This window comes from Chenopodium album, chromosome 10, assembly GCF_948465745.1.
Source record: "Chenopodium album chromosome 10, dcCheAlbu1.1, whole genome shotgun sequence".
NCBI lineage: Eukaryota > Viridiplantae > Streptophyta > Magnoliopsida > Caryophyllales > Amaranthaceae > Chenopodium > Chenopodium album.
In genome coordinates this window covers 52,574,691-52,696,586 of record NC_137843.1, presented here as the reverse complement: position 1 = coordinate 52,696,586, position 121,896 = coordinate 52,574,691, and the positions used below count along the sequence as shown (strand labels likewise).

The 121,896-nt window shown below is 35.8% G+C and overlaps 2 protein-coding genes, 2 long non-coding RNA genes and 1 other non-coding gene across 7 annotated transcripts; 2 read left to right on the top strand and 3 right to left on the bottom strand.

The window, feature by feature from the left end:
• Nucleotides 1-1,056: 1,056 nt before the first annotated feature.
• On the bottom strand, nt 1,057-4,900 carry LOC145564092 (uncharacterized). 2 transcript variants are annotated; one of them, XR_014094742.1, is made up of 3 exons: nt 4,440-4,900; nt 1,481-4,142; nt 1,057-1,267 (listed from the first exon to the last, which is right to left on the bottom strand). It is a non-coding gene; the product is annotated as an uncharacterized LOC145564092 (long non-coding RNA). The 2 variants fall into 2 exon arrangements; XR_014094744.1 differs by having other exon boundaries at nt 1,057-1,264.
• A 21,059-nt stretch (nt 4,901-25,959) lies between these two features.
• LOC145565389 (uncharacterized) lies at nt 25,960-26,592 on the top strand. Its single transcript, XM_081625412.1, has one exon. It carries the CDS (start codon nt 25,960-25,962, stop codon nt 26,590-26,592), a length of 633 nt encoding a protein of 210 aa, XP_081481538.1.
• Nucleotides 26,593-27,402: 810 nt separating this feature from the next.
• On the bottom strand, nt 27,403-36,215 carry LOC145562527 (uncharacterized). 2 transcript variants are annotated; one of them, XM_081622831.1, is made up of 7 exons: nt 35,872-36,215; nt 29,840-30,502; nt 29,509-29,728; nt 29,310-29,402; nt 28,854-28,939; nt 28,235-28,690; nt 27,403-27,583 (listed from the first exon to the last, which is right to left on the bottom strand). In XM_081622831.1, the coding sequence occupies exons 3-7, from the start codon at nt 29,656-29,658 to the stop codon at nt 27,568-27,570; spliced, it is 801 nt and encodes a 266-aa protein (XP_081478957.1). In that variant the 5' UTR covers nt 29,659-29,728; nt 29,840-30,502; nt 35,872-36,215; the 3' UTR covers nt 27,403-27,567. The 2 variants fall into 2 exon arrangements, with proteins under 2 accessions (XP_081478957.1, XP_081478956.1); XM_081622830.1 differs by having other exon boundaries at nt 29,509-30,502; nt 35,872-36,214.
• A 9,554-nt stretch (nt 36,216-45,769) lies between these two features.
• On the bottom strand, nt 45,770-45,875 carry LOC145565849 (small nucleolar RNA R71). The gene has a single exon (XR_014095216.1). It is a non-coding gene; the product is annotated as a small nucleolar RNA R71 (small nucleolar RNA).
• A 55,377-nt stretch (nt 45,876-101,252) lies between these two features.
• LOC145564091 (uncharacterized) lies at nt 101,253-105,487 on the top strand. The gene is made up of 3 exons (XR_014094741.1): nt 101,253-102,053; nt 103,514-103,606; nt 105,115-105,487. It is a non-coding gene; the product is annotated as an uncharacterized LOC145564091 (long non-coding RNA).
• The last annotated feature ends 16,409 nt before the right edge of the window (nt 105,488-121,896 follow it).

Sequence of the window (121,896 nt, the reverse complement as noted above, 5' to 3'; positions counted from 1 at the left end):
TTAGCTTAAGAAAATGTAATTAGCTATAATGGTCCATCATTTCATTAGTAAGCTTCTTCCTAAGTTAATTGCTCTAATTCTCTAATTCTTAAGTGCTCTCTCTCTCTCTCTCTCGCTCATTTGAAAAATTAGGCATTTTTCTAATCTAATTGTGTTTTCCTAAGTTAATACTATATTAGTAAGTCATCTTGAATGGTTTCATTTCTAATGCATAATATGTTATATAGCGTTTGGCAGCCCATATATATAAATAAGAAAGTATGTGTAGTATTGAGTGTACTTTTTTAGGCTATATTTTTGGCCCTTTTGTTGATCCAAGTAATTTAATAATGAACTTAGAAACTTAATAAAATGGACATTTAAAAATAGTACTCCCTCCGTCCCCTTTTGATAATCCCTTACGTGCATTTTTCACGGGAATTAATAAACACAGATAAGAATAGTTTTAGTACATTGAAAAAGTAAATTGACATTGGGTATGCAAAAAAGTAGAGAGAGAAAGTAATAAAAGTACATGGGAAAATAAACTTTATAGGGGAAAGTTAAATTTGCACAAATATTGTTGCAAATTGGAGGGAATTTTGGTAAAAAAATAATATTAATGGTTGTTGGAAAAAGCAAATGGGGTGAACATTTTGGAACTAAAATTTACCCATAAGGGACTATCATTTGGGAATGGAGGGAGTAATTATTAAGGAATTAAATTGTGCAAAAATAATCGTGGAAACCTATATTGAGCTTTTTCCTCAATACTTAGTTATTTGATAAAAACAAAGCCTTAAATTTATTCCTTGAATTGATTTACGGAATATTACCTCAAACCTAACACATTCTAAAGTCTAATATTTGAAAAATAGAAAACATAGGTCAGAGTGGTAAAATAAAGGCTTAGTTATCAACGAAAATTGCCTTAATTGCAAATTTGCAAGTAGAAGTCAACAAACAACCTAAGCTAATTGCTTACTATACTTTAGCCATTTTTAAAATTTTCATATTGAAGATATAATCTGTAGCTATATTGTAACTCTTTGCTAATCATGCCACCAAAAATTAAAATTAAACAAAACAACCAAATTAAACACTCACATAAGAATGTAGTAGATTTACTAATCCCAACTTAATAACTCCACAATAAATTTCTCTAAATAAGACAACCCATCTTTAGTCAAGCTTCGCAACTGGAGCCAGTTGGCAAACCCAATCAAACCCGACCTGCAGTAGAAGTAATGCTGCGACATCACCATGGGGCATAAGCATCTCTCGTCTTCTAGATGCAAACCCAAAACAAAACCTATCAGAAACCATTGATCATACTAAAATCTAAATTCACATTTTTTTTAAAATAGGGAAGGATGGAGAAAGGGGAAGAAGGGAGATTGGAGACATTAATACATGAAAGAAAAGAGATTAAGAGAGAAATGTACAGAACCATGCAAAGAAGAATTTCAGCAACATAAAAGAATTTGAGTGTAAGAGCTACCTTTTTGCAAAGTTTCAAGCTCTAACTTTAGCATCCAACACTGCGTTATCACTCCCTGGCTGTTTTCTGAAACAGAACTAATCAAAAAAGCTTTTCTTTATAAGCTCCATGTAACATAAGTATATAAAACCAAGCATATTAGAGCAACATTATTGTATGGCACATCTAATTTCACCCACATCAATTAGCAAAACCCAAACATATTTATAATTTTACCCCCAATGTTAAGTCGAAACAAGACTGTCGAACATCATACACAAAGAAAATCATACGGAGTATAATTTAACAAAATCCCAAGTTTATTAGCAAACCCCATCATGATTAACATGTTTAAACCACAAAAAAATAAATCACAATCCCTAATATGAACAAAGGACTCAGTTGATTAAACTTAAAACCCTAGAAATTTCGATTGGAATTTGACATTCTATAGCTCAATTGCATCAAATTGAAAAAAACTCTACAACCCAGAAAATTTCTACTCAACATACTAATAGTCTAACATTTGACAGTTTAATTAAATACAAACAATTAATATAATTTCAATTCATTCACAAGAAAGTTACTCAATTTAAAGTTCAAGCACCCAAATTAGTAAGCTCGACAAAAAGAAATCAAACAAAATCCAAGAAAAATTCAAATAATTATGAACTTAAACTAATGAAACCCAGAAAAAATTAGAGGGAAATACGGCTTACATATTGAAGAATTAGAACAATTTAATAAGTAAATAATTTCTAAAATCAAAACAAATTTTTCCAACAAATCACACAATTTCATAAATGCATGCTCTTGGAAAATCATAGCTAAATTTTGAGAAGAATTTCAGGATTTAATTGCGAAAATTACATCCAATTCAGATTAAGAAAGATCTAAATATAAACGTATGTAGAAATGACTAATGAAGAGAGCTACATTTATACCCGTATAAGTTACAACAAGAGTAGAAACAAGACCTGATATTAATACTAACTTGCGGATGAGAATCTTAAATTATTTGACAGTCTTCTTGAAATATTGCAGACCTAAGGGCAAAAAACTAAGATATCAATAACCCTATATTTGGTACAATAATATCATCAAGTATTTGAATAAGTCCAAATCAATGTCTCAGGTATAATAACAAGGTTGCCTATTAATTTAATTTGATGGTTCCAGGGGCAACACAATGAATCCAGTAAAAACAAAGTCAAAAATAGTTCCCATATTGCTTATTATGGTATAGACAGTAGTCAGAATCCGTTCAGAATGAGACCATGGACTTTTGAACACATAATATGGAAAGCTTAAAGTGTAAGATGTTAAATATTTATAGGTTAAGAGTGCGACTTTTTTAGGACATTGTTGAGTTAACATTGATTCACAAGACATGATAATCAGACACTCTGAGAACAATAGTTGCTACATTGGCCCTCATTTGCACATATGAGCTCAAAATCACAAATTCAGAAGTACAAAAGGTTATAACAGCCAAGAAATGTTATCGCACAAATTAGCTTAACTCAGATACATTACATAGAGTAGCCAAGAAATATAATTGAACAAGTAAAAATTAGTAGATACTTCTACACAAAAACAGTTGTCCAGAAGCACACAAAACAAGCTACTAATTACCTGAGAGGTACACAAAGGGTGAGAAACAAATAGTATAAAGCTTAACACAATTGAAGCTAGAATATTAGTTAGCTCAAACAAATATCATACAAGCTCCCCACACGAAACCAAATATCATACAAGTTCTTCCATTCAAGACCAATGATGAGAGCTTTATAGCCACTGGCACACATTGTAACCTATATGGCTATATAGCTTTCCCAGGCATCACATCTCAATAATCTCTATAGCTAACATTTAAAAAGTTATTATCTTAAAGTGCATCTCAGTTAAGGCTTGTTTATGCTAGCGCATAAGCATCATTAATTTTTTTTCACCAGCAACTACATAATTAAAGGGTCGATAATAATCCAAATTATAAGCATTTTAATCAAATTTTACTTCTAATAATGCTTATCAACGAAAATTGACTGAATTGCAAGTTGACAAACAACCTAAGCTAATTGCTTACTAAAGTTTAGCCATTGTTAAAATTTTCATATTGGTGACATAATCTGCAACTTATTTTTCAATATGATACAACATTATTTGGATATAATTACCCAACTAACTTCAAATTTTTAAGCTACTCTAAACGGAAATCCAACAATACCCATCCATAAACACGATTTCAATCTAATTGCATAAATAAACAAAACCCAAAATTCAAATTCACCAAATTAAACATAAGAAATGGATTAAACATAGATAAACAAGAAAGATATCGGAAACTAAAGGCCTTGGAGGAGCGTGAAACTCACTTGATGCTGCTCTTTCAAAGGTTATAAAGAGTGGAAAATGTCACTTTACTTATCACTCTAGTTCCAATTCAAGTTCTCCATCTTCCCTGTTAATATGTTCATATACAAATTTTGAATGATTAAAAAGAAAACTTAACCTTAAAACAGGTCCATTTGGGATCGTCATGTGTAAGAATGATTCACACTACTATGCAATTTAGCTGATTGTTCAGCATTAGCTTCCTTTGATTCAATATTTGAAACCCCCAAGAGCTTCTTTTTCTTCCATCCGTGGAGAAATTTCTTCATTTATATCTTCTCTTGTAAGCCTAGACCAAAAAGAAGAATTATTGCACAATTCAAAACCACAGTATTCATAAACATATTACTTAATGAACATTGTGCCAAACCCAAAATGATGCATCAAATGAATTAAAAATAGAGTATTGCAAAATCAAACCCCGCTAACCAGTCCACTCCACCAACAATCACCAACATGTATAATTTTCACTATCATCAAAAGCTAATTAATGACCTTAAAGCAACCTAACACATCCAAAAACAATTCTAATTTCACAAAATATAAGACAAATCAAATCAACCAAATGTAGGGGCGATAATCTTACCGACGATTCCTCCTCACGTGCCGCCGCCGCACTTGATTTCTCTGGTAACGGAATTAACTCGCTCAATCGAATGCGATGTTAGGGTGTAATTATCTCTTGAAAAATCAACCTTCTTTACCCTCGCCGTACCACCCTTCTACCAGTGGTGAATTCATCGTCGTCGTCTAATAAAACAACAACAGCATTATGCCTTTTCCCCATTGAAATTACAAACCCTAACGAATAATTTGCTAAATTAGTTAATGAAGATTGTTGAAACAATCAGAAACCCTATTTTTCTGACAAGCAACATCATCAAGGTTGTGGAGGTATAGAATTATCCCATTTTAGCTTTGAATCGAGCCCTTGGGTTTTTTGAAATCAAGCGCGAATTTGTAGATTGAATGAAGCACAAATTGTGAACGACAATGGAGGAGATAGAAAATGGAAGAAGACAAAAAATGGAGAAGAGGGGGGTATACTCTGAGACTGAGTAACGAAAGTGGCGAAAGTGTATACCCATGTGGCCATGTGCACATGCAAATAAAATGAAGGGCAAAATAGGAAGTTCACTGTAGATAAGGAAATCAAAGGCAAATTCAGGGGTAAAATGGGCAAGACACTGTTCATAAGCAATCAAGAGATTTGGGCACATTCTTATTTGTGATCCCCGGCTTTTATAAGTTAGAAATTTTTGCAAGAAAAAATTATTATCTTATGTGTTCATGGGTGCTTAATATACTTTTGGAAAATTTGTAAATTGCAGCCATTTAAAGTTTGTATTTTGTAAATTGCAGCCATTTAAAAATAAAAAAAATTGCAAATTACAACCCAAAAGTTTGTATAAATTGTAAATTGCATCCCAATTCAACTTTTTCATCGGTTTACAAGTCGAAAAATCTTCAATTAAGGTTTTAGGGGCCATTTTAGTTCTTAGAGAATCGAATTGAGCTCGGAATTAGCAAAAAAATAACGCAAGTGCCTCGTTTTGCGTAACAAAAATATATCGTTTTGTGGAAAAATACACACGTTACCTCTTTCTAACGTTATTTTTTTGCTAATTCCAAGCTCAATTCGGACCCCTAAGGATTAAAATGACCCCTAAAACCTTAACCGAAGATTTTTCGACATGTAAACCGATGAAAAAGTTAAATCGGGCTGCAATTTACAATTTATACGAACTTTTAGGCTGCAATTTGTAATTTTTTTTAAATGGCTGCAATTTGCAAAATACAAACTTTAAATGGCTGCAATTTGCAAATTTTCCTATACTTTTTTTTTCTTGATGTATTAGTTGTTAGTGACTTGATGGGTTTGATTATTTAAGTCTTCTTGGTAGATTTTATATGTGTTCTTGGTAAAATTGACTTGGTTGATGTGATTTATTTTCAAAATATTTTTTTTTTAACATTTATTATTGGTAGATTTTAGTACATTGTTTGTATAAAATTAAAATTTAAAATAATGAGGAAAATTATCAAAAAGGGGGATATGACATAGATGGAGTGAGGATATTGTTATTATTTTTCTTATACTATGTTTTCTTATTAAAAAAAAAATGATTATACCCTGGTAGTTTTTATACGTGTTCTTATTTTTTTCTTATACTATGTTTTCTTATACCTTACTGAATAAATTTCTGCCTTTGACTCAACCTCTAAGCCTCGTCGGCCATTTTGTGTCTTGTCCACAGAGAGGATTTTTTGTTCTTCCATTAAATACAATATTTCAATGATATATATTTTTTTTGGTGAAGAAGATGATATATATTGTATATTTTAGGTATATACTTAAGTTTGTGATATCTTTTAATTTGTTTTGAAGTTCATACTTTCCAATCACAAATGTCTAGCTCCTCCGGAGAGAGTGACTTGGAACAATGAAGATACCCACAAATTTTTAGAGATTTTCATACAATTGAAAGTTGGAAAAAAGGGGAGTAAGAAAAATTGGAATAACATTGCGACTAGTTTGAATTTAGCAACCGGTAAAGAATTTACAGATAAACAAGCTAGGAACAAGTACGATGACTTGAGGGGACTATTTAAAATCTGGAATGAAATTGAATTGAATTAGAGTGGCCTTGCATTTGACCCTGAAACCGGTTGCCCTCAAGTTGATCAAGATGATAGATGGAAGGGGTTTGTGGAGGTAATATACTAGCAACTCTTCCATATTAAATTACTTTCACTAGTTTTCTTTGTATATAATAAAGTAACTTTTTTAATTTGTATAACACAGAAACATAAGGGAGTACCTACCAGGTTCTTGAAGAAGCCTTTGCCCCATTTACCATTACTTCATAGTCTTTTTAGTGGATCATTTGCAACTAGTAAATATAATTATTCCCCGGCATGTGAAAGTGAAAGGGCATTACTTCGCAAAGGAAATGGAGATGGAAATGAACACTCTGGTGATAGTGATGAAATGTATGATATTGAACCATCTAAGGAACCATGTCAATCTGGTGAAGAGAGCAAAAGTCTCCCTAAAACCATCTTAAGGGAAAAACGTAAGAGTGAGGGAAGTGTTAGTATTACAAAAAAACTAGAAGTGACATTCAAGCATGTTTGGATATTTTGAAGATGTCTATTCAAGCCGAGGGACCATCACAACCACCAACTAAAAAATATTCCCAAATTGCAGAAGCTCTAAATGATATAAAGGAAGTTAAAGAGATGGGTGATTATTTTGTGTTTCAATATATGCAATTTTTACGATAAGGTGATAATGGTGATTTTTTCTTGGCATTCTCTTCAAAAGAGCAAAAACTCTTATACTTAAAGACGACTTTTGACTCACCATTGCCATATCCACCGCACCCATGACTTGATTTGCTTATCGGAGTTTGTTTACACTAAGCTAGTTTATTCCTTTTATATTAGGTGTTGATGCTAACGTGCTAATTTAGAATTACTCATTGCACCTTTGACTTTAATTAATTTATGTTGTGTAATATATGTTTTTCTTTTAATATACTAAGTTCAGTAGAAACTTAAGTAGAAAGTTCTATGTATGGTATATTTTAATTTTAGTATCATTATTATTATTGGTAATTAACATTGTTGTTTCTACTTATAAAGCATATATATGATGATTACTAATGTCATTGTTTCTTTATTTTAATATATGTTGTATAGCTTTCCAACTTTATTTAAAGGTCCATATATTTTTATTATAATGCTACTGTGTAATTTATGTGTTGTAGAATGGATATGAATTTGGTTCGATCTTGTGCGATGATCATTGCATTAGAAGAATTAAAGAAACTACTCACGCCACTTGAAAGGAGGCCTTTACGGGTAGGGGGTGAGCCTGGTTGTGATTACATACATAGATTATTATCTAGTCATCCTGACTTATGTAAGGAACAATTAAGATGAGATCGAGATATATTCATTGATTTAGTCAAATATGTAGAGGCTAGAGGGCTACTATCAGATGGTAGGTTTATAGATATCGCTGAGCAAATTAGGATATCTTTATTTATTATGGGACAAGGAGTTACATATAGGCAGGCAGCTGACAAGTTTCAACATGGTTTGGCAACAATTAGCAAATACTTTAGAAATGCACTACATGCATTTATAGCTCTCTCAACTGAAGTCATTAAACCATTTCAAGAATTGGATGAGGTTCCCGAAAAAATTGCAAGCAGTTCAAAATATTGGCCATTTTTTAAGGTAATATGTCATTTGTGTTTTAGCTTTTGATTTTTTATACAATATATATATATATGTATATATATATATATATATATATATATATATATATATATATATATATATATATATATGTATATATATATATATATATATATATATATATATATATATATATATATGTATATATATATATATATATATATATATATATATAATTATATAATTATATTTAATTATTATGAGTTTTAGGATTGTGTTGGAGCCATAGATGGAACTCATATAAAAGCTGTTACATTAGACAACGATGGCAAGCCATTTCGGGGACGTAAAGGAAACAAAACATGGAATGTTATGGCTAGTTGTTCCTTTGACCTTTTCGATCACTTTTGTTAATATGGGATTTGAAGGGAGTGCTCACGATATCACAATATGGAGCCATTGTTTGTCGGAGTCAAAATTTCGATTTCCACATCCACCTACAGGTACCATGAAACGTATTTTATTTGCTTAAATATACAAGTAAAATAATAATATCATATACTAAATTTAATTATATTATAGGAAAGTACTACTTGGTGGATTTAGGATATATAAATACCCTTGGATATCTTAGCCCAATAAGAGAATACAATGTCAGATATCATATACCAGAGTTTCGTGATGGCCCTCCACCAGACGGAATACTTGAAAATTATAACTACTGACACTCGTCTTTGAGAAACGTAATCGAGAGATGTTTCTCAACAATTAAAAATCGATAGAGGATACTAAACAACATGCCTAAGATGGAAATTGAATATCAACTAGCAATCATAGTGTCAACATTTTCACTTCACAATTTCATTCGCCTTCATGAGTTGGGTATTCTAATATCTAATGGTGTCAACATTGAGCCAAGATCTGATACAAGCATATTTGATGACAAACGGAAAGAAAAGATGGAACGAGTACGATATAAGATAGCGAAAAAAATTTAGCGTTCAATCGGAGGGACCGTGGAATCTTCTGATTCTGATTCTGAAGGTGAAAACATGGAAATATAAATTAATGCACTTGTATGTCATGTTGTACGCTGAAATCAGTGACTTTTGATTTCCTATTGCATTTTAAACAAAAAAATTTAAATTAGATTACATGTTTTTTTTTGTCGTCGTCATCATCATCATCATCATTATTATTATTATTATTATTATTATTATTATTAAAGAGTTAGTAATAATTATAATAAAAATTATATAATAGTATAAAATAAATATATATATTTCAATTAAGTAATAATTATAAAAAAAAATTAAAGTTGTTAAAAAATGATAATTAAATTTAGATCAGATTAGACAGATTCAGATTAGATCAGACCAGATTAGAAAAACTCGGATCAAACAAGAAATATTCAGATCAGACCAGAAAGATTTAGATTAGATTAGACCAGATCTTACAAAATTCAGACAAGATCAAACCAGATCAGACGAAGAGAGCAAATCCTTATTTCGGGTTAGCCTAATAATGTTATAACTTTAGTTGTTAGTACCGTTAATTAGGAAAAATATGTAAAGAAATATATCTTTAGGGATATAAATATCTACACAGTTTTCTTAAAGTTATAAAAATAATTAACATTAATAAAGGGATTAAGGGCAAATATGTAAATAAATATTATTGGGACATAATAATCTCAACACTATTCATAAAGTGTACTGTGGTCATACTTTTAAAAGGGGTAAATACGTAAATAAATATTTTTAAGGACATAATCATCTCAACACTATTCGCAGGAGTTCACTCATACTTTTTAAAAGGTAGGGAAATCATCAATAAAATTAATTCATTACATGTAATCTACATTATTTCTTTCACTTTTTTTTTTTTTTTTTTTGATAATAGCAAATGTATTTATAAAATCAAAGTTTACAAAATACAGAACAAGAACTAAAACTTAAAGCATGGCTTTTAACCCTTAAGCCTTTACAACAACTTTTGACATTAAAAACAAAATTAAACTTGAATTGGCCGGACCTGTCGCAGATTAGGGAATTCTTACAAACCAAGGAGCAAAAACATACTACACACCATAAAGAGAGCAACAGAGAGAATCAAAACTGTTTGACCATGGCTAGCTTTTCCTTACTTGGCGGGATCAACTCATCACCAAGTAAGGTCTTTAAACGAGTTACTTGAACTAGTGACCTTCCAATCAATAGCTTTCCTTGTTGGCAAGAAAGTTCTGACAACATCGAGGCTCGAGAAACCCCAAAACAAAGTTTGGGCGCCTGCTTCAGATAACAAATTTCAAGAGTAATGGTCACAATAATCATTACAACCGAAAGAAAAGAAACCAAACTAATACCACTCCAACAAAATACACACTTCACCTTAGCCAAGGCCAACTTCTTGTTCAAACCCCCAACAGCCACACCTGTAAACTCTCTTACCACTATAACCACATCACAATCCTTAACAAAGGATCCTAACTCCCTTTGCACACAACCATCCAAAATACTATAACCAAAATAACTCAATAGCCCGAAAAACAACCAAAGGAGACTAAAAAATACCATAAAACAAACTAAGACAAGTAAACTCTGAAATTTACCTAGAAAAAACATAATTAGAAAAGAGAACAAACCAGAGGAGTGCACTGCCCAAACCGAAAACCCCAGACCACGAACATAAGGAACTTCAAAACCCTACTCCTAACTTCACCGTTTCCGTCACGAACTTCTCTTGACGGCGACGTTAGGCCTAGCCCTCCAGCGCAAGGACCCACGAAACCCTAAAAACTTTACCATTTCCATCACAGCCAAAATTACCCATGACCAATGACGGCAGCGTTAGGCCTAGTCCTTAGGCCTTGTTTCACCGGCGGAGAGACCCTTTGAACGAACACTAACCTTCCACGCAAAAGTGGGAAACGGCGCCGGAGACGATCTGAAACTTCCTTTGAAACCTTCGATAACTAGGATAACTCACACAAACACCTCAAAAAGGAATTAAAAATCCTTAATAAAGAAGGTGAAAGCTTCGGAATTTTCTGAGTGTGAAAAAGATGAAAAGACAAGAAGGGGAAATATAGAAAGGAAAGGAGAAGAGAAGCAGAAAAATAAGAAAGAAGATAAGGAGGCTCGCCGGAGTATGGCTGCGGCGCCAGAGCTCCGGCAAACTCCTAGGGTTTAAAAGGGGGGAACTTGAAACACAGGAGAGAGAAGAGAGGATTTAAGGGAGGAGAGAGAAACTGTTTTCGTTGCCAAGGTGGGTAGTTCCTTCTAATGAATGTGTTACATTTAATTCTTTCACTAACGTTAAACAGTTTAAGACTCTAAACATTCATATCTTGCATAATTTCTATTTTACTCCTGACACAAGGTACTTCAGGTTTATAAAATTTCGTTATTTTGATGTTAACTTCTTATTATTTAAATTTATATGTATGTTATTTTGAAATCAGTACATGTTATTTTATACTTGGATGTTGTTTATTTTATATTCAACATCGATCATTTCATTGTACTCCAAGTTTATAAATTCATATTATTTTGATATGAACTTCTAATTATTTCAATTTATATATAAGTTATTTAAAATAAGTACATGTTATTTCATTCTTGCATGCTATTTTTTATACATATTGTTTAAGTAAATAAGTAAATAATTAACATACTATTTTATCAAAATAACACAAGATTTAAGCAAAATAATTTAAAAATTAGGCAAAATAACTTAATTATAATTGGTATGGAGTACATGATCCAGGAGTATATAATACTGACAAAATGAGGTGTTTCATTTTTTTAAAAACACACCTCGGGAAAATTAATCTATAAGAAATAATCCCTGAATCGAACGGGCTAAGCTAAAAGGATAGTTGATAATGAAATAATGAATAACAAATAACAATTGTCATTTACAAAAAAATAATTTAAGATAAATATATAGAAAAAAATATGTCATTGTTTTAATAAAGGATAGTATATGTTACGGAGTTCTCATAATAATTTTTTAAAAAGATTTATTCCTCCAAAAAATAATTTAAGATTTCATTTTCAAATATCAAAATTTAAAATTTCATTTACAAAATTTCAATTTTCAGAACATTTTATTTCGGTCATATTTTTTTCTTTATTAAATCTCTTGATAAACTATTTTAATTCCTATATTCTTTAATTGTAACAATAATGTACTTTTATAATCAAAATAATGTTCATTACTTATTGTGAAATATTTTTCGAATTTTGGCTTTGAATCATGTTAGGTAGATATAAATAATGTTCATTATATTATATCATCATATTCTTTATCAGCATTACGAGTGTTCTTTAAATATGAAAATCAATCATGGAGATCCTAACGGAATATCCTCATTTATCAGCATTACGAGTGTTCTTTAAATATGAAAATCAATCATGGAGATCCTAACGGAATATCCTCATCATCAACCTTCATAGTTAGATGATAATTAATATATAACAAATACATAGAATTTATATATGATAACAAAAATTAAGAGTCAAATTCAAAAAATATATGAGATACATTCAAATACCTTGACATTAAAACACATACTCCCTCCGTATTTAATTACTTGCTCCGTTTTCAAATATGTAGAAATTGGTGAAGTAATAAAATATGGAAGTAGTGGGGTTGATAGAAGAATAAAAAATTGTAAAAAGCAAAAATAGTTGAGAAAATTGGAGAAAGAATATGAAATTAATAAAATATTATTTATGTTGGGTCTTGTAGACACCTGATTGTGTCTCCCCAAAAATAAAACCCAGTAATGAGTACTTTTCACGTCATTTGATTATTGAACGAGGTGAAATGTGAAATAGTCTCGTGATTCCCTTGTTTTAATAAAAATACTTCTTTCTGTTTTCAAAAATCTTTCTTTCCGTACCTTATTTATGAAAAATGTCCAATCCAATTTAATTTGGTCCATGATATGGGTTCAATAATAGTGTAGTTGTATGGGTCTTGAAAAGAGCTTTCCAACGATCTATTATAAGCCCAATTCCGATGAATAATGAGGAAGTCATGGCCCAAATATTAAATTGGATATTAAATGAGTTTTATGGGCGACCCAATGATCAAGTGGAGGGTCCATTAATTATCATTCCTAAAGTCATTAGGAATTACTTCAATTTTCTAGATTAATCTAGAAGGTTATTTTAAGTTCTAAAGAGATTAGGATTAATAATTGTATTTTTATATATTTTAGAAAAGATAAAGAATTTTAGTTGAAATAAAACAAGTTATTTAAAGATATTTAATGTGATTTTAATGATAAAATATGGACTCTAATTATCCAAATATATTGGAAAAAGGACTCCGTACGACGAAATATTATCTCGCTGCACCATTGCGTTGCGACTGGTCCATTGCGCTGCGACAGAGCCATCGCGTCGTGATAGTCCTGTTGCGCCGCGATGGGAGCAGTTTTACTTCGATTGGAATTCGGTCTTCTGATCGTTTCCAAATGTTTTTCTCTATAAATAGGGTTGTATTTCCAAGTTTTCAATCATCAATATTCATTAATCTATTCTTCTCTCTCAAAGCTAGAAAGAGGTACTAACGTGTGTATTGTTTAAATTAATTATTTGATTTAATATTTTCATTGAAGTTACTAACGTGTGTATTGTTTTGATAGAAAGAGGTACAAGACATCAAAGTAAGTAATTTAATTACTTAATTACTCTTTTGATATAGAAATCATGCTTAGATTATTTTAATTCCTAGTATCATGTTAGGATTATTTTATTGATTTCTAGTATCATGTTAGGGCTAAAGCTTTGATCTTTTATTGTTTAGTGACATGCTAGGATTTGTTTTTAATCTTGTTAGTATCATGCCTAGGATCTTGCTAATATTATTATACTTTGATGAGATTGAGATTGTTGTTATAACGATGATTGTTATGTCAATATTATTATGTTGCTTGATATATTATTGTTATTGCTTGATCACGTCCTCTCTTGTAGGTTTAAAGGGAATTTGTATTTGAAATCACGCTTAATAAGATAATTAATAATTTAATTTAGGCTGATATGATTTTAATTCAAGTGATCGTCAATAATAGTTTTGTTTGTGCATTAATATTCAACCAACATAGATTAAACAAGTTTAGGATTAATATATTGATTGTATGTTAGTCAGAAAGCGCACATGAATATGAGAAGAATAAAGTAGAGGCCTATTTTTAGGGCAGGTTCAATCTCTTTTAGGTTGGATTTGTACCTTCATCCCCGAATATCCAGTCATGGTTCAGGACCGCCATGGAGTTAGCGATCTCATGGATCGTGAAGGGGTGTAACCTTCACCCTGTGAATGGTTTACAAGTTTCTAAAACTTGTTGGCGACTCTTTTGTTCTACCTTCCTTCCCTTTGGACGCCACCATGCTTAAGTGTATGATCATAGTGGGGCTGCCAAGTGTGGGATGCTTGAAATATTCCCTAAAGTTTTTTGGCTACTCCACTAGGGAGGATTTCTATTTTAATTCCTAAAATTTATTTTGACAATAATTTTGAATAAGTGGATGAGACTCGAAAAATTCTAAGTATTCATGCGCGTAATTTTGATTGACATTATTGGCATAAGCATAAAAAGGTCCGTATTGGAAAGACCATTTGTAATGCGTAAAAAACATAGGCTTTTTACAAGTATCAAATTTGGGAAATATCTTTCACAACTAGAATAAAAAAAACGTTACGAAAATCGAAAAATTCTAAGAACACAGAAATTTCTGAGGCATGTAGGAACCGTCGCCAAGAGAACAGAGCCCATTGCAATGCGATGGCTCTGTCGCGACGCGATGGCAACATCGCGGTGCGATAGGGACATCTTCTCGCGATGGTCCCTATTTTCTCGCGCCATGTTCTTCCAATACCGAGCCAGACGTCTGCTTTCTTGATTTGACCGGTTCTAGCACTATTTGGCCGATTTTACTTCCTAATTAAGTTTTTCCCTTTTTTTCTAAAACCCATATGTGTTCTACATATGGCCATAACCCTTTGGGAATTCATGCTCCATCTGCCTAATCGAACGCTCATTGCAACAAAGGGTACATCCAAGTTTGTGAAATCACCAAACCATGGAAACAAGTTTAACTTGTGGGGTCCCATCCATACACGCCAACCCTTCCTAAGGTAAGGCTTCCGCGCGATGCATTCGGACTCATAACCATAGACCCTATTTTGACTGCCCTTATCCTTGAACTTTAGAGAACCAGAGCCATGGTTAGGTTGCAAACTCATTGCATCATATTGTGCTTACTTGACTACTTGTGCATCTCTTGCTTGTTCATAGCTTGTATGTGTTTACGCTAACCGTTTGTTTGACTTGTGTTTGAGTCTAAATAAACTGATTAATGACTAAAAAGACTTTGCTTAATTAATTAATTAATGAGTAATTAAATTTTAATTGACTAAACACGACTTAGCACGATTATAGGCTTATCCCTTTTGAATAGAACACTGGAAACAAGTTCAAACTGATGTTTCAGTAATGACGCAGAAGTTTGGCCTATGGCGCGACACGATAGTGTCCATCGCGACGCGACAATACCATAGTTTGCATGATGGTTCAGTTTTCTGTTCACTAATTGATTAGGTAATTAATAACCAAGGTCATAATTTGGTCTTCAATCGAGTCTAATCACATGTCTAGTCACATGGTCATGACACGAGTTAAACATATCACTTTCACTCACAAGTCTTAGCACACACTTTGTACATACTCTTTTCACACCATGACCATGTCTTAGGTCCATGCATGAATCGTCCTTTCCGTCATTCGAGTTAGGGGTCCACTCTATTCCTAAATTCTTCCACATCTTTCCACTTTCCACATGCTTTCTCCATACATTTCATTCCCCTCATTCTTCCATGATCTCTTACCATATATGCATGTTCAATTGAGTTTAGTTCAAACAGTTAACAATAAGTATCAATGACTTCCCTTTCCACAACACTTGGTCAAGGAGAGAAGGGCACTTAATCAAGGACTACACCTTCATTCAAGTTCTACTCTTCAATAAGTCCATCAGACACGGGAAAAAGTTCGTACTAATGGCTACCCAACAGGAAGTTGATGAGTTGAAACATAACATGACTAACTTGACCAAGATGTTCAAAATTCTCTCTTTTTAAGTCAACGACCCTAGTAAGCAACAACAGCTTGAGCGTATGGAAGAAAACTTGAGCAAAATTTTCAATGACTATAAATTTCAGGGAATTATCTCACAAGGGATCTCAGTGGACAAAGAACTTCTTCTACAGAAGTTCAATGCTAATGACATCCCTAAGTTCAGACCAAATGATAACCCTTACTTCTATTTAAGAGCTTTCGAGACCATAATGAACATTAAGGCAATTATAAGAAAGTATTTCCTTTGCTATTCTCACTATCTCTTAAGACCATTTGTCAACAATTGTTTTTCTCCCTAGATAAGGAGAAGATTGCTTCTTGGGAAACCATTACAAACGTTTTGATTGATAGGTACAAATGCAACATTCAAGTTGAAACTGACCATAGATAACTTGAGATGCTGAAACAAAAGGAAAATGAAGGATTTACTTCCTTCTTCAACAAGTGGAGGGAAACTTCCGCTAAGATGGTAGAGGTTCCTACTGAAAAGGAGTTCGTAAGAATGTTCATCAAGAACCTACAAGAGAAGTACTCAAAGCATTTGAAATACCAACAAAACTTTAATACCTTCAAAGCAGTTTACAACATAGGTATTGATATCGAAGACGACCTATTGAAAGTTGATAATGCGAAAGGAAAGAAGAACAACCATTCTTTTTCTTTCTGTCCCATTAATGAAGTACATGTTACAAACACCTCTAAACAACGAATCCAAAGGTCGAAAAGAGTGTTCACTCCACTTAATATAAGTTACGAGACAACCTTCGAAAAACTACACCACAAAGGACTAGTCATGCCCATAGGACCTATTAAAGACCCAATTTTAGAAGCCAGGCCACCTAAGTGGGATCCCAATAAACATTGCAAGTATCCCCAAGGAAGAGGTCACGATACTGAGGAATGTATGAAACTCAAAGAAGCTATGCACGACTTGATCGATGATAATAAAACTTTCGAGATTCTAGTCATCGTAGAAGATCAAATATCCTTCAATCCTTCTCCCCTTATCACACCTGTAGGTGAGCCCATGATCAAGACAGTTTATATAACCTCTATCGATAAAGTGACCATGATTGAGGAGGATGAAGGAGTTTTCTTAGAGGATACCAAGGAAAACTCGACAAATATAAAAGAAGATGTTGATAAACTGCCGAATGTCATAGCCATGCTCTTGAATATGGTGGAAGGCCTAGCAAATCGGATGTCAATCATCGAACAACGGTATCATCACCAGGACCGGAAGAATGAAAAGAACAACCACCTTATTTCTTCTTCTTCTTCTCGTTAAGAACTTAAGAAAAAATTCAATGCTCCTAAGCCACGGGCATAACGAACCATTGAAAAATACACACCAATAGGAATGACTTATAATGAAGCTTTCGACTATTTTCATGGTCGAAATCTCATTCATCCCATCGGTCCAATTCAAGACCCACCACTTGAGAAACGACTTCCCAACTAGGATCCAAACTCCTATTGCAGATATCATAGAGGTCATGGTCACACCACAGAAAAGTGCTTCACCCTTAAGGATCGAAATCAATACCTTATTGATTCAAATTGCCTAAGTGTTCCTCCGAGCGACAAGAAGGTCAAAATCAATAATAATGATGGCAAGAGTAGGAAGAACGACAATCTTTCTTCTACTTCTTCCTATTAGAATGGAAGTTGCATCGATAAAAATGTCTTAAAGAACAAAGAACTAGAAAGAAAACTCACTCCAATTGGGATGAGCTACAATATTGCCTTTGATTGACTCCTTGCTAAGGGACTCGTCACTCCAATTGGGCCTATGCAAGATCCTCTTCCTAAAAGGAGGACACCTGAATGGAACCCAGACTCCTATTTCAAGTACCATCAAAGCAACGGTCATACTACAAATCAATGTTGCAAGTTTCAAAATCTCATTCAAGACCTCATCGATGCAAACAAGCTACCATTCCCTCCAGCTGGCAAGAAGATCGAGTGATAATAAGCGCAAGACACGAGGCGAGCTTTAACGACAAGACTTCATGCTTTCCTTTTTTTTTATACCCCTTCCCTAATAAGTCTAGCATAGGCATTCCCCATATTTCTCACTAGCTTAGGTTTAGAGTTTGATTTTTACTCTTTTTCTTTTTAATAAAATGAGCATTCATTTCCTTGCATATGATCATCGCATTGCATTTAAAAAAAAAATCCACGCCGCACTAAGAACAAGGTATACTAATAATTCGAGGCACCCTTGTAGCCATATCGTATCACCTTTAGCCTTTGAATTACAATCCCTTTCTTGATAAAACACTTTAAGCCTCGTCTAACGAGACTTTTCTTCTTTCAACCCATATCTACCTAACCTTGGGATGTGATGGTGTGCAACTTATGCAAGTTCTAAATACAAAAGTTTGAGTGATTTTACCCAGATCTCAAAAATTCAAAAAGCAAAAAGCAATTAAAATGTGCAAAAGGGAAAGTGTTCTAATGTCTTTGATATGAATATATCTTTGATAAGAACACGTCTCAGATTGCATCTCTTATCGAGTGCTCGGTTTCGTCCCTGAGAAACATGAATGCCAAGTGAGTGATAGACCGCATGATCGAGATTGCCCATACTTATAAAAAAGGATTTGAATTTGAAAAAATGAAAGAAAAAGAAAAACTAGAGCAAAAAATAATAAACAATAGAGTTTAAAACTGAGAAACCTCAAGCATACAAATACAAAGATTCAAAACAAGGTTGCACACCTTGGGGGCTTATCTAGGGTCTTGAGCCTTTATCCCCGTCTTCTTCGAACTTTAGCCTAACCACGTTACAACCCTTCAAAGACCTCTTTGAGGTATACACACACTTGTGTGAGGTTCGGCTAGAGCTACGTTTGGCCTGATTCCTTACGGATACGTAGGTAACCTCACATTGAGGTGCGACACTAATAAAAATGCATTCATACATTCACATTCATATTTACATTCATACATGATCATATCAAGGGATCTATAATGCTCATCCCTATCCATTTAGAGTTGACTTGGGGACTTGATCCCTACATTGTTAGCCTACCCAGCCTAAGAGTCACCATCATTTGACTCTTCTAAAAATATTTTCCACAACTTTAGCCATTTTGGCCTAACTTTAGTGTCACTTTCATACACATCACAGATACATGACCAAATAAACCTTCCCTTAGGAACCTTTTGTCATGAAATTTTAACACAACGTTGAAGCATGCTTTATCATATCAAAATCACTCTTCACTTGTAATCATCATTGCATCGCAAAGTGTGAAGTACTTAGCCTCCGCGCCTAAGTTACCTAAATACTTTCATCATCGAGTCATCAATTGAGATAGCCTAGGATGTTATAATCCTTGCACCATGAGATACAACATCAATGTATACACTTGACTAAGCTCATTCAACATGCACCGCAAACGCTCAAACACTTCACTTCTTCCTTTTCACGTCTTTCTTTTTCGGGAAAAAGTCGGTACACTCCACAAAAATGACGGGAAATTTTTGCTTTTTTGCATTTTCGAGTCCCACGAGCACAATCACAATACAACGCACACACGAGTCATGCACATTGAGTCAAGTTAATCGAGTCACAAGTACACTAAGCCTTGAGTCAACCTTAAGTCAAAGAAATCATAATGAGTCAAACACAACAAGCCTTAAGTCAACCCTAAGAAAAACACCAGCAAAGTCTTTTGGCAATTTTTGATTTTACAGGATACAACCATTCAACAAAGCTCCTGTTCGCAGCCAACCTAACAATCTCAACAAACATTGAAGCTCTTTTGTTCAGAGACCTGTGGACATTCCTTTCAAGCTCTTTTGCTCAAAGACGCACGGGCATCCTATTGTAGCTCTATTGTTCAGAGACACGTGGACATTCCTTTCAAGCTCTTTTGTTCAGAGACGCGTGGACATGTCATCCAAAGCTCCTTTGTTTAGAGACGAGTGAAAATTCCTCAAGAAAGATCTTTTGTTCAGAGACGAGTGAGCATCAACAGCGGCGAGGCACTGCCGTGGTGAGGTACTGCTGTAACAAAAGAAGATAGCTACAAGCAGTGATCTTCGACGATATTCCCTAGCTTGTGGATAGTTGTCACAACAAAACTGAAGATGAATACAAGCAGCGGTCTTCGACGATGTTCCCGAGGCACTATGGAGGATTGTCATAGTAAATGGAGATAGCGAGGCATTGTTACCTTCAGATGGCATTCACGAGGCACTGTGGAGGTCGTCACTACAAAATGCAGCAAACAAAATCGGTTACTCCAGAGACGTTTGCTCGACGGTGCAAGATACGCGTTTCTAACTTATCTTTTTAACTAACGCTAGTTTGCAAGTATCGGCGTTACAAGACTGATTTAGGATCGCAGTATGTTCTGAATCATTCTCCGTCCCTATCGCTACTTTGACTTTTGTTTTCAAAACTTACGTTTCTCCAAACTCAGTCAAAGTGGGGGCTTCTGTAGACACCTGATTGTGTCTTCCCAAAAACCCAAACCCAGTGATGAGTACCTTTCACGTCATTAATTATCGAAAGAGGTGAAATGTGAAAGAGTCTCGTGATTTCTCTTTTTTTTAATAAAATAGTTCTTTCTGTTTTCGAAAATCTTTCTTTTCGTATCCTTTTTATGATAACCGTCCAGTCTAGTTTAGTTTATTCCATGATATGGGTCCAATAATTGTGTAGTTGGATGGGCTTTGACAAGAGCTTTCGAAAAATATATTATAAGCCCAATTCCGATGAATAATGAGGATGTTATGGCCAAAATGCTAAAGTGGATTCTTAAATGAGTTTTACGGGCGACCCAATGATTAAGTAGAGGGTCCATCAATTATCATTCCTAAAGTTATTAGAAATTATTTTAATTTTCTAGATTAATCTAGAAGGTTATTTTAAGTTCTAAAGAAATTAGGATTAATAATTATATTTTTATATATTTTAGAAAAGATAAAGAATTTTAGTTGAAATAAAACAAGTGTTTTAAAGAGATTTAATCTGATTTAATGATAAAGTACGAACTCTAATTATCCAAAAATAATGGAAAAAGGACTCCGTACGACGAAATATTGTCCCGCAGCACCATCGCGCTGCGACAGGTCCATCGCACCGCAATAGGCCTGTCACGCCGCGACAGAGCCATCGCGTCGTGATAGCCCTGTCGCGCCGCGATGGGAGCAGTTTTACTTCGACTGGAATTCGGTCTTCTCTGATCATTTCCAGATGTTTTTCTCTATAAACGTATTTCCCTGTTTTCAATCATCAATAATCATCAATCTATTCTTCTCTCTCAAAGCTAGAAGCTTATTCTTTTTCCCTTTTTCTAAGCCTAGTCTTTTCAAAACACCATCCCTCCTTCACGAGACTTAGACACACCTAGCCAAGCTTGAAGTTGTATTCGCCCTAGACGTGAAAGGTTGATAGTTCTGAGGGTTTGGTCCTAAATCCCTATTTCAATTATTTAAATTAATTGTTTGATTTAATATTTTCATTGAAGTTACTAACGTGTGTATTGTATTAATAGAAAGAGGTACGAGGCATCAAAGTAAGTAATTTAATTACTTAATTACTCTTTTGATATAGAAAGCATGCTTAGATTATTTTAATTCATAGTATCATGTTAGGATTATTTTATTGATTTTTAGAATCATGTTAGGGCTAAAGCTTTGATCTTTTATTGTTTAGTGACATGCTAGAATTTGTTATTAATCTTGTTAGTATCATGCCTAGGTTCTTGCTAATATTATTATGCTTTGATGAGATTGAGATTGTTGTTATAACGATGATTGTTGTGTCAATATTATTATGTTGCTTGATATGTTATTGTTATTGCTTGATCACGCCCTCTCTTGTAGGTTTAAAGGGAATTTGTATTTGAAATCACGCTTAATAAGATAATTAATAATTTAATTTAGGCTAATATGATTTTAACTCAAGTGATCTTCAATAATAGTTTTCTTTGTGCATTAATATTCAACCAACATATATTAAACAGGTTTAGGATTAATATATTGATTGTATATTAGTCAGAAAACGCACATGAATATGAGAAGAATAAAGTAGAGGTCTATTTTTAGGGCAGGTTCAATCTCTTTTAGGTTGGATTTGTACCTTCATCCCCGAATATCCAGTCATGGTTCAGGACCACTATGGAGTTAACGATCTCATGGATCGTGAAGGGTGTAACCTTCACCCCGTGAACAGTTTACAAGTTCCTAAAATTTTTTGGCGACTCTTTTGCTCTACCTTCCTTCCATTTGGGTGCCAACATGCTTAAGTGTATGATCACAGTGGGGTTCAAGTGTGGGATGCTTGAAATATTCCCTACAAGTCCACCAGCTAGTCGAGAGAAATGAATTAAATATTGTAAAATTTTTCTAAATAAGTAAATGGAGCAAGTAATTAAAAACGGACAGAAATGAAAAGTGGAAGAAATAATTAAAAATGAAGGGAGCAAAAGCTTAATCAACAATAAGAACAAAAACTTTAAAAATATAAGGAATAAAAGAAAATAACACAATGATAAAACAAATTTAATACTCCCTGGCCTCTATGATTTAATAAATGTTACACCTACTAAATGTAGCTAAAAAAAAAAAAATTCACGTACTTATTCAATTGGTCACCAGTTTTTGGGATTGAAAAAAATCAACAGGCCCCAAAGTTTGGATTATCCTAGAATAATCCAAAGTTGGGATTATTGAAACAAATACAATAAAGTTGGGATTATTATTTACAATTTTTCCTTATTTTTATTATTGTTATTTGTTTTCTCTCACATTCATTACTTTTCAATAAATTATTAACCCATTCTTTTACAATTTTTTAAGAGGGACCCTAGGTTTCTAACAAAGATAAACCTGGGCGGTTTGTCTCGCGCAATTATTGTACTGCAAATGTACTGGTTTCCGCGTTGGCCCACCAAAAAATACATTTTGTACCTGATTTGCCATATGGAGAAGACGGATGTTAGCGGATGTTAGCGGATGTTTGCTACTGTTTGCAAAATTCATCGTCTTCCTCCTGTGACTCCACCAATCCACCCTCCTATCTTTTTCTTCCTATTCATCTTCTTTTTCCCTTGTACATCTACTTTTTCCCACCTTTGACCCCACCAGCAAAACCATTTCCGGTGGCAAGCCGTCGAAATTAAACGAAACCCTAATAATAATGGGAGAAATAAGGCATAGTTAACCCTAAAGGGTAGATAAACTTTCCTTTCTCCATTCAAGGGCGGATCTACATGTGTGCACACTAGCGTGCATCAACAACCCAAAAAAATAAATTTGAAGTTTATTTTTTTTAAAAAAAAAAAAAAAAAACCTCTTATTATAAATAACGGGTCTCTAAGATGTTTTTCCTTTTAATTAAAAGAGACCGGTTATCTATAATAATCGGTCTATTTGATGCTAACAGTATATATATCCTTCTTTTTTTCTACTGCCTTCTTTTTTAGTTAAAAGTGACCGGTTATATCTAACAACCGGTCTCTAAGGTCATTTTTCTCTCTCTTTTTTTTTTTTTTTTCCTACTATTAAGAGTTTTGGGTATGTACTATTTGTTTGTTACATGTTATTTGTAGTACTTACGGCATGAAAAATGGATTTTTTAAGTATTATTTGTTGTAGTATGGATTTTTGTTTCCTATTTTTGGATTGAAATCAAATTGATTGTAATATAAATTTTGGATTGAATTTCAATTGGTTGTAATGTAATTTTGGATTGAAATCAATCAATTATGAACTAGACTCGGAAAAAAAAATTATTTTTACATGTGATCAATAATTTATGGTGACTCACCATCTCGGAAATCATAGATCTGTCACTGCCTCCATTGATTTCACTTGTTTAATTGTGAAGACTGAAAATTCAATATTTCTTTCGTTGAAATCAAGGTTGAAGCAACAAAGAGAAAACCAAGGAGAGAGATAATTGAAAACGGCAGTTAAGTCATAGTTAAATGATAATTACATAAGTACCCATTTTTTATCTGTTATAAACTTGTATTCACCCATTTTTTAATACTCCAACTATCACACTATTTCTTAGGCCTTGTTCACTCACCTTAAAAAATAATACTATCTCCGATTTTTATTAGTTGACACGTTTTGACTTTAGCACTATTCTCACACTTCGCTTTGACCATGTTTTGTGATTTATACGTAATGAAAAATATAATCATGTGGAGTCTTGTTAGATTCGTCACAGTATATATTTTCAAATTATCAATTTTTTTTATAATTTTTACTTATCGATAATTAAAGATATTAACGGTTGAAATCATGCATTGGCAAATGTGACTAAAGAAACGTGTCAACTAAAAAGAAACGGAGGAAGTATTAAGTAAAAATAATTTCAGTTTAGTAAAAATAAGTTCAATTCAGCAAAAGTAATTTTAGTTCAGTAAAAATAATTTCAGTTCAGTAAAATCCAGTAACTTTAAAGAAGAAATATAACAGAAAATCAGTAAAAATTAAGGGATACTGGACAACATTTAAAGTAGGCAGATTTCAAGAAGAAAACCTTTGGGTTTTTGGCTTTATTGAATAGTCAATCAAAATTAAGGAGTACATTACTAATCCACGTGAATTGTTTTAAACCAACCACATTGGCAGAAATAATTAGGCCATCCAATAGAATTAAAGTACACAGATTGATGACTAAGCAAATCTAAATGACTCCAACATGCATTTTCATGTACCAGAGCTATAAGATCCATTCCTTCTCAAAAATTCAAATCATTTGAGAGGGAATTACAAACAAAAATTACTAGATGCAACTTAAAAAATAAAATAAAATAAAATAAAAACCCTTAAAAACGTCATTGCCTCCAAACACAAATGGCTTCAGACTTCGGAATCGATTTGAATCAAGAAATGGATGAAGATGCAGCTGCTTATGATGCTGATATGTGCAACATTTTTAAGTATGATCTCAACTCCGCTTATGATCCATATGAAGATGTATATGAATTAGAAAATATCCATAACAACCTTGGATTTGACCTAAATCAAAATCCTTTCCTTGATGCAACACAAGAAGCTCAACCAATAGGCCATTAACAAGACAGAAGCAATCAACAACAATCAGCTAGCAACATGAGATCAACAACAAGGTCAGCACAACAACAACAATCAGCAGGCAGCATTCAACCAACAACATTGTGAAGGTCATCATCAGCATCAGAGGCTCAATAGTGGGGACAAGTTCAACATATTGATAAGGCTTCTGACCAGATCAATAGATGGAAAGCTTAAACATGGATCCATTCAACAAGGTGCCATTCATTTTAGTTTGTTAACAAAAACTCAGAACTTGGAAAAACGGGAACCAACAAAGGCAAGCACAGCAATAGTACAATATGTCAACAAGATTCCACAACTGTGGAAGAAAAAGAGTGTCTATTTCTAATGAGGATATCAGGGCGGTGGCAATGGGGAACAGATCATGCCAAAGAGACTTAACTGCAATGCTCAATGTGGGGAAAGAACAATCCAAAGAATGGTGAGGAGAGGGGATATAAGACCTCACACAAATGCATTGAAGCCAAAGCTCACACCAGCAAACAGAATAGAGAGGCTCAGGTTTATTCTCAACAACATTATAACTGATTCACCTGGTACAAAGAGAGTGTACCAATCAATGTACAACATATTCTACATTGATTAAAAGTGGTTTACTTTGACAAAAAATAAAAAATAAAAAAACACGTAGATCATACTTAGCAAAGGGGAAAGAGGACCATATAGAGTTATGCAATCATCCAAGTTCATGTTTCAAGGAGCAGTTGCAAAACCATGGTATAATGCACAAAAGGAAGTCATATTTGATGGGAAAATATGCATTTTCCCTTTTGCAAAAACAGAGCCAGTACTTAGGAACTCAAAGAATAGGAAAAAAGGGGAATTAGTTACAAAGATTATTGATCCAATCAACAGGGATGTGTCAAGATGGATGTTAGTGGAAAATGTCATTCCAGCAATTATGGAAAAATGGCTTCAAACAATTCATTACAACACAATCTACATTCAACAAGATAATGCAAAGGCTCATATCACTCAGGATGATCCCGTTTGGCAAGAACATTGTGAACAACCAGGATTCACTTTTATCTTAACCCAACAACCTCCAAATAGTCCAAACATGAAAATCCGAGACTTAGGATTTTTCAGAAGCATCCAATCACTCCAACATAAGAAAATGGCTAAAACACCAGAGGAGTTGATTAAAGCTGTGGAAGATGTTTTTGATGAGCTAAGTCCAACAAGACTGTTCAAGGTGTGGGTTACTTTGCGCCACACCATGAACCAAATATTGAAAAGTAAAGGGTCAAACAGGTTTGAACCTCCACAAACTACAAGAAAATCGAGTTTAGGCAACGGTTGAACTCGAAGCACAAAAGCCATATTTTGTCGCCCAAAGTTTTGGGCAATGACTTATGACTAGCCCAACGTTCGATGCCCAAGGCTCGTAGCCCAAGGGGTTTTGTGCGACGACTTAGTTATTCGTAGCACAAAACGTAGTTTGTGCAACAAAATTGTTAGTTGCCCATGCTATGTTTGTTTCATCGCCCATTTGCTTTTGTGCAATGACGTTACTCGTCGCCCTATTTTTGTTATTTTGGGCGATGAAAATATTTTCGTCGCCCATAATACTTTGTGCATCGAATTTGGCTGTGGCCCATATTCATTTTTTGGACTATTTGCTAAACTAGAAGAATGAATTTGGTCGTAGCCCATAACAATATAGGCACAATCTAATACTTCCTCCGTTCTATTAATATTGCAATAAGGAGGAAATTACGCATCCCAAAGCAGATTTTATATGCTAAATATCTATAATTGTGTAAGAGTAAAAATTATAAAAAGTTGATATCGTGAAAGTATTTTATGAGACGAATCCAACAAGATCCCACATGACTATATTTTGCTTAACGTATAAATCATATCATATGGTCAAACAAGAGTGATGAATAGTGCAAAAAGTCCATTGTTGCAATATTAATAGAACGGAGGAAGTATACCTCGTTTTGTTATACTAGTATTGATACTTATTTTGTTATTCTATATTCAATCAAATATGTTTTACATTAATATATTCAAATACACAAAAAATTAAATAATTATGATCACTGGCATAATATATATATATATATATATATATATATATATATATATATATATATATATATATATATATATATATATATTAACAGTAGTTGCAGTATGTAAGATTCTTGTAAATACAATTAAAGAAACATAACATTATTTTCTAATGTGTTCTAAACTAATTACATTAGCTTTTGTCAACGCTGCACAATAAATCCCCTTCAACAGTTGCAATTATCTCCATTTTTCGTCATTAGCCCATGTTATTCCTGTTTGACAGTAGTGAAACATAAATCAGTGGAAAAAAAAAAGTAAAAATGCAGTTGGCTTTTTAACATTTTTTTTTTTTTTTTGAGTTTCTACTCACTCAATACTAAGCAATATAGTAGTGCCACAAACAAATATCACCACAATTGAATTATTTGAATTCAAAAGCAGATCTTAGTTCCACTAATAGTATGAACATCAAAGACTATGAAAAAGATCAGATATGAACAACTGAATTTGAAAAAAAAATTTATAATAAAATGCAATTTATAAAACTAAAGTACCTAAAACATTATTTAAGTTCCACATAATCTATGGTTGCAGGACATTCGTACAATAGCAGTTATTGGATGTTCATGTATACATATATTATATATATATATATATATATATATATATATATATATATATATATATATATATATATATATATATATATATATATATATATATTACATCTCAAAAATAGTTTGAAAAAAAAAAATACTCATAGGAATTAATGACGACAACAGCAACATTCAATGAAAACAACGCTACTAGCTTTGGTTATTATGATCTATTGTCCATTGAAAGGAAAATCAAATACTAAAACCATATTTTCTTGATTATAAATAAAATAGTTATAAAAGAAGGAAGTTAAGAGAGTATCATACCTTAGTTGTTCGAACATTTTCATCATATCATCTCTGAGCTTCTTTTCACGTTTAATGGCTTCTACGTTGATTCTAGAAATAGACACTTTAAGCTCATCATTTGATGCTATAAGCTCTTCATTTGAGGTTCTAAGATCTTCATTAGATGCCTTAAGGTCTTCAATTTCAGATAAAAGTACACCCTCACGTGTTGCGGCATCCTCCTTTAATTGTTGAATCTCAGCCGATAATTCCACCCTAACTTCATTGGTTTCTCCTTCAACTCTAGTTTTCTTTGGTGGGCGAGGTCCAGGACCAAGTCCCCTGACATATCCAGATTTTGGTTTGAAAACCTCCATGTATGCTGCTTTTACACTGAGTGTATCTTCACCATGCTTCTCCATTTCTTTTTCATGAAGGTTTCTGAGTGCTTTATAATCTTTTTCAGCATTAGGTTCCAACCCACTTCCTTTATGTCTAGCATATAAAATTAGGCACAAGAATGAATAACTTAATTGAATAATATTTAAAAAAAAAAAAAAAAAAAAAAAAAAAAAAAAAAAAAAAAAAAAAAAAAAAAAAAAAAAAAAAAACATACATACATAAAAAAATACTCAGAGTAAGGGGAAATAGTGACTACTTTTTAGTCTTCTCAAATAAGATGATGTAGAGAGGGTCCTGTTGAGTTTCAAGATGATATGATGATCCTTCATGTTCTTGAGTTGGCTGAGTTTGTTGCACATTCATCCGCATGTGTAATAAGTAATGCTCAAATTATATGAGGCATGATATCAAAATGAGAGGGGTAAGAGAATCCAGACAAGTATATTATAAAATGAACTAAAGATATAAAAAAAAAATTGAGTGGAGGGAAAAAACAGTGGCTGAACGAAAACATAACAATCATTAAAAAACAAAAGCTGTCTGAAAGGTCTTGGCATAACCTGAACAATGCTTTGCCTAGAAATCAAAACTACGTACTAGCTGTCATATTATTTAAAGAAAACAAGTTACCATATTCAACTAGTATTAGCAGACATGCACCACTTTGAACAAATTATTATATATGTTATTGCAAAGATATAAAAAGGCATACCAGTTCATGAAAAATTCTAGCAATAGACCTTGCACCATCTGTAGGAGTTTCAGTTTTCTTAAGCTTATTTTCCGTGTTAACTTTACTAATACGCTACAAGCCACAAGAAAATAAGCAAAGCACTCATAGTTAATTAAAGAAATATAGCCTCAGTTAATGATTAAATAAAAATAAATAAAAAAATTAAAGAGAATTTTACCTTTTGCTTCTCATTATTCCAATACTCACAAACTAGCCATGTCCATTGGTTAGCGTCAATAGTATCAGGTCTACTGTTTATAGCATCTATAACTGACTTGTTTCTAAAGTATTGCTCTTTAAGCCTGAATCTCCAATGTTTGTACAACATAGAGCACTAAAAGCTCAACGCTTTAGTAACATTACGCACCAGCAACCATATCAGGTAAATCATATTTACTCTGCCAATAAGCATAATCCATAAACTAGTTATCAAACTTGAATCAAAATGAATATCCATGCATGCTCAATTCTATAATACATTTTACTGGTGTTACATACTTAAAACTTACCCTGATTTTTTTATATAACCTTTCTTTTGCACCTGAATCCATCTTAGACCAATTTTTGTCATGAATGCATAGTTAGAGTCATGAAATATAACTTCAGCATCATGTATTAAAAAATCTTGTTAGTTATAAAACATACAAAGATTTTACGGGACAAAATTCTTTCACCCAATTGCTATAGTCACATATGAATTCCTCTGCCTTTTCGTCAACCACGCGTCAAAGCTCATCCATGAAATTAATCTTAATCTTTTCTTCAGAATTAGAATTTCACACTCTACTTACATATTTCTTACCCCTAGTAGGCCCATGCCGCTTATGATCAGGAAATTTAAGTCGAAGTTCAGCTTGTTCAAACCTTCATTTCTCCCGATATGTCAAATTAGTCATAGTGGCTTGTTCATTGGTTGATGCTTCTTCGTCATGTTGCGCTCCTCATTTTGTTGCTGTTGTTGAACAATTAGTTGTTATTGCTCCACTATTTGTTGTTGCTGCTGCACATTTTGCTGTTGCCCTGGCATATTCTGTTGGTTTTGTTGCTCCACATTCTGATGTTCATGCTGCCCATTGTGCTGTTGTTGATTTAGTTGTTGCATTGCATTCAACACTTGTCTTGTCTTACGTTGATGCCCTGCATTTTGCTGTTCTTGCTGGAATACCATTTTCCTAAAAGAATTTCTTATGCAAGACATTAGTAATGAGTAATTAAAATATCATCAATTTAGGTACTAAAATAGGCATTAACAATTTGCTTATTATAATAATCATAAATAATCAACAATTTGCTAAACAAATAAAGTCAAACCACTAATGCATTAAAATAGTTATCTAAAACCACTAAAAAAAAAAATAGTTTTGCAAATCACTAGCTAAGAACTACAAAGATTTGCTTCACTTGTGCTTGGTAACTGCAATGATATTAATACAATACATTATAAATATAGAAAAACATGAGATTAAGTGACTCATTTTCATCCTTTAATTTAGAGAACATCAGTTACCAAAAACTAAGAGATTGAATCTTCAGAACTATCGCTTTCAAATTCTTCATCTTCAAGATCCTCATCCAACTCATGCACGCTATCTATGTCTAGAGTGTCCAGACCATCATCACTATCCTCTTCACTTTCTTCTTCTTCCTCATATTCATTCTCCAGACCAACATTGTTAGCAGCTTCTAAGATGACTTCAGCATCAACCAACTCTGGTTCAACATCATCCCTAACCATTGTGATTTCCTCATCACTTAGTGCAACAAATTCTTCAAGGCTGGTTGCCCCTTCTTCCACAGAATTCCATAGTGATTCATTTTGTTCAGTGTCTTCGTCGTTAGGGAAATCAAAAAAATTACGTGGATTGGCTTTAATAACATATTTCCAGTGTTTATTGGCATGAGATAAAACATAGAAAACTTGTTCAATTTGAGAAGCTAATGCAAAAGGTTCATTAGTTTGCAATCTACGAGAAACATTGACAAGTGTAGATCCAAATTTGTCCTTTTTTATCCCTCTTGCGTCACTAAATACATCAAACCACTTACGCTTGAATAATACCAAATTAGGACTTGTTCGGTTTTGCAAGGCATCATACTCTAGCACAATAACCTCTTCTAATGTCCCGTAAAAGTCCTTCCCTCTACTCTCTCCATCCCCTTTCACAATAACACCACTATTTTGGGTTTTCCTATTTCTTTGTCGCTTTTTAGTGTGAAATCTAAACCCGTTAATAACATATCCATCAAAAGTCAAAACTCTCTTCATTAGACCTCGTGCTAAGCACAATAATTCTTCTGTAACTCGGTCATCCTTATCATCCAAAAGTTGTGTAACCTAGTTTTTAAAGGTAAATTTAAAAAAAAAATAATGAATATACATGCTAGATTTTATGTAATAATATATTAAAAAGTAACACATTATCTTACTCTATTCTCAAACCACTTGCAGAATTCAACGTCTTGATGCCCTATATTGTTCTCATATTCACTAAAAGAAAAAATAGTTAGCAACATTTTATTTCATAATTATATATTATTATTTCACGTACTTACTCAAAAAAAGGTTGCACTTCTTCACAATTCTGCAAAACATACAATTGAGCTTTTCTCCAATCTTCAATACTCAATTGCATTAAATTTGCCTTCCCTAGGGGCTTGCTAGTGGTACAAAAAACTGAAAGACTATAAAGTTGTGGATCGGGCATGTCCTCATTTCGATCTAAACGATTGAACTGAGTTTCAATCTTAGAAAGATATCTAGCACAGAATGTCAAAAATTCGTTTTGAATATACCCCTCAACAATTGATCCTTCAGGGTGAGCTTTATTCCTTACAAAAGATTTAAATGTCCGCATAGCTCTAATAATAAAAACTTAAATTAGTGTAATAACATTTACTTTTATATTTAGCCATTTAGACATTAAAAAAAAAAAGCATATTATACCTTTCAATTCGATACATCCAATGATAATGTACACGCCAGGCAATTTTGCTTTAGTAGCTAAGTGTATGGGAAGATGAATCATCACATCAAAAAAAGCTGGAACAAATATATGTTCTAGCTTGCATAATGTGATAGTTATATTTGCTTCCATTCGTTCTAAGTCTACTACCTTTAAGGTCTTAGCACATAGCTGCTTAAAAAATAAACTAAGCTCTCTTAAAGGTTCCAAAACTTTTTCATCTAAGACACCTTGAAAAGTCGGGGTTAGCAAATCTTGCATTAAAACGTGAAAATCATGAGTTTTCATTTCTAAGAGTTTTCCATCATGAAAAGAAGCACATCGAGAAATGTTAGATGAATAGCCATCTAGAAAAGCCAAATTCGATAAAAAACTATTTTCCTCCTTTCATTTAGGCTCAAGTTGAAAGGGGCTCGTAGAATTTCATATTTGTCCCCTACTTTCTTCAGTCAAAGATCATCATGCATTTTCGTGGACTCTAAATCCAACCGAGAGTTTAAGGTGTCTTTTTTTTTTATTCCCGGTAAGTCAAGCAATGTGCCTAATATATTTTCACAAGCATTTTTTTCCATATGCATTGCATCTAAGTTGTGTCAAACTAACAGATGTCTTCAATAAGGCAATTGAAAAAAAAACACTTATCTTTTTCCACAGGTGAACAATATATCTTTCGCCTCTCTTCCGTTTTCCTTTATCATCTTTTCCAAACTCCACATTTGGGTATCCATGTAGCTGCTCTAAAGCATCATGCCTTGACATTGAATTAGGTGGTGGGCGCCTTCCAACTTTCTTACCAAAGAATCTCTTATTAAGCCTCTAACTGTGATCGGGTTCTAAAAATACACGATGACACATATAACACCATTTGTGTCCATGCTTCAACCATTCAGAATTTGTATCTTTGTGGCAATTAGGACAAGCTATGGCTCCTTTAGTGCTCAAGCCAGACAGATTGGCATATGCGGGAAAATCACTTATTGTCCACATTAGCACTGCTCGCATATTAAATGTCTCCTTAGTATGGGAATCAAAAGTTTGTACCCCGGTCTCCCATAGTTCCTTCAATTCATCTATCACAGGTTGCAAAAATACATCTATATCATTACCAGGAGATTTAGGGCCAGGAATTAATGATGATAACATCATGTTGTCACTTTTCATGCACATCCAAGGAGGTAAATTATAAGGTACTAACATCACTGGCCATATGCTATATCTACTACTCATGTTCCCCCCAGGATTAAACCCATCACTAGCTAAAGGCAAGTGTACATTACGTGCATCCGCAGCGAAGTCTAGATATAGCTCATCTAAAGACTTCCACGATTTCGAATCTCTTGGGTGTCTCATAATCCCATCATCATCATCACCAACATGATTTTTCTTGTGCCATCTCATATACATTGCTAGCTTGGAGCACATAAACATTCTTTAGAGCCTTAGAATAAGTGGAAAATGACGCAAGACTAATTGAGGTACTCGTGTTTTCCTCTTGGCACCCTCATCTTTATCTGAACTCTCATCATCTTGAGAAACATCTTGCTTCCATCTAGGGGCTAAACACTTAGGACATTTAACCTCATTAGCATACTCCTTTCGAAACAAAACACAATGGTGGACACATGCACCAATCTTAACATAGTCTAACCCTAACGCTTTTGTATATTTTTTTTGCTTCATAGGAAATTGAAGGTAAATTGTTATCATAATTAAATTCCCTATGCAAAGCATTCAATAACATTGAAAAGGACTTATCACTCCACTTGTTACTAACTTTAATGTGCAACAATGATATAATAAACTTTAATCTCTTAAACGTCTTACAACTTGGATATAAATCAGCCTCCATATCCTCTATTAATTTTTGGAGCAACAAAGGAGTTTCATGAGTGCCACTACTTAATCCTATATCTGTGGTTCCCTCATTTTCATCGACGGATGTAGAGTTTATGGAATTCCATGTGTTTGTTGCATCGAAAACAAATGGAGCCATGTCATCAAAAGGCATTTCATCAATCTCATTATTATTATCTGAAACCTCCTCTCTATACCCATCTTCATTGTTATTAGTTTGCTCTACACTTTCTCCATGACTCACCCATGGTTTGTAACTTCGATCAATGCCATATACTAGTAAGTGACATTGCATTTTTTTACGATTTTGAGACCAAACCAATCTACAATTAAGATAAAGACATTTCAACATTGTTTCGCCACTTTTTCCCCTAAAAGCAAATTGTAGAAATTCATTTACACCAGCTATGTACTTCGGTTGTTTCCTATCCTTTACATCATTATGATTCATCCAACTTCGATCCATATTCGTTCTTAAAAACAATAAAGATAATTAGTTACAAAAAAAGATTTTTTTTTTTATTTTTTTTTATTTTTCAATAAGATTTACCATTAAACCTGAATTATATGTGATATATTTAAAAAGAATGGGAAACACAAGATTATCAAATGCATGAGTTAGAATAATTGAAAAGAAACGACAATTCTAAGATACATTTATACTTTAACATGCATTTATATAATATGAAGAACATATTTATATTCTGAGTCATATTCATCTAAGGCAAAGCAAATTCCACTAATAAAATATGCTAGCAAACATACACTTAGTAATATGGTGCATTGCTACTCTGATTAGAAAGGAGCAAAAGTCCTTTAGTTTAATTTAATATTACACGAGTCATAGATATAATTTAAATAGGTTATAAATAAAAAAATTCCTTGCCTACCTCATAGAGCACGTGTATGATCATAACTCAAATATTTATAGAAAATTCCATAATAATATAATTATTTTTATCAATAGATCCTAATACCAATTACAAACAACCCAAGGCATAAATTAAACAACCCATGGTTAAATTAAATCAAACAAGCTAACTTTTTTTCCTTTTAATTAAATTAAACAACCCAACGATCAGATATAGACTTGAACACTAGATTAGACTAGTAAACCCACTTTAATTTTCTTGAAAGCACAGTTAAACAAACTACACCAGTTAACTTGCACACTCACCAATAATTTGCTCCAACTATAATTCAATATTTTAAAGCTAGTTCTAATTGTATTCACCCCTGCCAATCTACGCCTACTACTCTGTGTATTAATTCTTGTGTTGCACAGCATGAAAAGTATAGCCTCCAATCATATTATTTTGCAAAATCTGATACATGCACACAAAAGAAATATTGAATCGAGACTTTTCCTTCTGAAATAAACACACATAAAAATTGACACCATATAATTAAAATTCTATGACACCCTAATTCCTTACTTTCCCAATCAAAACAAGTCAAACTCTCCAAATTACCAACAAATAAAATCATATACAGAAAATTTACTACCAACAATTGCTCCAAAATAACAACCAACAACAGAATTAGGTAAATTCACACGCTCCTAATTATGAATCGATTAAACAACCAACAATTGATTGGGGATAATCAATTCACACAAAATTATAGGGTCACAATTACCCATAATTGAATCCAGGAACCAGAAAAACACCAAATTTAACCCTAAATATAAGGGAAAAAAAAACTGAATTAAAGGCATAAATTACCTGGGAAAAAGTGAATGACGCTATTACTGTAAGTGTGTTGAGGCCGCCGGAAAAATCCACGCCAGTCCTGACTTATCAGAGTAGCCTTAGGAAATTGAGGTGACTCAGGTACTAGGGTTTAACTGATATTAACTAGGAATTTAGGAAATATGAGGTGAAGTAGGAGTAGAAAAGTAGAAAACTGATTAGAGTTTATTTGGGTGAATTGAAGAAACCGTGAGACTTTTATGTGAACGTGGGAATTTTGCAAGATAGAAAATTAATTTTCCGCCATTTTTTTGGATTTGGGGCGTCGAATGTATTAAAATATCTCGTCGCCTTATTTGATTTGGGCAATGAAGAAAAAACCGGTAGACTATACAATTATATTCGTTGCCCAAAGTACATTTTGGGCTTCGAATTTATATTTCGTCGCACAATACACATATTTGCGCAACTAAATTAATTTAGATGCCCATTAAAAGTTTTTGGGCTACGGACAAACATTTGGTCGCCCATGCTAAAATGATTCGTCGCCCAAACCCATTTTTTTTGTAGTATGTACATGTGAATAAGGAAAATATGGAAATAGAGGGCAAACTACAAGATGACATAAAAGCTCCTATGCAAGCTGTGATTGATGCATGGGAGAGAGTGTATATGGATAAGCCAGATTTAGATAATGAAGAAGACACTCAAGAGCAATACAATGCTAATACACAGGCAAATGAAGAACACAACAATGCAAACACAACAGGTATGCAAGATAAAAGCAATGGAAGTCAGTATATAACAACAAAGTGTTATAGGCTTGTTATAGCTAATGATCATGAGGAATCTACTTCAAATGTCAATGCACACTAGTGTAGGGGTTAAAGCTTTAATCTTTTGACATGTATTTATGCTTATGTTTTGCCTTGACATTAGGTCACTTAAAAAAATATAATCATATCTTTTGTTAAATTGAAAAAGGCATTTTATTTTTGAAAACATAGTGCCGCTCATCATATGTCATTGCACTATTTTTTTTTACTCGAATTGTCCCCAAGTGTTTAGGGTAAAAATTACCCCAATGCATGGACCAATCCAATAGTGACAAGTGGCCCAATCAAAGGGCGACATGTGTCCCTTTAGGAAGATGACACGTGTACAATCCCTATAAAGAGCACCTGAAAAAAGATACTAACATGATATTAACATGATAGAAGAAATAGAAAGCAACCTAAACATGATACAAGCCCTATATAGAGGTTTGGGACCAAACCCTCAGAAATTATCAACCTTTCACGTCTAGGGCAAAGGCAACTTCGAGCTTGGCTATGTGTAACTAAGACTCGTGAATGCGGTATTGTATTTTGAAAAGGGAAGACTTAGAAAGAGGGAGAAAGAACAAGCTTCTAGCTTTGAGAGAAAATAGAATAGAAAGATGATTGTTGATGATTGTTGGTGATTAAAACAGGGAAATACGACCCTATTTATAGAGAAAAACATCCAAAAACGATTAGAAAAGAGTTAGAATTCAAATCGGATAAAATTCCTCTTGACGCGGCAAGATAAGGACTATCACGTCGAAATAAAAATAGTTTTTTACGGATTTTGTTTTTCTCATAACTTTTGATCCAGAAGTTAAAATAAGTCATATAATATGTCGTTGGAAAGCTCTTGACGTCTAGTTTGCAACCCAATTGGAATAAGATTAAAATATTTTGTAGATAAAAGGATGTGGCCAAAATAGTGGAAGGGTGTCAGTTTTGGATAGAGTTTCGTATTTCTTTCATATCTTTTTCGTTATACCTCGGAATTAATATTATAATATATCATTGGAAAGATAATTTCAAGATCTATCTAAAAATATAAAATTTGAATAAAATTATGAGGCACAAAAATAATATATGAACATATTCCATTTCGCACAGAACATGGACTCTCGAAAAGAGGAGTTTTATTCAATTTCAAATTCTTTAATCTCATCTTTTCAGAAAAGGATAACTAAAATCTCTTAGAAACTTATAGAAGCTTCTAATTAATCCTAATTAGTTTAGGAATAAAATTAAACCTTTGGACACTCCACATGATCATTGGGCCGTAGGTAAAATCCAGTTAAGGCTCAGTTTAGTATTTTGTCCATAACTTCCTCATTATTCATCGGAATTGGGCTTATAATATATCGTTGGAAAGATCTTTTCCAAACCTATCTAAATACATAATTATTGGACCCATATTATGGACCAAACTAAACTGGAATGGACGTTTTTCATAAATAGGGTACGAAAAGAATGATTTTCAAAAACAGAAAGAAGTATTTTTATTAAAAACAGAGAGATTCACGAGACTCTTTCACATTTCACCTCGTTCGATAATCAATGACGTGAAAGTTATTCATCACTGGGTTTGGTTTTGGGGAGACACAATCAGGTGTCTACAGAAGCCCCCACTTTGACTGAGTTTGGAGAAACATAAGTTTCGAAAACAAAAGTCAAAGTAGCGATAGGGACGGAGAATGATTCAGAGCGTTTTGTGATCCTAAATCATTCTTGTAACGCCGATACTTGCAAAATAGCGTTAGTTAAATAGATAAAAGAGTTAAGAAACGTGTATCTTGCACCGTCGAATACACGTCTCTAGGGTAATCGATTTTTAGTGTTGTATTTTGTGACGATCTTCCTCAAGCCAGGGGAATATCGCCGAAGACCGCTCCGTTGGTAGCCATCTTAACCTTTTTTTTTTGCTCTGACAGTCCTCCGCAAGCTAGGAAACACCATCGAAGATTGCTACGCTTGTAGCGATCTTCTGCTGTTTTGTGACCATCTTCCGCAAGCCAGGGAACATAGTCGGAGATAACTCCGCGTGTAGACTTCTCCCTTTTCATCACAATTCTCCACAAGCCAAGGAACATCGTCGAAGGCGACCCTACTTGTAGTCATCTTCAGTTGTTTTTTACAACCCTCCACATTTTACGGAACGTCGTCGAAGATCATTCTGCTTGTAACGATCCTTATTTTTGTTGTTGTGACAATCTTCCATATCCTAGGGAACATTTTCGAAGATCTGCTGCTACATCACAAGCTATTTTCTTGAATCATGGTGACAACCTTCACAATCATAGCGAACACCGTCGAAGACCGCCTCATCCAAACCGTTCTTGTCAAACCTGGGTGACGACTTCCACAATCTTAGTGAAAGCCGTTGAAGATCGCCCATCTCGTGCTATCTTCTCAAATCAAATGATAACCTCCTTAATCATGGGGAAAGCTATCGAAGACCGCTTCATTTCAAACCGCCCTTCTCAAATCGAAGCGAGAGACTCTTTAACCTTAGAGCTTCCTGTCGATGGCTTCTTTACCTTGAGCCTTCAAATCTTCTTGTCTTTACCCCTAGGAGTAATTGACCATTCCATCTTTGGAAAAATCATTTGAAGAACCATATCTAAGATTCTTAAAGTCTTCAAATTTATTTGTAGAAATCTTCCATCCTAGGAATTCATTGTGATTATAATAAATCACTACCCAAATGTTCTTAATCTTTTTTTCAAATCTGCTTCATTTGATCGTCATCAGGCAGATCATCAATCAAGTTGTAATCGAGCTGACTACTAATCAAAAGTGTAATTTTTCAAAGGTGTTCATTTAATCAAAATATGATCGTCATCAGGCCGATCATCAATCAAGACTGTAATCGGGCCGATTACCAATGAAACAGCTATCGATTGCTCAAATGCTCATCAAAAGGCTCAAATGGATTAGTCACGGACCGACCAATCCAAATTGGAGACCATTGAAGGTTGACGCAGGCGAATCAAAGTTATCGCGCAGCGACAGGTATATAGCGTCGCGTTAGGAAGTTTCGTGCTACGCCAAGGTGCATCGTGCTGCGTTGTTTATTTTACAATGCTCTTGAATCCTATTCAGAGCTTTTTTAGCTCTATCAGCTTTGGACTTAGTGTACCTGCATCTATATTTTGGACTATAGGACTTTGCCCATGTTTTTCTTAGGGTTGACCCGAGGCTTGGTGCTATTCAACTCATTGTGTGAACTCGACTTAATGCGTTTTGACACATACGACTTAACATGACTCAAGGTGCAAGACTCCACTCGATGTGATATGACACGACATGACTTAATTTACATGACTCGTGTGTGCATTGTATTGTGATGTGCTTGACTCAAAATGCAGAAAAGCAAAAATTTTTTTGTCATTTTTGTTGAGGGTACCAACTCTCTTTTGAAAAAGAAAGATGTGAAAGGAAGAAGTGAAGTGTTTGAGAGGGCATGTTGAATGAGCTTAGCCAAATGTATGCGTTGATGTTGTATCTCATGGTGCAAGGATTGTAGCATCCTAGACTATCTTGATTGATTACTCGATAATGAAAGTATTTAGGTGACTTAGGCACAGAGGCTAAGTACTTCATACTTTGTGATGCAATGATGAGTGATTTTGATATGACAAGGCATGCTTCAACGTTGTGTTAAGATTTCATGACAAATGGTTCCTAAGGGGAAGGATTATTTGGTTATGTATTTGTGATGTGTGTGAAAGTGATACTAAAGTTATGCTGCAAAGGCTAAGGGTAGGGAAATATATTTTGTGAAGAGCCAAATAATGGTGACTCTTAGGCTAGGTAGGCTAATGATGTAGGGATCAAGCCCCCAAGTCTAGCTCTAAATGGATAGGAATGAGCATTGGAGATCCTTTGTTATGATCATGTATGAATGTAAATATGAATGTATTTTTATTACGGCCGCACTTCAATGTGAAGTTGCCTACGTATCCGTTAGGAATCAGGTCAAACGTAGCTCTAGCCGACGCACAACTGTGTATATACCTCAAATAGGTCTTTTGAAGGGTTGTAACGAGGTTAGGCTAAAGATTGAAGAAGAAAAGATAAAGGCTCAAGTCCCTAGATAAGCCCCCAAGGTGTGCAACCTTGCTTTTGAATCTTTGTATTTGTATGCTTGAGGTTTCCTCACTTTTGAACTCTCTTTTGTTTATATTTTTGCTCTCTCTTTTTTGTTTTTGCATTTTTTTTATTTCGATAAGTGTGGGTAATCCCGATCATGCGGTCTATCACTCACTTGGCATTCATGTTTCTCAGGCACGGTACCGAGCACTCGTTAAGTGACGCAATCTGAGACGTGTTCTTATCAAAGATATATTCATATCAAAGGTATTGGAACACTTGCACTTTTGCACACTATTTTTTGCTATTTTAATCTTTTGAAATTTTTATAACATCACTCAAGCTTTTGTATTTGAAAATTGCATAGATTGCACACTATCCTATCTCAAGGTTAGGTAGATGTGGGTTGAAAAAGGAAAGGCCAATCGTTAGACAAAGCTCAAAGTGTTTTATCAAGAAAGGATTGCATATTCGAAAGGGGTAAAGGTGATATGATATGCTACAAGGGGTGCCTCAAATCATTAGTATACCTTCTGCTTAGTCCGACGTGGATTTTTTTATTTTTTTTTTTTTTGGTAATGCAATGCGATGATCATATGCAATAAAAGAAATGCTCATTTTATTAAAAGGAAAAAAGAAAAAATACAACAAAATAAATCTAAGGAAAATAAAAAAGGTGCCTATGCTAGACTTATTGGGAAAAAGGAAAAAAAAGAAGGGGAGGTCACAAAATCTTGGCGTTGAAGCTCGCCTAGTGTCTTGTGCTTTATCATCACTCGGTCTTCTTGCCAGCTGGAGGTATGGGAAGCTTGTTATTATCAATCAAATATTGGATGGCCTCTTTCAGCTTCCAACAAATTTCGGTAGCATGACCCCTACCTTGATGGTACTTGCAGTGTTGATTTGGGTTCCAACTTGGCAACCTCTTTTCAGGTGCGGGATCTTAAATAGGTCCAATGGGAGTAATGAGTCCCTTGGCATGGAGTCGATTGTAGGCAATATCATAGCTCATCCCAATAGGGGTGAACTCTTTCCTTAGTTGCTTTTTAGGTCCTTGATTATCCATGGCTAAAACTTCATTGAGGTCAAAGGTACTAACATTGTTACTAGAGTAGGTGTGTTCGGAAGAAGAAGGATTGTCGTTCTTCTTTCTTTTCCAGCCACTGTTGTTACTATTGTTAGTAGCTTTTTGTTTTGCAAGGTCATCTTCAATGTCAATGCCTATGTTATAGACGGCCTTGAAAGTATTCAAGTTGTGTTGGTATTTTAAATGTTTTAAATACTTCTCTTGGAGGTTCTTGATGAACATTCTTACGAACTCCTTTTCGGTAGAAACCTCTACCATCCTAGAGGAAGTTTCCCTCCACTTATTGAAGAAAGAGGTGAACCCTTCATTTTTCCTTTTGCTTTAGCATCTCAAGTTCCCTATGGTCAATTTCAACTTGAATGTTGCACTTATATCTATCAATGAAAGCGTTTGTTATAGAATCCCAAGAAGAGATTTTCTCTTTGTCAAAGGAGAAGAACCATTGTTGACAAACGGTTTCTAGAGATAGTGAAAACAATGAGTTGAAAGCTTTCCTATCAATTCCCTTAATATTCATTATAGTTTCAAAAGCTCTTAAATGAAAATAAGGGTTGTCTGTTGGCTTGAATCTAGGGATGTCGTTGGCATTGAACATCTGCGGAAGAAGTTCCTTGTCCACAGAGACCCCTTGTGGGCTAATCCCCTGAAATTTACAGTCATTGGAAATTATGCTCAAGCTTTCTTCCATTCGCTCAAGCTGTTGTTGCTTAGCAGGGTCATTGACTTGGAGAGCGAGAGTTTTGAACATCTCGATCAAGTTAGTCATGTTTTTCCTTAGTTCATTAACTTCTTCTTGGGATGTCATTTTCTTAGCTTTCATTTTTTGTCAAATCGGTTTATTAAATACTAGTAATTGAATGAAAGTGTTGTCCTTATTTACCCGTCCTTCTCTCCTTGACCAAGTGCTGTGGAAAGGGAAGTTATGGATACTTATTGTTAATTATTTGACTCAAACTCAATTTAACATGCTATAGATGGGAAGAGATCATGGAAGAATGTGGGGAGTGATATGCATGGAGAAAGCATGTAGAGAGTGGAAAGATGATGTAGATGGAGAGATGTGGAAGAATTAAGAATAGAGTGGACCCCCAACTCAAATGACAGAAAGAGCAACTCATGCATGAACCTAAGACTTGGTCATGGTGTGAAAAGTGTATATACAAAGTGTGTGAATACTTGTGAGTGTAAGTGATATGTTCAAGACTTATGTCATGACCATGTGACTAGACTATGTGACTAGACTCAAACAAAGACTAAGTTAAGACCTCACGTATGTGCACTAAACTGGACAGGCTGTAGTATTTTACTCATAAGTTTTGATATGTGACTCCAAATTGGACGAAACTAATTCCAAATGAAAGATAAAACTCGGGGCTACAGATCCATAGGTTGTACGACTCGTAATTCTTTCTAGAACTCAGGTTATGACCTAAACAAGTTGACGCTTATGCAGTATACGGAAATAAAAATCTGGGTCGATTGAAAGGAACTATGACTCAATTTTAGACATATTTATTAGCTCAAATTAATTAATCAATTAATAAAGCAAAGTCCTTTAGTCATTGGTTAGTTTATTTAGACTACACAAGTCAAACAAACGGTTAGTGTAAACACATATAGATTATGCACTAGCAAGAATGCACAAATAGTCAAGTAAGCACAATATGATGCAATGAGTTTGCAACCTAACCATGGCTCTGATGAGTGTCATTTATGGCTCTTTTAGGATGATTTTAGATTGCTTTTATAGCTCTTTTCTTTCCTTTATCCTTAAGTTTTGCTCTTTATTTCTTTAGTTTGCACTTTCCTTAGTTGATTTTCCATTTTCATGCATTTCTTGGTTTATTTTGTATTTTTCCCTTTTATTTGTTTGTTTTCTTTCATTTTCAGGTTAAGATCGTTGTCCAAGGTTTCCCGAGGTTTCTTCCCGAGTTTTGCATTGATTAGGATGCCTAGTGTCTTCCATTTTAAGCCCAAGTATGGAGATGTGCAAGTTCCAAGTGACCTTAGGCCGTGCATTCAAGCCGTGGGGGCACTAATTCTGGTGTTGAACCCACCGTTGAGGTGTTTTAGGTTTTGTCATGCTCCGTGTTCATTAAGCACACCAAGTAGAGCGCACGAGGAGCGTCAAGATGAAGGGGAAGAAGCTGCCCTGTTCCCAAGCACGGCCGCGCCACCTGGTGGTGCGGGCGCGCGTGGCCTTGGCGCGGCCGCGCCTGTTGCTCCCCCTGTTCCGTACCCATTTTTGCGCAGCCACGCATCCTCTTGAAGAAGGTTGCGCCTATACGGGTCTATTTTGGACGATCTAACTAACTTCTCTTTGTTAGTTTTACTATATATAGACTTTTAGATTTTTAGAGAGAAAAGTTTTGAGAGAGAAACACTTGTTCTTAGATTTTTAGAGAGAGAAATTCATGGTTGATGATTAATGATTGATGATTCTAAGCACATTTTCCTTTGATTTCACCAAAGTTTGTAAGGATTTCTTTTACTTTAATGTAATCTTTAGCTTTTGATTTTAATTGTTTGTTGATTGTTCAAGTTTGTTGATTAGTTGATTGTATTTGTTTGATTGAAATGATGATGATGAATTTGTTGATTATCTTAGTTTTGATTTTGATTTCTTCCATGGATTGTGAGTAGTTTACTTGCTAGGGATGTGGTGAAGCATGTTTGAGTGATGGATCATAGCTAATTGGGAGTTTTTGATTGATTTAGCATTGTGATTAAATTGATTGATTGATTTTGTGCATGTGTGTGATTAGTTAAAGAGTAGCTAACTTTAATTGTCATACTAGATTGCATTATGTGCCTACATTGATATGGACTATTGGTTTGTAGCTCACATTAATCGAGCTTTGTTTGTGACGTTCCTAGTAGATTCTTTCGTAGTTGACGCTAGTTAGACCTCTAGGAGATAGCTTGTTGAGCTCTTTTGATTGCATTGTCTATCTTCCCTCGCAATACTTGAATTAATCAATCTCCAACCCGATTAGTGTGTGTCCATTGCAAGAATATGTGGATCCTAAATCCCTAGTGTCTTGATATATTGATTTACTTTGTGATTTACTTTGTTGTTAGTTGAACTTAGATAACCTACACTACCTTTTACGCTTCGAAATAGCTTGACTTTGGCAATAGCTAACTTCCCCCCATTCCTAGTGGTTTGACCCGAACTTGCCCTATTACTAAGTGTAGGTTTGGTTATAAATTTAGTTTGATTGGAGGAATTTTAGTTTCAACGACCTAGAATCCACCTCTCGGTCAAAATTGCGCCATTGCCGGGGAATGGCGTAGTTGTTTGCTATTGTTGTTGAGTTTATTTCATTTCATTTCAAAAATACAAAAAGATTTTTCTCTTTTAGGCTACCCTTGTAGCGGTGCTACTAATTGTTTCTTTGAGATTGTATGCATAGGACAAGAGGAATGACTTTAGTACCTTTTGATCTGGAGATTGAGAGAACAATCGCAAGGATAAGAGTTGCTAGACGATCCTTGAGTTCTAGCTCTTCAAGTGAAGAAAAATTTCAAGAAGAAGAACAAAGAAGCATGGGTGAAGTACCAAGGGTTGCTTTGAAGGAGTTGGGAACTCCCGGTGCCTATAGATTTGAAAGTGGTATTGCTCCGCCAACAACACCGGCTAATGACTTTGAGATAAGGCCGGCGATGATAACAATGATTGAACGAAGACAATTTAGTGGTGCCAAGCACGAAAGCCCACTAAATCATCTCAAAGAGTTTGAGAAGTATTACAACACAATCAAGGTCAATGGGGTTTCTCAAGAATTCATAAGGCTCAAGCTATTCCCATTCTCTCTAATCGGAAGAGATTTGGAGTGGCTAGATAAGGAAGTGAAGCCTAATTCCTTGAGAACTTGGGATTAGGTCACTAAAGAGTTTCTTTCTCGTTTTTACCCTCAAAAGAAGACCGCCGAGGCTAGAACTCTAATCCAAATTTTCAAGCAAAAGCCTAGCGAGAGTTTGTATGAGGCTTGGGAAAGATACAAGGAGTATCTACGAGAATGTCCTCACCATGGAATCCCGACATACCAAATCATACAAATCTTCTATGGAGGATTGAGTCCCCAAGGGAAGTCATGTCTTGATGCCGGAGCCGGAGGCCCGATTATGAACAAGACCGAGGAAGAATTTGTTGATATCATAGAGGATGTAGTTCGTCACTACATGGATTGGCAAGAGGGAGAGAGAGAGTCTACAAGCAAAAGTGGCTCAACAGTCTACTCGGTTGATCATCTCAATGCAATCAATAACTTGTCTTCCTAAATCTCAAACTTGGGGAAGGAGATGACATTAATCAAGGCTAAACTAGAGAGTGCCTCTTCAATTGCACCGAGTCTTCCCTCCCACATTAAGGGGAGAGGTACATCTTCTAACTCTACTCCTCCTTCTACTTCAAGTAATATGCCAAGTGGATGTGTCTTTTGTGATGTTTGTGGGTCATATGACCATGACTCTTCTAGTTATCCACATGCTTTTGAGAATTGTGATGATGTTGAAAACAATGATTGTGAGCAAGTGAATTTTGTTTCCAACAATAACAATGGACAAAGATTTGATGGTCCAAGGAATTTTGGGACTAGGAATGCTCACCAACAAGGGGGTTTTGATAACTACAACAATGGTGGTTATAGGAACCAAGGAAATCAAGGTTTCCGAGGTAACTATAACAATCAAGGTTATAGTAATCAAAACCAAGGCCAATGGTATGGAAATCAAGGCCAATCTCATGGCTTTGGTGGCCAACACCAAAATTATGGCAACAATCAAGGCCGAGGTAATTGGAACAATTAAAATAGGGGCAATTTTCAAAACAACAATCAAAGGGGATCCCCACCCGGATTTGCTCCAAGACCTCAAGGCAATGGTGATAATTCCTATGCTCAAACCCCATCTTCTAGAACTAACTTAGAGGAGATCATTGAAAACCAAACAAAGATTTTGAGCACTTACATGGCAGTGAGTGACAAGAAGTTTAATGAGATGATGACACACAACAAGATGCTTGAGACCCAAATCACTCAACTAGCCAATACCTTGAAAGATTATGCTAGCCCTTCTTCATTACCTTCTCAAGGAGTTGATCCTAAGAAACCTGTTTATTCTATTACCACAAGGAGTAGGAGAGTGCTTGAAGAGAGAGTTTCCAGGATGAGTGAGGAGGATGAGAAGAGGAGTGACTCAAGTGAGGAAAATGAGAACAAGGTGTCAAAGAGTGTGAGAAAAGAGGAAGCTCAAGAGAAAAAGAAGAGTGTTGAGTCTAGCAAGATGAGTGAGAGTTCTAATGAGGAGACAAAAGAGAAAGAGAGGAACCAAGATGAGGATTTCAAACCGAGACTTCCATACCCCCAAAAGTTCAATAGGTACAAATTGGATGAACAATTCGGGAAATTTATCGAGATTCTTAGGAAAATTCATCTTTCTATTCCTTTCACCGATGTTTTGGAGCAAATGCCTAACTATTTTTAAATTGCTTAAGGAAATTTTGAGCGGTAAAAGAGATTGCAATGTGGCTGAACCGGTGAGTTTGGGGGAGTGTTGTAGTGCCTTTATCCATAATGACTTACCCCAAAAGATGAAAGACCTCGGAAATTTCTCCATTCCTTGCAATATTAATGGGAATTTTTTTTAAAATGCCCTTTGTGATCTTGGTGCTAGTGTTAGCATCATGCCTTACTCCGTTTTCTAGAAACTTAAATTAGGTGAGCTCCTTCCAACCAACATGACCCTTCAATTGGCCGACCGTTCTATTAAGTTCCCAAAGGGTAGAATTGAGGATGTGCCCCTCAAGATAGGAGAGTTCACTATCCCCGTTGATTTCAATGTGCTAGAGATTGCGAAAGATGACAACATTCCTATCATTCTAGGGAGGCCATTCTTAGCAACTTCGGGTGCTTTGATAGATGTGAAAGGTGGCATGATTACTTTGTGTGTTGGTAATAATAAGGAAAGTTTTAAGCTCAAGTCGATGCATGAATCTCTATCCTATGTGCAAGGAATTATGTGCATAAACTCATTGCCTTCGAATGCTAATGATTCCATGTTTATGTCTTCTACTAACGATATGCTTGTAGCTTTTGATGATGTTCCTAAAAGTATTGAAAGCAAGGTTGTTAGTGAAGAAGACAAGGATCCCTCGAAGCTTGAGAATGAGTTTGAAATGCCTTCTTCGTTTGAGCTTTGTTTGAAGGATGATGAGAATAGTTTTTCAAGTGGTGGACATGTGGATCTCAAAGATCCAAGGAAGAAGAAATCAAGGATGAAGAAGAGAGTTTCCAAGAAATATAAGAGGAAGTTGAAGTCTAAAAAGTTTGATCCGATTTATATGATTCAAGATGACATGGCTCATAATGAGATTTTTCACAAGCTTTGCAATGATTTTGCCCTCTCCACCACTTTGGACAAGGTGGAGTTCTTTGACCCTCCATGATTTAGAGGAAGGGTCGAGCTTAGGAACTTAAGCAAGCGCTTCCCGAGAGGCAACCCAGTTTTCTAACCCTTTTCTTTTGATTTCTATTTTTCTTAATTTTCTTTCTTTTGCTTTTCCTTTTCTTTCACTTGTTTTCTATTTGGATTGATAGGTTAAATTCATTGGATATGGATTATTTCGAGCAAGCATGAGCAATGGAAAGGTTTCGTATTTTTGATGAGAATATATTCGATTTTATCGAATTTTGAGGTAAAAGGGTAAGGTAATGTAGTGAGGTGAGTTAGGGAAAGTTGTGCTAAAATTTGAAGTAAATTTGAACTTGGTGGGTTCATTGTGGTGCTCTCATTATTTTTGGATGTTGAACCCACTGTCATCATGTTTTAAAACTGTCATACTTGGTGGGTTCAATAATCCCGGGATGATATTGGACAATGAGCCCACAGTAGAACGCACCGAGCAAAAATTTCAAGTGGAGCCAAGCCAGGCGCGGGCGCGCAGCCAGGTCGCGCGGCCGCGCACCTAGTCAGGCCGAGCCCCTTATCTTCTTTCTTTCTCCTTTCTTTCCCTCATTTCCCCTTCACCCTTAACCTTGCACGCACGGTTTGCCTTTTTTACTCTAAGCAACGAAACCCTAGCCTTGTTCATCAAAATTTTCATCATCAAATCACCAAAAATCCATCAAAAATCATCAAATTCCTTCTATAAATTCATCCTTAACAACAAAAATCATACTACTTTCTTCAATTATCAACCTCCAATCTCTCTCCTCCATTGAAGACCAAATTTGGGGTTTTTCTACTTGGTGGCAATTGGTGGCTTGTTCTTGATCAATCTTGATTCAAGTGTGGTATAATCTTCTTCTTTGACTCTATTGTACATAATTATATCATATTGTTGCAAGATTTTGATTGTTTATGATTGTGAATAGTAGTAGTATGTATTTGGATGAACTTAGTGATTAAATGTGAAATTTGGGTTGGTTATTTGTGTTGTTGATGATTTATTTTGCTTAACATTGTGTTGTTGTATGTTTGTGTTGCAAATTTGGTTCATTTGGTGGTGATTGTGAGAAGTTAGAAATTTGGATTTTTGGTAGTAAGGTGTTAATTGTGTGATTGGTGTTATTGATTAAGGAGTTGTGATTTTGGTGTTTAGAAGTGTTTTGTGGTGTTTGTGGAGTTGATTAATTGGATTTTGAATTGGTTAATTTGGAGGAAACACAATGTCAAAGTTTGTTCAAGCCTTTTCCTCTAAAAAACGAAAAACCACCATCACCATTGAAGAACCTTCTTCAAACCCATCTACTTCCCAACCACAAAAACCTACTCCTATTCCTAAAACAAAAATCAAGGACCCAATACAAAAATATCGATATGCCAAGCTCAAAAAGAACCGTTCCCTCAAGCCCTCTCGTCACTACTTTCAACCGGATATGATCAAATTGGGGATTGATGAGGATTTAAGGGAGTTGTTAAGCAATCTTCGCATGAGCACCTTCGTGAACACATGTTACCGTACTTACTTTGAGCCAACTTTAGAGTTTTTGGCTACGGTTTCATGTGAGGAGGTAGAAGGTGGCAACTACCGGGTCCATTTTCAGCTTTTTAACATTCACCATGATCTTTCTCTCGCCGAGTTCAATGCGGTGCTTGATTTTAATTCGGGGGAAGATGTCTTGGACCCCGAGTTCTTCTTCGATGAATATGACCAAAATTCTTGGTGGGATGATATTTCAGGGGAAGGTGACTTTGTTACTCGATATGCCGCGATAAGCAAAGTTTTCCAACCATGTCTTCGAGTTCTTCATAGGCTTTTGAGATATTCGATAATCCCAAAGCAAGAATTGGGTAAAATGAGTCAATTAGAGCTCCGGATTCTATGGTTGGCTACTAGAGAGGAGTACCGAGGTCGTTTGAACTTAGGGTTCATGTTTTTGAGATATTACAAGGGGTTGCAATCTAGGGAGTCCGGAGAGATCCCTCGTGGTAGCATGGTTACGAGGCTCGTGAACAACCTTCATCTTGGCCACTACTTTCCCTCTTGTACTCCGGTGGGTAGTCCGAGCACCCTCTACCTCGACATTGCACAATTGAAGCAAGTGCAATTTTTGGTTAAGAATGATGATGATGAGGTGTTCGATTGGCTTAGGGAGAACAAACATTGGTGTTATCTCCCTAACCCCTCCTTGACTTCTATCCACCGTGAGGATGTGCCTAATGTATGGCATGTGCCCCTAAGTAACCGTCTCCCCCATGATGATGATGAGGACATAGGAGAAGAAGAAAATGAAGAGGAATAAGAAGTAACTCCACAACAACAACAACAATTTCAACAACAACATCGTCAACAACAACAACGACAACGATAACCGCAACAACAACATCAAGAGCAACAACAACACAAATTTGCTAACCCCGATATGGATGCTCTAAGTGTGCAAATGAAGGGGATGCAAATTCGTTTAGAAGGCATGTACGACCAAGATTTTGAAGCAATATATAATCAAATGAGAGGCATTTTGGAGATGCAACAAGGTATGTTTCTCCAACTACAACATTTGTATGATGCAAGTGTTAACCGTGGGGAGATTTCCCCCGCGGTGAACTACCCATATTTTCCACCCCAACTTGGTCCTATTCCATCAAGTGGGTATCCTTATTGGCAAGGACCTCCGAGGTCCAACACCGAGACTCGCTCATTCCCCGATGAGCACAGTAACTATGATTACCGTGTTCCCGGTGGGAACGATTATAGGGGTGATCCTAACTACCCCTATGTCCACCCCGATCATCCACTACCGCTCGCTTTGCCCGAGCAATATACTCCCCTTGCCCCTTGGCAACAAGACAACTTCAAGGGGCACTATGGTTGGCCACCCGGTTACACTGGGGGATGGGATCCTTATGGTCCCTTTTCCGGGTTTTCTTATGACGGGGATGACCATGATAGTGCTGGGCCAAGTGGTAGTTAGTCCCCCTATTTTGTGCATTTTTCCTCCATCCCTTATTTTTCCTCCTATTTTGTGTATTTTTCCTCCATCCCTTGAATCCAAATCTTGTAGTTTAGGTGATTAGTTTCTAGTTTAGTGTATAGTTCCTTTAGATTTCTTTGCTTTTTCTTACTTTTTGGTAGTTTAACTTGATTTTTGCTTTGTAGTTTATTTTTGTTTAGTTTTGCTTTCTTTTATTTTGTTTTTAAGTTACTAACCGTTTTCTTTGTTTATAGCTCTATTTTCTATTTTTCTTCTCACTTGGCTTCGATGATGATGCTATTGATTTTTGGAGCTTAATGAAGGTGGATGTTCTTTTGCCTTATTTTTATTAGCATTGCTTGGAAGCCCGGTGAGATCCTTCTTATTTTCTTTCTTTTATTTCTTTACTTTTCTTGGATGCATAGATTATGATTAGATTTAGGAGAAGTGGAATGGTTCGAGGATGCATGCTTGTAACACCTTAGAGTGTTTGGGGTCATTAACGTTGTTGTCGAATGAGCACTTGTTTGACAATTGGGGATTACGTGTTATACTTGCATCTTTGTTCCTTTCTTTATTTTCCTACTATTCCTTTATCTTTGTTTTCCTATTTTCTTTACTTTTCCTTTCTTTTCTTTTCTTTTCTTTTCTTTTATTTTTGTTTTTGGTTTGTATAAAGTTTTTGAGGCCTAATTTTTCTTTTTGTTGTCTTTCTTGTGAATTGGACTATATAACAACGGAATTTTGCTTTTGAATGAACATCAACCTAATTGGTAGTGGTATGCACGGTATGAGAATATGCTTGGTTGATTCTAGGATAGCGTATGCTAAGGTAGCATGTCTAAGAACTAGGGGGATCATGAAACCCGATTCTACTTGTTTGTGGCATGCTTGGTAGTTGCTTCCTGTAGTCAATTTGACATCAATAGTGAGTTTTTGCTACATCCATGTGAGGTTTATAATTTTTCAATCCTTCTACACTTACTTGCATGAGCGGCATGGATCCTTGACTATTGCGGACCTAATCTAGAATCTTGACTCATAATTCTCAAACACGAGACCGAACCATCTAGGGAGGACAAAGGCATCTTTTCGGGGTGGTAATTTTTCTTTTCTAGGATAGTCTACTTGACTTTTAGTCCTTGGGTCTACATTTGCCTACTTGCTAACCATTTAAGTTTTTTCCCTTCTTTTCAAGCCACATCCTTAGAACTTTGAGCCTTTTGTTTCATTTTTGTTCCATTTTTCATTTTTGTGAAGCAAATGATCATGTTTTTGGAGATTGTGGTATATGAGTTTGGATATTGGTTCTTATTTGTACGCAAGCTTGTGTTTTGTATATCTTGTGAATAATGGCAAGTGAATAAATGAAAAAGCCGTCCAAAGTTAAAAAAGGCAAGGACATTCAAATGCAAAGTTGTAAAATCCGTCCACAGTTAAAAGAGGCGAGGACAATGAATAAAGTGAAAACATGAAAAAAAAATATGAGAAAAATCAAAGCACATTCAACCGCTTTGGCAAAATTGAAAAAATTGAAAAATTGAGAAAATGCAACAATATTTTGATGTTAATCTTTTCTCCCTTTTCAAGAATTGAGGACAATGCTTCCTTTAAGCTTGGGGGAGAAGCGTTTACGCTTTTTGTTTATATGATTGTGAATATAGCTTTGAATAAGCTTGGAGGTGTTAGTTTGTTTTTGTTTGGTGATTACTTGGTTATGAGGAGAAGGTTTGATCACCCTTTTGCTTCACTAATTAGGAATACCACCAAATTCTAAATTTTAAGCCTACCCTCACCCTTTTGCCCTTACGTTACAACCTTTGGGAAAGTCCTTTTGACCTAGAGGTTGAGTCACATATCGGGGGAGGGACTTATGAGTTGAAGCCTAAGGAGAGGGGATACAAAGTCAAGACGTCGAGTAGCCTAAAATATGTTCTTTTCCGACTCCTTTGAGAAGCTATTGAGATGCTCACTAGAGGGAGATTTGAGACTATAGGGAGAACGCGGTAAGATCGAATGGGATGAAGGTGGATTGTGATTACTAGTTCTAGCTCTTCGCTTAGCATATTTTATGGCACTCATTTGTTCTCTTTTAGGGTGATTTTAGATTGCTTTTATAGCTCCTTCCTTTCCTTTTTCCTTAAGTTTTGCTCTTTATTTCTTTAGTTTACACTTTCCTTAGTTGATTTTCCATTTTCATGCATTTCTTAGTTTATTTTGTCTTTTTCCCTTTTATTTGTTTGTTTTCTTTCATTTTCAGGTTAAGATCATTGTCCAAGGTTTCCCGAGGTTTATTCCCAAGTTTTGCATTGATTAGGATGCCTAGTGTCTTCCATTTGAAGCCTAAGTATGGAGATGTGCAAGTTTCAAGTGACCTTAGGCCATGCATTCAAGCCGTGGGGGCACCAATTCTGGTGTTGAACCCACCGTCGAGGTGTTTTAGGCTCTTCCATGCTCCGTGTTCATCAAGCACACCAAGTAGAGCGCACTAGGAACATCAAGATGAAGAGGAAGAAGCTGCCCTGTTCCTAGGCGCGGGAGCGCGCAATGATGGCATGGGCGCGCGACCTGGTGACGCGAGCACGCATGGCCTTGGCGCGGCCGCTTTTGTTGCTCCCCCTGTTCCGTACCTATTTTTGCGCAGCCGCGCATCCTCTTGAAGAAGGTTGCGCCTTTACGGGTCTATTTTGGACGATCTAACTAACTTCTCTTTGTTAGTTTTACTATATATAGACTTTTCTTCAATTTTTAGAAAGAGAATTAATTTTTTAGAAGTAGTTTTAGAGAATCAATTGGTAGAAGTTTAGAGAGAAGTTTTGAGAGAAAACACTTGTTCTTAGATTTTTAGAGAGAGAAATTCATGGTTGATGATTGATAATTCTAAGCACATTTTCCTTTGCTTTCACCAAAGTTTGTAAGGATTTCTTTTACTTTAATGCAATCTTTAGCTTTTGATTTCAATTGTTTGTTGATTGTTCAAGTTTGTTGATTAGTTGATTGAATTTGTTTGATTGAAATGATGATGATGAATTTGTTGATTAGTTTAGTTTTGATTTTGATTTCTTCCATGGATTGTAAGTATTTACTTGCTAGGGATGTGGTGAAGCATGTTTGAGTGATGGATCATAGTTAATTGGGAGTTTTTGATTGATTTAGCATTGTGATTAAATTGGTTGATTGATTTTGTGCATGTGTGTGATTAGTTAAAGAGTAGCTAACTTTAATTGTCATACTAGATTGCATTATGTGCCTACAATGATACGGACCATTGATTTGTAGCTCACATTTATAGATCGAGCTTGGTTTGTGACGTTCCTAGTAGAGTCTTTCGTAGTTGGCGCTCTCTGTAGGAGATAGCTTGTTGAGCTCTTTTGATTGCATTGTCTATCTTCCCTCGCAATACTTGAATTAATCAATCTCCAACCCGATTAGTGTGTGTCCATTGCAAGAATATGTGGATCCTAAATCCCTAGTGTCTTGATATATTGATTTACTTTGTGATTTACTTTGTTGTTAGTTGAACTTAGATAACCTACACTACCTTTTACGCTTCGAAATAGCTTGACTTTAGCAATAGCTAACTTTCCCCCATTCCTAGTGGTTCGACCCGAACTTGACCTATTACTAGGTGTAGGTTTGGTTATAAATTTAGTTTGATTGGAGGAATTTTAGTTTCAACGACCTAGAATCCACCTCTCGGTCAGGTTCAAGTTCTCTAAAGTTCAAGGATAAGGGTTAGTCAAAGAGGGTCCATGGTTATGAGTCCGGATGCATCGCGCGGAAGCCTTACCTTTGGAAGGGTTGGCGTGTATGGATGAGACCCCACAAGTTAAACTTGTTTCCATGGCTTGGTGAATTCACAAACTCGGATGTACCCTTCATTGCAATGAGCGTTCGATTGGGTAGATGGAGCATGAATTCCCAGAGGGTTATGGCCATATGTAGAACACATATGGGTTCAGAAAATAGGGAAAAACTCAATCAGGAAGTAAAATCGAGCAAATAGTACTAGAACCGTTCAAAGCAAGAAGGCAGAGTTCTGGCTCGGTATTGGAAGAACTTGGCGCGAGGCAACAGGGACCATCGCGAGACGATAGCCCTGTCACACCGCGATATTGCTATTGCACCGCGACAGAGCCATCGCACTGCAATGGGAACTGTTTTCTCAGTGCCAGTTCCCACATGCCTCAGTAGCTCTCTTTATTCTTATAATTTCCCAATTTTCGCAGCGTTTTTTCGATTCTTGTTGTGAAAGATATTTCCCAAATTTCCTACGTGTAAAAAGCATATGTTTTTGACGCATTACGGATAGTCTATCCAATGCGGACATTTTTATGCTTATGCCAATAATGTCAATCAAAATTACGCACATGAATACTTAGAACGTTTCGAGTCTCATCCACTCATTTTAAATTATTGCCAAAATAAATTTTAGTAATTAAAATAGAAATCCTCCCCAGTGGAGTCGCCAAAAAACTGTAGGGAATATTTCAAGTATCCCACACTTGAGCCCCACTTTTATCATACACTTAAGCATGGTGGCGTCCAAAGGGAAGGAAGCTAGAGCAAAAGAGTTTCCAACAAGTTTTAGGAACTTGTAAACCGTTCACAGGGTGAAGGTTACACCCCTTCACGATCCATGAGATCGCTAACTCCATAGTGGTCTGGAACTATGACTGGATATTCGGGGATGAAGGTATAAATCGAACCTAAAAGAGATTGAATCTGCCCTAAATATAAGCCTCTACTTTATTCTTCTAATATTCATGTGGGCTTTCTGACTAACATACAATCAATATATAAACCCTAAACATGTTTAATCTATTTTGGTTGAATATTAATGCACAAACAAAACTATTATTGGTGATCACTTGAATTAAAATCATTTTAGCCTAAATAAAATTATTAATTATCTTATTAAGCGTGATTTCAAGTACAAATTCCCCTTAAACCTGCAAGAGAGGGCGTGATCAAGAAATAACAATAATAATCAAGCAGCATATAATAACAACAATCATCATCATAATAATAATCTCAATCTCATCCTAACATGATACTAGGAATCAAAATATTATAAGCATGCTTTCTAAAGATATAGCAATAAAATTACTTAATTTGTTGCCTCGTATCTCTTTCTATCAAAACAATGCACACGTTAGCAACTTCAAGGAAAATATTAAATCAAACAATTAATTTAAATAATTGAAATAGGGATTTGGGACCAAACCCTCCGAAATTATCAACCTTTCACGTCTAGGGAAAAGGCAACTTCGAGCTTGGTTAGGTGTGTCTAAGTCTCGTGAATACGGTATTGTGTTTGTAAAAAGGTTAGGCTAGAAAGCATAAGGGAGAAAGAATAAGCTATTGCTTAAGGAGAGAAAAGATGAGAGTTCTTGGTTGTTGTTGGTGATTGTTGGTGCTTTGAAAATGGGGAATATAGACCCTATTTATAGAGAAAGTAGTCCCAAAACGATCAGAATAGATCAAATTCGATTCGGAGTATAACTACTTCCATCGCGGCGCGGTAGTGTCCATCGCGGCGCAATGAAGTTGTCGTTTGGCGATGGTGCTGAAAAGATAAAAACGTTGTACGGAGTCCTTTTCCTAATATAATTAAGTAATTAGACTCCGTATTCATCATAATTAAAACCAGATATAATCTTTTAAAACACTTGTTTTATTCCAAATAAAATTCTTTATTTTCTAAAAAATATAATTACTAACCCTAATTCCACTAGAACTTAAAATAACCTTTTAGATTAATCTAGAAAATTAAAGCAATTCCTAATAAATATAGGAATGATAATTAATGGGCCCTCCACTTAATCATTGGGCCATATAAAACCATTTTGAGCCCAATTTAATATTTTTGCCATAACTTCCTCATTATTCATCAGAATTGGGCTTATAATATATCGTTGGAAAGCTCTTTCCGAGCCTCATCCACCTACACCATTATTGAACCCTTATAACGGACCAAGCTAAACTAGACTGGACATTTTCCACAAATAGAGTACGAAAAGAAATATTTTCGAAAACAGAAAGAAGTATTTTTATTAAAACGACCGCATCACAGGACTTTTCACATTTCACCTTGTTCGATAATCAATGACATGAAAGGTATTCATCACCGGGTTTAGTTTTTGGGGAGACACAATCAGGTGTCTACATAAGCCGCCACTTTGACTGAGTTTGGAGAAACGTAAGTTTCGAAAACAAAAGTCAAAGTAGCAATAGGGACGGAGAATGATTCAGAATGTTCTGCGATTCTAAATCATTCTTGTAACGCCAATACCTACAAACTAGCGTTAGTTTAACAGATAAAAGAGTTAAGAAACGTGTATCTTGCACCGTCGAGCACACGTCTCTGGGGTAACAGAATTTTGTTGTATTTTTGTTGTGACGACCTCCCACAAGCTAGGGAACGCCATCTCGTTGTTGTTGATGTTGTGGTCACGCTTCGCTACTGCTGATGTTCATTCATCTCTGAATAATGGAGCTTTTTGGAAGAATGTTCACACGTCTCTGAACAATGGAGCTTGATTGAAATGTCCACGCGTCTCTGAACAAAAGAGCTTGATTGAAATGTCCACGCATCTCTGAACAAAAGAGCTTTGATTGAAATGTCCACGCATCTCTGAACAAAAGAGCTTTGGTTAATTGTTGAGATCGTTCGGTTGGCTGCGAACAGGAGTTTCAATGATTGGTTGTATCCTGTGAAATCAAATATTGCCAAAAGACTTTGCTGGTGTTTTTCTCAGGGTTGACCTAAGGCTTGGTGTGCTGGACGTTATGATTGCTTTGACTTGAGGTTGACTCAATGTGATTGACTGACTTGAGGTGTGCAACATAGCAGCTCGACCTTTAAGAGGCATATCAGAGCGACCGAGTAAGTGTTTAGCAAGGGCATCCCTTAGCTAAATAACTCGGCCACAGAGACTGTAAAGTCAATAAAACCGTCCGACCTCACCACGGTCGGACGAATGAGCATCAGGTGGCCCTAAAAATTACCTAAGGTACTTTTACCCAAACGGGGGCAAGGGATGCCTAGGCGTACGAGCCCAGCCAATACTTAGAAATTTCCAAGTAGAGATATTACTTGAAATTTCTTGAGTTGCGTCCGAGCGATAGTGTCAAAGTACAACTCAAACAAAGCCAATAGAACGACCGTATATATAAGTGTTAATTCGGCATTCACCTAATCCATTGGTAATCATTATTATGATTTGATTAATTTATTAGTCTTCATACCCTTCAAGGCATAAAATCTACTAAGTTAATCAAACCCTTGAGAATTGGACCAGGTAAACGCCGAACAAAGGGTAGGGGTGTCATTATTCGGATAAAAACCGAAATCCAATCCAATCCAAACCGAATTATCAATTCGGATTGGATCCAACTTTAAATCGGATCGGATCGGATTGAATTTTTTTTGAAAATTCGGATTTTCGAACCGGGTCGGATTAACCTTGTTCGGATCCAAAAAACCAAAATAATCGAATTATGAAAGAGTTATTTTACAAAAAATATTGTTAATATTAATCATGTTAAACTATGTTTATGATTATAATAATTTTAATCATGTAAACTATGTTTTCAATACTTGTATAAATCATGTACTACTATACTTTTAAGAATTGAAATTTTATTATTGTAATTTTATTTTTATAATCGTATTAGGCCCAAAAAAATTAGCAACATATTTTAATTTGGATTTTCGGATTAGATCAAAATAATCAAATTATAATTCGAATTGGATCGGATTAGATTTGGTAAGTAATTCGGATCGGATTGGATTTGAAAATTAAAAATCGAAATTTATTTCGGATCGGATTGGATTTGGGCTAAATCCAAACCGAAAACCGAATGAACACCGTTAACAAAGGGGCATATCCCCAATAACACTCGTACGAAAAAGCATAAAGCATGAAAAATTGCTCAAAAAATGCTTAGTATGGAAAAGTATGAAAGATTGCTCACAAATGCTATGTAAGAAACTCAAAAAGAACTTACATGAAACCAAGCCGCTCAAAACAAGGCGGCGGAATCAAATTTATACAAGACCGCTCAAATTAGGCGGCCTGTGAAATTGTTCAACAATGAAACAGAAACAAAAGAAAACTAAGTACTGAGAGCTTAAAAAACTACTACTAGAGGACCTGAGCTCTTCACTCAACCAGCTTATCATCCTTGATAGGGTCCTCCAAGGCCGAATCTCCCTCGACGGCCGCAGCATCGGAAGGCATCCCCTTGGCTGGCTCCTCTTCACTATTCGGCTCAGCCTCATCCTCCTTAGTATCATCGTCTTCCTCGTCCTCAAACTCGGAAGAAGTAACTTCAATTTTGGGAGAGGGCTGTCCGACCTTCTTGGCTTCCTCCTTGAGGCAGACGTACTCAAGGAGCTTTGTGAAACGCTCCTGGTGATATGCAATCGTGCCCTCGTCGCACAACATCTCGAAGGCTTTGAAGAAATGACTTTTAAGTCTCTCCTCGGCCTTATGCTCGATCTGAACAATCTCCATTGGGTTAGGCGGCTGAGTTGTCTTCAGCTTTTCTGGTAAGTCCGCAATGGTTCTTTTCAGTTCTTCCACCTTGAGCTTGAGGGAGGCCACTTCATCTTGGGCGGACTTGAGGGCCTGATGGGACGAGGATTCTTCCTCCTTCAGTTTTTCGGAGGCCTCAAGGCCCTTATTCCTTTGAGCGTCGTTTGCAACTGCCTCGTCCCGCTCTGTTTAGAGCGCCTGCCTGGCCAGCCCATCCCTTTCAAGGGCCTAGCCCATCTTCACAAGGTCCTCCGTCTGTTGAGCAGCCTTGTCGGCCAAAGCCTTGAGGGTTGTCTCGTATTGGATCCTCTGAAGGGCGACGTTGCTCGTGTTCTCGTCCTCCGCCTTCCTGATTTGGGCCCAAGCCTTCTTAATTTTCTCATTCTCCTTGTCATTCCACTCTTAGAAGGCGTTGAGTCGACGGAAGAGCTGCATTCGGACGAAGAAAGATTAGCAAACACAAAATGTGAAAAATATTCTAAGTATAGAAGTAGAAGCCTCGGCGCTACAATTGATCATGGGGCCGAGGAAGCCGTCATTTATCCCGCAGAACTTATCCCGTTGCTCTTGAGGGACAGCTCGCTGTATGGCCTCCCTCATAGCCTTCCGGTCGGCGCATATAAGCTACTGGCCGGGTAATTTCATGTACATCTCGTCGACAATATATGCACACGGCAGGGTGTTAGAGTGAACAAAGTAAGTTGCAAAAACACAAGTAAAAGTAAACTGAAAATCTAACTTACCGTCCGAGAAAGATGGTGGAGTGGGAAGGTTGAAGGAAGAAGGAAGAAGGAGGTTGACAGGCTAAAGTCGTATCACCTAATCAAAAGAATAACCTAAAACCACTAACTAATAATACATAGGGAAGTAGGGTCGAATCCACAGGGAAACAACGTTCTTCTTTTCCTAATTAATTATTATAATCTAAACTATCAAGTAACCAATTTATTTTGTTTATGTGAATTAAACTAAGGAGAATAAATAGGGAGAAATCAATAATAAGAAGCCTAGGGTAACAGGTTCATCAATAATTTATATTCCGGGATAAAACATGACAATCAATAATTAACATTGCACATATAACATGATTAACAGGCTCTCGCAATTTATTAATCAACATAGATCTAACAGGCTCTCGCAATTTACTAAATCTAAGTTCCTATTGAAAATAGCCTTTAATATAAAATTAACATTTGCTCGATTCATCAATTCAATACTGCTATACTTTTACAATCAAATCACATCTGCTCGATTCATAATCCAATTGTAAAGAATTAAAACAATTCAATAAGAAATCATCATGTAATATCAATAATCAACAATAACAAATTATCCCTTCATATTAATTATGGATCCCCCAAGAACCCTATAATTAAACTACTCCCACATAATTAAATCTAAACTAATCAAGACATATGAAAAAGACATGCTTAAGATCAAAGCAAGAAAATAAGTAATAAAGGAGAGAAGAAAGAATACCGAAATTAGGGAAATATGAAATTGCACTAAAAGGGAAAACTTGAGTTTAACAATAATCACCAACTAAAATCTCTCTAAATTTTTGAGTATGAAAAGAGAATAATGAAAAGCGTAGCTAAGAAAAATTACAAGATGAGTATTAATCCTAAGCTCTGATATTAGCCAAAACAAAAGTCCTAAATCGCTTGGAATTACACGTGCCCGATCAGGCGAAGGGCCGCCCGATCGGGCCCGCCTTTTTTTCTTGTTCTTTTTTCTGGGCAACCTCCCAATCGGGCCCAGTCCCTCTTGGCCATGGCTTCCTCTTCTTTGCTTCCTTGGGCTTTAATCATCAAGAGCCCAACTCCTTCTTGGTCCAATACTCGGACCAATTTCACAAACCAAGCCCTTAGTAACCGATACGATCGGTCTTGGGCTACAATTAATGGTCATGAATGTGCTACAATCTTTAATATCTTGTAGTGGTCGAAAAACCATATGAATTACCGATAAATCGAGAAATACCTACAAAACAAATGCCAATTCTACAAAACACTTAAAACCACACATTAGTACTAAAAGTAGCTGCGAAGAGCTCAAATATGCGTATAAATGACCGTGGGACGGGGGATAAAATAGCATACAAAACACATATATCAAACTCCCCCAAGCCAAACCCCTGCTTGTCCCTAAGCAAGGTAATGAATCAAAACAAATCATAACTTCACCCCGAATCATATCCAAAATCCATAATGCAACTCAAAGACAATCCAACAAACATGCATCATAATCAATCACTCAAATCCATCCAATCACCTATCTTTCCTAACAATTGTCAAGTAGAGCAAACCACAAGAGCATATAGAATTCAAGACTAGTGCTCACACAATCGACTCTCATTTATGTGGCGAGTAAGAGATGTACTCGATCGCTCTCTAACCAACCCCTTTAAGGTGAACAATGCCCTCCTAAACTCACAACACTCGTGTGTTTAAAGAGATAAACACTCAACCTAGATAGTCGACTCAGAATATATCAAGTCATCCTTCGCATTAATAAACAACTACTTTCACATTCACACAATTTTATGCACAAAGGTCGGAAGGTCTTTAAAGCTTGTAAATTAAGGCTAGGGTAAAAGGTAGGAAATAGTTGGGAAAAGTGTGAGAGCAAAGCCATGCTTAAGGGAGCCAAATCCTAATAAAACCAAGGTCAAAAATAAATAATGACCAATCATCTCCAACATAACTCAACTCTAGCTACAAAGATCACCAAAAAACCAAATCAATATAATTCACAAATTCACCATCACTTACAACTTCACTTATAAAGATATGATATTATAGTACTTGAGTGAATAAACAAACTTTGAACTAATTTTTTTCTTTTGAACTCTTCCTTTTTTTTCCCTTTTCTTTTGAGCGACCTTCAATTAGAACACTTGAACATTCAAACAATTTTTTTCTTTTTGCTATCTTTTTCTCTTTTTATCTCACATTGGAAATTTTCAACTTTGAACAACACATTCTCAATTTTTTTCCAATCACAATGTCAAAAGAACAAATTACTCATCTTATTTTCCTACATTGTGCAATTTATGTGCACACTACAACTCCCTCGCCTCACTAACTAAAAGCTCCCCCAAGCTAAGCTTGGGACTAGTAACCAATAGGGATAAAAGGCTTGTAGTGTGGCTAAATAAACAATAAAAGGCCACAAGCAACAACATGGGTAGCAAGAAAGGAACAAATGTATCTAATATCGTCTGAATGCCACCTAAAGAGAATGAACGCCTTCGTCCTCCTCATTGTGCACAATAATGAATCATATAAACATTACTCATAGTTGTAAACCAATACTCAAATTCATTGATATACCAGGAACTAACACACATTTCTAACCAATTCAACTAGTCAAGTACTATATTCACAAGTAGTTGGACAAAATTGACGCATGTTAAGATTCCAAGGCAATCAAACATCAAATCATGACCAACTAATTCACAATGTTCATCATCAACAACCAAGAGCCAAAACAATTTTTTTATCAAGGGGCACAGGGAAGCATGATTCATTTTTTTATTGGAACGTATTTTTGTATTTTTGTTTCTTTTAAAGAAATAAAACTAACCTAAGAAAGCAATAAAAAGAGATGAGAGGGAGTAATACCATATATACAAGATCATCTCCCCCCGAGCCAAATCAAGCAATGCCCTCATTGTCTTGGGAGTGGAATATCCTCCTTGAGGATATTGAAACCAATCGGGAACCAAAGCCTCGGAGGAATAGCCCCTCGGCGTGCATAGTCATCATACATGGGGCATAGACCCCTCCCTAGGTTTCGTTCCACATACCCAATCCGTCTATCTAGAGAACCCATCCTAGAGTCAAGGTTTTGGACCATACCCTCTACCCTTCCTTGGCCCATCTCGATCTTATCAAGTTGGCTCCTAAAATCCGAGAAGTCATAAGGTGCATTAGGATCGATGTTATAGTTAACGGAAGAGGTAGGGATTTCATGCATGTAGGGTTGGGGTGGTGGTTGAAAATAGGGTTGTGGGTGAGATGGAGATTGAGGTGGGGATTGGTGAACCTCTTGAGCTTCCCCGTCATTGCCTAACTTGAAGATGTAAGTGGTCTTACCTTTATCAAATTTGGTTAAAGCGAGGTTAGGAAATTTGAAGGCTTGGTCTCTCCTACCCGACTCCCTATGAATTATCCACCACATCTCGTTTGGTTGAGTCACACTATGGGTAGGTTGGATCCAATTGAGGCCTCCTAGGTAACTAAGGTCCATTAAGGTAGGGTCGTCCACTCTCTTATGGTCATTAGGCGTAAAACCCATCAATTTAACCGCAATATGGGTTACTAACCCACCAAAATAAATAGGAGACCTAGCTTGTAGACACCTACTTTTGGCCTCTTGTCCCGAGAGGAAGTCCGATGATGTTACAAAAATCCGTTCTTCATGCTATATCAAATTTGAAATGTTTATGGAATATGAAGTGCATTATAAAGTAAGTTAAAACCCATATTTGAGATCAAGTTATCTTAAAGCCTTGTCTGATTAATAATAAGGCCTAAAACATACTCATATATGTTTAAACTTTATTAATAACGGACCTAAATGCGTCAAATGCAATGATGGATAGCCCTTTCAAATAGCTTTACAACGGTATATTATAAGCCCAATTTCAAGTTAAAACGAAGAAGTTATGATCAAAACACTAAACCGGGCCCTAAAACCGACACCCTTTCACTCCAACGGCCATATATTTTGATCCATAACATATTTTAACCTAATTCTAATGGAAATGGAAAGTAGACATTCATAGATTTCCAATGATATCTCATATGCCTTAATCCAACTTTGCAATCAAAAGTTATGGAAGTTTTAAAAACGCGTTTTTGTATAAGGCAAAGTGCACCAAGCGCAACTTAGTGAGTTGCGCGCGCCTGGCGCGCGCAAGTCATTGAGATACGTGCGAAACCTAGTGTGACTCAAAGAGTTGCGCGCGCCACCTAATGGTGCAGCTCTAAAACCCTAAACCTAGATTCCTACGCCTATAAATAGAGGTCTTCGTTCAACCCTAAAGTGGACGGAAAAATCTTAATTCTAACTCTAGCATTCTCAAAACCCTAATCTCTTAAGTTCTCTTACTATCATACTAATTTTCTTCTCTCTTCCCAAATACTTTCCAACCTTAATTGAATCCATTGAAATCCTTGGGGGTACAAAGAAGAAAGAAAGACCATAAACGCATTAAACGGAGATTTAATATAATAGAAGAACGGTTAGTTTCCTGAGAACTTAGATAAATCACTTTTCTTTTATTGTTTAAATAACTTTAATTGAATAAATAGTGTTGTTTGATCACTTTAAACAAACTTTTAATTAGTTTAATTCACATAGTATTCTTGTGTTAATCAAGACTAGAATTTAAATAATTAATTGATTGTTTTATCACCTAAGTCAAGGCAAACATTGTTTATTTCTTATTCTTTTCACGAATTTGAATAACAAAAGAATAACGACTTTTGCAATGTAATTCCTACGTGTTTAATGCTTATAAATAAAATCAACTAACTTAGTTTTTAGTAGCCACATTGCATATATTGTTTGGTGATGAAATTGTGAAAAAGGAAGAGCTAGTAGAGGCCGCACTAAGGCTAGAATAGCGATTCCTCCCTAAAAGGAACATTATTTTAGTACGTACCCTCGCTCTTGAACACATTTCTTGTACACGTAGACCAATTTGGGCATGGGTAAACTTACGATTCGTGCTAAATATCCCTTGAACTCTACTTGGGAGAAAGGCATGAACGAGGTTTATGAGTTTACCTAAAACTCATTGGCGACTCCTACTTGTTTCTTACAAAAAGCGTAATGATAGGATCAATTCTAATTCAAGGTCCCCCAAACAGTCAGGAATTCAAATCCTAATACACCCTAATAAGTGTAAAGTCCTAGGCTTTTAAAGGGCCATGGGCATTTAAGGAGAAGGATCCCCTACAATGGGCACATCCTCCTTACATAGCCCTAGAGGTCTCGGCCACCCTAGCACTACGTAGGAAGTGTTGGGCCATCCTGAGGGGGGTGTTCAACTTTCCACACCTAGGAATCAAATAGGAGGCCAACAATTTTAATTCATCCCTCCTCACATTGGCTGGTTCATGCCTCCCAAAGATGGTGAGGCCAACAAATCTTTGCCGAAATTTTGGCACGGGGTGATGGATAATGGTCCCATTGTCATGTTGGAGGCTTTCTAAAACCTCCCCCGTGAGGGCTAAGTAAACCTCGGCACAAAAATCTTGTGGTGGCTCAATTGGTTTATCGGATTTTAAGTCAAAAAATTTACCAAAATCTTTCAAAGATAACCTCACATTATTATTAAGCAAACGAAATTGAACATGATACACACTTGAACTTGACTTAATTAAATTAAAAGTATAGATGAATTCCACAGTTAAATAATCATATGTATCACAATGCAAGTTAAACAAGCGAAACATGTTAATTCCTTTGAATAATTTCTCTACTTGTTTATCAATACCTAGTCTAATCAAAGTACGATGATGAACAAATCGAGTAGCAATTACCTGTCGTGAGACGAGATTGAGCATCCTAGTTCATTGCTCATGGCTTGTGAGCACCACCTCACTCTATCCCGGAATTTAAAGCTCCGGGTCGACCGTTGATGTTGATTGCAGCCTTGATTGCTCTCTTCTTTGAGTCCTTGATCTTTTAGAAGCCATTTGATTGATTTTCTTGAAGAACTTGAGATTTTCTCTCTCTAGGGTTTTCTAAAAGTGTGAGAAAACAAGGAGAAATTGGGTGGAGAATGTAGAGGAAGGTGAGAGGATTGAGAATATGGTAAAATTTTTTAGTTTTGATGGGAGAATTGGAGAAGATTTTGATTGGAAGTTGAGTTTGAAGGTTTGAAAATGGAGGTTAGAGAGAGAAAGTGTAAATGAAAGAGATGAATAAAGACGAAAGTAAAACGAAAAGAGGAGAAAAAGGGTTAATGAACTCGGATAAAATAGGCGCGCCCGATCGGGTGAAATAGCTGCAATCCGGAACATAACTTGCGCGCCCGATCGGGCGCGAATTAGCTTCTATTTTTGCTCGATCAACTCGCCCAATCGAGCGTGCTTCGCCCGAGATTTCTTTTTCTATCACTCAATTTCTCCAATTTTGCGCCCGATCGGGCGAAGTAACCTTTATTTTCTTTGTTTGCTTTCTCGCCCGATCAGACGAGCTCCGCCCGATCAGGCGAAATAGCAACTCAAAAGACCTGCACTTTTGCGCCCGATCGGGCTAGAAAAGGCACAAATTATTCTTTACTTGCGCGCCCGATCGGGCCTCTGCCCAGTTCGGAGTGTACTTCATCTTAATTTTTCTCTTTAAGTCCTCCTACTTGATAGCTCGAAACCTGCACAACTCACTTCAAATAGGTAAAATTTACACTCTCCTCACCACTATAAAAGGAAAAGAAAAATAAAATTAAAAAACTAGTCTAGAAAGCAAGAAATACGGGTTGCCTCCCGTAAAGCGCTGACTATTAACTTTGAATTCTTCACCTTTTTCATTCACTAACTCAACCGAACCAAATTTGTTCACCTTAGTGACAGTAAAGGGACCCGACCACCTAGACTTTAGTTTTCCTGGAAAAAGCTTTAATCTAGAATTAAAGAGTAGAACATTTTCACTCGGTGCAAACTCTCTTGGTAGGATCTTCTTGTCTTGCCACTTCTTGGTTTTGTCCTTGTAGATTCGTGCACTATCATACGCCGATAATCTAAACTCATCCAACTCATTGAGTTGGAGAAGTCTTTTCTCCCCCGCAACCTTAGAATCCATGTTAAGCTCCTTGATTGCCCAAAAAGCTTTGTACTCCAATTCCACGGGAAGATGTCATGCCTTACCGTGCACTAGTCTATAAGGAGAGGTACCAATTGGTGTCTTGAATGCGGTTCGATACGCCCAAAGAGTGTCATCTAGCTTCATACTCCAATCCTTCCTTGACTCAGCCAGCACTTTCTCTAGAATCGACTTGATTTCTCGATTAGAGACCTCAACTTGACCACTAGTTTGAGGGTGATAACTAAGTCTGGTCCTATGATATACTTCATACTTCTTTAGAAGGTTGTCCAATTGTCTTTCATTGAACTGAGTACCTCCATCACTAATGATAGCTCGTGGGACACCAAACCTTGGAAATATGGTCTTCTTGAAAAGCTTCATGACCACCTTGGCATATATAACCGCGCATCCTTGAACATAGTTGGCCAAAAGAAACCTGACTCATTAAGCTTGGATACGGTTCTAGAAGGGCCATGATGCCCACCGTATGGAGAGTTGTGGCAACGTTGTAGAATGTTATTCACTTCCTATTCAGGGACACATCTGCGAAATAGTCCATCTGCACACTCACGAAACAAAAAAGGATCATCCCAAAAATAGTATTTAACATAATGGAGAAACCTTTTCTTTTGTTGGTAGGACATATCCGGAGGTATTATACCACCTACCAAATAATTGGCATAGTCGGCATACCAAGGTCCTTGTGACACAACTGGAAGGAGATTATCGTCAGGAGGAGAATCATCAATAGGTGTAAAGTCATTACCTCCATCATACCTGATCCTAGACAAGTAATCTACAACTACATTCTCCACTCCTTTTTTTTCTCTAATTTCAATATCAAAGTCTTGGAGCGTGAGCACCCAACGAAGGAGTCTAGGCTTAGTCTCTGACTTGGCAATGAGATATTTTAAAGCTACATAATCAGTAAAAACAATAATTTTAGAACCAACTAAGTATGATCTAAATTACTCTAATGCAAAAATCACATCAAGAAACTCCTTCTCTGTAGTAGCATAGTTGACTTGAGTCTCATCTAAAGTTTTACTAGCATAATAAATAGCATGCAAAACTTTATTCTTCCTTTGGACAAGCACGGCGCCTAATTCATAGTCACTAGTGTCACACATGATCTTGAATGGAAGATTCCAATCGGGAGAACATATGATGGCAGCAGAAATCAAGGCTTTCTTAATCCTACTAAAAGACTCAAGACACTCGTCAGTAAAATAAAAAGGAGCATCTTTAAGTAGAAGTTGGGTTAGTGGTTTAGCAATTTTTGAAAAATCCTTGATAAAGCGGCGATAAAACCCCGCGTGACCAAGGAAACTCCTTACCCCTTTCACATTAACTGATGGGGTAATTGCTCAATCACTTCTACCTTTGCTTTGTCTACCTGTATACCTTGGTCAGAAACAATGTGAACCAATACTACACCTTGTGTCACCATAAAATGACACTTCTCCCAGTTTAAAACCAAATTGCAATCTTCACATCTTTTCAAAACTTTAACGAGGTTAGATAAACAATTATCAAATGAAGAACCATAGACACTAAAATCATCCATAAAGACTTCCATAATAGACTCTATGAATTCAGAAAAGATGCTCATCATACAACGATGAAAAGTGGCAGGTGCATTACATAATCCAAAGGGCATCCTACAATAAGCAAAAGTACCATAGGGACATGTAAATGTTGTTTTCTCCTGATTGTCAGTGTGAATTGGGATTTGAAAGAATCCCGAGTACCCATCCAAATAACAGAGAAATTTATGGTTAGCTGACCTTTCCAACATTTGATCAATAAAGGGAAGGGGAAAGTGATCCTTTTTAGTGGCGGTGTTTAATCTACGATAGTTAATGCACATCTGCCATACTGTTATACTTTTAGTGGGAATTAATTCGTTTTTATCATTTTTACTACTGTCATCCTAACCTTCTTTGGAACTACCTGTATAGGGCTTACCCACTTTGAATCAGAGATAGGGTACTAAATACCTGCATCAAGTAGTTTCATAACTTCCTTTTTAACAACCTCTTGCATGTTAGGATTCAACCTTCTCTGTGATTGAATAACTAGTTTGTGATCATCCTCTAGGTGTATCTTGTGCATGCAAAAATCAGGGCTAATACCCTTTAGATCGTCAATATTGTACCCAATTGCCCTCTTGTGGGTTCGAAGAACCTCTAGAAGTTGGGAAGTTTGTGGGTCATCAAGTGCAGTACTAATGATCGCAGGGTGTAGTTCCTGCTCATCCAAAAATGCATATTTTAAATAGGAAGAAAGAGGTTTAAGTTCAGGTTTCTTTACCTCCACAGAGTACGATTCCTGAATTAAATTTTCCACCTTACCATTCTCATCAGGGCTAAGTTGCTCATTTGATAGAGCATGCTCAATTTCATCCACCTCTTTGCTCCATATGTCAGCATCACCTGCATTATGTTCACAACATAGTACTTCCTCCAAAGGATCTCTGGAGAGAACCAGAGGTAAGCTATCATGGCATATAAAATCAATGACATCGATACTATAACATTTCTCCTCTAGCATAGGTCCTTTCATAACTCTCCCTAGATTAAATGTAATATTATCATCCCCAACAGAAAGAGTTAATTCCCATTTTTCACATCAATTATGGCACTTGCAGTATGAAGAAAAGGTCTTCCTAAAATAATAGGAATTTGCGTATCCTCAGCCACGTCTAAAACAACAAAATCAACAGGGATCAAAAATTTACCAACTCTAACAGGAACATCCTCTAAAATACCTAAGGGGTATTTAACAGAACAATCTGTCATTTGTAATATTAGTAACCTTTAAATGACCAATATTAAGCTTTGAACACACAGACGATGGCATCACACTGACACTAGCACCTAAATCACATAATGCTCTATCGATAAAAACATTACCAATATGACAAGGTATAGAAAAACTACCGGGATTCTTTAATTTTAGAGGAGATTTATTTTATAGTAAAGCACTACATTCTTCAGTGAGAGCTGCTGTCTCAACCTCATTAAAAGATCTCTTCCTAGTCAAAATGTCTTTTATGAATTTAGCATATGCAGGAACTTGAGTAATTAAATCAGTGAAAGGAAGCATTACCTGCATATTCTTGATGACCTCCAGAAACTTACCAAATTGCTTATCCAACTTATTCTTTAGATGTCTATTACGGAATGGAAGTTGGATAGTAGGGCTTTGCACATCTCCACCCTTCTCCTGAGGTTTACCCTGCAAAGAAATATCAGAAGTGTTAGTTTTTTCCTGAAGCCCTACAGGGTTAGTAACATTAGAATTTGGTACAACGGAATCAAGATTAGCAATTGATGTTGTAACAGGTTCATCATCTTTGGGCATAGAAGGCCCATCATAGTGTGAACCACTCCTTAGAGTAATTGCATTAGCATGATTCGTGGGTTGTATTGGCTGCGATGGTAGGACTCCCTGCTGGCGAGTTTGTAGAGTAGAGGAAAGTTGTGCAATCTGACTATCCACAATTTTATTATGGGCTAAAATAGAATCAATTTGAGTATTTCTACTCTCCATGTGCTTTTGCATGTTTGCTAACATCCCTCTAATTTCTGACAAGGCAGGGTTAGTAGATGGAGGAGGAGTTTGAGATTGGAGTTTCTGGCCAGAATTGGGATGGTAATATTTCTGCTATGGTGGTGGTTGTTGTTGTGGTTTTTGTGGAGGTAGAGGATTTTGCACATTGGTGCTCCGGTAAAAGATATGGATGGTTCTAGAGGCCAGGATTATAAGTGTTGGTGTATGGGTTATTTTGCCTATAGGTTTGGAACGCATTAACTTGCTCCATAAAACTCCTACAATCTTGCTCCTAATGTCCTACAATTCCACAATTTTCACAAAAAGCTTCATTAGTATTATTGACAGCAGAAACATTAGCTATAGAATTAGGAATAACAGTACTAAGATTATCTAATTTCTAGCTAATAGAAGTTAATTGAGCTTGCAAAAAGGATACTAAATCGACACTATGTTTGCCCTTGTTTGCAAAGCCTCTAGGATTCCCGTATTAGGAATTGTGAATTGCTATCTCTTCGATAACTTGATCTGCATCGTCCACATTAAGGTTCATAAATCTCCTATTGACTACAGAATCTAGAATTGTTCTGGATGAATTTCCAATCCCATTGTAGAAGGCTTGGATTAACTTCTACTGTGCTAGTTTATGGTAGGAACACCCTCTCTGCATATCCTTAAATCTTTCCCAAGCCTCATATTAAGTTTCTTTTAGCTCTTGGGCAAAGTTTTGAATCGCACTCCAATAAAGTTGTCCTCCCTGTAGGGTAATATTTGTTATAAAAATTCAAAGCAAGAGTCTCCCAGTCAGTAATACCAAGTGCAGTTCTATTCAATCCATTATACCACAATATAGCTTTACTACACAAAGAAAAAGGAAAAATAATCTCTCTGATTTGGTCTTGTGTGACCCCAGCTTGCCTAATGGTATTGCAACATTGACAGAAATCTATAATATGAAGATTTGGGTCTTCACCCTTAGCTCTAATAAATTGCTTTCTTTCGATCATCGTGATGAACTGGGGTTTGATCTCGAATTATACTCCCTTGAGATCTGGAGTAGGAGACAGATGTGGCAAATCCGTCACGGACGGCTGCAAATAATCGCTGAGCTTGCGAGGTGGAGGAGCTGTCATCTCTGATTCTGATTCTGAAGAAGCTTCTGAATCACTAGAATCAGATGGAGGGTCCTTAGGAATATTACTCCCTAAACCCGCTAGTATTTGTTTGTAAAGATTCTTCTGTCTATGAAAAGAGCACTCGATCTCAAGATCGAATGGAATATAACCTGATCTGGAACACCTAGGCATAAACAAAGAACTAAACAACAAATATGAGAATTATCTCAAAGAACTTATGTTCTCTGAGACAAAGGGGAATAATCTAGACTACAAAAACAATCAGAAATAAAAATAAAACCGTTTCCCCGGCAACGGCGCTAAATTTTGACAGGCTAAAGTCGTATCACCTAATCAAAAGAATAACCTGAAACCACTAACTAATAATACATAGAGAAGTAGGGTCGAATCCACAGGGAAACAACGTTCTTCTATTCCTAATTAATTACTATAATCTAATCTATCAAGTAACCAATTTAGTTTTTTATGTGAATTAAACTAAGGAGAATAAATAGGGAGAAATCAATAATAAGAAGCCTAGGGTCATAGGTTCACCCATAATTAATATTCCGGGATAAAACATAACAATCAATAATTAACATTGCACATATAACATGATTAACAGGCTCTCGCAATTTATTAATCAACATAGATTTAACAGGCTCTCGCAATTTATTAGATCTAAGTTCCTATTGAAAATAGCCTTTCATATCAAATTAACATCTGCTCGATTCATCAATTCAATACTGCTATACTTTTACAATCAAATCACATCTTCTCAATTCGTAATCCAATTGTAAAGAATTAAAACAATTCAATAAGAAATCATCATGTAATATCAATAATCAACAATAACAAATTATCCCTTCATATTAATTATGGATCCCCCAAGAACCCTAGAATTAAACTACTCACACATAATTAAATCTAAACTAATCAAAACATATGAAAGAGACATGATTAAGATTAAAGCAAGAAAATAAGTAATAAAGGAGAGAAGAAAGAATACTGAAAGTAGGGAAATATGAAATTGCATTAAAAGGGAAAACTTGAGTTTAACAATAATCACCAACTAAAATCTCTCTAAAGTTTTGAGTATGAAAAGTGAATAATGAAAAGCGTAGCTAAGAAAAATTACAAGAAGAGTATTAATCTTAAGCTCCGAGATCAGCCAAAACAAAAGTCCTAAACCGCCTGAAATTACACGCGCCCGATCGGCCGAAGGGCCGCCCGATCGGGCCCGCCTTTTTTTCTTGTTCTTGTTTCTGGGAAGCCGCCCGATCGAGCCATTGGCTGCCCGATCGAGCTCAGTCCCTCTGGGCCGTGGCTTCCTCTTCTTAGTTTCCTTGGGCTTCAATCATCAACAACCCAACTTCTTCTTGGTCTATTGCTCGAACCAATTTCACGAACCAAGCCCTTAGTTACCAATATGATCGATCTTGGGCTACAATCAACGGTCATGAATGTGATACAAGGTTCAATATCTCGTAGTGGTCGGAAAACCATAGGAATTACCGATAAACTGGGAAATTCCTACAAAACTAATGCCAACTCTACAAAACACTTGAAACCACACATCAGTACTAAAAGTAGCTCCGAAGAGCTCAAATATGCGTATAAATGACCGTGGGATGGGGGATAAAATAGCATACAAAACACATATATCAGAAGTAGAGGCTCATCTCCTCCTCCGTCCTTGCAACCGAGTTGCTCTTCGGCCGACTAAGAGGCAGCCGTCTTCCACTCAGATCTGTTCACTAACTTGACATGCGGAGTCAAGGTCGTGCTGGTCGGTTTTGCCGGGGACGACTTACCCCCATCGTCCGCATGAGCGGATTTTTCGTGAATCCGACTCCCCTTTGGAGACCCCTCTAGATGACAGTCGGGGTGGCTCTCTTTTATACTGCTTTGAAGCAGTTCGCGGCGTGGTCTTGGCTGCCTGAGGGGAAGACCTTGCCTTTGTGGCGCTAGTCTTCCTAGCCTTAGACGTTTTACCGTCATTTGAAGCAGAGGCCGAGTGCTTTTTCTTTGACCTAGAAGTAGGAGTGGCAAACTGAAAGAAAGAAATTTTGAAGTCAGGAAAACTATAAGTCAAGTGTTTGAGTGTATGTGGGAAGGAAGCCCCTTCCAATGTACCAACTTGGACATGGGGCCAAACATAGTTCGTCCAAGTGAAACAAGGAAGGACCCCCCTTCCGACCTGTTAGCTCGGCAAAAAAAAAAGAAAAAAAAAGTGAAAAGGAGTGGACGGACGGTACCTCCTTGGTTTGCTCGTACAGCTGCTACCGAGCCTTGTACTTGGCAATGTCCAACTCGGACATGTCCACCTCCCCCTTCTGTTCTAGGTCTAGCATGGCTAGCGCTTTGTCTGCATAAGCAAGAAGAAAAAACTTAGAAAATTTTTGACACAATTTACATTCAAGCGGCAAAGTTGGAAGTTTCCACCTTGGGGAAGGTTCCTGTAAAGGCCGCATGCCGACATAAATATTGGGTTCCTGAGCCATCCGGCCAACGGAATCTAGTTCTTTGGCACGGCCACCAACTTTTCATCCTTAATTACCTTCCTAACTCCATATACTCAAGTTGGTGCACATAGTCAGGATGGACGGGTGGCTTGTAGGGTCGGTGCTGCCCTCGGTCGAGCTGGATGGGTTTGACATTTAACCAATTCATTCGCAAGCTGAACTCTGCGTTCTTTGTCTTAATGCGGTAGAAATGGTTCTTCCAGTCTTGCCACTTGGACGGTCTTTCCGTCACCCCCAATAATCCTTAGTGATGCTCAATATGAACCAGTTTTCCATCTTTAAGTCCAACCGGACCATGGAATGCATCTCGTAGAAGACTGGGACATCTGGCTTAAAGTCCTGCCGAAGGTACGTCAGCGGATAGCCTAAAATGTTCAACCAACTGTTCGGCATCAGCTGGAAGATCGCAATTTCATATTCGTCTAAGAGTTCTTGGACGAATGGGTGAAGAGGAAAGTGAAGTCCCACTTCCAACGCAGTGCGGTAAACGCTGAAAGATTTCCGGCGCGGCCACTCACTCTCCCAGGTGGCCAAAGAATAGAGTGTTTTGACGTTTTAAGTTCATAACCTTCTCCCAACTGGAGGAAACTCCTAAACTCCTCCAGTCCGTCATTGAGGAAGCCCAAGGCCGTATTACCAACCGTACAAGTGTACGGATCATTGAAGTTGTCCACATTGGCCTTATCGGCTGCCTCTTCAGTCTCTTGGTTCTCCACCTTCCCTTCATTAGGGTAAGGGGCGGTCCCAAATTCAGAGGACAACACTGTGTCCAATTTAGCGGCATCGGCCGAGCTTTTACTCTTAGAGCTCCGACCGCCTCCAAAGATAGCGGCGCCCTCAGGAACCATGGTCCCTTGCCCTTGTCTTTTCTCTTAGCGTCCGCCTGATTTCCCAAAACAGGAGTGCTATGTGAGGGCGGGTCGGCCGGTTCAGAGGGCAAGTCGGTCGGTTCAGCAATAATAATGCATGTCCTAGGCCTAGCCGACCTGGTAGTTTCTGATGGGGGTTGTTTAGAATTTCGGACGGACGCCCCAACGTCTGCCCGAGAAAAAGAGAGATGTCTGTCAGAAGATGACAACTCGTCCGGCATCATGACTGAGTTGGCAAATTGGGGAAAGTGAAGTTCCGGAGTCTGCCCGAACGCTTCCCTAGAAGAAGAGATGCCTTGGCTCCTTTGGCGCTCTTCGAATGAGGCAGTCACTTCGACCACCAAACATTCGCCGTACCAGGAGAGCCTTTGGCTGCTCCGTCTGTATTTAATGCATACCAACCATCAGGGGGTTTAAACCATGAGATATGCTTCTCTACTCTGCCAGACTTTGACTCTTGCTGACTATGCAACATAGTGTCGTGAATACTTTTCCATGTTTCCTCAAATCTGATTTTTAAAAAGGCCCCAACATCTACATGAATGTCCTTTCCATTAGCAAATACTCTGCTATTTCTCCACCTCCAAAGCCACCAAATTGTGATGCCAAAGTAAGTCTGCTAGCCTTCCTCTTCATCCCTCTCATCAATATCCAAATTTGAAGTCAGCCAATTCTTCAAATCACCTTGATAGAAAGATGGAAAATTACTACGCCCTCCAAGTCTTCTCCAAACAGATTTAGCTGCAGGGTAGTCTCTAATTATGTGAATTTTTGACTCATTCACTTCACTACATGTGAAACACGAGAGATTGTTTGTCAAGTTGCACTTAAATCGATTCAGGTTCCCCATCAGCCTATCATAGCACGCAAGCCACATGAATGCTCTAATTCTCTGTTGAATTGGAGCTCTCCATATTAAGTCCCAAACTTCCTCATCGAGGCTTGAATTTCTTTTCGAATGATATGTAGCGTTGATTTAATTGAAAACTTGCCTTTAGGAGGGTTACTCCAATACAGGAGGTCTTCAACTTTTGGATTTTCATTGACTTCATGAGCTTGTATGAGCTTGAGAGTATCACTGTCTAGAAAATTACTAAATTGATCCCATTTCCAACCTGAACCAGTCTTCCACATTTCCTCTACTGTGGCACCTAAAATATCCTCTAGAACAGGCTAGATAGCAAGATCGATTAGAGGAGTAGCAGACACCCATCGATGGTCCTAAAAGATAGTTTTTGTGCCATTACCAACTGCAACTCTAATACCCTCACAAAGGTGCTTGGTATTTTCAGATATTCCCTTCCAAACATTCGACGTGCCTTACCGCGGTTCAAACATATCGGAGTCACAACGACCCTTACAATATTTAACACAAAACACGAGACCATAGTGCATTAGGATTGGTGAGGAGGCGCCATCCTAATTTAGCCAAAAAGGCTGCATTAGCTTGACTTGCAGACCTGATTCCTATTCCCCCTTGAGCTCTCGGTTTCTGAAGATTTTCCCACGCAATGAGGTGAATTTTCTTGCTATCTTCACTGCCCCCCCCAGATAAACCGTCTGATTTTTTTGTCAATATCGTCGCACACAGACTTTGGTATTAGCTGTTTGCATAGAGTAATATGCAAGGGAGGATAAGGTGGATTTAGCTAGGGTAATTCGGCCAGCCATCAACAAATACTTGGTCTTCCAAACGGAGAACCGTTCGTCAATTTTCTCGCATAGGTGACTAAAAGTTTCCCTTGTCACTCTACTCGAAATAACTGGCATACCCAAGTACAAGCCAAGATTATTGGTGGTTTCCATGCCCAAGGTTGCAGCAATTTCATGTTGCGCATCACCATCCATATTTTTCGAGAAATACACTCGAGATTTAGCAAGGCTAAGCCTCTGCCCCGAGGCTTTACAAAACCAATTAAGGCAATCCTTGATTACCAAAGCTTGTTCAACACTTGCTTCGGCACAAAAAAAATATCGTCCGCAAAGAAGAGGTTAGAAAGCAAAGGACCATTCCTACTTGCACGGATTGGTTTCCACTGATTAGTAATGATAGACTCTTCAATTGTTTGATACAAACGCTCCATGCACATCACAAAAAGATAAGGTGAAAGGGGGTCACCTTGTTTAATTCCTCGACTAGGCTTGAAATCATCCGATGGCTCACCATTCCAAAGAACTTTCATTGAGGCAAATGTTACACATTCCATTATCACCTCAACAATTAAATACGGAAGATTCATTTGAAGTAAAGTGTCTCAAATAAAGCTCCAACGAAGTCTATCGTAAGCCTTTTCGAAATCAATCTTTAATGCCATGAGACCTTTCCCTCCTTGCTTATTTTTCATGGTATGCACAACCTCTTGCAAAATGACAATATTATTAGTGATTTGTCGCCCCGGAACAAAACTCCCTTGAGTACTAGAGATAAGTTGCGGAATGAGAGGTTTGATTCAGTTGACAAGAACTTTCGTGATTATTTTGTAAGCTACACTGCATAGACCGATCGGTCTAAATTGGTTTGGAGCTTCAGAGGTGTCAACTTTTGGCAAGAGTACTATTTGAGTCTCGTTGAGATGATCAGGTAAGCCACGGCCTTCCAACGCATCTAGCACTGCCTTGTACACTTTATCCTTAACGAAAACCCAATTCTTTTGATATAAAAAGGCTTGGAAGCCATATAGGCCTGGAGATTTTAATGAGCCCATATGTTTCACCAACTCATCAATTTCAATAGTGGTATAAGGCCTTGAAATGGTAGCCCAAGTTGAAGCAGGAAGTTGAGGAAATACATCATTAGGAATTTCGAATGGCCCATCCTCTCCTTCTTCAGTGAACGGATTAGAAAAATAGTTCACAACCTTTTCTTTCACCAAAGTCGAATCATGCACCCAATTTTCTTCATCATCTTTTAATGCAACAATTTTGTTCTTCCAACGACGAATAACCGTACTAAGGTGAAAGAAAGTTGTATTTTGATCCCCAATTTTCAACCATTCGATCCTTGCTTTCTGGTACTAATACAACTCTTCTTCATCAAGAACTTCATCGAGCTCTCTCCGCAAAGAAGCCTCTAATTTGATAAGACCACGGTGAGGGTTACTGGACAAGGATCGTTGCACTCCATCAATGCGTGCCAGAAAAGAGCGCTTCTTGCAAAATATATTGTGACAAACATATTTATTCCATTGTTGCAAGTCTGTGGCTAACTTCGAGAGAGCAGGGATTAAAGGCGATGACTTATCCCATTTTTCATGAATGAAATCTTGAAATTGCTCATGATTTAACTAGGTTGCTTGGAACCTGAAGGGTTTATTCATTTGCTGCAATGGGGCGAAACCGTTTGGGCTTATAAATAGGGGGCAGTGATTTGAAGAAATTGCAGGTAAATGGCGCATTTTGGCAGCCCCAAACATTAAGGCTCAATCCGAATTGCATAAGGCCCAGTCCAACCTAGCAGCCTTCCAAGTTTCGGGTGTCAATCCTCTGGCCCAAGTATGTGAGGCACCAACGAATTCAACTTCCAGAAGCTCCATGTCATTGATCCAGTCATTAAATTTGACTGATCTTCTATTTGTCTCAGCATATGACCTATTTCTTTCACTAGGGAACCTCGTATCATTAAAATCTCCAGCAATGAGCCAAGGTTTATTATGAGTCATAGCAAAGTTCTTCAACTCATACCACAAATCCTTTCTTCTCACAGGATCAGAACTAGCATAGACTGCTGTGAAATACCATGGTTGACCACCAACTCTCTTAACCGTAACAAGCTCAGGCTTCCAAAAAATCCAGATTCCTCCACTAAATCCTTGGGCATCTACACGAGTATGGCCACGGTAAGCTAAGATATTGGAAATTTTTAAAGTTTGCTCACCACCCATGTGTGTCTCAATTAGAGCTAGGACATTAGGTTGGTTTATTCACACCATCTCCTTGAGGGAGATGATAAAAGTGCGACTACCCGCACCTTGAACATTTCACACCATACACGTAATAGGTGAAGAATTAGAGGCCATGAAATTAAGGTTGTCTTCTATAAAAGAAACTGAATTGGGAAATTATGACATAAAATCTTGATGAATTAGCCTTAGAAGCCGAGTTACCTCATTGGGGAGTATCAATGTTACCACTAATTCTGGTGGCTCCGGAATCAGCTCTATATGTGTCTCCATTCGAACCTCCAATATGTGAGTCAGGGGGGTCTCATTGATCAGGTATGGGCCATCCATCGGTCGACCCATGCACATGGTTTTGTATGTTGGGACTTTTAGAGATATGACTTCGGGAATCATCCATGGAGAGGGTTCCATCACTGGATTGGTTGGGTTCATGAAGGGATTGTGTTTGTGGCTTCGTGGTTAGAGTGTCAGGAACAATAGTGGTGGCTTGAGAAGATGCTTTTAAGTTCTCTTTTCCTTGCTTAGGGTTGGCTTAGGGAATCAAGCTAATATCTCATGGGATATTAGCATTGACTTCTTTCAACACATGAGTGGACTTTTGAGATAGTAGATTGGGCTTCTTTGCTAGTAGATTTTGGGTTAGTCTTTCTTGGAGATTGATTTCCTAAATTAAAGGATTTAGGATTGGTACCAATAACAGCATGAGATTGTGAATTATCCCCAAGATTCACCGTATCAAAGTTAGGTGAAATAGCCTCCTTGAGAATATCCTCTTCAATATTTCCTTCCTGATTATCAGTATTTTCTACTAGATAAGTTGAATCAAGGATAGCAAACCCAGATCCTTCTCTTTTTTTCCGCAATTGGATTGACCCAAATTTGAATTTTTTCCAATTTTCAAATTTTGAAATTGGCCCTCCAATTTTCCACCACCAGCATTGGTGGCGCTGCAGCAGCTGTGAGCTTTTTCTTGCTTGGGTGTTTTTTCCTTGTTGTTTTTTTAACAAGCATCCACGACCCAAAATTCTCAGTTACCTCAGGTTGTTCTTTGGTAATCAAGTTACCTTGCCCCTGATCATTCCGGGGAGTGTCAGCCTCCATAGCATCTCTAACATACTCTGAGTTTTCAGTCATACAGGAATCCTCAAAGTGACCCATTTTGCCACACTTGTAGCATACCATGCGAATTCCTTCATACTGAATTCTCCATATTCTAACCTTTAACCAAAATTTGGATAGCAGGGGTTTCGACAAATCAATCTCAACACTTAGGCGTGTGAATTGACCTCTTTTAGCTTTGGCCGTAGTTTTATCCACTCGTAGAACTTTGCCAATTTTTTGACCCAACTTTTTGCAGGAAGTTAGTATCAAAATATTCTACAGACAAATTGGGAATTCTTACCCAAGCTGTCAATACTTTGACAGGAGCCTCATCAAGGATGAAATTGGGAATCCATTTCCTTATAGTGAGATAATTATCATCAATCATCCAAGTTCCTTGAGTAAGAACATAATTATAGTCCGCAGCATTTGTGAAACGGGCTATAAAGAATTTGCAACCAATGTCAATCAGGGCTAAGTCTCTTTTTAGGTTCCACTTCTTTTTCAACTTCCTCATCAATCCCATATAGCCAACGTTCCTACTAAACATCTTGATAATTAGTGAGAGTTTCCAAGGTCTACGCATTCTTTTCTTCTCTTCCTTGGATAATAGAATTGCTGGACATCTATCATCCATTAAGATCTCTTCTGGTGCAGTATCATCATCATTCGAGACATCATCATCATCATCACTGAGAAATAGCACCTAAAAATGTGAAATGCTAAAATAATATAAGTGACAATCAAATGGGGATGAATGGAGTATTTTATTTAAATTAATTAAATTATATTGGTTAACGTGTAACATTTATTAAAACGTAAATATCTAAAGGAACAAACTAGCATGAGCATAAAAATTCTCAAAGATGGGTAAATCCAATTTTGAGGAAGAATTGAGAGCAAAGAATTTGGTAAAAGGCTAGGGGTACACTAAGTGTACAAGATTCCTTTTGTACACCACCAATCAAAAATCGCCAACTCAGCAATGTAATTATGGAAACAAAAAAAAAAGAAGAGGGAAAGGAAAAAAAAGAAGAGGGAAAGTTGGGCGGTAATTTTTTAAGGATGGGCGCCTAAGTGATGAAGGTGGGCGGCAAAGTTTTGAGTAGGCGGCAACAATTAATGCTTCGATTAATGGGTAGTACACCATTAATTTCCCAATTAAGCATCAAAATTTCCCTTCTTTTGCCCCAAAAATTCATCTTTTCCCCCAAAATTCCTTGGCGAAGAACACATCCAATTTGATTGAGGGAACAAATTGTGAAGAAATTATTCAAGTGTGCATATCAATTTCATCAATCAATTACTAGTATTTGCAGGTAATCTTGTTAGTAGTTGAATTAATTCGTTTAAAATTCCTAATTTGATTATTATGATAAATTAAGGATTTCATTGTATGATTTCGAAGTAAATGATTTTTGGGTAAAAAATAGGTTTATGTAAAGATTTAATTGAAAGGGTAAATCGTTTCCATTAATACAATGATTTGTATGTTGTCTTTGGTTTTGTTTGTTTTTATAATTGTTTCTTGTGAGGTTTTAATATAATTGAAGGAGTGTTGTTGGGTATAATTGTAATGGAATCAATATTTAAATAAAATCGAGGTGTATATGCTGTTAATAACAATATTTTTTTATAGGATCTGTTTGTTATACGTGGGGTCATATAGTCAATATAAAATTAAAATATTATTTTGTAGTATCTTTTTATATTTTTTAGCATCTAAAATAATATTGCAGTGTGTTTGACATTGTGGCAGTGAAATGGAAAGAGAAAACGGCCCCCCTCGTTTGAACATTGATCTGAATGTAGTGATAAACGACGTGGTTAGCTCAATCGGAGATGTAGAATCAAACGATGTAACTGATTATATTGGGGAACTGCCATTCGATCTTAATGAAGATGTTGAGTTTAATATCATTGGCAATGAAGAGGTTGATGATGAGGTTAATAACAATATAAATGGACATGATTCTCAGAATGGTTCAAACGGAGAAGAACAACAAAGTCGTACTCTAGCAATGAATAGGTTGATGATGCGGAGTTACTCCATACACGTATTCAGTTTTTTTTTTATTTATTGGTATCATTAAGAACTTATTTTTTTTTAAATGTACTATGTTGTAGGAACCTGATAATGAAGGTGAGGATGATGATCCTTTTGACAATGGTATGTTTGTTGATACAAACCAGTTGTATGGAGTAACTCCGCAGCAGCATGCTGGTAATATGAGCTCTGTTTACGGTGGTCAAGTTCAGTATGGTTCAGTTGACCCTCTAGGCATTTACCAGTACAACCCATATGGAGGACTAAATCAAAACCCAGGTGGTCAACTATTTCAACAGCCTGGAACACATATGAACCTAAGTAGTTTTGGCAGCGGCGTTCCCAGACAAGCTGCCATGAATTCTCAGAATACTACTGAACAATCGAATGTTAATCCCCACATCCATCCAATGTTTCTGGGTTGAATGTCTAAGTGATGTGTTGTTTTTGAATCAGAAATCGAATTTGTACTTCTGATCCTGTTAATACCCTTTTGATGCTGTTTTAACGTGGAAAATTCTGTTTTATTAAAGTTGATGCTCTTAGATGTGTAAAGGTATTTGTTTTGTAGTGGGATTCTCATAATTTCAGATAAAAACATGTCAAACTTAGATTGATTTTATTAACTAATAATAAGCGTGTGCTTGAGGTTATTTTATTAAACATATGTAAATAACATTTTGACGCTGTTTAAACGTGAGAAGATCTTGGTTTATGGAATTTGATGATCATATATATGTGGAAAGGTTTTGGTGTTGTAGTGGGGTTCTCAGATTTTCAGACTAACACAAGTTAGACCTCAAGTTGTTTAAATTACGTGTAGCAACATTGATATTTAAAAGTACTAATTATGGAATATAGGAAAATAAAATGTGTTATAGGTAATCAAGAGTGACTTTGTGTTGATTATTATTAGTATATTTAAATAAGTATTTTAATATCAAAATAAATCAAAAAATAAAAAAACTAGTGTACCATATTTTATTAACTCAAGAGTGAATTTGTCATATTCAAGAACTCTTACTATTTATTAAATCATTTGGTAATTGTTACAATCGTTTTAATTTTTTATTTTTAGCAATTACTTTTTAAATTTCACATAATTTTGTACCATTTTCATAGTGATGTGAAATGATGACCATCATTCTTTTAAATAGAAAATGACATCTCGAGTTATTATGTTGATCGGGTTTGCTTATCAAAAATAATTTTAATGTTGATGTCAAATCAATTTCTTTGTTATATTAGTTTCAATATGATCTAGTTTACATTAAAATGATTCTTTTTAATACATAATGATCATTATTGCTTCATAAAATTATATTAAGGGTTTAGGGTTTAGGGTTATATTACTAATATTTACTAACAACAATAATTAAATCGGTTCTTTCATCTTTGTTTAGCGTGAGTCCGATTTTAACTTCTCTTTTTATGGTTGGATCTTTTGAGATATCAACCGTTTCAGTGTCCTCAATTATTGGTGTCTTATTTTCAAGTGTTTCCATTGCTTTAATGATTTCTTTGTCATTTTCATCGTTAGTTAAGCAATACTCGTCATCTTGAGTTAAAGAAAGACACGAGGAATAAGGGGAAGAAAACATATTATTAAACTCAGAAATCATTACATCGAACAAAGAAATGTCCGTTGGGACTTGATTACTAACTATCCTAGGAGTATATACAGGAATAGAAGAATTAGAGGGAGGTGCTACAACTAGAGACTTAGAGGACTCGATAGGGGGAGATTCTGACTCAGACGATTCTTCGAACATTGGCCCTTGTCCTGTAGTTATTGAGATCTTCTTTCCGCTTGCAGTAGTCACTTTCACTATCTTGCGCCATCCTCGCACTAAATCCTCTGCTGGAGTGATGAGCTTGGAAGGATCAAAGTTCTCGCTTTGGAGGACTGTTTGAATGAGTGAAGAGTTATCCTCTATATATCTTGGCTCATTATTTTCTTGCCCAAAGAGAAGTCCCATGACGTTAAAGTCAAAGCATGGGGGTGCTTTTTCTTTATGTATAGGAGTTGGAATCTCATCTAGAAAGCAAAAATCCAGAAATATTTCGAACCCAGGTTGTCTTATGCCGTTTACAACGAAAGGTTCTGGAAATTCGTAACATGGATAATCTTCTCCCTCTCTTATGAATTGTCCATTTAAGGTAAGAGGGTATTGATCCATTGGGATTGCTTTCTTTTGTGCACGAGCATTTCTACGTGCTTTTGATTTTTCCTGGGCTCGCTTTAGATCTTCGAGAGTTGGTTCGAAACCAAGTCCGAAAGTATCTAATTTAGGGAGGCCAGGTAGTCCCATCTGTTTTGCTATCCCTTTCTTCTTTCCTAGAGTCATTCCAGGGAAGTGTCCTTGTTTTCTCAGGATAGCATTGGTTATCATGTTGGAGTGGAGGTTGTAGCGAAGAGGGGTCCTTTCATCTTCCTCGATTAAAGAGACCTCTTCATTAAAGCCCCACAAATCTTCGTCATTCTCATCGTGCTCCAAATTGATTAGTGGATTTTCTACTATTTTGATCCTCATGGGTGAAGCATTGATTGTAATTGGTACTCCTCCAACTATGCCTTTCACTTGTTGGTGAAGAGATGAAGGGATGGCCTTGAGGTCATGAAGCCAAGGGCGTCCCAACAGTAAGTTAAACGAGGCCTTAATATCCACTACTTGGAATGTGGTGGCATGTTCAATTACTCCCGTCGTTATGTTCATGGTAATTGTGCCTAATGCTTGGCAACGTGAGTTATCGTAAGCTCTTATCCCTTGTGTTGATGGAGATAAATCTTCGTCTCTTATCCCCAACATCCTCGCAGTTCTAAGTGGGCAAACGTTAATTGCCGATCCATTATCTACAAGAGTCATAGGGACGTTCATTCTCTTGCAAATTACTGTGAGGTTGAGAGCTTTGTTGTGCTTGTCACCTTCCGGCGGTAGATCTTTGTCGGAAAAAGTGATCAAATTAGTAGGACTTGGGAGATCACTCGTGAGGAAATTAGACAACCCCTCGGGAGTAGTGTCCGATTCTATCCTTACTTTAGCTAAGGCATCCATGACTGCGATTCTATGTTCTCGGGATGTAGCTAGAAGCTTCCATACGTTCATCTCGACCTTAGTCTTTTTTAATTGTTTGACAACATCGTTGTCTTCTATGATTGGTATGGGAACTTGTTGAGTAGTGGGAATAGGTTGTGTAGTAATGGGAGGTTGCATTCTCCCGGATCTTATGAGGACATCTATAGGTGAATCCTCTTCATTCCAAATGTCACCTACTGGATGTATTGTCGAGAGTGGAGTTTCTTCGACGTCCTTAAGGTAGACATCCTCGTCATCACTATCCCAAACCCCATTAATGGTAGCATCTCGTTCTTGTGGGATTTGAACTAGCTTCTTGTTATCAATCAATCTTTGGACTAAGTCTTTGAACTTGAAACAATTTTCTATAGTATGTCCTCCTGATTGATGATATGGACAGTAGTACCTATTTGTCCTTTTTAGTGATTCAAATGGTCTCGGTTCGAGAGGTTGAATTTTTCCATTCTCGGAGAGCATTTTGAACATGTTTGCATAAGAAGTTCCAATTGGAGTGTATGGCCTATTACTCCTTTTGGGTGTGTCAATTACTTGGAGGGGGAATGATTTCTTCTCTTTAGGTAGAGGTCTACTTTTGAGTAGCTCGTTTCGTTCTTTTACCACCTCCATGACCTCGCGTAATAATTCTCTTGCTTCCAACACAACCTGAATAAGAATACACATTTCTTGTTTTGTCGCAGGTTCTTGTCCACAAGGAAAATGATCTTCGGCATCTTCGAAGATTTCCTCCTCTTCTTCAATAGCTTCGACAGGTTTGATGAGGTTCGAGGGGTCAACCTGATTTTCCTCATCGGAAATAGCCAAGGAATCCAACAGTGGTGCATTATTGATACTTGGCTTCTTGCTTGCAGGGGGCAATGGAAGTTTGTTGTCATCAATTAAATCTTGGATCGCTTCCTTTAGCTTCCAACAATTTTCTATGAGATGGCCCCTACCCTGATGATACTTGCAATGTGCATTGGGGTTCCAACTAGCCGTTCTCTTCTCGACAGGTGGGTCTCCATACGGTCCTGTGGGAGTTATAAAACCTTTTGCATGTAAGCGATCGAATGCGGTGTCATAACTCATACCAATAGGAGTAAAGTTCCTCCTAAGTGGTTTCTTTTGTCCTTGATTATTCATGGCGAGGACTTCACTCAAATTAAAGGTGCTAACATTATTTGAGTGGGTGGTTTTGGAAGAAGAAGGATTGTCGTTCTTCTTGCCTTTCCAGCCACTATTAGAGTTACTGTTGTTAGCAGCTTTCTGTTTAGCTAGGTTTTCTTCAATATTGATACCAATGTCATAGACGACCTTGAAAGTGTGCAAGTTATTTTGGTATTTGAGATGCTTAGAATATTTTTCTTGGAGGTTATTGATAAACATCCTCACAGATTCTTTCTCACTAGGCACCTCAACCATCTTTGCAGAAGTTTCCCTCCATTTATTAAAGAAGGAAGTAAAGCCTTCATTTTCTTTCTGCTTAAGTATTTCAAGTTCCCTATGATCAGTTTCAACTTGAATATTGCATTTATATCTATCAATGAAAGCGTTTACAATTGACTCCCAACTAGAGGTTTTCTCTTTATCAAGAGAAAAGTACCATTGCTGACAAACGGTTTCTAAAGATAGAGAAAACACATAATGAAAAGCTTTTTTTGTTTATTCCCTTAATATTCAATACAGTTTCAAAAGCTCTTAAATGAAAATAAGGGTTTTCCATTGCCTTGAATTTCGGGATGTCGTTGGCATTGAACTTCTGTGGAAGAAGATCCTTGTCCACCGAGACCCCTTGTGAGCTAATGCCTTGCAATCTATAGTCATTGGATAGTCTGCTCAAACTTTCCTGGATGAGCTCCATCTGTTGTTGTCTTGCAGGGTCATTGATTTGAAGAGTCAGACTCTTCAACATTTCAGCCATGTTAGCTACCTGTCCCTTGAGTTCGTTGACTTCTTCCTGACTTGCCATTGTCTTCTTAGCTTTCCTTCTTCGACTGATTGGCTTATCAAAAAGTGAGACTTGAACGAAAGTGTTATCCTTGATTAAACGCCCTTCCTTTCTTAACCACGCGCTGTAGATTAAACCATATTTGTTTTAATGACTTGACTCAAATTGACTTTGATTTTATGGTTTAAAAAAAATAGATAGGGTGTATATTTTTAGGAATGGGTTCAAACAAGTGGTTTAATTGGAGGATTAATATCCGACTTACCCCCCTAAAAAAATGACGGAAAACACGCATTCAAGACTCTTTAGACATGGTCAAGGTGTAACATACATGTTAAATGTGTGCTTTATAAGTGAGTGCAAGTGACATGCTTTGACTCTTGTGTATGACCATCGGACTAGGTGCCTAGACTTAATTAAGGACTTAACAAATTGATTAAACTGATTAGCAGACTCATTAATTAGACTCGTCATGATGACTTGAGTAAGAATCTGGACTGTCGCCGGAACAACAGAACTGTCGCCACAGTTTAAAGCTTGTCGCCAGGAGACAGGAAGTAAACCGTGGCGCCACAGCCCAAACTCCTGCGCCATTGCTGGAACATTAATCTGGGACTGTTTCCAGTAAGCTTACTTTAAGGGGACATGCCTAAAGTCATACTAAGTCAGATTAATTACTTTATTAGTCTTTAATTAGTCAAATTAATTAATTAATTAATTAATTAGACAAAGTCCTTTTTAGTCATTAATTGGTTTATTTAGACTTAAACACAAGTCAAACAAACGGTTAGCACATATAAGGTATGCACAAGCAAAGAATTCACAAGTAGTTCAAATAGTCACGATATGATGCAATGAGTTTGCAACCTAACCATGGCTCTAGTTCTCTAAAGTTCAGGATATGGGTTAGTCAAAGAGGGTCCATGGTTATGAGTCCGGATGCACCGCGCGGAAGCCTTACCTTTGGAAGGGTTGGCGCGAGGGGATGGGACCCCGCGAGTTAAACTCGCTTCCATGGTTTGGTGGATTCACAAACTCGGATGTACCCATCGTTGCCAGGAGCGTTCGATTGGGTAGATGGAGCGTGAACCCAGAGAGGGTTATGTCCATATGTAGAACACATATGGGTTTCAAAAAAGTGAGAAAAACTCAATCAGGAAGTAGAATCGAGCCAACAATGCTAGAAATGGTCAAAACAAGAAGGCAGAGTTCTGGCTCGGTATTGGAAGAACTTGGCACCAGACTACAGGGACTATCGCCAGGCGACAGAAGCACTTTACAGGCGACAAGCCCTGTTTTCTAGACGCTAGTTCCTACATGCCTCGGAAGGTATCTACGTTCTTAGAATTTTCCAGATTTCGCAGCGTTATTTCAATTCTAGTTGTGAAAGATATTTCTCAAATTTCCTACGTGTAAAAATCCTATGTTTTTTACTCATTTCGGATGGTCTATCCAATGAGGACCTTTTTTATGCATATGACAATAATGCTAATCAAAATTACGCACATGAAATACTTAGAACTTTTCGAGTCTCATCCACTCATTCTAAATCATTGCTGAAATAAATTTCATGAATTAAAATAGAAATCCTCCCCAGTGGAGTCGCCAAAAACTGTAGGGAATATTTCAAGCCATTAACCCAAACTTGAACCCCACTGTGATCATACACTTAAGCATGGTGGCGTCCAAAGGGAAGGAAGCTAGAGCAAAAGAGTTGCCAACAAGTTTTAGGAACTTGTAAACCGTTCACAAGGTAAAGATTACACCCCTTAACGATCCATGAGATCGTCAACTCCAAAAGGTCTTGAACCAAATAGGGTTCGGGGATAAGGGTACAAATCCAACCTAAAAGAGATTGGACCTGCCCTAAATAGGTCTCTACTTTATTCTTCTCGTATTCATGTGCGCTTTCTAACTAACATGCAAACAATAGGTTAACCCTAAACCTGTTTAGTCTATGTTGGTTGAATTTAATGCACAAGAAAACTATTATTGGCGATCACTTGAATTATAATCATATTAGCCTAAACAAGATTATTAATTATCTTATTAAGCGTAATTACAAGTACAAATTCCCTTTAAACATGCATAAAAGGCGTGATCAAGCAATAACAATAAATAAGCATCAAGCAACATAATAATCATCATAATAACAATCATAATTATGTTAAAGCTAAAGCATAATAATAGCAAGATCCTAGGCATGATACTAACAAGATTAATAACAAACCCTAGCATATCACTAAGCAATAAAAATCAAAGCTTTAGCCCTAACATGATATTAGAAAAGAGTAAAAGACACCCTAAACATGATACTAGAAAGCAATAATAACATCCTAACATGATACTAGGAATTAAACAAATTTAAACATGCTTTCTACAAGAATATAGCAATAAGATTACATACTTTAATGCCTCGTACCTCTTTCTAATAACAAAATACACGCGTTAGTAACTTCAAGGAAAATAATAAATCAAAACAATCAAATCAAATAATTAAAATAGAGATTTGGGACCAAACCCTCAGAAATTATAACCTTTCACGTCTAGGGCGAAGGCAACTTCGAACTTGACTAGGTGTTTCTAGATCTCGTGAATGCGGAATTTTGTAAGAGGGAAGGTTTAGAAAAAGAGAGAGAAAGCTTCTAGCTTTAGAGAGAGATGATTGATGATGAATAAAAACAGAGGTTTAGGACCCTATTTATAAGAAAACATTCCGGAAATACGTAGAATTTGATAAGGAATAAAACTCCACTCTGTCGCTGCAAAACCGACCTTGTCGCCAGGCGACAAGGTATGTCGCGTGGCGACAGGCCTGTCGTCTGGTGACAGCCTGGATTTCTACGCGCTTTCAAACACGGAGTCAACATATAAATCAAAATTGATTTGTAAAATCCGTATGAAAACTGAAATCGTATTTTTCATAAAATAATATTTTATTCCAAATAAAACTTATCAAAATATAATTATTAATTCTAATCTTATTAGGATTAAAGAGAACCTTCTAAAGAATTCTAGAAGACTATAATTAATTCTAATAACTTTAGGAATAATAATTAACATTGGGCCCTCCCTTAAATCATTGGGCCGCATGTACAGATCAAACCGGGCCCAGTTTAGTATTTTGGTCATAACTTCCTCATTACTCATCGGAATTGGGCTTATAATATATCGTTGGAAAGCTCTTTGCAAGCCCCATCCAACTACACTATTATTGGACCCTTGTGGTGGACCAAACTAAACTAGATTGGCTGTTTTCGTAAAATAAAGTTGTTTTTCGAAAACAGAAAGAAAGAATTTAATAAAAACCAACCGCAACACTTGACCTTTCACACTTTCACCTCGTTCAATTATCATTCGACGCAAAAGGTATTCATCACTGGGTTTTGTTTTGGGGAGACACATTTGGGTGTCTACAGTAGTACTCCCTCCGTCTCTTTATTAATGTCCACTTTCTCTTTATTTTGTGAGTAATAAATGATAGAAAGTGGACATTAATAAAGAGACAGAGTGAGTACTACATGTTTTTAGCTAAATTTAAAAAAACAAAAAAAATTCTATATTTATATAAGCTTAATTTTATAATTTGGTTTTCGGTTTGGATTGGATCCGATTCGGGTAAATCCGATCCAATCCAGAAATCCGAATTTATAAAAAATCTCAATCCAATCCGATCCGATTTGAAGTTTGAATCCGATCCGAATTGATAATTCGATTTGGATTGGATTGGATTTCGATTTTTATCCGAATTATGGACACCCCTACTATACGTACTTTAATAACACGTGTTAACAGAGACATAAATTGTAAATATTTTGAATTCTTATACACACTCTTTGTTTTTTTGGTATTATAATTATACTTGTTAGGGAGAACCCATGATAACTCCCGAATTTATTAAAATAATAAAAATTAAATCCAATCATAATTTAGTTTTAATTCATTTAAGGTTTATTTGAAACCTAAATGATGTATTATTAGAGAACCTATTAATAAACTTCTACTAAAATATACTATTTATGATAATCAAATTATAATCCTAGAATCGTTCAGGTTTTTATAGAATCATATTAGTAAAATTGGTTTACATTCATTTTGAGTATGGTACATTGTACCTGTCCATGGATTAGTATAAAATTTTAGTATTGTGGGCGGGAAAATTCCCTCCAAAATAATGTTGAACTCTATCTATTTTGCAACTCGTAGCACTTAATAAGTTATAAGAGGCGGGGAACAAACATTTAAATAACCGTCTTTTGCAAAGTTGTACCCTTTTTAATAAGTATTTTTAAAAGGTATTTTTTTAATTAATCATTGTAAATGGCATTAGTATTTTTAAAAGGTAATTCTTTTTTATTTATAGTATCATATTTGAATTCGTAGAAACGCAAAGGACGTTATAGTATCATATTTTTTTTATTTATAGTATTTTTAAAAGGTAATTTTTTTTTTTATTTAAAACATGTTGTACGGAGATCTCAAAGTGATACGTTTATCAAATTAGATTTTATAAACAGAATGATGATTCTTTAAAATAATAAATGTTTTTATGGGAAAAAAAAGGTTTTTTCATGGTCGCAAGGTTCGAACACTTAATACGTTTGTATAATACAACATTTTGATAATGTCTAGACCATCGGACTAAGGGGGTATCAGCACATTCATTGGATTACATATTAAAATATATTATTAGTTGAATAGGTTCTCTTTTTATATTTATCAAATTTGTAAAATTTTAACTTATTAACATACTTTTTGTTTTTAATAAAATAGTTATTAAATATAAAAATTTATATCTAAACGTATAAGTTTGTTTCCTTCACAGAAATAAAATAATTAAAAAACAAAATAAAAATATGTTTTTGTTATTCTGGTATTTTAAAATTAGATATGATTCTGTAAAATTGAAAATAATAAAAACAATATATATATATATATATATATATATATATATATATATATATATATATATATATATATATATATATATATATATATATATATACATTTTATACCGTCACAAAGTTCGAACGGTGGTATCATGTATACACAGGTAGCTTTTATTCTAAACCATTGGAGTAAGGGGTATCAGCACGTTCACTATGTGGAAAAAAAATTTATTTATTAAAATGTATGTATGAGCTTTCCGACGAAACTTTGATGTGAATTACAATTCCGGATAATTTTTTTTGTGTCAAATTTCAATCTCCGTAGCAGCAAACATTAAATCATTTTCCTGCTACAATTTATATGAAAATTGTAAAACATCAACTTTAACCAAACTTATTTACTTGCAGCATATAATTCTAAATTTTTTTTTTTACACATCCACCAAACTTTTATTCAAATTAGTTTATTCTTCATATATATTATCACTACAATTCATTTTAATAATTGTAAGCCACCACGAGTACGGCCGGAATCGACAAGAAGATTACATAAAATTGACTGACGTCGTTCAGATTTTCACCGGATAAATCAGTCTGTATTGCACCGGGGTCAAACTATTCAATGAAAAAATTAAGAAATTAAAAGTTTTCTATTGTGTTCTTTATTCGTTATGGAGAGATAAATTTGATGGGAAACATTACAAGAGAGAAAAAAAAAATTAGGAGAGAGTAAAAAAAATTAGGAGAGAAAAAAAATGAGGTGAAAAAATCAGAGTTTTTTTTTTTGGATTACATACTATATTAATTTGGGTAGATGAAATGTTTGATAAATTTGAAATTCAAAAGTTAAAATTTAAAAAACAAGGTTTGAAATTCAAATGAAAATGAAGGTGGCCCACACAAAAAAATATTCCTAATCAACTAATGAGATACTTGTGTATAAGATTCCTTTGTACACTTAGTGTACCTGAATTGCTCCCAAGAATTTGGGGCATAGTAAAAAAATTCCTGAAATCTGAACTCAATTAATCACTGCGCTAAATTAAAGGTAAATTATCAATCGTTTTCTTCTTATAATTCTTTCATTGTTCAACTCTTTCGAATTCAAATTGATTATTTTCAGATTTTGTTGAACCCACTGAATTCCATTGGATACGCAATTGATTATGTGGTTAGTTTTTATATGTGTAATGGTGTTTGCTAATTTTAGAGGGAGAACACCAATTATGAAAAACCAATTATATAATGATAAGTTTTTGTTGTTGTTAAGTATTGAATATCAATATCACAATCTATGGTTTTTTGTTAATATTAATGTCAGTATAATCAATTTAGGGTTGGAGCCAAATTTCATAATTGAGTCAGTTTAAATAGGTTGTTAGTGTGCTGCAGTGTTTCGTTCGTATTCCTATAATGTTTAGGACAGGATTATGAAAATAGGCCTTATCCTATAATATTTGGCCTGTTATAATCGGTAAGGTATGGTGCTGGCAAAGTGGCAATGATGGGTATTTTGAGATTCTATGAAATTATTACAATAGCTTTTGAAAATAAAGTTATAATTGATAGGAATATCCCGGTCGCCTGAGCTTATTAGCTATGCACTTGAGTTGGACTTGAGCTTGGCTAGTTGCACAAAATTAATGTTTGGGAATAATTTTGGCACGCCCATTGTGAGAGCACAATTTTCTATGCTATTCTCACATAGCGGTGCACCAAAATCAATTTTTGGTGTGCCTCAAATTTGTTTCTTTAAGGTTCATTTGCTTCACATTTCCTTAATACAGTGAGACAAGATGTGTACCGGAGGATAAAGAAGATAAAATCATTAGTGGGATCGTTGTTTTGCCTTGATTGTTTTTTCCAAAAGCATTACACTCTAGTCCTTTAAATCTCAGATTAATGAAAGGCTTATTTGTTTCACTTCTGTATTTTGAGACGTTAAGTTAGCCATTTTATTGGTGTTGTCATAACTTCAGATATATGGAAAAACTCATTGTGCTAGTACTAAAATAAGCCATTTTCCATTTGCAGTGATAGTTCAAGAAGAAGCCTTTAGTGCATTTCACAAGGTTTTGTCACCTTTAAGGCTTTAATGTATGATTTCTACTCAGGTTAACAATGTGTTTTGCTGCTTTTCCTCAATGGCATATGTAATTAATAGACACATTGTATAGGGGCTTCACCCTTTACCCCCTGTTCTGTAGCACCTGTCCATTGTCCTCTAAAGTTTCAAGTTCCCTTGAAGATCTTAACCAATTCAGTGTAATACAGAGTATGTCAGGCTTGTTTGTCTGGCGGGGAAACTAGAGCTGGGAACGGAAATCAGGTAAAAATATAAGGTGCTCTATCGTAAATGTGTCCTTGTTTGATAGATTTGAAAGTAGTCAGATTGATTTTATATGGCTTCTTTGGTTTAAGTAATTCACGTAGTGAAATTGATGATAAAAATTAAAAAGTCTATGCTTTATTTGTTAGGTTTTACTTTATTTTAAATCAAAAGCCTCTTCTATTGAATAACTTGAAAGAGTATTCAGTTTGTTATATTGAAAGGTTATGTTTCGTGATTTTTTACTCATGGAGAACTTTGTGACAGAATATAGATAATATAGGTTATCAAATGAGTAAAGTTAAATTACAAAGCTGCTTATGGGGTGCTTCTTGTCAGCTGTTCCTCTGCAAGTTGCAAATTTTTAATTTTGTTCCTATTTGTACTTTGAACTGAATAGACCAACCCATTAATGGAGGGAAGATAGGTTAATTACGAGGGCTGGGAGTTTGAAAATTGTTGATCCCTATAGAAATATGGAAAATGCTATATTACCCGGCCCTACCTACTATTGGAATGTTATACATAGCCCTTAGGGTTATATATAAGCATTTTTACACTTGAAAATCGTAAAAAGCTAAGAAATCATAAAAATATAAGCACTAATTACACTGATTTACGCGTGTTTTTGTCATGAATTCCTAATTTTATACAATTTCCAAGAGCGTATATAATGCTTATATATAGCCCTTAGGGCTACATATAACATTACCCTAGAAATATTCCTTTTATGCTCTCATTTCAGATTTTGCTAGAACGAAGAATTTTACCTTTTAGAGTGCATTTGAGCTCTTACTGTCTCCATCTCTCTGTCTTGCCTAAACTCTGAGTTCTGGTATAATTTATAAGGTATCTTGGTACTTTTTAATGGAATGTTAAAGTAATGACAGGGAGCGCTGTTTTGGATATATTCAATCTAATTTATCTTCACTCAAAGTTATGAAAACTGCTTTGGTCTTTTTACCTTAAAAAAATTCGTACAAAGTTAAGTTTAGGTAAGAGCCACCAAGTTCATTCTTAAAGTTTGGTATTATCCCGAGTCATCCATTATGGGGTCAGATTTGGGGTCGTTATCTAGTTACACTTGGTGTGTGAATTCCTGGAACACAAAACCCAGAAGATTATTTCGTCAAGGGAGAGTTCAAATTTGGAATTGGAGGTTGGGAACTTTAATTGATCCTATTTACCATTGCTGGAATTCTCAACTCATCTGTCAATTATTTCTCTAATTTGAGCAAGCAAGGGTGTTGAGCATTCCTTTGAGTAATAGAATGCCTGAAGATGTATTATGCTGGAATCTTGAGAAAAATGCAGTGCATTCTTCATGTTCATCGAATAGGGCTACTTTTGATGATTCTTGTAAGGGATATGAGGATGCTCCATAGAAATGGAAGAATTGTGGGAGATTGTCTGGCGAATTATGGTGCTTACTAGAGTTATCTTTCCTTGAGGCACTATCAACTCGGAGGGCATTTAAATTTTTTGAAATATCATTTTTTTACTTAATTTGTGGGAAGTATCCTTCAAGGACATGGAAAATTTTCTGACACTGATTGGGCAGTATAGGGGGCTCAAAACAAGTATGTAATTGAGAATGAAATTGTTGAGCCGGAAAAAACTGTGAGATATACTTTGAAGTTGTATGGGAAGATGTGGGAGGCATCAAAGAAGAAAACTGGTGGTGTAGCATCAGGGGCAAATTTCCAACTGCTGCTGGGTGGTTGAAGATGGATTTCAGCACAGGCAAACTGGGAAAAGTGGGCTCAGGTGTGGTTTGAGGTGTGATGCCCTGCTGTCCTGCTTTGTGAGTGTGGAAACCAAGTGTGGCAGAACCCAAAAGCGGATATTGGGGTTTGGGGGATTGAAGGAGGTGGTGGAGTTGGGTTTGAGTTGGTTAGTGGTTGATAGTGATGGTCTTATGGTCAATCAAACTCTTCAAAGGTATGCAAAAAGCAGTACCTTCCACTTGGTTGTAGATGATATTATTGGTTTAATTTCTTGATTTGATCGTCTAGTCTGGTCCTAAATATAGTGGAATAACGCTGCCTATGAATTGGGCACATTTTCAACCTTGCGAAGCAGGCTAAAAGATAATGAGAGGCAAATTACCAAATTGAATTTTGGATATGGTTCTTGTTCCGATTCATAAATACTCCGTATAATTCTCATTTGATGGGATCCCTCAAAAAAAATTGTGTTCTGTGTAATTCCAAGTTATTTATGATCAGTTCAGACATAAGAATTTCATGTACAAAGAATAAATTCCAATTGTCGAACTAACTATTTTGAGTGGATACTACGAAGAACACCATAGAGTATTTTGTATAATGGACCTTGTCGATTGTGTTCAACTGATGATCAACTGAAATTTATACATTCTCTGACTGTTGTGCAACTGTGAGCTCTGTCCAGGAATCTATTTGTGAATTTTTTGGAAAAGCCATTGAAAATTTAGGAAATAAATCTTCAGTGGAGGATATATTGAAACAGCAGATTGAGAAACGGGAATATTATGATGAGGGTGGAAAGCCTCCAGGGGGTAGAAGTGGTGGTAGCGGTGGAGGTAGGGGTTAATTTTGGTGATGTCAGTGGATCTAAGGAAGAAGCTTCTCTAGAATATTAGATGAGACTGTAAAGTTATCTTAGCAACATTTGTTTTAATCATTTTGGTGAAGAATCTTCTGAATTCTGTTACAGGATTTGCTAGATTGAGTAGATTACCTGTATCAAACATGTACGTAGTATATTTATATTTTCTATTGACATTTGTTGTAATTTATTTTCTGATTTTCTCACAATTAATGATAGACATTGGATTTCTCACTATTAATGATAGATAGTGTATGAGATCATGCACTGTTCTTCGAATATATAAACATGGAGAAGTTGTAGTATCCTGATTCTAGTATTCCAAAATCTGTACGCTGATGCTATTATTTTGACATGATATGTTCAGTATATGTACACCATTCAACGGCGCAGAGATGACAAGGCTAGCCAAGGACTACATCGAATACGTGTTTGGGGGCTAAAAGAGTATTTGTCTATCACGTGCATTGTATCAATGGGAGAAATTCTGCTAGAGCATGACCGAAAAGAATGACAACAGGAATTGGTAAGAGAGAGCCATTATCAGAGCCCCTACCTGGTGGGATTCTCCTGAAAAGTACAGACACATTCTCAAAGCTTACATGCAAATGCCATCTAATTCATCCAGGGACGATGAGGATGAACATGACCACGATGACTCCATGAGTAGAGTGTAAGAAAGTTGCTAAATCAGCTTAAGGTTTTTTTGGGTGGCATTCTGATTGTAGCTGTACTGAATGCAGCATAGATTTGGTGAACGGCTGAATGGCTCATATAGATTTTTTTTTTTTTTTTAAAAAAAAAAAAATTTTGTATTCCTTTGCTTCTATTTTAAATGCCTTATTTTTCTTGGGCACACGATTTTAATTGAGGAATCGTGATGGGGTATTATTGGTTAGTGGTAATGTGGTATATGAAAGGGGAAGTAAGAATGTGAGATGGATTAAGTTTAATGGAATTTGAGGTGTTTTGTTGAGTAAAAATGAAAAACAAAAAAATGTTACATTTATTATGATAGGGAGGGAAAAACAAAAAAATGTTGCAATTATAATGCAACGGAGGAAGTAGTACTCTGTATATGTGGGTATTGTTGTAATTATGTAAGGGAATAGATTGTTAGTAATTCATAATTAATGACATTATTAGTCAAATTTTTGCATTGATATATATGTACAGGAAAAACATTTCACTTAAAGAAAATACAGGGGAGTACTCCGTACATGTGCATAATGGATAAGCAAGCAAAACAAAACACTATAAGCATAAAAGATTGTGGATATATCTGTTTGCAAGTTGCAACTATGCAAAATATTCTCTTCTGCAAGAATCGAAATGGCTTCTAGACGAGGATATATTTTGAAAAAGGCTACCTAGAAATTTTAGATTTTGTACTAACAAATTTGTCATATGCCCGCAAACCCATAGTTAGCCACCATATTATTTTGTTCAATGGTTCAACTACGATGCAATTTAATTTTGCAATTTTGGTAGTTCCTTTCGTTGAAGGTTCTCTAACAAGTAGCAACCAATTAAAACAATTATTCCCGTCAAAAAAAAAAAAAAAATAAATAAAACAATTATTGCCCGATTGAAACCATGGTAGCTGATAGGTAGCTAATGATTTGTATTTGAATGTTATATTTGAAATAAATGCTATGAAGTACTCCGTATTACATTTTATACTTATAACAAGGGAGATTACTTTATATTCTCGTCTCACATTCTCCATGGAAATATGAATCGATAGATTGCAGTCTTACATTCGCGTGTATGTTGGATGAACTCCTAATTTGATTTTTGACTCGGTACTAATTTCTTGTATATAAGTAGTGTGGAGTAATTCGCATTTGCTTACAAAAGTATTTATATTACTGTACAATGCTTGTTAAATTAATCGATGATTAAAGCTTAGGTTTTATAAAATTTAAATAATTGATAATCTAAGAGCTACTGAGTAAAATGTAATCCTAGTCCTTTAAACAACATTAATTTAGATAGAAGGATATCAAATGAAGACAAAGAGGTATAACATAAATCATTTTGAAAATCACCAATTAAATAGTCGTGGAAACTATTATTTCTAGTTTTTTTTTTTTTTTTTTTTTTTTTAGTTTTTAGTTTTCAAATTTAAAACGAACAAAGATTAAATATAAATTATCTTTTTTGAATTTAAAATATACTTCGTATAATGGTTGTTAAAAAAAATAAAAAATAAAAAATAAACCAAAAGACATAAAGTGAAATCTAGCAACGCAATAAAAACAAACAAGTCCTTAAATTAATAAATTTTTAAACTTTATATGTGAAGGTGATAAAGAATAGACATAGTGAAAGTGAAATAAGGATATAGAGGAGCATTTGATTCTTACTTTGGCCGAAACTTTTAAAAACTACTACTGTGAATCTAAAGAGAAAGCACTTATAAAAACAGCACAAGTACCATTTGCTTTAACCAATTGATGTTCATGTTTGTTGTGCATGATATTCTCCCTTCACTTACCCTTTTTATGGAACCTGCTTCTTTTTCTTTTTTTTTTTTATTTTTTATAAATTAGTCTATTCTTTTTAACCTATATCAAAGTTTAATTTTACGGTATGAAATCTAATTGATGTATTCTTCATGATCAAGCTTTGATTAATTAGCATTACTAAAATGGTTGTTGAGATTGTCATTAGAACTGGGTGTCTCAAGCTTGTTCCTTGAATAGTTCAAGTGATCCAAGCATATATGCTTGACCATTAACATCCACATATGTAATACTATAATGTATTAATTACTCCGTCCTATGTGCAAAAGTATAGATATGTAAGGCAATCTTGTCGATCTGCAAAAAAAATTAATACTCCGTATTAAATAATAATCGTTGGTCAATACAATGGTGTACAACCCTGTACGCTGTATAGATTTGAGAAAAATCATATAAAATGTACAAAATAATGCATGGTGTTCCTTTGTGAATCTAATAAATAATAAATTATATGCTTCGTATAAAGTAACCCACTAAACTGACTGTTTATTAGAGAGGCTAAATCCAAACACTTCATTGGTTAAGACCTACACGTCACAAGAACAACTTATAAAAGAGCGAAGCCATCTAAAACCCTTCATTTTGAAACCAATAAAGTCAGACATATTTTGGGTTTGTATGACTAGATAAGCCAATTCTAAGATTTCAAAATTCACAATATATAATTTTCATAATAGCTATATACAATCAGTTTTTCGATCACTTTCTTCAAATTTCTACTTGTTTTATACTTCAAATATTATTTACCAAAATTTATCGCTAATGATGGATAAGACGATAAAATTTCCAAATAAGTTGGAGTAGCTACAGATAGTATAACGTACAAAATAAGTTTTTAATTTGTTGTAAGGAAATCTTGAACATCAAATATCACATAGTCCAGTTTTTACAGGAGATAAGCAATTGAAATTAATGTGAGGGAGCATGTTAAATAATTTAATCTCCTGACACCTATAGTAGGGAGGATTCAACCTTACTACCTCAAGATTACATCTTAAAAGGCGATTAATGTCAATTTAACCACATCAAGCTTTGCTTATTGATAGTATATTGGTACATATGCTACATATGCCAGCTCTTATTCTCATACAAACGTTTGTTCTCATAAAAACCTAAGAAATGATAATAAGATATATCCTTAAGCTTTTGGGGTATTGTATTTGTAGATGCATAAAAATACACAATTCAAAGCAAAAGTGTAGTGTTGGTATTGGGAACTTGGCATTATAAAGCTAGGAGCCTTGTCTCCATGTCACGTTCCAAACCAGCTAACATCCTCATTCTATATTTCTTCCTTTTCTCTCTCCTCTAGGTTCGAGAAAGTGTAACAAAATCCCTTAAACCTATAAAGGAAATAATATATCCAACCATCCTCCAAGACAAGTTTAGACCAATTCCTCTTATGAAGAAAGCAACAATTCCTTGCCTTATTTGCTTTTCCTAGCTACTTCAATTCATTTCCTCTCTTATAAGTTATCTATCTTAACTAGGTAGAAGCCACAACATAAATTTAAAACTCTAAACACAAAATCTTAGACTAATTAAGTAATTAATCTAAGATTAGTCCTGCACAATTGTTTCACATCATCATGCAAGCATAATAAAGCTTTTGCTCTTCATCATTGGTCCTTCTTCCTCTTTAGTTTTATATATAAACTTGTATATATACAAGCAAAGAGGACGAGAACAAATTAAAGAAGTTGGAATATGATGAGTAGTGGAAGATTTAATAGGTCTATTAAAGGCTTATTAAGATCAATAAGCTTTTTGTGGCTTTCTTTGGTTGGAGTTTTAGCGAGTAGAGGAACAACGACGATGGCGACAACGACAAGTCCTTTAAACAAGCATAATGTGAATCATGAAGTGCTCACAGTTGGAAGAGAGAAGCACTTAGCTCGCTCAGAGGTGAATATAAACTACATGAGCAAAAGAAAAGTACCTAATGGTCCTGATCCTATACATAACAGGTGTGTTCGTAGCTGCTAGATAGTATTAATTTTAAAATTGTTATTCAATTATATCTCCATCATTTCGTTAAATTTGTTTTTTATAATTTGTTGAGAACGATAAATTAGATAAAACTCTAGTTAGACGGGTTTCTTATTTTGTATTATTCATTTCCTTACTATAAAAAAGTCCAAAATTTGCTTTTATATAGATTTCATGCATGGAAAACAAAACCAAAAAATACATGAATATTCATGTCTTTGTTTGTCGTCCCTATTATTCAATCATTAGACACTGAGAGAAAGTTTATCCATGTAATTTTTAATGTTATATTTTCTAATTCACAAAATGTTAACGTTAGTTGTAGACTTGATGTAGTAATGTAATTTTTTTTGTTGGTTTAAACTTTTTTTATTTTTTATTTTTTATTTTTATTTTTGGAAACTTAGTTAGTTCCTAACTACTTGATCTGTATTAGGAAATTTCTAGGATTTTGTAAGTATTGTAAAGCACTCCCAAAACCTTAGGAAAAAAAAGAGGGGGGGGGGGGGGCTTTTTAAATACATATACACAATACATTCAATGAAAATAATCTAAGTACATGTATTACAATATCCAAGAATTAGTGTATACCTTATCTTGAGAAGCATTTTTTGATATGTTTGTTTCATCTATGTCCTAAAGAAAATAAAGAATCTTGGCACACTTCACTTACATATCTCTATATATTCTTTCAAGAAAAAAGCAAGTATTCCCTACTCAAAACAACTAGCTCCTTACTTTGTTTCATGTTTATAGAATTGCTTGCATGAATTTCCTTAGAAAAACGGGATAGAATGGCTTGCATGAATTTCCTTGGGAAAAAAGGGATAGAATGGCTTGCCATGAATTTCCTTAGCTATTTTATTTCTAACATGATTTTATTATATCAATTCATCTCATTATTGCATGCGATTGCCTCCTTGCATAGTACAATATTGACGAGGGTAGGGGGAAATACAATAGGAGATATTATCAAGGAAATTTTTGATGTTCCTAAGATTGTTGCTTAGCTTGAGGCATTATTGACCTATTAACTAAACTCACATTGTCTTGTTAATTGCGTATATCGCCTCGAAGTTTAAAATTATCACCTAATAGTAATAAACAAAGTCTATGGTTAAATAAGTTCCTCTTACAAAATATACAGTCGCAAAGGTGGTGCGTGTTATCCCTCAAATTCAAATTTCACCAAACTAAGCAAATGAAAAGCAATGTTCTTGTATCTATATGCTTTATTCCAACTTCTATTTAGGTTTGCATAAAGTTAATTAACATATAATTTTGTTCCACTTGAACCTTTTTGCAGAAACTCTTTTTTTTTTTTAGTTTTACCATCTCTTTTTTTTCTTCTTTATAATATCTTAAGCAAGTACCTGTTAGCTAAGTAATGTTTTTAATAAAAAAAGACATTAAATGAAAGAGATTATTGTCTGAACAGGCATCTTCTTTAAAGTGACTTACAACAACACTTAGCATTTTGAAGCTGCTTTTGTTGCCTTATCAAAGTAGATAGCCTGTCTTTTCAGTCTCTGTAAGTATCAACTAATTAACAGATGTACTTTTTAATTACGGATCCTTCATTTTGTACTTTGATTTACAGAATATATTATGGTATAATTAGTGAAAAAATCCTTTCATAGTTATCTTTTTGACGGACTATTCATCCATAATTTAATACTTTAATTTTACTAGTCTTTCCTCTATTTTGCTTTTATTGAACTCGTTTCGACTTTCGTGATTTATAATATTCTAAGAAAAAATATATGAAGTACTCATTTAAGATTTTATTGAAAGTAATACGTTAGTCGGCGTGAAAGACGAATATAGTCAAATAAAAACGAACTACTACTTAAGTAGTACATGTTTGCTAGCATCTTCTTTTGAAAATTATAAATAAACAAAATCAGACATGCTTTTTTACATCTTTCTTTATTTAGAACCCTTAATACAAGATATACTTTGAGCAGGTTTGAATTTGAAAAGCTAGTCAAATATTGCTCCTTTAATTTTGTACAACTTTTAACAAGCAAACAACTTATAGTGGTCACTGGCCACATCACAACGTACTGAAGTGTAAGATTTACCTCTTCTTTGTTCAACTTTCTATCTACGCCTAGGTCTACGTACATACACTCGGGTGGTGCATATTGCATCAATGTGTAGTCTACGTACATACACTCGGGTGCGTGGTGCATATTGCGTCAATGTGTGGTGCTTGTTAGGTATGCATTGGTTGTGTGAGGTACGTACTTGGCGTATGATGTGCGTGGTCACTTGGTGCATATATCTAGCATCCACTGCACGGGTGTGTGAAACACACACATATCGCGTAGCAATTGATAATCAATAATCATACCTTCCTTTAGATTCCGTCATCGATACACCAAAATTTGCAATTCTAGCTTACCTTGATTAGGATTTGAATAAGGAATTTTCTTTTTATTATTATCACCGAATCACCGAATAATTAATATTCTTACATATTGAAGAAGTCAGAAAAAGAGTATTAGGAAACAATGGTAGAAGAGATAGGGGCCTCACTATAAGGAATAGATCTCATTGGGTACAATGTGGGTCTGGGTCACACAACTAATCACAAATTCACTCATCACTAGTGTCCGGTCCTTTTTTACTTTACAATCATAAATGCTTAATATGCGAGAAAATTCTCAAAATTAGACTTTAACTACATTTAAAATTAACCTCGTCAAAGAGTAACCTAACTCAGGCCAGGGGACTCTTTAATTTAAAAGATACTTCGTATATGACTAGTATTTAATTATTTTATTTCCCGCCCTAATTATTATTTAATTGACAATAAACCTTCATAAAAGTAAAACATTTTATTAATTAAACACATCCTATCAACTCTTTTTATCCCTTGAAATTTACCTTAACCATATAATTTTTTTTTTTAGCGTGATGAAGTTTTACATATATGTTCACATAGTCATGTACAATTTGCATATCTTCCTTAGCTTATTGAACTTAGTAGTATGACTCTTAAATCTAATCCTTTTTTTTTTCTCCTTTGTTTAGGCGAGCCGGAAATTCTAGACGACCACCAGGACAAGCTTAGGGTATGTACAAGAGCCTGAGGAGCATCCTCCATTATATATAGTTCACCAAATGATGAAGATCAAGTGCATATCATTTTATTTTCAACATAATTGTAGGAGTATTATTTTTGTAAAATAGGAGAGAAAATGTCATGAAAGTCATCAGAACGAAAAGTTATGTTCTATGATCCAGTATCTTAATTAGGTTGTGAGGTTGAGATCGAAGTTACCTTAATTTGAAAGAATAAAAATTATTAAGGTTCTTTTCAAGAAATTCTCACTCATCTCTCCCGGCCCACACTTGTATATGACTTAGAATGATACTCCTAACTTATTCGATTGAATAAAGTGGTCAAATATTTAACGGTAAAATGTATAATTAATATATGAGTGTGTTTGAATTTCTTATAAGCATGCATGGCAGATAGTCTCACAATATTTTATGAAGTTAATGTGTTAGGTAAAAATGGGGCATACCTATGATCTACGGGCACTTATGAGGGCCTTAATTTTTACAAGAAAATAAAAAGGGGTTATTTGGTTGCACACAAAAAATGGAAGAATTGAAAATTCCCATGAATTTGGAAATAAGGAACTTGTTTAGTAGACCATAAAAGTGGAGAATGTCATAAGTGTAAAATCATGGGAATTTCCAATTCCCATAAAACATGGGAATTTAATTACCAAGGTCCCCTTGGTAAATCAAAATTCCCATAATATGTAAATACCCATATAACAACCAAACAAGTTTAGTTAATTCATAGGAAGTTTTACGTGGGATTTTAATTCCCATGAAATACAAATGTCATAGGAAATTAATTCCTTTGCCAACAAAACAACACCAAAGTATTACATTAATAAAAGATATGCAAATGTCACTTTTAAACAATATAATTCAATCTGAAAAAACCAACTTCTGGCCTAAAATTCACTACTCTGGGCTTGCCTGGATTAAAGGGAGTTGTTAGGGGGATAATGATTAGGAGGGGAGTTGTTAGGGGGAAGATGGAGGGAAACTGTTAATGGGACTCATTTATAGTAGGTTTGGCACAAGATAACGTATTACAAGGGTAACTTATTCTTGTGTTTGGTATTATACAGAGCACTCACACTACTAGTCCTCCTCTGCACATTCTCCTTCTGTTATAATTTTTTTTTCCTTAAAAAAATCATTTGAATCTAAAATCCAATAAAATCATAAAATTAAAATCTGATTTACAAACATAAAATTCATCACAATATTATGAAGAAGTCAAAACAAACAAATCACATCTTTACATTTATTTCAACAAAATCACTTACAAAATCAAGGTCAAAATTGGGGTAAACTCATAATAAAGGAAAATTGGATTTAATGAATTATTGAATTAAAAAAAAATCATTTTACATACCAAATCTGAAAACAAATCGAATTCACATTGCAATTTCATGGTTCATATTGCAATTTCATGGGTATTGAAGGAGGAAGAAAGTGAATCTAGGAACAGGTTGCAAAAAGAGGGAAACATAGAAAATGGGTAAATCAATATAGAAATACAAACACGAAAATTGAATTCAAGATCCAAAAAAAAATGAATTTAATATATTTTTTTATTATTGAAATACAAACACGAAAATTAGAAGGAAAGAAAAAAAAGGGAAAAACTATGATTTCAAATCAAAGATCAGAGGATGATTGATTTTTTCCCCCAAAAAAAAAAGAAATAAATAAATAAATAAAAAGTACAATTGAAATTAGAAACAAAATTGAATACCTAATTAAAAAACATGAATAATTTATTTGGATTTGGAAGGTTGCATGCAGATTAATGTCATGGAGGAAAGAAGGTTGGAGTAAATTTCAATGAAAATGATGAAAGGTAAAAGGAGGAAAGAAAGAGATGAGATATAGGTTGGGCTTTATTACTGGGTGAATTGATACACTAGGGGGGTGTGGGTAACGTATTACCCTCAAAATGGGAGGAACTTTTATTGGGCTAATTGATTAACCTCATTCCAGGCGGGCCCTTCAAGTCCATACTCATTACCCCATTAATTTTTACAGCCCAATACCCTCAATCCAGGTGGGCCCTCTAGATTACTACAATACCTGCAAAATGAATCCAAGCCTCCAGTGTGACCTAAACCAGAGCTTCCAACGTCAAATTTAAGTCCAAATAATACATATTTAGCTTTAAATTTAGCTCTTTTCAAATTTAGCTCTTAGAGCAAGCTTCGGTTCCCGTGGCTTTGTCCTGGGTTCAATGCTCAGCTCATTACACTTCTTACCCCTAAAAAATCGACATATACAAGTTTATCTTCCAGATAAACGAATTTTTGTTAATCTGGTGGCGTTTCTGTAAATATATTGAAAAAGTGTGGTCATTTATTCAGTACTTTTAGTGAGTTGTCCAATTAGTGTTTGCAACTTGCATTTAGGAAATTACATGTGTACCCCTCAATTAATACACGAAAAGACGCATGTACCCCTCCACTGCTACTTGAAAAGACGATTATACCCTAGATAAACAAAATTATCTAGAGAATTAACTGGCACAGCTCCTAAAATATTACATATTTTACAAATAAGTTTTTTTTTTATGGATTTTTAGAATACAAGTTCTGATAAGGGTTATTCAAATAGATTGACAACTAACAAAAAAATAATACAAAAATACGTAATCCTCTCTTGAAAAAAATGACCTTTCTCCCTAACCGATAGGTTGCCCTCCCGATTCTACCGGACTGCTCTCGCCGTTTCTCGGCTGCTATCCTTAGCAATGTTGGAGGAACTTGTATCCCAATACTCACAATTGAATTTAGAAGATGATGTTGGTGGTGTTGTAGATCTTGGAGGAATTTCAATATCGGATCCTTCGGAAAATATAGAATTGCTGCTTGTCGGGAAATTGCTCACTGAAAGGCCAGACCCTTCAATCTGAAGTCTTTCAAACGAACAATGCTGAAAGTATAGGCACCATCGCAAAAAACTAGTAATTAATTAGAGCTTTGGGATCAAATCTTTTTGCTTTCCAATTTTTTCATTAGAGGGATAAGGAAAAGGTTTTTAATGGTCGGCCATGGTGTTTTGATAACTCTTTGATTGTGTTAAATGAAGTGGAAGAAGATAAGCAACCTAAACAGGTTGTGTTGAATTCATCCCCCTTTTGGGTGCGAATTAAGGGGCTCTCCTTCAATTGTCGCTCCGACGAACATGTTGATACGTTGGTTGCAGGGATGGGGAATTAGTAGAAATTGAAGGAGATTTCCTCGAGCTGGATCGATTCAGGTGTGAAAGACTGGTGCTGGATGTCACAAAACCGCTGCGACGTTTCCAGCGAATTATTGATAGGAAGGGACATGAGATAAGATAATAATCATTGAATTTGCTTATGAGTGTCTCCTCTTTTTCTATTTTGCTTGTGGAATCATGGGCCATTCCGAGAAGGACTACTATGCAATATTTGAGGAGGAAAAGAAGAAAGGATTGGGTTAGGGAACCTGGCTTAAGGCCTCAGCACGGAAGGGATCCGACGACTTAAGGAGGCGAAGGAAAACAATGCCCTCCCTTCCTATAGGAAGTCTCTATTTGTTACAAAGGACAAAGAGTCACCTAGAGAATAATAAAGAACCCTTGCAACTGATTTCTGAACTTAACCCTCAGGTGACAAGTGATGATGTGCAGGACCATGATGTAACTCTGAACCTTTGCAATGTGGAGCCAATAACACATGTAGAAAAAGAATTAACCCCTAAAATCTTTGTCTTTGGTACTCATGATGATAAAGAGGACTAAACCAGAATCAAAACCTAGAAAAGAAAGGATAGAAAACACTCCCAAGGGGGTGGAAAATCTAATGACTTGAACCTTTTGCGAAAAAGGAGATTTGGAGCCAATAGTTTGGAAGTAAATGAAGGTGGGGTTTTGGAGAAGCGTCTCAAACAAAACTTTCTTGACTCGATAAACTATATTATGTCGGCGGAGGTTGGATTAGACCAACCCAGCCCATCATCATGAATCTCTTATGTTGGAACTATAGGGGGATGGGTAACCCCCTATCAGTTCGTCAGCTCCGGCGATGGAGCAAGTCTTTTAAACTCGACATGATCTTTTTGTCGGAAACTATGATAAATAAAATTGAAGTTGAGAAGTTAAAAGTTTGGATTTTAAAATGCTTTAAGTGTTTCTAGTAGAGGCAACTCGGGTGTTTTTGTCTTTATTGGAAGGAGGAAGTAGATTTTAACCTTGTTTCTTTCTCACAAAATCACATTTGTGGGGATGTTCACAGAGACGGGGTGTTTGTTTGGGGGTTTGTAGGTGTGTACGGGTGGCCAAAAAAGGAGGAGAGGCACAAAACTTGGTCTCTCATTGGTCACTTGTGTGAAGATGATGTACCTATAATTATAGGGGGGATTTAAATGAAATTCTCAGTTATACTGAGAAGGAGGGGGGAGTAGACAAAGTACGTAAGGAGATGGAACCATTCAGAGAGGTGGTGGATGCTTGCAGGCTTCGAGACCTTGGGTTTGAAGGTCAATGGTATACTTGGGAAAGGGGTGATTCAAAGGGGTCTCTGGTGCGAGAAAGACTAGACTGTTTTCTGGTTTCTCAATCTTGGCTTGATCTATTTCCAAGGGCCTATGTCGAACACTTGGTACGATTGTAGACACCCAAATGTGTCTCCCAAAAATCAAACCCAGTGATGCATATCTTTCACGTCATTTGATTATCGAACAAGGTGAAAGTGTGAAAGGTCTTGTGATGTGGGTATTTTTATTAAAGTAATCTCTCTTTCTGTTTTTAAAAACATTTCTTTTCTTATTCTATTTATGAAAATAGTCAGTCCAATTTAGTTTGGTCCATGATAAGGGTCCAATAATAGTGTAGTTGGGTTGGGCTCGAAAAGAGCTTTCCAACGATATATTATAAGCCCAATTGCGATGAATAATGAGGAAGTTATGGTTTAAACTAAATTTGGCCCAAAAATGAATTTTATATGCGGCCCAATGATCTAGAGGAGGGCCTATTAATTATTATTCCCAAAGTTATTAAGATTGATTTTAATCTTCTAGAATATTTAGAAGGTTCTTTTAAATTCTAATGGAATTAGGATTAATAATTATATTTTAAAGAGTTTTATTTGGAATAAAATAAGTGTTTTATGATTAACCTGATTTTAATTTGATAAACACGAAATTTGCTGCTTAATCATATTAAGGAGAGGATTCCGCGTACAAACGCGTTTTATCTTTTAATTAGCGCCAAACGACAGAGTCTGTCGCCTGGCGCTAATGTCTGTCGCCTGGCGCTAATCCTGTCGCCTGGCACTGATGTCTGTCGCACTACTAGAAAAAGCTCAAATACCGATGGGAAATACCGATGGCCAATAAAATCCATCGGTAAAATAATAATTTACCGATGGTTTTTACAAGCCATCAATATTTTGAGAATTACCGATGGCCTAGCTATCGGTAAAAATTTTCCTATAACTTTTGTTCATCGGAAAATTGTTTTTTTAAAAACGAAAATTTAATTTTTTTTTACCGATGGTTAAAAGCCATCGGTAAAAATAAATACCGATGGTTTTTTACCATCGGTATTTTACCGATGGCTTTTAGCCATCGATATCTTTTTTTAAAAAAAAAAATTGGATTTTTTACTTACCCAAACCCTAAGAAGCATCCCTGATTTTTTTTAGTGCCTCATCCGCCTCTTCTCTCTCCTCTCTATTCTCTCCTTCTCCTCTCTCTTCTCCCCTCTCACGTTTCTCCTGTCCTTCCTCCTTCTCATCTCCTCTCCCTCCTTCTCTTCTCACTGTTCTCCATTACCTCTCTCCTTCTCTTCTCACTGTTCTCCATTACCTCTCTCCTTCTCTTACCCTCTTCCCCCTCATCAAAACCACCACCACCACCACCATATAACGACCTACCGTTTTTTTTATGAAGTTATGTGGTTACTAGCATCATAATCATGAGCATTCATTTTTAATTCGAAGTTTATGGTTTTTTTGGTCAATCTCGACCATGAAAATTCTAGATCTGTAATTTTCATGGTCGAGGTTGACCATTTAAACCCAAAAAAGGTGAAATATGAAAAGGTATGTTGATTTTTGTTCAATGTTGTGGGTTAATTTCGTTATTGTGTGGTTTAATTTTGATTTCGTTGTTTAAATTGGGTTTATTTTGGTTAATTTCGTTGATTGTTGTTTAATTATTGTTGGTTGATTTTTGTGGGTTTAATTCGGATTTCGTGTGTTGATTTTTTTTTTTGTGGGTTTAATTTTGATTTCGTGGGTAGATTTTTGTGGGTTTATTTTTTATTTAGTGGGTTGGTTTAATATTGTTGTTTAATATTGTGGGTTGATTTTTGTGGGTTAATTATTTTGGTTTATTTTTTCTGTTTTCAGATCTGGAATTTTTGAGTTTTATTTTTTGCTTATTTTTTTTTGGTGACTTTTGGTTGGTGGTGGTGGGCGGTTCACCGTGGCTGGTTGGTGGTAAGTGGTGGATGGTGGTTCATGGTGGTTGGAGGTGAATAGGGAGGTGGTGTGGTGGTGGCAGGTGATTTAGGTGGGTTGTGGGAGGCTGTTGTGGGGGTTGCGGGGTAGGTAGGGGGGTGGGTGGGGTATTATTTTTTTTAATTTTTTATTACAATTTTCCGATGGCTAAAAGCCATCGGTAAAAATACCAATGGTTTTTTGCCATCGGTAAAATACTCCGATGGCTTTTGCCATCGGTATTTTTAAAAAATACAACGTTGTTTTTCCATCGGTAAAACCATCGGTATTAATTTTACCGATGGCTTTTCCATCGGTATTTCTTGATTTTCCGATGAATGGTTCTCCATTGGCCAAATACCGATGGCAGCCATCGGTAAATGTGATACCGATAGTTTTTGGTATGTTTACCGATGGTTTTTGGTATGTTTACCGATGGATTTTGACCATCGCTATTTGGCTCATTTCTTGTAGTGTCACCTGGCGACAGATGCCAGTTTTATTCCGAATAGGACTTGATTTGTTTCCAGACTATTTTTCTATAAATAGGGGTCGTATCTCCCAGTTTTCCATCATCAAATTCACAATCAACAATCATCTCTTCTTTCTCTCTCTCTAAAAGCTAGTAGCTTTCTCTCTCCCTCTTTTCTAAACTTCCCCTTTTCAAAATACAAAAATCCACATTCACAAGTTCTAGACACCTAGCCAAGTTCGAAGTTGCCTTCGCCCTAGACGTGAAAGGTTGATAATTTATGAGGGTTTGGTCCCAAATCCCTATTTCAATTATTTAATTGTTTGATTTATTATTTTCCTTGAAGTTACTAACGCGTGTATTTTGTTATTAGAAAGAGATACGAGGCATCCAAGTAAGTAATTACTCTAGTTATTTTGATATAGAAATCATGCTTTAATTATTTTAATTCCTAGTATCATGTTAGGATGTCTTTATGATTCCTAGTATCATGTTTAGGGTAATAACTAATATTTCTAATATCATGCATGTTTCTAGGATGCTTCCTATTTCTTCTATCATGTTAGTATCATGCTAGGGATAAAGCTTTGATCTTTAATGTTTAGTGACATGCTAGGGTTTGTTATTAATCTTGTTAGTATCATACCTAGGATTTTGCTATTATTATTATGCTTTATTGAGATTGAGAAGATTAGTATGATTGATGATGATTGTTGTTATTATGTTGCTTGATATGTTATTACATGATCACACCCTCTCTTGCAGGATTAAAGGGAATTTGTACTTGTAATCACGCTTAATAAGATAATTAATAATCTTGTTTAGGCTAATATGATTATAATTCAAGTGATCGCTAATAATAGTTTTGCCTATGCATTAAATTCAACCAACATAGATTAAAGAGGTTTAGGGTTAATTTATTGGTTGTATGTTGGTTAGAAAGTGCACATGAATATGAGAAGAATAAAGTAGAGGCCTATTCAGGGCAGGTTCAATCTCTTTTAGGTTGGATTTGTACCTTCATCCCCGAACATCCAGTCATGGTTCCAGACCTATTGGAGTTAGTGATCTCCTAGATCTTTAAGGGGTGAAACCTTCACCCTGTGAACGGTTTACAAGTTCTTAAAACTTGTTGGCGACTCTTTTACTCTAGCTTCCTTCCCTTTGGACGCCACCATGCTTAAGTGTATGATCACAGTGGGGCTCAAATGTGGGATGCTTGAAATATTCCCTACACCGGTATAAGTCTAACCATAGAGATATTACTCTTCGCCACAAAGCTACATCTAAGGAGAAAAAGAAGAGGAAAAAATCTTTCAAGTTTGAAACTAGCTGCTAGATGAGAAATATAATTTGGCTGTGAAGGAGGCGTGGGATGATGCTTGTGGCCTAGCTATTGTTGAAAAAATTGTTGTTGTTGGGTGTGGTTTAATTGAATGGAGTGATGCAAATTATGATAATTTAAGTAAGCAAATAGATGATACGGAGAAGCTGCTCTATATTGCGCAACAAAAACCCATCTCCAAGGATAGTTGTGCCGAATTTACTGCTTTTAAACGTAAGTTGGATGATCTTAATGAAAAACATGAGGCTTACTGTTTTACTGGTATTTGAGGTCTAGAGTTTCGAAGGTTCGGGATAGTGATAAAAATACGAAGTATTTTCACCACAAGGCTTCTCAAAGAAAAAAGAGAAACCATATCAAAGGGCTCATCGACAATTCTAATACTTGGCAAATGGGGTCAAAGGAGATAGTGCACATCATCACTGGTTACTATGAGGGTTTGTTTTTAACAAATAATCCGTCCTCGATTGATATCATGAGGCGCTTCAAGCTGTGAGTTTGTGTATTTTAGAGGAGGCTAATCGTGACCTCTTAGCCCCAGTTACAAAGGCAGAGGTCTTCACGACTCTTCAACAAATGCAACCTTGTAAAGCTCTTAGCCCTGATGGTATGCATGTTGTATTTTATCAACTTTTTTGGCATATAGTGGGTGATGATGTTTTTTATTTTGTTAGTTCGATTCTCCATGGTCATAACTCTCCTCTATGTGTGAACAACACTAATATTGTTTTGATTCCCAAAGTAACCTCACCCACTAATATGACAGAGTTACGCCCTATAGTACTTTGTAATGTTATTTATAAGATTGCATCGAAAGTTATTGTGATTTGTCTAAAAAATATTTTGTCGAGTATTGTGTCAGAGAACCAAAGTGCATTTGTTCCGGTCTGCCTAATCACAGACAACGCCCTTATTGCTCTTGAAATTTTTCACTCCGTGAAATATAGAAATCGCAGCAGAAAGGGGCTCATTTCCATGATATTTGACATAAACAAGGCCTATGACAGGGTTGAATGGGGCTTCTTAAGGAAGTTGTTGCTTACTATGGGATTTGATGGGAGGTGGGTCAATTTAATCATGGAGTGTGTTTCTATTGTCTCATACTCTTTTTTAGTTAATGGTGGAGTTTGTGGAGAGGTGAAGCCGTCCCGTGGTCTCTGACATGGTGACCCTTTGTCCCCGTATCTATTCATTTTGGTTTCAGATTCTTTTTCTAAATTTATTCAAAAAAAAGGTACAAGATAAATGTCTACATGGGGCTAGGGCGAGTAGAAAGGGATCGGAAATTTCTCACCTTCTTTTTGCAGATGACAATCTTTTGTTTACCAGGGCCAACTGACAGGAATGCTCAACTATAGTTGATATAACCATAGTTGATATACTCAACAAATATGAAGCAACAACTGGACAGAAAATTAACTGTGAAAAATCGAATGTTTCCTTTAGTTTGGGGGTGAATTATCTAAGAAGAGATGAACTTATGTCACTTCTTAACATTAGACAGGTTGATAGGCACGTAAAGTACCTTGGGATCCCAACTATCACAGGAAGATCTTAAAAGGCAAATTTTAGGGTTATCATTGATAGAATTTGGAATAAATTGCAGGGAGGGAAGGAGAAGTTGCTCTCGCGTGCCGGCAAAGTAATCCTACTAAAATCGGTCATTCAAGCGATCCCGACCTACTTGATGGGTGTGTAAAAATTTCCGGTCTCTGTTATTCAACGCATCCACTCAGCTATGGCTAGATTTTGGTGGGGATAAAAAGATTCTCGAACGACGATACACTAGAAAAGCTAGGAAGTGATGTGCTCTCCAAAATGCTTAGGTGGTATGGGGTTCGTTTAAGGACCTTACAATGTTGAATGAAGCCTTATTATGGCGGCAAGCATGGCATCTTGTTCGATTTTCGAAGTCCCTTTTGGGGAAGGTGATGAAGGTTAAATACTATCCTAATTGCAATTTTCTTGATGCTTACTTGGGACTCACTGCTAGCTTTTCTTGGGGAAAAGAATTTAGGGTTCGAAGCCATTGATCAAGGAGGGTAATCTTTGGAGAGTGGGGAATGGGGCTTGTATCAACATTTGGCATGATCCTTGGCTTGTGAGTGAGAGCAGCAGATTTATTAGCAGTAGTAGAGTGGATGGGGTTGAGACTATTCAGGAACTTATTGATTTTGAGGCTTGAGATTGGAATATAGATGTAGACACAAAATTGTGTCTCCCCAAAAACCAAACCCAGTGATAATATCTTTCACGTCATTGATTATCGAATGAGGTGAAATGTGAAAGAGTCTCGTGAATCTCTCTGTTTTTAATAAAAATACTTCTTTCTATTTTCAAAAATCTGTCTTTTCGTATCCTGTTTATGGAAAACATCCAGTCCAATGTACTTTGGTCCATGATATGGGACCAATAATGGAATACTTGAATAGGGCTTGAAAAGACCTTTCCAACGATATATTATAAGCCCAATTCCGATGAATAATAAGTAAGTTATGACCAAAATACTAAACTGAGCCCAAACCGGATTTTAACTACGACCCAATGATCATGTGGAGGGTCCATAGACTTTAATCCCATTCCTAAACTAATTAGGATTAATTAGAAGCTTCTATAAGTTTTTAATTATCCTTTTTTGAAAAGATAAGGTTAAAGAATTTGAAATTGAATAAAACTCCTCTTTTTGAGAGTCCTTGTTCTGTGCGAAATGTAATATATTCAGATATTATTTTCGTGCCTCATAATTTTTATCCAAATCTTATATGGTTGGATAGATCTTGAAATTATCTTTCCAATGATATATTATAATATTAATTTTGAGTTATAACGAAAATGATATGAAAGAAATACGAAACTCTATCCAAAACTGACACCCTTCTACTATTTTGGTCATATCTTTTTATCTACAAAATATTTTATTCTGATTCAAATTGGATTGGAAAGTAGACTTCAATTGCTTTCCAACTACATATTATATTCCTTAATGGGACTTCTGGATCAAAAGGTATGATAAAAAAAAATCCGTAAAAACTGTTTTTACCACGACGCGATGGTCCTTATCTTGCCGCGTCAAAAGAAATTTTAATTTGATTCAAATTCTAACTCTTTTCTAATCATTTACGGTCGTTTTTCTCTATAAATAGAGTCGATTTCCTCTGTTTTCAATCACCAACAATCATCAACAATCATCTAATTCTATTCTCTTTTCTCTCAAAGCTAGAAGCTTATTCTTTCCCCCTCTTTCTAAGCCTTCCCTTTTCAAAACAACATTCGTCCATCACGAGACTTAGACACACATAGCCAAGCTCGAACTTGTCTTCGCCCTAGATGTGAAAGGTTGATACTTTATGAGGATTTGGTCTAAAATCCCTATTTCAATTATTTAAATTAATTGCTTGATTTAATATTTTATTGAAGTTACTAACGTGTGTATTGTTTTAGAAAGAGATACGAGGCAACAAAGTAAGTAATTTTATTGTTTTAATTTGCAGAAAGCATGCTTAGATTATTTTAATTCCTAGTATCGTGTTAGGATGTTATCTATTGCTTTCTAGTATCATGATTAGGTTGCTTCTTATTTTCTTTTATCATGTTAGTAACATGTTAGGGCGAAAGATTTAATTTTTTGATGTTTAATGACATGCTAGGATTTTTTATTAATCATGTTAGTATCATGCCTAGGCTCTTGCTAATATTATTATGCTTTGAGATTGAATATTATTATTATGATTATGATGATTGTTGTTATTATGTTGCTTGATATATTATTGTTATTGCTTGATCACGCCCTCTCTTGCAGGTTTAAAGGAAATTTGTACTTGAAATCACGCTTAATAAGATAATTAATAATTTTATTTAATCTAATGTGATTTTAATTCAAGTGATCGCCAGTAATAGATTTGTTTATGCGTTAATATTCAACCAACATTAATTAAACAGGTTTAGGATTAATATATTGATTGTATGTTAGTCAGAAAGCGCACATGAATATGAGAAGAATAAAGTAGAGGCCTATTTAGGGCAGGTTCAATCTCTTTAGGTTGGATTTGTACCTTCATCCCCGAATATCCAGTCATAGTTCCAGACCACTATGGAGTTAGCGATCTCATGGATCATGAAGGGGTGTAACCTTCACCTTATGAAGGGTTTACAAGTTCCTAAAACTTGTTGGCGACTCTTTTACTCTAGCTCCCTTCCCTTTGGACGCCACCATGCTTAAGTGTATGATCACAGTGGGGCTCAAGTGTGGGATGCTTGAAATATTCCCTACGGTTTTTGGCGACTCTACTGGGGAGGATTTCTATTTTAATTCCGAAGATTTATTTTGTTAATAATTTAGAATGAGTGGATGAGACTAGAAAAATTCTAAGTATTCATGTGCATAATTTTGATTGACATCATTGGCATAAGCATAAAAAGATCCGCATTTGAAAGACCATTCGTAATGCGTCAAAAACATAGGATTTTTACACGTAAGAAATTTGGGAAATATGTTTCACAACTAGAATCGAAAAAACGCTGCGAAAATTGGAAAATTATAAGAAAGCAAAGAGCTGCTGAGGCATGTAGGAACTGGCGTTGAGAAAACAGTGCCCATCGCAGTGCGATGGCTCTGTCGCGGTGCGATAGCAATATCGCGGCACGACAAGGCTATCATCTCGCGATGGTCCCTGTTGTCTCGTGCCAAGTTCTTCCAATGCCGAGCCAGAACTCTACTTTCTTGATTTGACCGGTTCTAGTACTATTTGCTCGATTTTACTTCCTAATTGAGTTTTTCCCTCTTTTCTGAACCCATATGTGTTCTACATATGGCCATAACCCTCTGGGAATTCACGCTCCATCTACCCAATCGAACGCTCATTGCAACGAATGGTACATCCGAGTTTGTGAATTCACCAAACCATGGAAGCAAGTTTAACTTGCGGGGTCCCATCCATACGCACCAACCCTTCCAAAGGTAAAGCTTCCGCGCGATGCATTCGGACTCATAACCATGGACCCTCTTTGACTAACCCTTATCCTTAAAATTTAGAGAACTAGAGCCGTGGTTAGGTTGCAAACTCATTGCATCATATTGTGCTTACTTGACTATTTGTGAATTCTTGTTTGTGCATAATGTATATGTGTTTACACTAACCGTTTGGTTTGACTTGTGATTATAAATATGCTTAAATAAGCTAATAAATGACTAAAAGACTTTGCTTAATTAATTGATTAATTAATTTGAGCTAATAAATATGTCTAAAATCGAGTCATAGTTCCTTTGAGTCAACCCGGATTTTTATTCCCGTATACTGCACAAGCGTCAACATGTTTTGGTCATAACCGGAGTTCTAGAAAGAATTAAGAGTCGTACAAACTATGGATCTGTAGCCCCGAGTTTTATCTTTCTTTTGGCGTTGGTTTCGTCCAATCCGGAGTCACGGATCAAAAGTTATGGCTAAAATACTACAGCCTGTCCAGTTTAGTGCACATAAGTGAGGTCTTAACTTAGTTGATATTCGAGTCTAGTCACATAGTCTAGTCACACGGTTATGACACGAGTCTTAAACATATCACTTACACTCACAAGTATTCACACATTTTGTACATACTCTTTTCACACCATGACCATGTCTTAGATTCATGCATGAGTCGCTCTTTCCGTCATTTAAGTTGGGGGTCCACTCTATTCCTAATTTTTCCATATCTCTTCATCTACATCATCTTTCCACTCTCTACATGTTTTCTCCATGCATACCACTCCCAAATTCTTCCATGATCTCTTCCCTTCTATTGCATGTTGTAGACACCTGATTGTGTCTCCCCAAAAACCAAACCCATTGATGAATATCTTTCACGTCATTTGATTATCAAACGAGGTGAAATGTGAAAAGTCTTGTGATGCGCTCGTTTTAATAAAATACTTCTTTCTGTTTTCGAAAATATTTCTTTTTGTACTCTATTTATGCAAAATGTCCAGTCCAATTTAGTTTGGTCCATGATGAGAGTCTAATCATAGTGTAGTTGGATTGGGCTCGAAAAGAGCTTTCCAACGATATATTATAAGCCCAATTCCGATGAATAATGAGGAAGTTATGGCCAAAATACTAAATTGGGCTCAAAATAGTTTTATACGGCCCAATGATCAAGTGGAGGGCCCATTAACTATTATTCCTAAAGTCATTTGGATTGATTTTAATTTTCTTAAATTCTAGTGGAATTAGGATTAGTAATTATATCTTTTAGAAAAATAAAGAGTTTTATTTGGAATAAAACAAGTGTTTTAAAAGATTAAATCTGAGTTTAAAGATAAGTACGGACGTTAGTTAGTCTAATTTAATTAGATTAAGGACTCCATACGGTTCTAAGTTAACGCGTTCTCCATCATGAAACGACAGGACCCATCGCGCGGCGATGGACCTGTCGTGCAACGATGGACCCTGTCGCGGCGATGGACCCTGTCGCACCGCGATGGAAGCATTTTTACTCCGAATCAAATTCGATCTTTTTCTTATCGTTTCGAGACTATTTTCCTTATAAATAGGGTCGTATTTCCCCGTTTTCAATCACCAATAATCACCCACAATCATCTAATTCTAATTTTTTCTCTCTTAAGCTAGAAGCTTATTCTTTCTCCCTCTTTCTAAGCCTTGCCTTTTCAAAATACAATACCGCATTCACGAGTTCTAGACACACCTAGCCAAGCTCGAAGTTGCCTTCGCCCTAAACGTGAAAGGTTGATAATTTCTGAGGGTTTGGTCCCAAATCCCTATTTCAATTATTTAAATTAATTGTTTGATTTAATATTTTCCTTGAAGTTACTAACGTGTGTATTGTTTTGATAGAAAGAGATACGAGGCAAAAAAAAAATTAATTTGATTACTTAGTTATTCTTTTGATATAGAAATCATGCTTAGATTATTTTAATTCCTAGTATCATGTTAGGATGTCTTTATGATTCCTAGTGTCATGTTTAGGGTATTAACTAATATTTCTAATATCATGTATGTTTCTAATATCATGTTTAGGTTGCTTCCTTTTTCTTCTATCATGCTAATATCATGTTAGGGATAAAGATTTGATCTTTATTGTTTAGTGACATACTAGGATTTGCTATTAATCTTGTTAGTATCATGCCTAGGATCTTGCTAATATATCTCTATGCTTTGATGAGATTGTTATGATGATGATTTGTTGTGTTAATTATTATTATGTTGCTTGATATTATTGTTATTGCTAGATCACGCCCTCTCTTGCAGGTTTAAAGGATATGTGTACTTGTAATCACGCTTAATAAGATAATTAATAATTTGATTTTAGGCTAATGTGATTTTAATTCAAATGATCGCCAATAATAGTTTTGTTTGTGCATTAATATTCAACTAACATAGATTAAACAGGTTTAGGATTAATATATTGATTGTATGTTAGTCAGAAAGCGCACATGAATATGAGAAGAATAAAGTAGAGGCCTATTTAGGGCAGGTTCAATCTCTTTAGGTTGGATTTGTACCTTCATCCCCGAATATCCAGTCATAGTTCCAGACCACTATGGAGTTAGCGATCTCATGGATCATGAAGGGGTGTAACCTTCACCTTATGAAGGGTTTACAAGTTCCTAAAACTTGTTGGCGACTCTTTTACTCTAGCTTCCTTCCCTTTGGACGCCACCATGCTTAAGTGTATGATCACAGTGGGGCTCAAGTGTGGGATGCTTGAAATATTCCCTACGGTTTTTGGCGACTCTACTGGGGAGGATTTCTATTTTAATTCCGAAGATTTATTTTGTTAATAATTTAGAATGAGTGGATGAGACTCGAAAAATTCTAAGTATTCATGTGTGTTATTTTGATTGACATTATTGGCATAAGCATAAAAAGACCCGCATTTGATAGACCATCCATAATGCGTTAAAACATAGGATTTTTACACGTAGGAAATTTGGGAAATATCTTTCACAATTAGAATCGAAAAAAACGCTGCGAAAATTGGAAAATTATAAGAAAGCAAAGAGCTGCTGACGCATGTAGGAATTGGCACTGAGAAAACAGTGCCCATCGCAGTGCGATGGCTCTATCGCAGTGCGATAGCAGTATCACGGCGCGACAGGGCTATCGTCTCGCGATGGTCCCTGTTGTCTTGCGCCAAGTTCTTCCAATACCGAGCCAGAAATTTGCGTTCTTGTTTTGACCGGTTCTAGTACTGTTTGCTCGGTTTTACTTCTTGATTGAGTTTTTCTCACTTTTCTGAACCCATATGTGTTCTACATATGGCCATAACCCTCTGGGAATTCACGCTCCATCTACCCAATCGAACACTCATTGCAACAAAGGGTACATCCGAGTTTGTGAAATCACCAAACCATGGAAGCAAGTTTAACTTGCGGGGTCCCATCCATATGCGCCAACCCTTCCAATAGTAAGGCTTCCGCGCGATGCATTCGGACTCATAACCATGGACCCTCTTTGACTAACCCTTATCCTTGAA

Excerpts from the sequence above, each read along its gene's own strand:
- LOC145565389 (XM_081625412.1), top strand. The coding sequence starts at position 25,960 with ATGCAATCATCCAAGTTCATGTTTCAAGGAGCAGTTGCAAAACCATGG.
- LOC145562527 (XM_081622831.1), bottom strand. The coding sequence starts at position 29,658 with ATGTTGTACAAACATTGGAGATTCAGGCTTAAAGAGCAATACTTTAGA. Across the intron at positions 29,403-29,508 it reads GGAATAATGAGAAGCAAAAG|CGTATTAGTAAAGTTAACAC; the intron begins GTAAAATTCTCT and ends TGTGGCTTGTAG. Across the intron at positions 28,691-28,853 it reads TTATTTGAGAAGACTAAAAA|ACATAAAGGAAGTGGGTTGG; the intron begins GTAGTCACTATT and ends TTTATATGCTAG.